The 121896-nt window shown below is 40.4% G+C and overlaps 5 protein-coding genes across 9 annotated transcripts; 2 read left to right on the forward strand and 3 right to left on the reverse strand.

Moving 5' to 3' along the window:
- Positions 1-5068: 5068 nt before the first annotated feature.
- On the reverse strand, positions 5069-22313 carry thbs2a (thrombospondin 2a). 2 transcript variants are annotated; one of them, XM_069144894.1, is made up of 23 exons: positions 22101-22313; positions 21636-21707; positions 20873-21426; positions 20327-20411; positions 17788-17987; positions 16224-16364; positions 16044-16137; positions 15501-15671; positions 14061-14237; positions 13546-13719; positions 13110-13237; positions 12831-12983; positions 11372-11590; positions 11167-11274; positions 10725-10884; positions 10487-10605; positions 10168-10402; positions 8835-9062; positions 8429-8700; positions 8244-8341; positions 7712-7851; positions 7196-7226; positions 5069-6877 (listed from the first exon to the last, which is right to left on the reverse strand). In XM_069144894.1, exons 2-23 carry the CDS (start codon positions 21700-21702, stop codon positions 6874-6876), a joined length of 3558 nt encoding a protein of 1185 aa, XP_069000995.1. In that variant the 5' UTR covers positions 21703-21707; positions 22101-22313; the 3' UTR covers positions 5069-6873. The 2 variants fall into 2 exon arrangements, with proteins under 2 accessions (XP_069000995.1, XP_069000996.1); XM_069144895.1 differs by lacking the exon at positions 7196-7226.
- Positions 22314-34321: 12008 nt separating this feature from the next.
- Positions 34322-76027, reverse strand: wdr27 (WD repeat domain 27). The gene is made up of 24 exons (XM_069144076.1): positions 75746-76027; positions 74826-74967; positions 74473-74597; positions 74099-74212; positions 73923-73974; positions 73474-73544; positions 73270-73384; positions 73027-73129; positions 70898-70989; positions 69901-69965; positions 69335-69447; positions 68289-68362; positions 63220-63289; positions 62889-62957; positions 62693-62796; positions 61390-61479; positions 60548-60669; positions 57770-57903; positions 56502-56599; positions 55631-55752; positions 52535-52632; positions 48898-49000; positions 45693-45791; positions 34322-35068 (listed from the first exon to the last, which is right to left on the reverse strand). Exons 1-24 carry the CDS (start codon positions 75878-75880, stop codon positions 34964-34966), a joined length of 2415 nt encoding a protein of 804 aa, XP_069000177.1. The 5' UTR covers positions 75881-76027; the 3' UTR covers positions 34322-34963.
- Positions 76028-77384: 1357 nt separating this feature from the next.
- psme4a (proteasome activator subunit 4a) lies at positions 77385-104441 on the forward strand. 2 transcript variants are annotated; one of them, XM_069144896.1, is made up of 48 exons: positions 77385-78015; positions 79229-79369; positions 79561-79677; positions 82533-82589; positions 83980-84024; positions 85142-85291; positions 87349-87412; positions 87505-87579; positions 87900-88022; positions 88128-88220; positions 90012-90277; positions 90415-90601; positions 90717-90806; positions 90910-90974; positions 91971-92121; positions 92708-92806; positions 92906-92975; positions 93100-93167; positions 93265-93480; positions 94404-94561; positions 94742-94837; positions 95045-95100; positions 95218-95274; positions 95413-95468; positions 95689-95787; positions 95959-96021; positions 96103-96198; positions 96415-96546; positions 96652-96861; positions 97258-97394; positions 97561-97614; positions 97710-97839; positions 97964-98045; positions 98168-98321; positions 98439-98508; positions 98600-98725; positions 98820-98972; positions 99224-99328; positions 99411-99502; positions 99611-99742; positions 99868-100076; positions 100244-100329; positions 100461-100589; positions 101084-101239; positions 102497-102659; positions 102797-102930; positions 103055-103195; positions 103326-104441. In XM_069144896.1, exons 1-47 carry the CDS (start codon positions 77819-77821, stop codon positions 103187-103189), a joined length of 5544 nt encoding a protein of 1847 aa, XP_069000997.1. In that variant the 5' UTR covers positions 77385-77818; the 3' UTR covers positions 103190-103195; positions 103326-104441. The 2 variants fall into 2 exon arrangements, with proteins under 2 accessions (XP_069000997.1, XP_069000998.1); XM_069144897.1 differs by lacking the exon at positions 82533-82589.
- Positions 104442-104479: 38 nt separating this feature from the next.
- On the forward strand, positions 104480-110203 carry gpr75 (G protein-coupled receptor 75). Of its 3 annotated transcripts, none has more exons than XM_069144901.1 (2): positions 104480-105820; positions 106114-110203. In XM_069144901.1, the coding sequence occupies exon 2, from the start codon at positions 106222-106224 to the stop codon at positions 107863-107865; it is 1644 nt and encodes a 547-aa protein (XP_069001002.1). In that variant the 5' UTR covers positions 104480-105820; positions 106114-106221; the 3' UTR covers positions 107866-110203. The 3 variants fall into 3 exon arrangements, with proteins under 3 accessions (XP_069001002.1, XP_069001000.1, XP_069001001.1); XM_069144899.1 differs by having other exon boundaries at positions 106247-110203; XM_069144900.1 differs by having other exon boundaries at positions 104480-105817; positions 106247-110203.
- Positions 109749-114283, reverse strand: erlec1 (endoplasmic reticulum lectin 1). The gene is made up of 14 exons (XM_069144902.1): positions 113957-114283; positions 113775-113879; positions 112657-112737; positions 112428-112505; positions 112280-112343; positions 112131-112177; positions 111802-112025; positions 111493-111634; positions 111239-111403; positions 111100-111159; positions 110661-110785; positions 110497-110574; positions 110323-110398; positions 109749-109838 (listed from the first exon to the last, which is right to left on the reverse strand). The coding sequence occupies exons 1-14, from the start codon at positions 114092-114094 to the stop codon at positions 109767-109769; spliced, it is 1455 nt and encodes a 484-aa protein (XP_069001003.1). The 5' UTR covers positions 114095-114283; the 3' UTR covers positions 109749-109766.
- Positions 114284-121896: the final 7613 nt, after the last annotated feature.

Below are 121896 nucleotides of genomic sequence, written 5' to 3' on the forward strand. Positions count from 1 at the left end.
CCCGCAGCTTTGTTCAACAAAGTTCTATTTTATTTTCACATTTTTTGGGGATCAACGGTGACGAGGAGGCTGTGAGGGTTTCTTTAAAGAATGATGACCAATGATCCCAAAAAATATAAAAAAAATATAGAAATAAAATAGAACTTGGTTGAACACAGCTGCGGGTCATTTTCACCCAAGGACAACACGAGGGTTAAAAGAGTCATCAACCTCCCTGGATAATTGTAATGCTTCGCCCTTTTTTGCATTTTTGTCCATTTTTTTTCTCAAATGCTTGATGTTGTCTGTGTTATATGAGTCACTGGGGTTATTGCTGGATTTTGGTTTTTATATAGCATTTTAGGAAATAAAAAGTAATGAAAAATTCCTTATATGAGGCATCCATAACTGGTGTATGACTAGATAATGAACGAATGACAAGAAAGCATGAATATGAAATATGAAGTCTTTATATACCGACACATGACCTCATCACCTTACACCATCTCACTCCACCCGACCAACATCAACACACCTGGAAAGGTGCACCCCATCATGTAGTTCATAATTAGAATAAACAGAACAATCACAAAATAAATCTCATCCTATCTTCAGGAGTTTTGAACACAACCCACCTGTGAATGATTTGTACATGTTGATAAATGCTCGTGTGAAATCTGGTTTCATTAAATGTGATTACAGCTGTGTTATACTGTGCTATCAAGCATTATACACTCGTTAAAAGGCTTAATTAGAGAAATTTTAGATTCTGAATGTAAATGGGAAAATTAAGTCTTAGTGGTTAAATTCATTGGTCACCTTCAATGAATTCTCCCTTTTTTTAAATTTTTTTATTTCAAGCAGCACAGTGTCCATGTGACACATCTGCAACATGCAGATTTGGCTTGGCTGTTATTTCAGGTGCAGGTGGAGTGTAAACGTGATGTCTGCACTGTGTAAACGTGTTTGTGTGGGCGAAAAGCTTTGACACTCCTGCACATGCCTCCCGTGGATGGCGCACACCATCATGAAGCATGGCAGAGACTGGTTTCCAGCTGGAACGCGTGAGTCTGTCACAAACTCTCAGTTCAGACGTGCTGTTTCACCATACATTCAGCAAACTGTGTGATCTTTATGTTTCCTGGTGATGTTATGTTATTTTCTATTTCAGAGTGGTTCAGTTTCATTATAGCTTTTACAGTATGAGCCTGTTGACTATTAAAGCAGGTGGACGCAAGTGCACTTTACAGTTTAGGTTTTCGGCCAGGGAATTTAGCAGTCATATGGTTATTTTAAAAAGTTATAGCTGTAAACCTCATTGGCACCTGATGCCCCTGATGCACAGCCAACACAGCTTTCAAGATATTAAACATGGACACTTACACTCTCGGAAAGTACCATTAAACACAATGGAAAGGTGATTTATCTGAAAACAAAAGGGAAGTAAGGGATATCTTGATCTTCTCTGTTCCCGAAAAGATATAAGGGCTGTATCTGATCTGAGTTTATTTCTGTAGGTCCAATAAATCTTACTTTAGAGAGCCTGCCGCTATCTGCACTGTCTGGCTTTGTTTTGTACGAGGTTACTGTCAGGCCAAGACTTCACAACCTGATTTAATGAGACCCAATGCATCTGTTCCCAGTTTCTCACCGGTGCCATCAAGGTCTAAGTGGAAAGAAGCCTTGCTTGGACACCTTGGGCGTTTTTTGAGGATCATACTTGCATGCAGGTTTCCTTTGGTTGCCTCGAATATACAGTACATCCCCAAAGATGGGTGCCTTTTTCAGCCTGGATTTGAGCAAACGTCCAAACATAATTACAGTTGCGAGGCAAAAACCTCTTTTCCTTTTTCAACTACTTCCTCTTTGTTCTTGACTGTCGTGCCACTCTCTGATGAGAGTCATTTAAAAGATCCGAAGTGTAGGATCTGATTGATGCCTAAACTCAAAAACCTGGGTTCATACAGACAGCTCGGAGCCCTGATGCTGCAGGACATCAGCTTGCAGCCCAACTCCTCTGGCACCTCTGCTTTCTGGGAGCAATGAGTGTGCGCCCCCACGGCTGGCAGAGAGAAGGGCCGTGGATATTTTCCCAGTGACTACAAGAACTGGTGCCCTGAAATAAATGACTTACTTTATTTCAAGTGACAGACCCACTTCTTTCCTAGCACCCTTGCCCGTGGCCACCTCTTACTCAGTTTGTTCAGAAACAACATAGGTTCTCTCTTTAAAAGAGCTAGTGGGAAAACTAAATGCTGATTTCACTTGGATTCTGGGAAGCAGGAAAAAAAAATACATGCTTTCCAGGAGTCAAAGCTACAATTTCTCTCTGATAAAAAAAGAAAAGAAGTTTCCGTTGGTGCTGTAGATTGGGTGGCTGGAATTTAAACACAACCTGAAGTTTGATTTTCTGATATGAAAGTTGCCCTCCACTCATTCACATGAAGTTCAGTCCATTGGTTGCTGAGAGTATTTTTGAGCCTGAGAAAACAGAAGTATAATCTACTGAGGCTTGAGAGAGACCAAAAAAATCATATTCAACAGAAAAAGCTGCTTTACAAGCTGACGGTTTAGACTTTACAGGATGTTAGCATTTATAAGTCTGGGAGGTTCCAGCAGAAAGACCACAGGGAAAGACACAAATGACCACAACCTCTCAACACTGCAGTGGTTGCACGTAATATGAGATCAGGCTCAGCAGTACCTGTTGATGACAATGAATTACGCTGAATTTTGTCCATACAAACACTGTTTGTCCGACTTTCCGAGTTGGAAATCAAACTTTGGAGGGCATTCCAGTTGAAATTCCAACTGGGAACTCAGAAATTCAGACTTCACAGTTCAAATAGAGGTTGACCTTGGATGAAAACTTGATAACAGTCTCATGTCTGTGAGAAAAACCTTTAGCAGCCAGTTAGCTTTGCTTAGCACAAAGACTGGAAACAGGAGGAAACAACTTTGCTGCATCTGTCCAAAGATTAAAAAAAAAAAATCCACCTACCAGATTCTCGACTTAAAGCATTTTACTCTATTTATAGAATCTACAAAAACAACAGTGCAAAATTAACAATTAACAGTGAGCATTCATGTGCTGGTAGGTGGCTTTTGTTACCTGTGGACAGAGCATGATGCAGTTTCCACCGCTAAGTTAAACTGACTGGCTGTAGACAGAGGGATCAATTTTCTCATTAGACGCTGGGGAAAAAAGCTAATACCTGCATTTCCCAAAATGCCAAACTATTCATATAACAACCAATATATCCATAGAAAAAAAAAGAAATCAATATTGTCAAAGGAAAAAATAATGTTAAAAAAAATCAATGCCCAGGAAATAGTTGAAATTATCTCAGCTGGTGACTGATTTCTTCATTTAGGATCAGATCGAATGAACTTTTAGATATTTTTGGCCGTATATCAACAGTAGTTTGTGTTCAGGTCAGGTCTCCCATTCATGTATGTCTGGCCAGTATCACTATACACATGAAAAGGAAGACAGACTGAGAAGTGGAGTCTGTATTACTGTACAGGGGAGAAAGTCAGTGAGACTATTAGGCTAACTGTATTTACAGTAGCCCAGCATCAGACAGGCTGGTATTTTACACCAGTGTGACTGAAGGGGAACCTCAAACGCAGTTCTCCTTTTTAACCTGTATTTGAATGAGAGGCTTCCCTATCCACCTTCAGCTGTCTGTGTCTCCCTGTGCTGTTAAATCTGACAATCTGGTGTAGAGCAAAGCCTCCATAACTCCAAGATTAATCCACATCAACACCAAACTATTTGGTCTTTAACTCTTTCAGCTGCGATGAGCTCTTGGTGTCGATCCAAACTGCTCCCCTTGTGACACTCCACTCCTGAAAGTCGTTGGTAAAAGTGAATTTTCCTTGATATACTTTCAGTTAATAGCAGCCACTTTACTGGAGGTTATTCATCCTTTTAAAATGCGTGCTGGTTGCTAAATACTTGCCTCAGCAGAAAATGCTGGTTTACTGTGTCACACATTGACATCCTCTGGCAGAGCTCTATGAACCACCCTGGAACGTGCTCTGGGCTTCAAACCAGGCAGCAGTGCCAGACCCATATAGCAAGTCTTTGGTGTGTGCCACGTGGACTATTCCAAGAACCTCAACCCAAATATCTCTGACACGGAGCTACGAGAGCACGGGTTGTTGGACTTCCCCATTTTCCCTAATAGCGCATTTTTTTCCTGGCCTCAACATTCATTTACTTAACCCCTTCAGTGCTTGGTTTCTGCACTGAGACAGGCACTTTGGGGCAAAATCGCACACAAAACCATTTCATATTTCTGAACCACAAAATTCTGCCAACTCAATTGTACATTATCTCAAGGTCTCTGTCAAGATAATGCAAACTTTTTCATTCAAGGGGTGTTTGAGGTCGTGGACTTGTAGTAGTGACCTTTCTTTTAGGTTGGGACTTTTACATAAAATTGCATGTAATTGTTGTAGATAGAGTCCATCCCCGACATCAATCAGACACGAATGAGGAACCTTTAAAGCCACACTTTGATTGCCTAATTGCGCAGCAGAAGCCAAAAGTTGATTCTATTTTCTCACCAATATTTTAGTGGTGAGATCTTTTTCGGTAACAGTGTGATGAACACAGGCAGTAGAAATATAACTGAAAAAGATGGTTCAGATCACGATTGTCTGGAATCAGACTTAAAAACATAAATCTAATGCTATACTTTATTTTAAGACTTGTCGACAAGTGCTTTTAAAGGTTGGAAAACACCCCTGAATTAATCCTACAAACAAGAATCATATGTGGATCCTAACCTTGATGTATTTTCTTCTCCACACTCATCCAAAAACGATTAAAAACACACAAATCAGCCACACTGTTGCACAAGTGTTGCACATGGGTGACATGTTCTTTGATTAACACAAACACAGGCAACGTTAACAGTATGTAATAATCCACTGCTGAAAATGGTGCCCAACAATTGCACAATTTGCCCTTGTTTGAGTAAAATTTGCCAAAAAAAACCCCAATCCCCAGCTGTTTATGTAAATGATTGAGCTGTTTCTCCCCCCTATTTTTAAAATAAAAAGAAACTGCATTTTTGTGAGGTATTTAAAGATTTATGTCTTCAGTTAGAATGGGAGCCACAGAAAAGGGAAGTCAGAAAGTACTGAAAGTCTTGTTAATAACAAACATAAATGATCACAAGTCTTTTCAAATGCATTCCTATAATATTTTATAATGTTTATGTAATGTTGGTTAAACTATGTCAACATTATGACGGTAATTGTAATGTGATGCCTGTCAATCCTCATAATCAACAAATTTGTGTACAAGTGATTTATTTATGAAACAACAATCTTACACTAATGTTTGTAGAAAATGTATATCTGACAACACAAGTATACAAAAACATTTACATTTTGTGCATTGCAAACTCTCGACAGAATGAACAAGATGGAAACCAAACATGGAAGAACGCTATACAGAGTGATGACAACAAAGTTGTACACTAACATGTCCTCGATCCACACTGTACAGTAACACAGTCACACCTCCATCTGGATCCTTTTCAACGACACTAGAACGTTTCACAACATCCATAAGTGATACTTATGACTAACATATGAATGAAAAAAAATGAATGTGTATAAAATGAATTTGATCTTTAAGGCGCCATCACATATAACAACTGATTGTTTGATCCTCAGCCTCTCTTGAGTTCATGCGACAAGTCATTGAGTGCTTTGTACACATTAGATTTACTAAGAATCAGCTACTTAAACTGCTAATCTGTTGAAGTCAATATCTTTTAAACTGACGTTTCTGCCTTGATCTAATTTCTTTTTCTTTGTTAATGTGTTCGAAATAAAAAATTTTTTAATGTCAAGTAAGAAAAAGGTGTTTGTTACAGCGCCAGAAGCACAATTTGCAGCAAATTTTTGTTACAGCTACAGAGAGTAGCAGAAATGACAAATATTCCACATGTACAGAAGTTACAAATCACTTCAAGGACAATGAGGCCATGTCTGGACAGCTAAGTAAATAAAATAAACTACCAGAATGAACTTTGTCTGGCGGCTACCACCGCCTACATAAACATCTGCTGTTTATTCTCGTCATTATTTAAAAGTAGCTGGTGTTTCTCATTTTATGCAACAGTTTATGATCTGAAAAACGTACAAGTAAAGGAAGTGCGCGACAACACTTAAAAATCTTGAAATACTATATTGTGTGTTATCTTGATTTTTGTGATATTCAATTATATGTTTTGTCAGTGTAAACAAATAAATAATTATTTACAAACTAGCCAAAAAAAATGCAAACAAACCAAACAAGCAGAGCATAAATAATTTACAAAAAAGGAATTATAGTACAAACTTAGTATAAACATCTTTGGCACTATTGAAATCGTTCACTCGAGTTCTCCATTTAAAAAAACAAAAACACATTCAGGGTGAGAAGAGCGAGGAGGAATATAAATGGACTTGAGACAGCTAAATGATTATGCTTTGGTTACAGTTTATGTTTGTCAGACACTGTATGAGCAGTTGTGAAAGACAGAGAACAACCAAGTCACTTACAAGTAGGAAACTGGAGGAAATCACACACAGCATGTCAGAGGTTGTACAATGAATTTAAAAGATGTAGAATAGGTACATTAGTTATAATTAGATATTCTGCAGAGGCTTTTATAAAACTCCTTCTTTCTTTCTCAGCTTGGGAAATATAAGAGTCACCAGGAACACTGAAAACTGCCACGGCTCCTCCTCCAGTGGATGGATGGAGGCAAAACATGGAAGTAAGCAAAGTCTCATTTACATCAAAATGGATTCATTGATGACGTGATGTTTACTCTGAGGGATTCTTGTCTTTCGCCTTCTGATGTGTTTCTACCCGACTTGATTCAGTTATCTGCGGAAAGATGGAGGAAATAGCTTCCATTACCACCACATCTATAATCAAAACTGGTGCCAGAGTGCAGCAGCAACACGTGCACTGTGTGCGTCAAAAAGCGCATCTTCGGTAATGAGTGGTTGTGATTGTGAAAAGAGCTGCAGGCTTATTTTCCACTGTTTAGCACTCAGCAGAGGATCTGAAGTCCTTGGACTGACACACAAGGACTTTCCCAATGCAACTGGGGCATTGTACACGGGCAAGCTGACAAGGACAAATGAAGCGTCTTTGTCTTGGTCCAGCCAACACACAACACATAACCCCTCTCATCATTACCTTATGAACACTGTTGCCACCTCCGGCTCATCTGAGGTTTGAAAAAGAGTTGAAGGTTCACAAATTTTACCCACGTTACTCAAACACGGAGAAGCTTCTCTCCTGATCTCCTCGTCTTTGTACTGTGTGTCAACATGTGTGGACCACATATGTGTCCACATTGCACACACATATGCTGTACACACACACACACACACACACACACACACACACACACACACACACACACACACACACACACAGCAACCTATCTCTCTAACATCTATACATGTTTTTACACTTGTGTTGTATTTATGTAAGTGACCATACTTCATTTATTTTGATTGAGTATTTGGAACAATCATCTGATTGTAATTATTTAAGCTGATTTTTAATAATTGATGTTGTATAAAAGCAGAACAGATTAAAAAGAAATGTCAGATTTCCACGTTTGTTTTTTTTGTTTTTTTTTACAGTTTTTCTTAATAAAACAGAATTATTTGCGGTTATATCGTTAGAGTAAGTAATGGTACTAACCTCGGCACTCATACTTGAGGTCGGAGAAGAACACCAACTCTTGAGAGAAGACAAACAAGCCTAACCTTCCTCCGGCAAACGTCTTGTCATAAATCGGTCCTGAATCAGCCATGATCTGTTTACCTTCATAGACCACAACCCTGAAAAACACAAGACAAGCATGCGCTTTTTAATGAGTTGAGATTAAGTTGTTTACTGACGTACACTATATTTTGTCACTAGATTTAGTGACATAAATAAAATATAATAAATCACTATATTCAGTGACTGGAATCTGGCTATCTACTCCTCGATCTTCAACACCCTACAATACAGTTATCACCTTTAAGAAACAGATGTCTTTGCCTAAACCAAAATTTCATTGCTGTCCGTCTAATTTGATTGATTATATCATGTATTTCCAGTCGTTTCCATGACGCTCTAAAAGGCCACATGATAAAAAAGCTGCAGAAGATCCAGAGATTGATTTTAGTGTTTGTCAGTGAGACAGAAAACGATTGGTTCTGCTGTTCTGGTCAACTTTCTTTCTTACCTTATAAAACCAGTCTTTGGTCTGTGGATGAGATGCCACCTGTAAGCTGTGTAATCCTTCCAGCCAATGTTTTTGGGGTCGTGCCACAGAGTACGCACCTACAGTATGTAAAATAGTTCACAACACCTCATTGATACAGCTACAGCCTTTAAAACAAACCATGTAGCATGCAGACGGCGACCCACCTGTCCCGGAGTGTTGCCCGTGTGCCACAAAGCATTCCTGAGGTTTTCTCCGGTGCCAGTGGTTGAGTTGACGACTTTAAGCGAAACGCCAGAGATGCCAAAGGCCTTGGAGGGTTTGTCCTCCCAGTAAGTCTGCGTGATCTGCTTCCACATCACGACGTAGAAGCGCCCGCTCGACTGGTAGCCGAACACAAAGCCCGCATAGTCGTCATCTCTGTCTGTATTTACGTACATCGTTCCACTGAAGTCCACGGCATTGAACTCGTCAAAACCTGGGATGGTGCGGGGGGAAAAAATATGATGCTAAATCAGGGCTCTGTACAGTCGAATGCAGTTTCAGATCTTTTTAAAAAGCAGTAAATTAACATAAGAGGGCTGTTTGAGAGTAAACATATGCACTGCTCACCTACTGCAATGCCCGGGTCAGAGTTGGCGGTCTGAACCAGCTCTTTGCCCTGGTGTCTCACAACCCAGTTGGGATCAATTTGAGTGGTTCCCTTTGGATCCAAGTGGACCATCTGGAACTTCCTGAAGTCTGTCTCGCTGATTGCGCTGTTCTCCGGACACACATCAAGAATATCTGGGATACTGTCATTGTCAAAGTCATCTTTGCAGGCGTCTCCTCTTCCATCGCCTGTTTAAAAAAAAGGAAACAAAACACATCAAATAGGGTTAGGTTTGACCTAGATTGAAATAAAAATGGATACCATAAACTTTTCCTATTTTTCCATAGGTTTGAAACATATCTGTGGCAGCTGTTGCGAGTGTCATATCACTCCCACTGCAGTGATTTTTGAGGAGCTTCTCCAAGTTAATAGGAATGGAAAAAAATTGCAATTCCTACCAGAAACTGGTTTTAATAACTCTTCTAATGCAAATCAGTCATCTTTTCATGCTGTGAAAACTTCCTCTGATACATGTAACTATCTCGGGCCTGAAGTCCATTAGAGCCAGACTGCAGGCCAAAAACTCACTGCGGAAACTGTGCCAGTGGCTAATGAGGGCCACTGCATGGAAGCAACGAGCTGCCTTCTGTCATCATCTTTGTTATTGCACAAGGGGCTCAAACGATTCTATCAAATAAACATGATCTGACAAGCTGTGAAGGCATCGGTGTCCAGGACTTCCTCCTTTACGGTCTGTTTCCAGTTACAGACAGCTGTACAAACTCCAGGTAACCCTGCTTCAATTGGGCACTGTGGATTAATCACGAGCACAGCCTAAAGGAAATAAAAACTTCACAGCCTGGCGTGTGCCCTCTTGGGCGGCTCACTGAAGTCATGCAGAATGACCTCAACCGCACCAACCCGGTCATCGACTCTTTCCACAGCCACTACATTTCACACCTGCTGTAGTGAAACTAATTGCTACCTCTGAGAGCAGACTATTTAAGCAAGTACACAGAAAATACTGGGAAATTATTCAAGCGAGACATCTAGTTCCGAAACTGAAAAGAACAGCTGCAGTCTTAATAAGTCTCTCAGACCAGGTCAGATTTAATCTAATGTGCACATTAACCTAGTGAGCAGAGATGTTTCATAAACTGGCTACATGCAAAATGATACAACTGCAACTAGGAAATTTGCAGCACTCTTTGCACTGATATTACTCAATAAAAAAGTGTTTTCCACTGAACCTGTTTGCAAAATATCAACAGCTGGATACACACATGCTTCAAAAGCACATGGGATGCACCCAAAACCTGCAGCCTTTAAACCCTTAACAAGTGACATCCTCACCGTCAGAGTCCAGCTGGTCTGCGTTGGGTGTTAGTCTGCAGTTGTCCTTTTCGTCAGGGATACCATCATCATCATCGTCGTAGTCGCATGCGTCTCCTTTGCCATCCTTGTCGTGGTCAGCCTGGTTGGCGTTGGCCACATAGGGACAGTTGTCCAGATTGTTCTGATGACCGTCCTCATCAATGTCCTGGTTGTTGTCGCACTGATCTCCGACCAGGTCGTTGTCTACGTCAGTCTGATGGATAAATAGAAATATCACAGTATTAACACTCCATGTACCGTACTGGGTTGTGTCGTTATTTGCGGTGTGGTGTCGTACCTGGTCGGGGTTGTGCAGCAGTGGACAGTTGTCACACTGGTCACCGACTCCATCCATGTCAGTGTCCTTCTGTTCAGTGTTGTACACGTAGGGGCAGTTGTCGTTCTCATTCAGAATTTCTGAGCGAAAAAAAAGGTCAGTTAAAGCTTTCTTTAGAATTTCAACTTTAGATATCATAATCAGCTGCTCTAAATCAACTAATTACAGTCGTTTATTCATTTAAGCTTCACTATTTTACCATCTCCATCGATGTCCACTGCACAGGCATCCCCTTCTCCATTGTGGTCGGTGTCTATCTGAGCAGGGTTGTGTTCATAGGGACAGTTATCACAGCGGTCGCCCACTTCATCCTTGTCAAAGTCAAACTGACGAGGATTGTAAAGGAGGGGACAGTTGTCCTGTGGCAGAAAGTATGTTTGTTAAGGAAGTATTTTCATTTAGAGTTAAATATGTTAATGTTTTAAAACAAGAGTTAATTTAGAAAAAAACAGATTTAGTCTTCAGAAATCATGTTTTTACTGTTGAGTCCAGGGAATGTGAGTTAAAGTGGTGTTTTATATCTCTTGAACTCAAATAGTGCCATATAATGGCTATGGGTTTCTTTAACCTGCAGTAGTAGAAGGTACAGAATTTTTTAAGAATGGTATTTATCAGTTTGTGAAACTGAAAACCTCTCGTACCCTTTCATCCAGAATTCCATCATTATCATCATCCTTGTCACAAGCATCTCCTTGGCCATCTTTGTCAAAGTCTTCTTGTCCAGAGTTGGGAAGGCTCGGGCAGTTATCCTAAAACAGTAGCAGGAAGTTTATGAGTTTCACAGTTTAGTACGGAGTCACGTTCAGAATCGGCTACAATCAAATGTGATAACGTTTGATGAAATACCTTCTTGCAGTGATAAGTGGCATTGGCACCGCACACAAGGTTCTGATTGGGCCAACCATCCAGATCTGAGTCCTCACCACAGATGAAGCCATCTCCAGCGTAACCGGTCCTACAGTCACACTTGTACATTGGGTCGCTGAAGTGGCTGATGTAGATGCACTCGGCATATTTGTGACAGTTGTGGGTCTTGTCTTTGCACGGGTTCTCCGGTTCACACACCTACAGTAAAAAAAAAAGAGGGCAAGTTGAGCTGTGTTGTGAGATCATAACATCATCAACAGCACTGCAGCATTTAACCTTCAAGGAAAAGATAAAAGATGAATGCATTTTGTTGTCAGTTTCTGATACCATGTTCAAGTCAGGAGAACTTATTTCACCGCTACTTTTCGTAACTCTTTTTTTTGTAAAGCGCCTCCAAACTGAGGATTTCTTCCAATCAAAGTGGAGGGTTAAAGGAGATTCTGGACAAAGCCAAAGCGTGGGGCACTTCTGGACAAAGTTGATTTTATGAGATCCCACTTAATGCACCACACATCCCACTATGACCTACTAGTGCCCCTTTATTGCAGCACAAGGTATTCACAGCTGCCACTCATTACCGGAGGATGAACTCCGGTTTGGATGCCACTCCATGAGCTCATAGAGCCGAGAGTGACAGCGAGAGCAAGCCTTTGATCAAAACTGTGAAATGGAGCCTCTTAATGCCAGCAATGAGACAATTCCCTTTTTCCCAAATCAATTAGTGAAATTGGGGCATCAAATCAAAGACAGGCAGCTGCAGAGGCCAAAGAGTGATAAAAAAATTAAAAAAAAAAGGTCCATGAGGGCTGTTATGCAAGTGGCATGGAGAGATTTTCAGTTTTCCAGGGAAGAAAACAGTTGCATTCCAATCAAGTAGCTAATATACGTATATGACATGATGTTAAGAGACGTCTAAAATTTAGAGCTACGACAGGGGTGGAAAGTGGAAATACAGACTTGTTAAGATCTGGTGGGTAGAATGAAAAAAGCTTCACATCATTTTGTTTGAATAAAACCCATACATTCAACATCTACAATAAAAGTACACATAAAGAACAGTCTCAATCTGGCTCTGATCTCACAGTGAAAGTGCCAGAGATGCGTAACACATGTTTGTTGTTAAGAGTTACCCTACTCTCCTCCCTCTGCCTCCGCTCACTGATACAGGGTCAAGGTGAGCCAAATTCATTCATGGTGGCCAGGGCCCCGCCTCCCATATTGTGTAAACACTCTCACTGTAAGAGTGAGGCGTATAAATCACCTAAACTGCTGCCTCAATCATTCATAACAAACTCTACACAGCTGCTTTTAAAGATCTTCCTAAACCTAAATATCCACATGGTATCCTTTGTTCTCACTCCTTCAAGGCTACTCCCGTTTAAGTGACATCCTGCCAACGGCCTGTTAAAGGCACTGAATGAGAGTAACATCCACTTACTTGTTTGTTCTTCTTGGCAGCCTCCACACCCATCCCGAAAGGCTGAGTGCCCTTGTACCGCTTTGGACAGGGCAGGCAGTGGAAACCTGGATCAGTGTTTACGCAGCGCTGCGTTCCACCCACTTTGTAGCAAACATCAGACACCATGTCACACTAGAGGAGGATTAAAAAAAAAAAAAAAGAAACGAAAAAGAGAGCAATCAGCAAACAAAGAATTTCATGAATGAAGTGTAACATACAAGTATGGTTTATGCACATAGGAAAAACAGCAACTTTTACCTCATTAATGTCTTCACAATTGGTCCCGTTTCCACGAAAACCAGCAGGGCACGGGCCACACTCCCAGGATCCATCTGGAGAGCTGCTGCAATCCACTCCGCCAAAGCAAGGGTTAGACAGACAGCCATCTGTGGGGGATTAAAAAGACGAGAATGATTACAAATAAGGGAAACAAATGTGAACTTTAAATGAACCTGTCTCTAATTCGTAATGATTTTTGACCCAATTTGATGCTTCACGATATTTAGACAAGAAGCTTGACTAAAAGCCACAATATCATCCTCATGGTGGCACTACTGGGAAACTCATAAGTTCACGATGGATGTTTGTCAAAATATTACTGAAATACCTCCAGCAGTTGTTCAGATGTCATTGCCGCCCCTGAAGCCTGTTGCTTTCATAGTTTAAAGCATAAAGTAGAGTGGCTGATGCTCACCAATAGGACACTCTTCCTTGTTACAGCTGTCGCTGTCGGTGGCTTCGCCCACACAGTTCCTGCCGCCGTGCTGAGGCTGCGGGCTGTTGCACTCACGCGAGCGACTTTTGACTCCCCCGTTGCACGTTGCTGAACAGGTTGCCCACGGAGACCAGGGTCCCCAACCGCCATCAACTAAAACGAAACGGAGATAGATGCTCAGTTAATCTTTGAATATTTCACTCCTGAGATTTTTGGACTCTTTGTTTCTACATAAACATTAAAGGTCAATAAATGTGAAGAATTCCCTCAGAGTCAGAAGCCTTGGAACTTAATACTACGAGAGAAAACATACTGAGGTGATTTGGGTCAACATTTCCTGAAAGACTGACAGGAGGCCAGTCCAAAGCACATGGGGAACGTTGCCTCAGGGGAGCCGTGAGGCACGAGGAAATCTGTCTGTTGGACGAAGACGCTAGCTGCTGTTAACTGAGATGCTGCTTTTGAGCGCTCCTCCGACGAGCTGACACACTCACTGGGACATGGCTCGGCGGTGCAGCACTTTGTCTCTCTCCCACTTCCCTCGCAGTCCTTGCCCCCCAGCTGTGGCACCGGAGAGTTGCAGTGTCGTATCCTGGTGATCTGTCCTTCTCCGCAGGTCACCGAGCAGGACGACCACGGTGACCACAAACTCCACCCTCCGTCCTGGCGAACTGGGTATCAAACATCAAACATATCAGACAAGGATCACCAAAAAACACATGTCTCGTATTATCCTCTAGATTTCCATTTACTCAAATAGTTAAAGACATGTATAATTTGCAAAAGTTAAAAAAAAAAACGTCACCACATTTGCTACAAGTAAACGTGATGTCAGGGACGATGGCTCACTTTCAAAGATGCTGGAGCCAGTATTTATATCACGGTGGGTAAATTATCTTCCAGTGGTTAGACTGATTCAGTCACTCACACACATGCAGTGTAATGTTAGCTGCAAAAAATACCACATGCTAATCCCTTCACCTATCAAATACCCAATTCATCAGTTCCAGCATCCAGCACAAATCTACCAAAATTACCACATTAAATTCATTTATATTTTGTATTGTTGCATGGGAGGCAGCGGTGAGTCATTGCAGTGTGGAGCATCCTCTCAGCCACTGATTTATTTGTAATTGACTTGGACTTGGGCACACCCTGCAACCCGACCGTGCGATCCAGCTCCTCACTTGGATGGCTCCAGATTTATGCAGGCGTGAACTCAAGTTTTTTGCACTTTGGCGGATCTCAACTCATATTTAACTTGCTGCTGGGTTTTTCCACAGTTCCATCATGTTCCCCCTTCCCACATGTCATACTGATGTTTGTTTTAGATTACCATCAGAGGCGTTGGAAGGCGCATAACTTTGATCAAGAAAATATCACACCACTGAGGCAGTTACTACTGGATGCCACATATTGAAATGATAACTCCATTTCAAAACATTGGTACTTGCGTACCGTGCTGCGAACAGATCGGGTCCAGTGTACATCCAGGACATGGTCCAACCTTACATCCCAGCCCGCTCCCTCCGCTCTGCTTCTACCAATCGGCTTGTTGCTCCCTCGCTGCGAGCTAGACACTCTACAAAATCAGGACTGTTTGCTGTCCTGGCTCCTAAACGGTGGGATGAGCTCCCCAACGACGTCAGGACAGCGGAAACTCTGTACATCTTCCGCCGCAAACTAAAAACACACCTCTTCTGACTTTACCTTGAACAGTAGAACTTTAGTAGCACTTAACATGGCATTTACTGATAGCACTTTGTAGTTTGGCTTTCTTGAGGAAATTGTATTTTCTTGATTCTTGTTGTTCTGGGTTTTGTACCCTCATGGTTGAAATGCACTTATTGTAAGTCGCTTTGGATAAAAGCGTCAGCTAAATGTAATGTAATAACTGAGTGACACGAGATAAACTATTCAAAAAGCATCCTCACCACGGCTGTCACATTTGCCCAGGCTGCACTTGCGGGTCTGGATAGAAGCTCCGGTGCAGGGGTTGCTGGTTGCATCACATGAACGGCCCCTCTGTTGAGTTCCTATCCCACAGGTGACTGTGCACTCAGTCCACTCTGACCAGGGCGACCAGCCATCGTCACTGTCTTTAGCTGGAAGAAGTAGATGCAACATTTTGTCCCTTTTTTTTTTACCACGAGAAACACTCCCACATCTACTCGTTCGACAGAATCATAAAAGCACTGGAAAAAGATCTTGACTGCAGTTTTTAATCTTTGTCAGCCTGTTTATCACATGACGTCAGCTGAAGAACCCACAGTAGACATTCTGAGTGTCTCCAGTACATATGTGGTTTGCTTTCAAAGACAAACTGGCTGTTACAGTCCAGTGGTATAAAAGTTTAATATGCGGGGAATATTGTTTTTATGACATATTGTACCGTTAATTTAAAATAGCATGCATGCATAAAATTGTGACCTTGTTTGTAATTGTGTTTATATGCTGAGGAGGATCAGACTACTTACGTAGACACACAGGGCAACACTCGCCGTCAATAAAAGAGGGGCTGGCACAGGCCACCGGAGGGCATGTAATTTGGTGACACACGATCTTGGACTCCTGCCATCAAAGAACATCAGAGGTATATCAGGGTCACTGCTGTCCACTATAAATCTGCGCATTGCTTCCATGTGACTCGGCGCTACCTGGCAGGTACATTTGGTGCAGCTGTCTACAACCCAGTCTTCCTTATCGTCGAAGAGGCGGCCATCCTGCCAGCACATGTTTTTCTCCTTTGAGTCCTTCATCCTCCCAAGGGCCTCCTTCATGACCGTGTTCTCCTCTGTCTAAGCATACGACAACAGACAGATTTGCAGTCAGAGAGGAGATCAGTCAGAAATGATTAGGACGGACTCATGATAAAGATATGCTGCCACTAGCGAGGAGAAAGGTAGACATGCTGACACGCTGATTCTTTTAAGAGAGCATGTGTAAGGTTATGTTTCACCAGGTGGAAAGAGGAAAGGTATATCCTGTGAGGCAGCAGTCCTGTGTGCTGTTGTAAACTTGGATATTATTCATATAAAAGTTGCTTTACTTTTGGTGAAAATGAGTCAACCTAATGCACACAAATTTTTGTCTGAGAAACACAACCAGTACCAAACATAATAAAAATCTACACCAAATCTACGCCAAATCCAAACATACTGCAGATCCATCTCCATCTCAGTGTTGCCCTGCAACGGACACCGCCTTATTATTTTAAGATGTCTTTCGCTCTGATCGCCTCACGAGGGAACAAAGCCTCAGAGAAAACTTAAATATATGAGATTGAGTATAGAAAAGAAAAAAAGTTACACCTACACAAAAAAAAAAAATGCTCCTCAACTATATAAACAAGACCACTTTGATTCACATTATTGCAAATTGCACAACACTAGACTTCTTTGCATCTATATTGCTTCTAAGGAAAACAGCCCATTGAAAAGTGCTGCTTTGTTACACACATTACAACGTCCAACCCAGTTGGAGACCAGGGGATCTCTGGCTGGACTCCTCAACACTTGGGAGCTGTCGGTCGATAAACTACTGCCAAAGATTTGTGTGTGTATATGTGTGTGCATGTGTGTCCTCCTGTTGGAAACGGGAGACAGCAATGTGCAGCACTAGAATCTTAAGACACCACTCGATCTGGAAGAGCCTCAGGGACCCTTTTCATACCAGCCATTTTTTTTTTTCCCAAGGTTCATGCCCAGACTCTCTCTTATTGCTGGGAGGCACCCAGAGGAAACACATGGGCTGTTTAAACAAAGCCAGACATTAGACTGGACCCCAGCACCACCAGGGGAACACTTCCTATATCCACATGTAACATGTCATAAAATCTGTCTGACTCACGCTGCCACAGATAGCAGGAGTCAAACGGGTTCAGCCATCGCAGGCGACTCTATAAACAGTCCTGCGGCTACTCACTATTTGCTTTCAAACCAATGTAGGTTACCTAGTAACCCAATTTAAACCTCTTACCTCCTGGCATCCACACTGAGGATTGTATCATTTATTTTCCTAAAATGTCAATTTTACTCTAAAACACTCGAGTTCTTCCAACACTCAGAGACAGATTTTGTCCATTTTACATTCATCACTGAAATTGGCCAGTAAGGTGCAGAAAAGAGGCAGTAGCTTCTCGTAAAACAAACACCAGTCAGGATTATGTTAATTTACACTACGTAAGAGAGAATCAATCAGGTTACCGCTTTGACTACTTACCACTTTCTGCAAGCCATCGATGAGGTTACTGACGACCACACGGAGGCCCTTCAGCTCCTGGAACATGGTGCTGAGTTCCTCACACGAGCGTTCACACATATCTGCGCCCAGGTCGTCCGTCTTCTGGCCTATAATGTTTGTAGTGATGGAAGGACTTACATCCACAATTTCTGTGCTCTCGCTCACAATGTTGGCGTCATCTGGAAGAAAAAACATCAGGGGAGATCAGAAAACCAAGCAAATGGATAAACAACACAAACTGGTGATGGGAAACACATTTGAGAGATATGATGGTTGAAACACAAGGAATCTGATCAGGGAACACAGTGATTTCCTGTTTTCCTGTAGCGAGCCAGAAGAACACAACAATGCGGTAATTGCAATGTTTGTTATGCTCCTAAAACCAGATGTCCAGCCAGCGGTGTTTAATTTAAAAAAAAAAATATCTGTTTGAAATGGTAAATCTTCCTGCCAGAGATGACAGCAGCGTTGGCTGTGGGAGGACGGGAGGGGATGGCACTACACAGCAAAAATGTGGTTGTTCCTTGTGTGATGAAAAAAACACACCGTGAACCATAAATCCTTTTAAATAAGTGGACACTTCCAATATCAATTTAGCAGATTGGAGTCACCACACAGAATGATTTACAAGGAGCCTGACAAACTCGCGGTCTTGTCCTGACAGCGCATCACTAATACAGGCACTAGAGGACATCAACACAAAAGAGTCCAAAGTGTGTCGTGGCATTCAGCTTTCATTACAAACACTGAGTGCTTCATACTAAAAACTTCTCCCTCAGTGCATATTGTGAAAGGCAACACAACCTTCAACTATAGGGTTGTTTGGAGGGCGCAATGAAGCACAATGTTAAGTTTTCTCTGCATAATCAACAAATCTGGAGCAGGAAGTCCAGCCCAGTGTAACGTGTCTGCCAGCTGTGATCTTTGTACAAAATAGACATGCCCTACATACATCCAAGTCACATGACAGGACATGGCAGCTCGTGTGGTTCTGAGTTGGCATAAAACGCTATGAATTAATGGCGATTTATATTCCCTCCATTCACCCCTGAATGTATTCCTCTAATTTGTATCTCACTCTAATGAACTTCAGTTATATTATGGCGCACTTTGTGAACATGTGATGCCCAAAACAAACACACGAGACACGTATCAAAGCTCTGTGGAATGCCGTGTCATTGGGCCAAAGCACAGCGCATATCTGCAACTAGTTTGGATCTTGCTATGTAAATTGGTGAAGATTAATAGCAGAGCAGGGACTCTAAATCAAGAAGTGGTCCAAATTGCCCAGTGATGTCCCGCTGTAGCCAACGCAATGTTTTCTTTCCTCTTCAATCTGCTGGATCCATTCAAACCTCAGGAGGACTTCACACTGTGTGCTTGCTCGTCTGTGAAAGCATTTATTCTTCTCGCGCTGATAGACGTTCTCTAGTTTGTTAAAGTAGATCAAAGAAAGGGTTTAAAAAGGAGCAAAAAGCTTTGGCAATTTTTATACTGCTCATGTATGTCCAACGTGGCAGTTTTTACGAGTGTGGGTTGTGGGTTTATGAGTGACTTTTGGCATTAAAATTTCTACCAGTGTAGAATCTTGACTGGCACAGGCCAAAGAGCAGAAAACTGCTGGTGAGATTTGTTAAACAAATAAACTCATTGAGATGGAATTCAACACGGCGAGTTGCCACAGAAATGCAATAAACGCACCATCACACTTTGTTGCAGTAAAGCGAAGACTCAGTTTCCAGGTCCGAAGTTCAGGTATGTTGCAAAGGATGATTATGTGCATATTTTCTTGGGTATCTGTATCTTTTTAGCTTCAGACGCTTTTCGTTTGAGTCCCGCTGAGGATCACGAGGTCCTATTCCTCAGAAAAGCAACCCAATCAGCCAATTCATGACTTCACTGTGTGTGTATGTGTGTGTGTGTGTGTGTGTGTGTGTGTGTGTGTGTGTGTGTGTGTGTGTGTGTGTGTGTGTGTGTGCAGCTGGAAGTGGAAGCTCCCCGCTCCGCAGTATAACATTCACTTTCTCTTTTCTATTTTCTTTCCCAGGGTATTATCCCATGTCCACTGCCAATGGAAATAAATGTAAGCATCTGTATCCCCTTTTGTTCACCATGCACACTGCTTGACCTCAAGCCGCTGTTTCTGTAAACATGAAGTAATGGTGGGAGATATTGCCATATATCAAATTTGCAAGCTTTTTGACCCACTTAAAAAAAAAGAGAGCTAAATTCATACAGAGGGAGTCAACAGATGATGCTAAACTGTTTGCTGTGGTCGATGCTTAACAAAACACAGATACCATGCATTGGAGGATTGCATGTGAAAGAGTTTCCAAAACACATCTGCAAGGTATCAGGCTTTGCAAATGTAATTATTTTGACTCATCTTTTGGGTTATGAAAATCACAAGTATTAAAAATGGCTTCCTCTCCTCCAGCATTGCAGGAACTTTTGGGTGAATGATGGTTGTAACACCAGAATGATCACCACATAAATAAATAGATAAATCCACTCTTACCTTGCTTGGTGACCTCGCAGTCTCTGCTCAGGAGGATATCTTCCACAGAGGTGTCAAAGATGAAACGCACATTCTGAAGAAGGCCCTGTTTGGTAAGAAAAGAAGTGTCTCAATCTCTGCAGTTACTGTCTTAATCATATACTTTGACATATTTCAGAAGTGACACATGTCCAGTTTCTAAACCCATGACAAGCGTGAGCTGGAAATTCTGGAAAACACATCATACTCCTGCATGGAAGTTTCCTCTTGACCTAATCACACACATTCACCCTGGCTTTTACACACAAGGGGAAATTTGGAGTCTAAAATTGGACTCCTTTCCACACAGAAAGACCAAGGCAACACTGAACCACTCTGCCACACTTTAAAGAGGGAGTATGTGAGTCTCTATTTTTGGAAAATGTTGTTTGAACTGAGCTTTTATTATAAGCTAAGTCAAGGCCACAATTTTGTTTCTCGAGCCCTGTGAGAGGTAAGAATACAGAAGTACCCATGATCCTGGGAAATCCTTGTCTAGCCACTAAAAAGCCAAAGTCTCTGTCTCACCCTGAAGTGGTTCTCTCGAGTGGATCCCTTTGCAACATACATGCGGCTCCCCTCAGCCTGCAGGTGCTCGTAGAAAGGCTCGTCCAGGATGAAGCTGTCTATCAGGCTGCAGCCCACAAACAGGTTGGCATTCTCCCCATGAACGTGAAGTGTGATATTCTTCCACTGTGAGTCAGACAGGTCAACATCCTCAAATGAAAGCACGTTCTGGGAGCCATCCACCCAGTACACCAGGTCCAGAGTGTTGGCACGTCCGTTGGACACAATCTCAAACTGCCGCTGGCCATCAGCACCCTCCAGACCAATGAGGGTGCCCCGTGATGCCCGGTCCTGGCGTATGCTGGCCACAAACACAAAGCCCTCGTTGTTTTGGATCTGTCGTAGTATTTGTTTTAGTATGGGGGGGCCTACAGGGGGCAGGTGGTCGAAGCGGATGAAGCGGTACGCAGGGGCATCTGAGTCTTGGCCCCGAAACTGTTTGGCCCCCAGAGTTTTGCGTGTGATATGACTGATTTCAAACAAGTCGAATGATATCTCATCCTCCTGTTCACCATCTACAAATCACACAAGATGCACATGAACAGTTACTTCAGAGGAAAAGAAGAGTTCATGAGCCTTTTTTAAAGGCACATTGCAAAAAATGGCAACATATAAGAACATTGAATGTTCAATGTCACCTATAAAAATACTTCACTGGAGTGGATGATGACACGTTAATTTTTCTGCATTCTGCATTACAATTATCTACACATTTTCCACTTACCTTGAGGTAATGCTTGAAGGAAATGAAATGATAAGAGCAACAAGAAGAGACTTCTCCTGAGTATCATATCTCCTTCAAAAGACAAAGAAATTGTTTTTGTTAGTTTTTGTCTTTTTCCTGAGTTCATCTCAAATCTGGGGTTTATAATTGACCCGGTGAATTGATTAAAAAAACAGAAGGAATATGCGAATAGCATTAATTAAAAAGTTATCATATAGCCTGCAATAGAAGATAAAATAATTCCACCAGATAGCATAAACAGTTTGCAGCAAAACCAACTCTGGAACACAGCGGACTTTTGTTTTGTAGACTATTAACTGATATAAAATCGCCAAAAGACTTTGAGATTTATCTTTCTTGTGTTTTCGGGCAACAGAGACACAGGTGATACAATTGCTTTGAACCGTATCTATCGACACAGAAATTATAAAAAGGCTACTCTGTGGTCTGTGTCGCCAAACTCACCTTTAAAAAAAAATATCAGTTATCCAGCGACAAGAACAATAGTAATAATAATAATAAAAAAGCTAAAATCGTAAAATAGCAACGTCTTTGATGACCTGAGCCGAAGATTAAATGAATGAGAAGTGGTATCTCCTGTAAAGCCCGTGCGTAAAAAGCGTAAAGTCCAAATTGGTTCACTACATCCACAGTCTGGAGGACCTGAGGCACAACAGTGACTGAGACATCCTCCTCCCTCCTCTTATATAGAGGCGCGCAGAGAGCCTGTCAATCAAAATCTGTCGGCTATGAACAGTTTGCGGTCCGTTGTTAAGAGACAGAGTTACATAATTATCTTCCGATGGCGTAATTTTGTATCCGTGCTCACACAAGGAGGCTGGTATGGGGGATTCGTGACCCCTCCCCTCTCGTCTCTCACCGTGATGCCCACCTCCCCACTGTCTGGGGATAATTCACTTTCACTAGGGAAGAGATGGAGGGAGGTGTGTTGCTTTACTCTGGAGGGACGAAGTTATTCTGATTAAAAAGAAAAAAAAAGAAAAAAAAGAAACAACAAAAGAAATAGCTGCAGTAACAGTAGATGCACTTTATCAGTATATTTCTATAGAATTTATAACAGGAGAATTATGAATCAGTTCTGCGCACTTTCCTGAATATTACAGGTCTGAGATGTATTTTTTAAATACATATCCCAACATAAGTATAAAGTAAAGGTACTGAGCAACTTGCACTGAGGTACCTGCAAAATATAAATAACTCAAAGTAGGAATCCCAACTATGTCTGCAATGTGAGACAAAAAAAGAACATGCAAATTACCTCTTAATACAACAGATACTTTGAATGCTTCCACTTTGCTGGCAAGCAGTGTCTTGCGTCTGGAGACCATCAGGTTATTGCCAAGGCTTCCCTCTGAGGCGTCTGATGCAGCGTCTCATTCTTGGAGCCCCGCAGAGGGTTCCTTGGGCAGAGTAGGCCTTTGTGTATCAATAGGATATCAGGGATGGTTTGCATCAATTAGAAATGTGCATTCCATTTAGGGGGGGAAAGAAAAGGGGTTTTAGAACAAAGAGTTTCTTACTAAATGGGGTGACTGCAACAACAATGATTCGCTAACCTGGCAGAAATTAGAAGCAGTAGTGAGCGGTGAGTCAGACAGAAAGGAATACAACGATGCACACTGTTAAAACATTCTGCAGTGACCAGAGTACATCGGATTAAAACTGTCAGGGGTGGAAAAAGCTGAAATACTGCACAGACTTGTGCTGATTAAAAGTGGTAGCAACTGTCAGTTGTAGTTTCTCAAAAATAATCATTTTGAATATGTTCCTTTTGAATAATTAACCGTCAAAATAATAATGTCAGTTATGTAAAAAAAAAAGCTTTTTTAAAGCTGGATCTGACTGTAACTTCGACTTCGACATAGAATTATTCAATACAATGCAAAACTTATTTTATGCGATTCTATAAAACATTACTAACTAATTACTAAACCTGCATTTAGACACTATCATTATTAGTAGAGTAATAAGGCTTTACCAGAGAAGTGGAAAACAGTACAGACAAAAAGCCAACTTTGGCACCCTTAGCATCACTTTTAATAAATACAGAACTATTTGTAGGGAGTGGGAGTTAGAGTTTAGTTTTATTCCAGCAAAGTTGTTATCATTATTTTCAAAATGAGAAAAATAAAATATAAAATCAGATCCTTGTCAGACTTGTTTAAACCAAACTGTGCCATAAAGAGAAAGTCAAACACACACTGCTCTAAAATCTTTCTCAAAACGGTGTCAAAAGGTGTACAGTCAAAGTTTTCATCCCCCTTATTAAATGTTTCTGAAAAGTTTCTGGGTCATTTGGACCTCATCATGATCCAGTTCTTACTGAGTCCGCAGAAGACATCCAGACATAATGTTGACTCCTCTATTAATGCTACAAACACCAGAGATCTGGAAGACCAGTGAAATGAAGGTGATGGATGTCAGTTAGGTTGATAAACAACTATAGTTTCCAATTCTCCTCTCCAAGCTGTGACTTCACCGTGAAGGTTTATGTGTTTTTAACAAAAAAAATGGTTCAGTGTGACTCAGGACCACAATCCAAAAAGGAAATCTGGCACCTACAATGTTTAAAATACTGAGAACTGGAGAGAGTGACACATGTAACATACAAATCTCACAACCTCTGTAAAATGCAATAGTTCTGGGAATGATGAAAATAAACAGGCTTGGTAGAATAGTCTTTTTAGTTAAGATTTACTTGAAATATCCTCTTTAAGTTGATCATGCCAAAAGCTGAGTAATGCTAGTGAAACAAATTTGGCCGGAATGGCTGGCATTGTAAAATATGCTTGCATAATCTCCCACATGGTCTGACAGCTCTGTTTGCATGACAATTGCACTATAATGACAGTATGCATTTAAATATGTTTGATCTTTAAATGTATTTTTAAATGCTTCTCTCATCATTATGCATGTCCTGTGCTCTTCACTCACTACATCAGTTACTGGTGTTTGTTGGCATCAAAATAATTAAAGTCACTGTGGCTGTTCCCTTCTACATTTTATTTACCCATATCAGCACCATCATTAATAGCCTTTAAAACTTTTTATTTTATGAAGCGTCTTTTATATAGAAGTTTAGTAATCGGCACAATGATGGCACATGCATGCAACCTTCTTAGCGCTGTGGCAAGCAGGACAACACGATTTTAATTTGTCTAAAGTGAAGCCAGTTCAGGCAGAGATGTGAGCTCCCGCTTGTAGACTAACAGGCATCAGCCAAGTGGCAACCAACATTGGTGTGTGAACTGCCGTTGTGAAGCCTCAAATTTAGATTTTGGCCGTTGCCATCTTGTTATTTTGGACCCAGATTACGGACATATTTGAACGAGCAGAGGATGAGTTAGAGGTTGATCCGACTCATTCCCCGAGGACACCACACACACCCATCCAACGTGGAAACCTGACTGCACCACAGGCCCTTCAATCAGACAGACACGCCCAAGCAATACCGCTTTTTGAGGCCAAATATCTGATTGATAATGGAATTATTTTCGGATGCAACGCTACAAAACAAATAAGAAGGAGTGACTTTAGCGAATGATTATGGGAATGATTATAATTATGACTTGAGGAAAAAAAAAATTATTGACTGTATTTCATGAGAAGTTGAATGGGAGTCTATGGAGTCTTTTTGGAGCCAGCCCATAGTGGCCCCCGGTGGTGTTGCACTTTAAGGCACTTGCACATTGACCTCATTTTCTAGACCCGGAAGCTACGTTGACTTTTATATAAAGTCTATGGTCACAACTGAGTGACAAGTATTGTACAATCATAACCCGACATTCATAACTGCTGATCTGCTGTTATGCTAACGCTGTTTGCTGCTTGCTGCTTGCTTAAACATCAGCACATTTAGCCCAGTGTCACAGCAAAGCGTGAAACACATCAGTCCTCCAGAGGGCAGCGTCAGCTTAGCATGAGAACAGGATGGATGTCACCTGAGATAGGTCATGTGGTGTTGGTGATGAGACAAAGTACAAAGGTAGGGCAGTCCTTGTAAGAATTTGGAGGGGTGGTGGAGGAATAAGTCTTGGACTTTCCTGCAGAAAACCAGGGTTTGGGTCACAGAGAATGCGACGTAGATTTCTATAAAGCAATGCAATTTTTGTGCTTAACCCTGATCACATTGTTTTTGTTTTCTTAACCATGTGATTTTGACCTAAAACATGTTTTTTGATGCCTCATGAGACAAAGCCGTGACTCTTGACATACTGTCCTCTAGTGGACTGGAAGGTGCATTACACACTTGGCGTGGTACATGGTTGGCGTATTATGTTACCCTGCTGTAGATAGCACCACGGTGCTTTAAGTGCAGCCACGCAGAGCTTCTAGCATTGCTGTAGACAACTGTTCGATGAGTCGGCCTAAAAAAAAAAGCATAAAAGGTGGAGAAGCAGACGTTTTTCTTCAAGAGTTTACCCAAAAGCGGTATTTACTGTCAAAATATCAAGTTGCTTCCTTTGCCAAACACAGGTCAGTTAAACCTCGCTGTCACTGACTTCATTTGTTTTTGTGTCTTACCTCAGTTTAAACACTTGTGTGCTCAAGCTTATTTTTCATGTGCAAACTTTAGACAAAATATATCTTCCGATTTGACCGTGATGACAATGTTTAGGGTTTATAACTGATGTATGGAGCCACATCACAGCAACCAACAATCAAATCATTTGGGCAACAAAGAGCTGGAAAAAAACTGAGTTAGGTCTTCTGCAGAAAACGATCTTCATCAGCATCATGGAATTTAGAGTTTTTAAAAATGAGGTTTTGCTTGAGACAGTGGCGTTTTTTTTTTTTTACTCAATTCAATACAAAAAGCAAGAATTTACTGGCAAATGTGACGTCATTTAAAACATCCATATGCTCTTTTATTATGCATAAAATTACACTATGATAATATTCATATTCCCCGACTTCCTGGAAAATCAAGAATATATCCTGCCTCAGAGTCCCTAAGTCCCGATCTTATTTCTAACAGGACATACAGAGCACTTCCTCTCATACTGAGATGGATTGTTACAGGTAGTAATTTACAACATTTGAGTCACTCGACAGGGTGTTCTTTTTACAAAACAGAGTTCTGTGAATTGTTCTCAAAGGTTTTGTCAGGCAATTGAGAAGTCAACAGGGGAGCAAGAAAACTGTGGAAAACATTCAAGCTGATCTATACACACCATTAATCATTGCATTGCAACACTGCAAGACTTCCAGTTTGCCTCTTTGGCTTTAAAGGGAATTCTAACTGTGTACTGAGGCTAATGCAGTCTGCTCGTTATCATGCACTTTCACAATCAGGTTTGTTGCAAAGTACGTTTTCAACTAGGACAAATCTTAGTTGGTGTATTGATGACAATCAGAACAAAAGGTAAGAGAAAAAACCTTGAACTTTCAACAAACTCAGACTGATGAGAACTTTTACTATCATAAGGATTTTACAGTGATCTGATGGAGGACCAGCATTAGCAAAGTATGAATTATAACAATACAAGAAAAGTCCACAAAGAACTTGCAAACAAGAGCTCTCGTTTCCAGGACACCACAATGTTTGCTCTCAAAGTATGTAATTCCAGTTTTCATATAAAAATGTCTTGCATACTTTGGCTAAGACCAGGCGATACATCAAAGTGAGATAGCCAATGTTTGACTTGTTCTCCACTCAAAGGTTTATATGTGACCTATGTGGGTTGGATTTGTTGATACGCGATTTGTAAATTCAACACAACCAAATATTTTCTAGGTGATATTATGCTTGGGGTCATAACAGCATCGGGGCACTCTTTCAATACTATTTTCACAATGAGTACAAAATCTAATCTATTTTTTTCTATTCTAAAACAAACTTTTGTTTGTTTGCTCAGCGGAAGGATGAACTGAGGGAATCTTGTTTACTTCCTTTGTTGCCTTGCAGGACTGTTGGAGGATGGCAGGCTGAGAGAGCTACATTCATTTCCCATTGGTTGCTCATGTTTGACGAGGGTCAAACACTGCCAGCCTTGCACAGCCGGGCTTGTTGTAGTGATGTAATCAGGGCTCATTCGATTCAGTGGGCTAAGACTTATTCCTAGATGTCTATTTGAACTGTCGGACCTGAACACAAGCAAAATGTTCCCAAATTGCAGGTCTGAAATACAAGGTCAGGGTTGAGTTCTGAACTTCAAATAAATCTGAGATACAGTAAAAAAAAAGTGACTGAAAGTAGTAGTAATAGTAGTGTTTCCTTAAATGTACTCAATACTTACCTACATTAAGGTTAATGGGTGGGTGATTACGACCCCATTGTGCTTCCACCCTCTTTTCTCACAATAACATTTTCATTTCTGAGATGCAATCATTTGGTAATGACTTCCAGATTCTCATTTCCCTCCTTGTGCTGATGGGATGTGAAGAGTTATAGCAGACATATGTGCAAGATATATTGAGCAAATTTATAAGCGCTTAAGAACTGGAAGAATTAAGGGTTCAATTTATAGAAAACGTGTGCATGTAAGAAATCTGGAGGGAACAACAACGCAGAACCTTCATAAAGATTGATGTGCATGGACAGTAAATGCAAGCACGACGAACAGTGTTGTGTGAGGGAGAGACCGAAATGAGAGTGAGATCTCTTCGGTGTAGAGAGGAGGAGGAGGAGGAGGAGGAGCTCTGGCCTTGGGTCCCTGGGCACAGAAGGTGCTGCAGCATAGCTGAAGCTCCACTGCCTATACAGACTCATCCTGCATTGTTGTGTAGGTGAACTAAACAGGTTAATGTTTAAGTTAATAACTGTTCAAGTATAACATCTATTTCACACCAAATCTCCCTAAACCAGTCGTGGAGAGTAGATAGGAACATTTACTGCAGGATTTACAAGATACTTGTGCTTCACTTCAGATTTTCCATTTTTGGTATTTTAAACTTGTACTTCCCTACATTTCAGAGGTATTATTACATACTTTTTACTCATTATAATCACTTTACAGCTAGAGTGAGAGAGTTTAGTTTCTCTATTAATTTCAGTTTAAACTTTTTGGGTAATACATTATACAATACATCTACATTGCTCATTACTTTTGCATTTGTCATTATGTCCAACATTTGCATACATGGTCCACTGGTCGACTATCTGAAGTGCAAGATATGTAGAACAGTATGTGAGCCTGATCATAGTCAAAGACATGAAAACCTGAATCTTTTAATCTTTCATTTTTAATGTTTGATATTCTTCAAACTGGAAAAATCTATAAAAAAGGATTTTAGGTAGTGCATTTGTTGGGGACTGTTTTCAGCTCTGGGTTAATACATATTGGGTATTCAGATGAGCAAATTGTTGAGAATAATATGAATATATTGAGTATTACCAGACTTTTACCCTTTAAAGTCCGACATAACCATGAATTTAAGCAGTAACTTAATGTTTTCACAGCAGAAGGTGATGATACTCTGCTGTTGGCACAGTTATAAAACGAAGCACCTCAGTTGAACATATTGTCAAGTAGAGAAGAGAACATACTGCATGTTGGATTTTGATAAAATAGCACAATCATTAATATCCCACCGAGGATAGGTGCAGTTAGCAGCACTACTATGTTCCAGAGGACTATTTCCTGCTCATTATTGACTCCAGGTTTTGTAGCTGGCATCCTGCTTCTGTGTGTACACTGAAAGTTTTAAGCATTCGAGATAAATTAGCGTGATGCAGCCATGGTTTCCTACAAAACCTTGTGCGTTCAGTGTTAAAGCAAATTCGATTTTGAGACATTTTCCTTTCTGCTGATCTGGAGTTCATTTAAAGGTATGAAAACTGGCGCAAAATGAAATGGATTTCTGCCACATACGATGTTATTCCTTAAATTTAGCCAGACAGGTGAAAGCCTTGGGTAGTTAGCAACCTGAAAACTTAAGTTCAAGGTCAGAACACGATATATTTGATTATTTATATCGACACTTTGATGTGATTTCAAACACCACCAGCACACTTAATTTGAGCACTAACTTCGATCACATCATTCTCTTCAAAGCTTTTTTTATCAGTTTTTTTATGACAATTTTACATAACAGTGATATCAAAAATCAACAACAGAAACATTAACAAGCTACATGAGGAGACAGTCATACCAATCACATCCTGTACAGGGGAGCGGAGCACAACCACATGTGCTGTTAATTCCCCAACTTAGTTATACATGATTAAAGAGGAAAACATAAAATCGCCTCTTTGAGGAAATAAATTCAGTCGTAAAAACAAAGGAATTTGCTAATGGTAGGGGTTGCTGTTAAAAAGCCGTCTTTGTTCAGAGAAAGGTTGGCGTTTGGGTCGATGGGGTGAGTTAATGAACCTGAGAAATGTGCAGAGACTTGATGGTTTATACTTACATGCCAAACTATCATCTCATCTCCCTCTTGCACCTTGGCTTAATGGAGCTGACGGAGTATCTTAACCTTATGAAGACCTCGGAGAAAGACTAAGCACTAAGTAAACTGTTTTTTCTTTTCAGGCTAAAATGAAAACTTGGAAAAATCAGCAGCCAATATTTTATCATGCAGCATCTGTCTGGACTCAGATATGGCTGTAATGGGCATTTGTTGAAGAGAACTAAAAGACAGTAGACCTAATTTATTATTTTATATTATCTTTCAATTTTGAAAGGTCAAAATACTGTTTAAAGTGATTTAAGAAGCCCGGTAGTGTTCCTAAATGTCCACAGTTTCGTTCAGCGATCTGGCACCTCGTGGTTACGCGCTCCTGTTTTCCCCATTTTTCCTTGCTGACTCCACAAGGGTCTTGTGTTGATTTATCGGAGTGTTAAGCGCTCAAATGTTTATGCCTTGTACCCTGGATGACACCATCTGCTACTAATCTGTATTTCCGTCGTCGTCTGCACTCAGCAGCCCAGAACTGCTCGGGACAGAGTCAAGTACAAAGACACTGATTTCCCCCGTCTGTCTTCCTGTGTGGCTCCATCTGGACATTTCACCAATATTTAACTCTATAGCTTATCATTCGCGCTCAGTCTTTACAGTTACCTGGTACACTGCAGTCGCAAAGAGTTACTGAGCACTGAGGCATGTGATGCATCATTCAGGCCAAACAAGTATGACTGTATAATTGGAAGGTCACATAAGGAGAAACACAGGCCAGCTGACACCTGTGCCTCTTATTTAAGATTGTAAAACTTTTTGTTGTTCTTGTTTGATAAGAGGGGAGAAACTATTCATATAAAATCAGTGGTAAAAAAAAAAAAAAAAAGCCCTTACATACAGTATTTTATCAGCAGAATGCATTAAAGAATTAATGCAGATGAGGTGTGTCAGATACTTGATCAAAGAGTCCTTGACTTTGCAGAGTGACAGGAAGACTTCATATTGGACCCTGACCAATCAGTTTCTTTAGGACTCGTGTGATGTACACGGATGAGTAGGAAGAAGGCACCAGTGACCGAGTTCACTCTTCCACCTGACAGCACTAATATTAGCTCTTTTGCTTTACCATGTTTATATTTGTGCACGCGTAAGTGCTGTGTTCTGCGGACAGCAGCATCGCACAACACATGTAACATTGTTAAATGTGGTGAAAGAAAACACAAATGTTTCCCACACTAGTCTTTAGGACTGTTGGGATATTGAGAGCTGTCCCAGAGGCTGTCTTTGTTGGCGTCCACTGTAACACACTAAATAAGTTATTTGCACACCCATTGTACATTTCTGTGTGATTGATCTCCATGCTTTTTATGACAGGCCCTGGCAGGGCTCGCATCATGTGGTCTGATCACAGCATTTGTGTACACCAGACCGCCTCCAAGCTGAATCACCATTATGTTCCAGCAACAAGCAAAACAAAACAAGGACATTGCACATGAAAAGATGACCTTTAACATTGATCCCTTTATCTACTTTTTTTTTTTTTTTTTTTAAATCTTTTACATAACACCTCTAACATTATGTTTTTCAGTAAAGCTTTGCTTAAGACTTGCTTGAGTCACCGTGATGACAGCAGCTTTTGAAATGAGCACAAATATTCCCCTCCCTTAACTTTCAGTTCATGAAAACAAAAGAGCAGAGATCTTCGAAACTCTTTGGGGGATCATTAAACTACACGTGTCTCGTGATATACATCTTATGAGTCAATGTGAAGGCCTGCATTCAGAGCGACAGCCAAGCTAGAGACCAGAGAGCCAGTGGACCACCAAACCACTTTACAGGCAATTAAACAGGCATGCTCAAACTATTGTATGTTTGAATTGTACATGCCATGATGCAAAATCATTTTTTGATTGAGTGTTCTGAACTGTTCCTTCTCCCCGAGTGACACTGTGACTAGAACTGTCCCAGTATTTATTAAAGTTGGAGGCAGACCACATTCTTCTCTCTGTCAATTTGGATGTCAAAGTATTGTGAGAGATCAAACCCTGGAGCAGAATACATGATGTGTGGGTGTGGCTTTCCTTGAAATCCGTTTATTTTCAAGCATAAACAGGCCATTTTTTACTGGTGAGATCAATGCAGGGAGTGCACCTCAAACTGACCTCACACAGACAAGGAATGTGTGCACGTGGCAATATATTACTTTGGTTTGAGAAAGTGAGTTCGATGAATTTTCCTGTCGCAGGTTAATTCATTCAAGTGAAAATACCGACTTCTAAAAACACACACACATTCCAGCACACAAATGGAGAGAACATGGCTGCATAAATTTACTCCGAAGACAATTTATTATGTTGCGCTCCAGTAGAAAGTCTCTGATGCTTGCAGGAACACTAAAGCTCACCATGACAGGGTCGACTCAGCCTTGCCAGTACATAGCTATCTTTGTGGCATAAAAATACACACATACACACTCATACATAGATAATGTGGAGCATGACAAAGCACTTGATACCACGTCATAAATCCTATGCAGTCCTGCTTTCTTGAAAATGTAACATCAGTTTTTGTGATGGGAAATCTGGCAGCTCATATTGCACAACTTCAAAGATATATTTCATGACCTCGCTGAGGCTGGTCGAGCAATCTTCACAGGCAGTCAGACTTGGTATCAATTAGAGCACACGGTCCAAAAGGAACGAGTAAATCAAACGCAGAATATTGGACATGGCACAAACCACAGATGAGTGGTCTTCTGCAAATTTACCTCCGTCTGGGGGAGTGAAGCGCAGGCAGCTTATCAGTGGATTTATCACTCTATCACGAGTATCAGCGTCACATAATGCGTCAAATACACTATCTTTTCCTAATGGACGGGAGATGAGTGACACTTGAAGTTTCTTTCCACTCCTGAGTTCTCCCTCAGCTCTCAGTTGATGGTTATAACATGTCGGCAGTGATAATAGCAACATATTAGGAGTTAGGAGTTTAAAGAAGTCATAAGACCTGACTTCTACAGAAAATAACACATCAGTGAAATGTCCCCAGGAAATATTATTTCGCTCTAACTTAGAACTTTTTTGAAATAATAAAACTATTTGTTGATATGATCGCAAACAAAATAAAATGTTAGGTGTCAGTTTTTCTTTTTAATACTCGAATGTATTTTATAATGCATCATGTGAGAGTATTACCAAACAAAAAAACATTTTAGATAAAAGAACGAGACCGTTTCAAATCAGCCAAATGAAGTAAAAGGATGTCTCAATCAAGTTTTTTTTTTTGCTCCCAACCCCGATTTGAGTCATTTAATCTTGAGTTTCTGGCAATAGTAATACCTAATATGGTACTTGTATTTTCCTAGATAACACTTTTTTTAAAAAAATTTTATTTATACAAATTTATCCCATGAGCTTGAGAAAGAAAAGCGCCTGTTTTTCAATTTTTTTGCCAAGCAATTTTATCATTTAGAGGAGTTGGTGTCCTCTCTAAAAAGTAGGTGACAGCATCAGCTCATTTGAGTTGAGCTAAGATGGGCCAGTTCTCAATGCTGTAACTTTTTTCGCTGCAACATTCAAATTGGTCACATTGCACATATCACAAATAGTGTTGCGGTTGTTTTCATTTTTAAAATATTTCCATGCTGCAAGTGTGTCGCATGTCAGGAAAGACTGCTGCATCCCGCCACAAATTGTACTCTGTGTTTATGACACCCGTGCAACAGTTGATGTAAAACAAAAGGATTGGGGCTGAATATAGTTCAGTATAGCTGACACCTATCAGTCAAAAATGGCTTGACTGGCCTGGACACCAATATTTGAGATCGGCTCGGGACATCCTAAAAAATATGCACAGGTAATTTACTCCAATCAGAAGCTTTTCTTCTTACCAATTTCACTGGAGACAAAGGAGACCACAATAAGAACCTTCTCACTTAATACTTTTAAGTATATGGGACAAATAATTGTTTCAAACAATATCGCTAGTTACAATAAATTCCGTATAAAACAGGTTCATACCACCTAAATAACTTTCTTTGGAAATAAACTGTCATTGCAAACTAAAATCAGAGAGGTGGAAATGGAGTTGAGGTTCTGTCTCAGGTCAAAGACTACTGTGTAAGACGTTCGTTTTAATTTGTTTGTTACCCAATATCCAAGTTTGTCAGCTCGATAGCTACAGATATATATATATATATATATATATATATATATATATATATATATATATATATATATATATATATATATATATATATATATTGTGGTATCATCTGCAAATAATTAAACTACAGAAATAAATAATAATGGTAGATCATTTATAGAAACAAAATTCCACAATGTGAGATTTCATTCTTTTCTACTCCACATCAGAGTCGCTGACATTTTGCTGTGACTGAGGCAGAAAGGAGTAAATGTACAGCTCAAACAATGTGGACGGGTGTGTCGGTACGAACAGTAGGAGCATCTGTGTTTCTGGCAGCCAAAAAGGTTGCACCCAGTTGATGTCATAGCTCTACACGTTGATCTGCTAAGTAGTGGTCATAAGCAGTGATATAGAAGTCCATCTGTTCCACAAAGTGAACAAAGTACATGTGATGTTTGAGCGTCCAGAATGTACAACAGATGGGATTAACTGCTAATACAATTGTTTTGGGGAAATATACCTACAATTATCTGCAATTGTAAAAAGTAACTATTCCATCAATTTAATTTTGTTAAATGAATCTGGTGAAAGACTAACAAAACACTGATATCCCTTTGAATCTCAGAGGAAATAAGTACTGTATATACAGGGAGTTTAATGAAGAGGAGTGAATTGAAATGGATGTCTCCTTTTGACAAGTCGAAGCAGAGAAGTATTGCCAATTAATTTTTTTTTCACCTGTTTTTAATGTGATTAAACCAACATCTTACATTCTTCTGTCCCAGTGAAGTCTCAGCCAGCCTTAATGAAACCAGCTGTAATCACGCAGTCAAATTGGGGACAGCAGCACTGGTGTCATGAGACAAACGAGTCCCACTGCTGGCCTGAAACTGCCTGAGCTTCCCGTCCAGGGTCCCAGTTAGCAGCTGAGAAAGACAGAGAAAAAAGAATGACATCACGTTCAGCTTTTACTCTTGTGAATGTTCTCTCTCAGGAACTGTGTCACCGATCACTCACCTTTTTGGAACTCTCTATTAAGAGGGCCAAGTTATGTAACAGCACACCTGCTTACTTAAAGAAGACGAGCACCGCTGAGGTCAAGATACATACTGTGTTTCCCATCGAAATTCTTCATTTTCCATACCTGCTATTTATCACAGAAAATACAAAGCTGCCAGGCCGGCGCTCTGTTATGTAACTTTGTTTAATCAAGCGTGGGGACCGAGGTTCCTGCCAGTGCGAGTCATGGTGAGTCACCTGTTTACAGATTGATACCGTAAGGCACCCACACATCAATAAACGAACATCAATCCACCTCCTGCACACAAAAACTCATCAGCGTGAGGATGCTGCACACAGACAATCAGTCCTTGACTATATTTCTTAGTGGGAAGTGTGCATTATCTCATCTTTCTATCAGCCAGTAGAGCAGATGAGGGTGACGAAACATTACCTAAACACTCTGGCAGCCAATCAAAGGCAACATCTATAGGAAACCATGCATTTGGAGTTCAGAATGATGCTTATGATACATATTAATATCTGCAGCTTTAAAAATAGAGTATATTATTTAAGGTAACAATCATAACTCAAGGCAGTTCACAAACTGCTATGTTTTCATTTTATTTTTTAAGCACAACATGAAACTACTTCAAATCTATTTCATACTATTTCAAGCCAAATATAGTTGTACCAGCCTTTAACACACTTCCAAGTCTTTAAGGACTTCACAAATCCTAAATAAAAACAACCAAACAAGTTGCAGACTACATGGCAATGCTTTTGTAAATGTCAATGCTTGGATCAATATAATTTATGGGCATTTCAGAGATGTTTGACGGTTGTAAAGACATTATCGTTTGAAGTCTATTAACAAGAGGAATCTAAAAAAGCAAAAATGAGCCGCGCAGTGATAAAAAACACATTTGGTACAACAATTGTCCAAATTTTTTTCCGCCGTGTACTAAAGGCGTTTTATGCAGGGAAAATAATCTTTTACCAGCAAGCAAATGCCTGTGCTCAGAAAGGGAGTTACAATAGCTGGGAACTGAGGATGACTCAATCCTACTAAACTGGGGTGGATTTAATCTCCCCTTGAGGGATGAAAGTTGCAGCCTTTCTCTTACAGACACAGAGGATTTTCAAGTGTGTGTGAAGACAAAAGACCGGAAGTTTTTTTAAAAATTCAACCCAGTAAACACATTACATCTACATAACCAAATGTTTTTAATATATACAATTTCTTGCAACACTCCCACAAAATAAATAGTTTTTCTATATTCAAGGAGTCTTTCTTCACCATGATCTTTGGCTCAATGACCTTAATCAACAATAGCCAAAGTGTTTGGGTCCTTTCCCCGGGCTGTTAAGATAGCTGCGGAAAATTTAAGAGGGTCAGAGAGCAGCTCCATTAGCAACAACAGCTCTTTTTTTTATTACATCCAAAACCATTATTGACAAACACTCATATAGACACACAGTGTAGAGGTGAAAGTAAATCACAGGTTTTCCAAAAAAGCAATAACAACATTAATGGAATTTTTATGTTTTACACTTGAATCAAACATCTATAATCCAACACATTCCACCTCTCCAACCTTCAACCTGTTCAATTAGGCTGCAACAGGCTAAACTGATGAGGACTGAAGGTTTTGGGTCACCTTCACGGACAGAAGTCAGAACCTTTTGTGAACTGATGGACATATTGAATGGGGTCACAATGGGCCGTCGCAAGTGAGTTATTTGGTTTTCCTCAAAATCCCACTTCTAAGAAATAGTTTCTACAAGTTTGATCTCTGTTAAAAGATTTATTTACAATGCCAGATGTCCACATGTAGCCACTGTGATATATAGCAAGCTTCACAAGCATTTGTTTTAAACGTTTCACCTTTAATAATCTCAGACGAGGTCACACATAAGTCACAATGTAAAAAAAAATATTTTCTATGGTGTTTATTTGTTTTTATATTTGGCATATAAAAACCTGATTCAAAGCTTTTTAGGAAATCTGAGTGAAATCGGATTGATAATTTGCATGGTCTGTCACGCGTGTTACACAATCTAAGTTATTGGCAGGAACGCTGGCTCAATACCACGAAGATAGGCCACAAATCAATAGTTCAAAGCAGGAATGAAAATGATGACAAGAATGCAATGTGGATTCGATTTTCAGTGGTGAACACTTGTGTCAAATATTGGCAGGCTGGATGACAGAAAGTGTCCGTCTGTAAGAACTGGCATGAACCAAAGCTGAGACGTTGATACTACGGGGAGCAATGTGTTCTCCCTCCCAAAGGATATCATTCATCAGTTGTAGAGCATAAACCTAAATAATGCCAACAGACCAAGATGTTCTGTATTGAACATGCTGAGAAAGGAAGGAAGATGCATGAGAGATGGGAAAAGGAGCAGACGGTCACCAAGGTTATCTCTGTGAGGAGCTTACACGATCTTGAGATCAATATAAGGAATGTCTAGTCTGTTGCTTGTGGTGATAAATTGGTGGTGACTCATATGCCACCATATGATCACAAAGACCTTTTTGACCTCCTATTAATCTTTACACATTCATTTATGAAGACAGGTGCTGGACCATCTGGGTGAATGTAAGAAACTCACAGCTTCCATGTTTGCTCCAGAAGCTGCTTATTGGAGGTCCTTCAATAAAAGTGCAAGGAGAGTTGAAAAATAAAAGAAATAGTGAATATCTATTAAGGCCGAGACAATCACAGAACAAATGGATAAGTCAATTTGACAGTGTTGGAGCGCTAACCCTGTCAGGATCTCAACCACTGTAAAAGCACAATTAATGCCATGATCCTATTCAGTGCATCATAAATGTGAAGAAAACTAACATGGGTTTTTGGAACGTAGATTTCCACCTTAAATGAATCTTTTGCTTGCAAGTTAACAAACAACTTGACATGAATCTATATAATACTCCTTTGAAAAGAGTAATTTCACATTTTTGGAAATTTGCTTATTTACTGTCTTGGTGAGACTTAAATGAGATGAGTATACCACTCTCATCTCTGTGGCTGAACCTAGCAGCTGGTTAGCTTAATTTAGTATTAAGACTGGAAATAGGAGCAAACAGCTGGTCTGTAATCTGCCTCCCGGCGCCACGAAAACTATCAACAAGATGCAAAAAGACAAACAAATACAGTATGTTTGTGTCTTACACAAAATCTATATCTGCATATCCAAGTTACTTTAATGCATTAAAGTTGCAAACAAGACTGAAGGCTGTCTGTTATTCAAATTAAGCATCCTTAATGCAATATTTTGGGTATTCAGGCAAAGAAAAAAGACAGCACTATCAACCACCACCACGGCCAACAGATAAAATTCTGTCTACTACATGTGAAAGGTTTTGATACTTAAAAATGCCTCCTGTGACTTTGCAACTTCCTGTTCATTGCAGTTCCAGCTGTGCTGAACACAGGCCAGTTGATTTCGGAGAGGCAGTCTCAGCTCAGTCTGCTTCTCACTCTAATGTGATATTCTGGAGCAGACAGCAGGGTCCACCTCTGTATTTGCTGTCTGGCCACTACAGTAAGAAGAGTGTGTTTTATTCTCTGGGGTCAGGCAAAGAGGAAACGAATTGATAAAATATTTAAAAGTAAAAAAAGAGGAGCTGAAGTGCTAATCTGGACATGATGATCCAGAACCCCCAGTGGACTGAACTCTGTCAAAGGTTTTCGAACCTGTTGAACTGAGGCGGCCACACCATCTGCCACTGGCCTTAAGACGGAGAGCAGAATAATAATACATATTTCTACTGATACTTGACCTGCAAAATGACTTCATTATGACATTCTATTCCTACATTATGTCATATGAATTAATTGTCTTTTAAACCATTTTTTGCTGTTGAACGTTTCACAAAAATAGAAATCAGATGCATTGTATATTGTTAAACTCATTTCATGCATTTATAGACAATGGCATTTAAACTATCAAGTTAAATAATTTAGTGATTATTATTATTGTTAATTAGGGGAAACTAGTTACTAGCTCTAGCTGCGTGTTAAGTAAGGCTGGCTCATTTATCACTCACCATAGCTGTCAAATGTTAAATTAATAAACACAAACTGTGTCGTAATGCATCACAAGAACCAAACATGTATTTCTGAAAGTTTTGTTTATTGCTGCATAAAATACAGGCTATAGTCCTTGTGCGGTTTGACGAAAAAGTAATGATTTTGAATGGACTTAATCTATTCCAAGATGCGTTTATTCAGGATACCTTACACAGCAGCCTATCTCTGAGTAAGTAACATTATTCACCTTAAAAGTGACACAGCATCAAATTGACATCACTGGCAAACCGTTTTCTTAATTAATCAGTCAATAATTTTTTTTATAATAAATGGTTAGAAATTGTCCATCCCAGTTTCACAGAGTCGATGGTGATATCATTAAATATTTAGTTTCGTCCAACAAACAGTCCCAACCTCGAAGATATAAAATGTAATTTTATATGAAACAGATAAATGCAGAAATTCTTCATATTTGAAAAGCTGAAAGCTTCTTGTCAATTTTGTGTGGCAAAAAAGTATTGCAATGATTAATTGATTTGTTTCGAGCTATTTTTTTTTATTGCTCAACTAATAATTTATAAATTTGTACTGGTTGTGCTGTGCTGCAGCCCTGGGACAAACTCCAGGGATGCTTTTATGCCCCAGTCCATCCATCTAAGGAGTGTGAAGAACTGTTTAAATGCAAAATGTCCACAAATGAAATGCTACAGTAAGAAGGTCTGATGGGAAACCAGCTGCACTTTTTGCCTGCCTGCAGAGAGCAAAGATGATAAGAGACTGACATATGGAGACAAGAATAGCACTGAGCATGAAAGTCACTGAGATGATTCACTTATTGCTCATCTTAGTTTGGACAATGTACATGTTACGTTTTACAGACAGCTGCTTGTGTCAGTAAGTGGTCACAGTCCTGCACTTACTCCAACACAAGAAGTGCAGATGAGATCCAAAGTACTCGAGAGAAAGAGTTCAGAAGCTTATCACTGCCCAAAGACTGAAACAGAAGACAGGGCTTCATTGATCTTAATTCATTCTGATTCTTACGTTGAAATAAAAATAGCACTAATGTGGCTTTCATTTCATATCCTGTTCCAACAAACACACACGTGTATTCATTTAAAAACTGATAAGATAAGAAAGAGTTCACCACTGTTTCTAAAACAGAGGGGGAGCAAAGCAGCACCAAGCGCAATGCAAGAGTCCTTGCTGGTTTCAGACTTGAGCAGTTGTCATTTCCCCGTCCAGTTCCCCTATTATTTAAACAGCAAATGTACTTAACACCCATGTGAGCACCCATCGGCGTGTTGGTCAGGAGCATTGTTAGCGCATTGCTATCTTGAGGCATAAAGCGATTGTGTATTAACCCAACAAAAACCTAATCTTTAGTCAATGATGCAATATTGTACTGTTACTTTAAGGGTGCATTATTAAGAGAGTAACGTGTGCCTCCATAGTTGTGTGCACAAAATGCGTACACTCTGCTCGTTACACAAACATGGACATGCAGCAGCACACAAACATGAGAAAGCTTAAAAATAAAAGGATTATAATGTGAAAGATTATTATCATCTACATCAATCTGTTCAATCTGCACATTAACAGCGCTCTTTCTCACTACTCAGCAAATTCGCTATTATATTAGCAAACTGCCAAGACGCAGGCTCACCTAGCTTTTAAAGGGCATGGGAGATGACGCTGTGATTAATCTATTTCATGTTATACTAAAAACACCTATGAATAATCAAGAGACTAAATGCAAACCCCTTTGAACCAAGCATCTTACTTTGTGCTCAGATTACCTGCAAATAAACGAGCCAGAGTGGGTTTGGAAACAACCTAAATGCACTTGCGTTTCAGACCATGCATCCAGATTGTTAAAATAGAACCAAGGGTGTTTAAGTGTCTTCCTCAAGGACACTTTCACAGAGACAAACTCACTTTAAAATAACTCATCTTCACTTCACATGACCTGATCTTTGGCAAACAGAGACGTTTCCATTGCTGATGTGGAACAACGTAATTGGAGCTATCGTGGCTTGGGATGAGACAGTACAGAGATCTGACTAACCCAAATAGAGCACAGCGTCATGAAGTCTGTTTCTCTAGTCTGACCTAGTAACCCGTTTCTCTAAGTCACTGTTGCTTTGCCTCTGGCTACAGCATTTTTCTTTGTTTTTACTTATAATCCCAAAGCACTCAAGAATCCTTGGAGAAAGTACCTGCGGATAGAGTGTCACGGCCGCTTGTTTTCAGACACTGAGCACAGTTTAGTTTGCCTCCTTCACATGTTATCTCAAAAGAAAGTGTGAAAATACTTCTGCTCAAATTTGCAAATCAACTTTTATAGGAGCACATTTAGGTCCAACACAAGGAAGCTTGCAAAACTTTAGAGGCATACCATATGAAATTCTACCAGATTTTACAAGACAAACAAAGTGAAGTGACAATAAAAGCTGGGACCTCTCATTAGACAGGAATAAACCTGAGGGAATGAACCCCAGAGGTAGATCTGCCTGCTTGATGGTCTTTTAAGTATTAGGGTGGAAAACATGAGTGAAAACTGAGTGGAAAATATGCATTGAATTATCTGTCTGGGTCTTGCATCAGAAGATTCTCACAGCAGTAAATATGGAGAACATCTGGCCCTCAAACGTGGCTAGAAAGCAAGGTGAGCACAGGTTGGGGACACTTTTTGCCAAAGTTTTTTTTTCATAAGAGAAATCGCAGGCTCTGGAAATACAGCTGTTACCATTAGATCACATGGCCTTGGTCTCAGTTAACTTGAAGACTGACCAGCCATTTTCTGGGAATTCTTGAACTTTCAGTCATTTTTAAACATTTCTCTTTTTGCCAAGAAAAGAAAAATGAAGATAAATTGGCATGCATCGATTTGATAAATGAAATCAAGTTTAACTGATGTAGATGCTGCTTCATGAAGTTGAGCCAGGCATGCAATATGTCAGTAGCAGATCTACTGTCTGAGGAACAGAAAATAAATACTAATACTTTTCAGTTAATGTGAAGTAGAGCTTTTTGTGACTCTCCATGCTTGTATATAGGAGCAATTCTACACAGTCAGCAATATTTAGAGGATGATCATATGAGCACTCTTCTGTAGGTGTCTCCTGCTGAAGAGCATGTGATGCAGGTAAATGGACCATGAGTTAGTAACTGAAGAACAAATTATAACCTTCCATTTTTACCACCAAGAGAAGTCATAAAAGTGCTATGGTTGTAATCATAACATTTACTGAGCCTGCATGTCAAGAGACCCATCTCCAAGCTGCCTCCCCCTGACTGGTTTCTTCAAACCATCCTGAAATTCATTAGCAAAAGAAAGTGCCTCAAAGATCCTCTGTGGTGAATGCACGTGAACATCCCCAGCTGTACGCTCCCTGCATTCACATAACTGCATGACAAATGCTGCGTTCAAATGGAACTCGTGAGCTCGTGGTTACAACATGGGAACTTGTCTGCGCCGTATGCTTGGCGTTCAAGGGGTTAAGTCCTAAAACCACGGTTCCTCGGCAATGGCAACATGGACAGCGTCTAGAGGCCACAGAGGTTAACAATTTAGCAAGCGAACAGGGAGATAATGTAATGCAGGAAATGCAGAGGCACAGAGGGAAAAGATGAGGCTGTTGGGAAGATCAACATTTTCCTCAGACATTGGCTATTATCTAAGTTATGAATACAAACGCTACATGACTAAAATTCCAATATATTAGCTTAACATCTAACAAAAATGTATGTTCCATGGCCTCTGCAATTTCCGTAAAACGTCAATAAAGATGTCACAACTCGTGAACTCGAGTTCCGACGTTGTGAATACCACGAGGAACCATTCATATGGACTCCTCTCGTTGTGATGTGTGACTTGTGTCAACTTTAGCAAAGTGAACTTCTGTTGTCTGCTAATATTCAACAAAACAGGCAAAAATGACTGGTGTCCCCCCACAAGACCCAAACACTGTATCTAACTAAATATTAATATGCCAGAGCTCTTAGTACATGTCAGCATCAACATAAGTCTTGCACCATCTTTTAACCTGGATTGAATGAGGATATTCCCAAGAGCTGATTTTCAAGACACGAAGACTTGGCATGGCTCTCTATTCAGTGAGCCCTCCAATTTGATTTCATGCATTTGTGAATTTTACGATTTCTCTTTGCAGGTTTCTGTAGTATGAGTTGGCCAGTAACACAAATCTGAGAATTGAAACCAGCAAAGACCAGGAAAAGATTAATCATAAACAGAAAAATGACATTGTATATAAATTCTGTTTTATAAAATGAACAACTTAAAGTAAAATAATCTATACTCTGCTCTTATTTACTGTAAAACGTTTTTGATGATTTTGACAAATGTGAAAATTTCTATAGAAAGAGGCCCCGTTTGTATTTCTGTAATACTCCCATATATAACACTATGATATAATACAACTATAGTACGTGTTCACGTTTGTATCTTAATTTGTGATAGACATTTTCAGTTTCATAAGATTAAACCAATATTTTAATCTATTAACCTGACACCCGTGGTGGAAAAAAACAATTAAGCCTCAGTTTTTTCCGTTTTTGCTTTGACCGCATGTCCTACCAAATGAAACAGAAAGTACAAAAGTACTGATGTGAAGCGAGCATGCTATGACTGATGAAGTGTGTCTTCAAGCTCCGCAGATCACTGTAACTCAGCCAGTTAATGGCCATGGACCAAACTTTCCACTTGCAAACTCAGAAATCTGAATGTATCATTCTGCTGCAAAGTTGAACAGACTTAAGTTACACAGATGGACATGCAGATTTAAGACATGTGCGTTGAGACGAGAAGACAGTCAACAGGTCTCATGAGACGTCCAGTCGAGGTTGGGATTTTAGATTTTAAAATGCAAATCTACTAGTTTTGAACAGTTCCAAAGGGAAACCATTAAAACAATAAAACATTTCGAAGGGGAACAGTTTCTATGTAAGAAACACTCTAAAGGCTAATAGAGACATTTAAAGGATGCTGGTGGAAGATAGCACTGGAAACATTGATTTTCCTGTCATGGCAATTTAAGATTGACAAAGGTCGTTTCCAGGCCGTCTTTGGTGAGATTCCCTTCACTCCCAAAATGTCTGTGACTAAACTAGTTTAGTTTGACAGCAGAACAAGCAAAGAAAACAGCTTTAAAACCACTATGAGGGGCCAATCTGAAACGTGGAGTAACAAACTGAAGCCTTCAAAGCATGTTTGACATATGACACTCACACAATACCACGCATATTGAATTCTGTCTCGGCTGCAAACCCTTAGACAGAATAGAACAAAATGACACAACACTAAGCTGTATGGGATCTGGTAAAAAATGATAAGGAGTCAAAATAAAAAGGTGGAATAACTGGACTGAACAAGTAGAACCTTGCATACATTTTCTGTCAACTGTGGATCTGTGTAGCTTGTTACAACCCGCAGTCAGACAGTCACACAAGTGGATGAGCACAGTGCACAAAGCAGGCTACTATCCCACAGGGCGGTCGGTAGTCATTATCTGATTGGACTATAAACTGTCTACCTCTTGTTTTACCCGCAGAGAGATTTGGGAGATATTCACTTTAAATGAAAACAGTCATGTTGCAGGAGGCTAACATTTAGTCACTAGTTTGATATTTCTGCAGTGTTTGTAGACACAAGCAGCATTTTGATTTGGTTTGTCCAAACTGAAATTCTAGGGTGTGTACATTTTTGTAGATACTTAGCACTTTGTATATCATGCAGTACATAAAGACAGCTCCATGGAAGCAAACAGATGTTATACACCAGAGCGAAATGTTGAGCCTGTTTATCTTTTTTTTAAAATTATTATTCCATGGCTATTAGTAGAACTTCTGTGAGGTTATTGACAGTCACCCACCATGAACTTTGGGATTTCTGCTGTGACCTCAGCCTGAGAATATCCTACTTTCACTAAAAAACACTTAGAAGTAGAGATGGTGCAGATCTGTTTAACCAACTGACTCCATGCAATATTTGTGAAAGCTATGTAAATATTATTTTTAAACAAGATAATATGAAGTTTTTAATCACACCAGTGTTTACATTAGCTATTTATCACAAGGTGCTCCTGGTGTTTGTACTGTATCCTGAGTACTCACTTTATGTATTACACAATGTTTCCTAGATAAAATTTCAGTAAAATATAAACATCTATTGAAACTTTGAAAGTATGACGACAGAGGTGAAGCTATTTCTTCTTTGACCTGTGATTGACACTGCTCTTCATTGAAACCATTTCATCTTTGCTTTGAAATGTTTTTCCTTTATACCTGTTTGAGATGCTTTAGATAATTAACAATATTTGCAATTAAAATGTCAGTTTGTTGTTCAGGATGCAGGAGAAAAACATTCAAATTGGCAAATGAGAAATTGAGATTTAGAGAAAATTGATTCTTATTTAAGATGATGAGATCATTCAGTTCTGTGAGACGGGACTCTGACTGCATGGCAGAGTTAAAGAGGGATTCTTACCTCTGGAGTGGCAGGGTTGAAAGTCACACTGAGCACCGTGTCCGAGTGTTTCTGAAGTTTGTGGAGGTAGGTGCTGCTTCGAATGTCGTACAAGTAGGCCTGAAAAGCAATGAGACGCGTTAACGAAAGCAGGAACTGCAATCATGCAGACATGTTCACCTATAAGGCTCGATGAATATGTACAAAGATGTGCGTATAATACATACAATACACAAGAAAGTTCAGACTGAACAAGAGGCACATTTTAGTTGCAGTACAACTGTATTAAAAGTCTCTGGAAAGACAGGCAGACACAAACAGATGCAGATTTGCTTGCAGGGATTGCTTCAACTTTAAGGGAAAACTTTGTGCTTATCCTGTTTTGCATTCCAAGTTTGAGCTTCAGCACACACAAAAAAAGGCCGGATCTCAGGAACTAACTGTCCATGATAAATATTGACTGTGGTCACACTGGACACAGCATGTCTGACTGTCTGTCTGGCAGTATTCAGCCAAGGACACATTCTTATCGTTATCGGAACCAATGTGTTCCTTGTAGTTGAGCCCTTGTGAGAGTAGAAACAGAGAGGTTTAGCAACCGGGCACGGCCACACGTTGTGGCCTCTCTCCTCGATGGAGCTGCTGCCAATAAACATCACTGCATTGTCACCCAGAGTGGTCTCCTCTGCCTTCTTCTCCTCATCTCCATGATTTCCATCACAACACACGTGCAGTTAGCACAGCTAGTATTGATTGTTTGGAGTGAATAATCAAATATTCCATCTGAACACTTTGAATACTCTACATCATAGTTTCCTGTAAATATTATGACACTGATTAGAGCAACGGGAGTTTGTAACTGTGTTCAGAGATCGGCTTGACAGTGCGATTTGGCTCATGTTAATATCAGCAATCAGACACATAATGTACAATATCTTTGCCAGAATCAGTTATCCCAACTGCCAAATTCAAATGACTCTGGAGATACGTTCCACTGTGTATGAAAAAAACATTATTTTTAAAATTACAAACTAAATATGGAGCATACAAAAAACTCACCTATTAGTTATCTCATGTTTCTTTTGTATTTTCTGACATTAAATAGTCTAAAATTAAAATCAAAGTTTCCTGATTTCCTGATCAAAGTGCTGGAATAAATGCTTGTGTTAAAGTATTGAACATTTGTGATGCACAAAGCAGTTTCTGAAGGCTGGGTGCTGAATGCAGCTTCAATTATAAACTCTAGAAAATATACAATTTACAAAAAACAGCACTCATGGTGAAGCTTGTCACACACATAGCACACAAAATACTTAGCCCTTTAAAATGAAGCGGTCATTGACACTGACTAACAATCTTAAATGAGCCATTGCTGATGAATTAGTTATTTTCTGCTTTAGTTGTAAAAGCCTTGTTAATCCTCATCTTTGTGGGTGTTAAATGGGTGAGGATTTTACACTCGACTTTGGGTGAATTAAAAGACATTTGCGTGCTGCTTGAGTAATCCTCTTAGAATCAACACTTAACTACTGAAACCTTACAGTAGATTTCTGACTGTTATCAGCTTGTTAGCACCAGTTTTTTCCTGAATACAATCACTACATTTTAAGACAAAAAATTCATTTGCTTCAGTGCCAGGACCACAGATAAAACCAGATGTGGGGATGTTTGTTACCAGACGACGACTCATCAGATTCCTGCAGCTGTTTTGCATTATGCTTCCTTGAAAAAACGAAACAAAGAAGCTTCAAGCGAGTTCTGTCAAAAGGTCCATGGTTAGAGTGACTCCTGTCTAAGGCATATGAAGTGTATGGTGCCTAGATGGGAATTATATATTGGGAGGAAAAAAAAAACTTCCTTGAGGAATGCTTAAATATCCCATGGATCCCCTGATGTATCAATTTGTGTCAACAGTAACTGGAGCGGAGAGCAGGAGCAACAGTGGCTGTGGTATGAAAACTGAATCACCGGGCATACATCTTGATTAATACATTTAAAAAACAAAACCGTTATCTTCTGAATAATCAATTCAACATCAAATTATAAGAAGAGGAAAATAAGGTGAATGGCACATATCTTTAAACTGTATATATAACCACGACCACACTGAAATCATATTCCACTTGGATTGCTTTTGGCCTATTTTTTGGGGGAAAATGTGTAATATGATCTAGGGAGTCTTTTTAAAGTATTCGGATTCCTTTTTTTCTTTCTTTTTTTTCCATGATTTCTTTTTGATATATTAGGACAAGTACAAATGTGTCTGGCTTATGGAAGTCTCAGGGCAGCTACAAATAAATACGATGCAGCTCACTACCGTATACTCTCCCAATTTCCAAGAAACCTTGGAAATGTCCGATCTCGACAGAGATGCTCTCAAATGCTCGTGCTGTGCTGAGTCCCTATACTTAATAATAACCAGCAGCATGCATATATTATTCCACTGCTTTCAACAAGCACGTACACCAGAAGAAAAGAGAGATGGATAAGGAAAAGGGAGGCTGTCTCCTGAAGACGTCTTAAAGCAAGTAGAAGGCACAGTCTGGGAAAGCAATTAAACAGTTCTGCTTCGACATGAATGTTGAATTCGACGTCTTTGGAAAAAGGCTTGAACCCCAGCAAAAATCTTTTGAGTCAACCACAAACAGTCCTAGCCGTAAATAAAGTTCAAACTGACAAAGATATGCTGCTGTTTTCCTGCTGTCTTTCACCTTTACCAGGTAAGTTGTATTAGCAGTTTTAACTTGTGTGATTGAGTTGAGTAGACGGATAAAAGAGAGGAAAGAATTCCAAGCCTGGGGTGCCACACAAGAAAAAAAACATGGCAGGGGAAGGGGGGTGAGTCGATATGGGAGAGATCTCGGAGATATGAGGGGGCTAGATCATGAAGGCCTTTGAATGTGAGGAGGAGACTTTTAAAGTTTATCCTTTAGGTCACAGTGAGCCAGTGAAGCTGGAGGAGGAATTCTGCAGTCAATGACTTTAAAAACAATCTTGTTGAGGCTTTTAGACAACAACATTTCTATTTCAAAACCTTACACAGCTCCTTAAATAATGTTTTTAATCATTTGTTCATCTGTTGATTATAATATACATGTGGCTTTGATGGGCAGCCTCCCTAATTGCTTTGTCACCTTGTTCAATTTCATGGCAATAAAGAAAATTAGGAATTGTCATGGTAATTACAGTGCACTGTAAAGAAACAAACAAACAGATTACTACTTACACAGTTATCCTCAGAGCCTGAGGCAATGAACCGGCCGCATGGTGAGATGGCTGTCGAGCACGGATGGCAGCGATTGACATGGCTCTCATAGCGCCGCACACAACTGGGGAGGAGGTGCACACAGTGGTGAGAAATGAATGAGGTTAATAAACTCAAACCAACTTGATGTGAAAGAGTGACTGAATGTTTGACTGGTTAAAACATCACCACTCACAGATTGTATTTCTTAAAACCAAGTTTTACTGGGTCGCTGTGGGATTAAAATCAATTTACATATAATTCCTGTCTTGTCTTATTCCAATGGTCAATTATGAATACATAATAATTTGTATAAACTGATATCATTTAATCTACTAAAATTATGTTACCCAGAATTCTGAGTACCAAGAAAGTCTGTTTGAAGTCTATGTTGAAGTGATCTGTTGACAATCCAACGCATTCATCTACGAACTGTAAGGAGAATGCCACTCTGCAGACTTCACATTTCGAACCAGCTGAGGGCAAAGATTTGAGCATGACTCAAGCAAAACAGAGGAAAGAGAGCGTAGTAAATGATGAATGGCCCCCCTCACACAACTTCTGTGCTGTTTCATTTGGTTTGCAACAGCATGTAATGTCTTTACAATACCACTCACAGTCAGCTAAGCCAGTGTCTCTATACGGGCTGGCATGTTGGCAATGAGGACATGGCTTTGACATTCACATGCTAATGTCATTAAGCTGGACTAAAAGTAGGTCATATTCACTGGTGACCATAAAGAAATGTGATATAGCCAGTACCAGTGAGCTCTTGAGACATACATGAGGTGGACATAGGATACACATTACTGTAAAATGCAAGTTAATGCAAGGCAATAAATTCAAACTTTATGGAGCCAATGTTTAAATGTCATTAAGACTGCACCAGAGAAGTGTTGAATTAGCTCTATGGAATTTTCTCTTTTCGTTAGTTGTTGTTTTCCTGTGGTATTCATTTGCATTATTATATTTTGTATGGTGTATATTTAATTTGTCCAGTATAATGTCAGCGTGCTGTCAGCTCACTATGACATCGGCCCATACAGCCCTCAAAACAGTAAGTTACAAAGTCTTGCAGCAACTGAGAACATGCTGCAAAAAAGGGACAAAATATATATTCTTCTGTCAAGTCGTTAAAGTGTAAAGAACCCCTTACAGACTTGTTAATGATAAGCTAGCAAATGAAAATTGGGCATGACTGACTGTGTAGCCAATCAAGTGGGAAAAAATAGAGGCAACAAAATGAAGGCAAGACAGCCCTTAGCTTTGAGTGTAATGATGATGGACAACTGCAAAGCGGTCTCCAGAGAGAGAAAATGCAATGAAAAACAGCAGAAGTTTTGGTAAATCCTCCTACATTTGTACAATTTCACTTGAATTCAGAAATATTGAAACACACACACACACACACACACACACACACACACACACACACACACACACAGACAGACAGACAGACAGACAGACAGACACACAGACACACACACACACACACACACACACACACACTCTCCATGTTGTGTGAGCGATCACTATTGGGCATTTTTCTGATGACTAACACAGGCTGCACTGGAGGGTCTGTTCCTGTTGAGTGGGAGCCTGTGTGGTTACTGAATCCATCTGGGTAGTCATCAAGGTAATCAGTCGGCTAATCATAGCTCATTACTTGCTGCCAATGTTCAACTGTTTCAGTGCGTATCAGGTGAATGCTTTGCTCTTTCTTGTAGTATTTTTTTATATTCAACGCAGACATATTGATATATTTATTCACCGAATTTATTGTGAAGCATTTATTTATGAAATAAGGGAAGGTCAATCTGATTTAAGGGGATAACATATCTGAACTAAAGAGGAACCATCTGCTCCCTATCTTTAGAATCAGCATCTGAAAGGGTCTGATTGTAAAGCATGCTAAATCCTGATGTGTACCCATTAACTAGAACAGTGCACACTAAAACACATTCATCACTTTGAAAATACAAGTGGAGAGTGAAGGGTGGGGGATTTAAAAAAAAAAAAAAAAAAAAAAAAAAAAACTTTAACCAATATAGTGGTTCAGTCAAATGGAGTTGTGTGTCTGATTATGAAACTAGACTGTGCTGCACAATGGTCGTGGTCATCACTCATCTTTATGAAAAACAAGTCCTAAAAAAAACAACAACATTAATTCATGACATTTTCTTGATAAAATGGCACTGATCGGGCAAAACTGAAGCTGTCAAACTAAACGTGACTTCTTATTTCATTACGGAGATTTGTGAGAGAATATCCTATTATCTGCCTATCGGCTAAAGTTCTATTTCATGGTGGTTTTCTCGTGCTTAAATTAAACATCACTATAACAGTTAGGAATAGGCACTAACAACAACAGCTATATATATATCTCAATATTTCATTGAAGTTCATTGAATAGTTTAAAGGGTCAGTTCAGCAAAATCACATGAAAAATAAACAAAAAATGTTTCTCTGCAGCCAGTCTAACACAAAGATGAAAATAGAATTTTGATTGCAATGATCAAATAATCTGAACATTATATGTAAAAACACATAAAAACAATGTGTTTCCAGGCATGTACTTCAGTACTTACTTGTTACAACATAAGTGATTCTGATGAACATAAAACCTGGAACTTACTTAATGACTTTCATTGGCTGCAAATCTCACATAAAGAGAAATACACAGAAACCTTCATTTATATGCTATAACTCATTTTGTGGTTTGCACTAGCTACTTTGAAATAATAACTGGAAAAGCTGACAAAATGAAAAAAAAAATACTCGACATATTGCTTTAATGCATCCATGTGTTTCACCTCAGAGGAACTGCATCTGCTAAAGGATGCTTAATAAAAGCTCTCAAAACCAGGAGTTGACCTGGAAACGAGGCACAAATATTTATCAGATAGCAGTAGGGTTTTGATGGAGTCTGGGACGCAGAGTTAAACATGGAAGCAGTCTCAGACATGAAAGAATGAAATACTCAATAATACCTTCTGCCGGGCCAAAAAGAACATTGTGAGATCCAGAAGGGCCTTCTTGAATTATCTGCCTAATATGGATATTTGCTGTGCAGAGCCAAATAACAGCTTTATGCTTTGGAATTTGAACAACTGCCGATTCACTCATCAACTGAGGAATGTTTGCGTAAGAAAAATGTTGATGTAATTTGAATATAAGGACATTTTGCACTCTGTACTTGGACATTTAATGCTCGGAGGTATTTGACACATTTGATGAAGCAGCTGAACAGCCAGTGTGAGGGCTCAAATAAGTTTAAGTGGACTCATATTTAGGTTGAATTCAGATGTAACATGTAACATTTATGCCAAAATAATATTCTTTCATAATGACAAAGAAAGTTGTTCCATACAGCAATATTAGCCAATGTTCAAAATGTCATGGAAAAAGCAAAGGAATACTTTATTTGTTGTCTCCATTCAGTAATTAAATACCAACAATATTGTGTTCAGGGGTTTTGAACATTATTTCCTTTCTAGAAAGTCTGAGGAAACTATATAGATAAATAGCATCTTCCTTATACTATTTTCTTTTTGACAGATTTTCACATTAAAAGTGCATGAATTACAATTCCCACAGAAAGTATTATATCAATACGAACCTAAGTGTACGCAGGTCCCAAATCTTCAGACCATCGGTAACTGCACTGGTAAGGAAGAGGTTGCATGAGTCTGGAGCCTGGCTGCTGAACACGGATCCCTTTAAAATATACACGATAAATAAAACTGCTTAGTCAGCACATTCTTGACTGAAATTGGTTGTAAATCAGCTGCTGTTATTGTCCAGTCCTGGAAAATTATTTTTCTGCGTGTCCTGTATTGGCAAAAACTTTTCACATTATTATTCCAGGTAGCATATATACTAATAAAAAGAAGGTGATATTAAAAACAATTGAAGCACAATAGGTCTGGATAAAAATGCAATTGAAGAAAGATTGTCATTAATCTGTCTTTTGTATTATTTTCCATCCTTTATCTACCACAATGAGATTGGCTGCAGCTAAAAATGTTTCCACTGCATATCTTTAGATAAATTCCATATACGCCTTCCAAACCAAGTTATCAGATGATATAGTGAAACGTGTGAGTGAGGGAGAGGAAAAGAGAGGAGCGGTGGGGGTGTTTTTTGTTTAGATTTCCATTAAGAGTGTGAGAACGGGAGTCTGAGAGGGCATTTCCAGTTCCATTTTCCGAGAAGTCCTCTGCTCTGATGAGTTCCAGGTGAATTTTGCAGAAGAGGCGATGGAAATTTGAAGTGGGGAAAGCTGCCTCTCATGCTACAGTTCCTGATGTTTGGTTTGCCTCGGGACGAGAAAGCAAGAGGGGAGGGCAGAATGATGTTATGTGAGCAGTCTCCGGGCAGGGGCGATCCCTCTGATCCGCAGGTACTAACCCAACAGCACCCAAAGGCCCATGGGCACCCAGGCGGAGAACACCATGTTGACGCAATAGCCAAGCTGAAACAACACACCGCTGGCTTTCCACAATGTATAGCACACACAATAGCTGGTGTGACAAAGAACAGGCACCTCTGGGCTGAAGGAATATGGTCAGCTGTGTGCTGAAGAGTGAATCGCAGCTGAATGGGTTAATGTACTTAATCCAGGCCACTAGCTGCAGTGTATCCAGCTAATCCAGGCTGGCCTCAGTGTTAGAGGTCCAAATACAGAAGTGAAGGCTCAATGGGTACAGTGATCCCTCTCCCTCTCCCCCTCCCCCTCCCTCTCCCTCTCACCCCCACCACCAGCACACACGCACACCGAACAAACTGCCACGGCAGCTCCTCCTCCATTGGACGGATCGAGGCAAAACATGGAAGTACGCAAATACATCAAAATGGATTCATTGATGACGTGATGTTTACTCTGAGGGATTCTTGTCTTTCGCCTTCTGATGTGTTTCTACCCGACTTGATTCAGTTATCTGCGGAAAGATGGAGGAAATAGCTTCCATTACCACCACATCTATAATCAAAACTGGTGCCAGAGTGCAGCAGCAACACGTGCACTGTGTGCGTCAAAAAACGCGTCTTCGGTAATGAGTGGTTGTGATTGTGAAAAGAGCTGCAGGCTTATTTTCCACTGTTTAGCACTCAGCAGAGGATCTGAAGTCCTTGGACTGACACACAATGCAACTGGGGCACTGTACACAGGCAAGCTGACAAGCACAAATGAAGCGTCTTTGTCTTGGTCCAGCCAACACACAACACATAACCCCTCTCATCATTACCTTATGAACACTGTTGCCACCTCCGGCTCATCTGAGGTTTGAAAAAGAGTTGAAGGTTCACAAATTTTACCCACGTTACTCAAACACGGAGAAGCTTCTCTCCTGATCTCCTCGTCTTTGTGCTAGACACAGACACGCACACACTCCATATTTTTATGATGTATAGTAATGTATAGTTTTGTTGCCGTTACAAAGCTGGCACGCAATCATATGACCATACATGTAGAGAACCCATGATGCTCATTTTACTGTAAAATGTGATGAGATAGAAATGGAAAAAATATGCAGAAACAGACTTTAATGTATGGTTTTTATAGTTTCAATTTGAGTGATGCAATAGTCTTTGTAGCACTATAATGGCTGTGGATACAGGCCCAAACTGTCTACTTGTAGGACACCAGCAAATTGGGTCCACATTGGTTCAAGACAGTGATGTGGAAGTAAAGCCACATAAACCCAAACTGCATCATGGAACAGCATTACTGCAAGGCCATCATCCAGCATGGAATATCCTCCTGCCATCCCCTATGGCAGTCTTAATCCTAATGCACCAGGGACTTATATTCAAGATGAATGATACTGATGATGGCACGTCCTGTCTGTCTGTCATGGAAGCTTTTGGATAACCATGACATTTTTTTTAACCATGACCTTTTTTTTTATTCACACCACAAACTAACACTTTTATTCCCTCAAAGACGAACTGTGGCTTATGTAACTCGCGAAACCCTCATAGATTTCTTATGCAACCGTAAAACAACTGCCAACTAGCAGACCCTTCAAGAATAAGATGGAAGATGGGGCTCGCAGTACCAATTGATGCCAAGCCAAGCAAATTCTTTTGCTGTGTGGGTTAGGTCTAAACGTCATTCAGTCTGCGTGCGGAGTGATGAGATGTCTCTGCCTCTATATATTCACAAAGACCAGAGGTTAATGGAAGATTTAGTCAAACTACCAACTAGAAAAACTCTGTGAAGCAGATTTATTAAAAACTGAGAGGAAAAAAATGATGAGTCTTAGAAAGTGTTTGTTTTTTAGTAATTGAAATCATTTTAAAGAAAAGTATCATTTTCGGGATACGAGTGCACATGGTTTGAAGTAAACCTTTTAAGAATAAAAGAAGGAAACAGTGGAACAAATTATAGTATGAAATAATTTTGCAGTTTAACAATCACACTCACATGACTTCTTCAGCTGTTTCCAGTTTTCCTAAAAAAAACTATTGAATTCTGTTCCTCTGGGGCAGGGGATACTGCCATCTACAGCTATTTCTCCAATGTCCATTGAATAAACTGCTGCTCTGTACATATTGAAATTCATTATTCTGTACATCACCTCACATTTTCTGTCATTGACGCCACAACTTAACAGGATAATATGTAATCTTACATATACATACAGAGGATGGAACATTTTAGTTCCTATTTGGTTTAGTTTGTTTTGCCACAGGAACATTTAAATGGCCTCACCTGGTTCTGTGTGATGCAGTGGACAGCTCTGCTGTGGGCATCAGGCAGCTCTGAGGCAACTGTACCTTTGTTCATGTCAAATACTTGTATGGACCGATCTGAACCACACACCAGGACAATATCTGAAGCAGCTTTTAAGCGAAGTAATGACATTTATTTTTCTCATCTAGGACATTTATTTTCTGTAGACCAGCTTTCCAAAAAGATAACGTATTGTATATTTGATCAATGACTTTCCCATATTCTTCATGGCCAGTATTAGGGGCATGTACCTTGTTGTTGACAGCCTCTATCATTCCATGCTATGATACAAAGGCATATCAATTGTAAAGGTTAGTGGTTACCTGCAACTTTGCAAACCATTATTTTAACTTTCTAAACAGTCTTTCATGGTCATGTTTTTTACATTATCTGACTAGATCTAACTCCTTTTAATGATACACAAAATATCATTAAAATACATATGCACACAGAGTATAATATATAAAATGTATTTTTTTTATGTGATCATTGTATTTTTATTTTCTATTTGCACAAAGGTGTAAAACTATTCCTGACAGGATCTCCCGCACTCCAATGCACCTCTGTTCAGTGCATTTATTGGAAAGTAAATGCACTATAAACACTAACAAGGGGTTGGAATGCAGACATTCCTAAAAAATTAAAGACACCAAATGATTTACAGGTATAATCAGCTGTGGAAGCCCTCAAGCAAAATGTGTGAAGACTTTATGAAGTGCAGACTGATTGCTGTTGTTGACATGAAACTTGTCCAACCAGATGCTCAGAGTTAAAAAGGGATAGGTTGACTTTGTCAGCATAAGTTCAACACTTCCTGCTGCAAGAACAATAACAACAACAAAAAGGATACAAGAGAGGAAATCATTGATTGCAGACAAGGCAGTGATATCTGTTGCTGATGTTGTTGAAAAGCATCTTGCCAGTTTGATGACACTCCGTTGTTGATATCTAAGAAGAAAAGTCGTTATTAGCATCATTTTCTAAACCAATACAGATATGTATATGAGCAAAATGTTCACATAATGACTCAGCCATCACCTGTCTGAGCTATACAGCTGTAGGACCTCAGTAAGAGGCACTACCTTAGGCAAAGGATTTCTGATTTCAATGTTTACTGATGGACAGCTGATGTGTTTCCATTCCCAAAATGCATCACCCAAATAACTAGAGGAAAAACATGAATAGGCAACATTCACTGCAAGAGGAGGGTATAGAGGCCCCTTTATTGTAATTTTCCTTTCCTCCAGAAGAACCTCTGACAGCTTACAGTACACAGCAGTCTTGGGTGGTAATGAGTGTCAGCAGTGTCTGCGGTAGCAGCTAAATAAAGCCAGGCCCCCATCAAATCAGTAACAAAGCTAGTGAGCAACTCTGTCCGCTTTCTAAATAGATTACATACATTTTAAAACAAATTAATATTTTTTCCTCTGTCTATCTGTACTGCAATTTTGGCAGAGTATTTGTATTTGCATCAGAAGTCATTATTTTAATAACTGACTGAGTGAAGGTGAAAAGTGGCAGATTATTGGTTTGAATCTCTAAAAAATGGCCCAACTAGCCTGAAAGTGTGCTTCATGTTCTTGGAAGAAAAAAAAAAAAATCACTTAACCTTTTACTGTTACTGTTACTGTTTAGAGGCAAACAAGACTGGTCCTATTGTGCAGCTTTAAGCAGCAGATATAGTATATCCATACAGAGATGGAATATAATATTTCTATCACATTTTCTTCATAAAATTTCCACAATGTTTGTACAGGCCAAGAGTACACTTGAAAATCATACAACACATGCATAACTAAGATGTTAATACGATGAGTTGATGCATTCTTTGAAGCCTTATCAGTAAAGGTTTTTCCTGATTCCCCATAGTTACGCTAAATAACAAGCACTTTTACTCAGCTGTATAAACTGAGATTCAACTTTACACCAAAAGAAAAATATTTACCACAACTCTACTGGTCTAACTGTTCTTTACAGTACAGAGCATAAAACTTCAATGTTAGAATAATATATTACATATGAATGAGTAAAAACAATAAAAAAACAAAAACAACAATAGCTAGTTTATGTATCACTATTTATGTCAGCGTGTATTCATGTAAAATGACTTGTGATTACCTTTTTATGTCGTCACGCGTGATGTCCACATTATACAGGTACATGTATAGAGAGGACCCAGATGCCAGGAGGAGAAATTTGTCGAGGTAATAAAACTGAGCACCTCTAATTGGTTTGGAGAACGTATTGTTGTTCTAAAAGAAGGAAAATAGAGACAAAAAAAAAAAAATCAAGCTAATATCTTTATATTATGGACACATTTGTGATGTAAGAATGTATATTACAAAAAAAAAGACATAAACTACTTTAATGCAATGAGATGAATAGCTATGAAGAATATTTTTCACCAATGTTTTTTTCTTTTCTGATTTTCTTTTCTAATTAGTAACATCCCTTGATGCAAAGGGACAGATTGAGAAAATGTTTGATTCTTAACAACTTTGCCCAGCAAAAATCTCCATATTGACTGGATAACCTAAATTCACAGCTGAATTTTGAAATAAGGAAAAAGCTGTAATACTTAAATATTGTACTGTATATGTATAGCTATTTTCTCAATCTAATGCACACAAAACCTTCAAATGTGAAAGAATAATCTGCACACAGCAGTAGGCTCACCCCATTAAATAAACAATAAACTTGTGGTTATTCATGGGAAACTATGTGAATCTTGAATGTTTGCTCAATTCTGATATCCCTGATACATTTTTGCAACCAAAATCTTCAGGCTTTATGTCCTCATAGTTAAAAGACACAGAAAAGGAGACTCAAAGAATCTGTTTAAAAGGACAAAGGCATTAACTGAGGAAAAGGCATCCTCATTAGAAACACTTTGGGTGGGAAATTAACTTTGTTCTCCTTAAGCCTCAGAAGAATCTATCAAGTTTATAGAAGCAAGCAGACGGGCTATTGAGCTTTCTCTGCCCAGCTTTACACATTTTCTAACCTACCAAATATCAGACATGTGGAGACTTCCAAAGACAGAAGTTCAAAAAATATCATGCGGTCATTTGAGGTTATTTCTAGAGTCTTCAAGTATAACTGTGCAAAGCTATTTGTACTTCTGGCTCACCCCATCATAAGCTTTTGTCCCTGAAAAGACTTGCATTTGTTGCCAAGTTGTTTCACAAGAACTCCAAGCAGTCAAAGACTGTAGACCCAGCCAAGCTCAAAACAATCTCACTGAGTGAGGCGAAGCAGGGATGGTTAGCATCAGCTATGAGGAGACCTTTGATTTTTTAAGACAGACCATTGTTTTTACTTGTCATGGGAAGGTAGACACACTTCTGACTGTCTCCTTAAATGTGATACCCAATGAAGTAAGGAGGGTCTGCATATGACCACATGGATGTCCTGAATCTAGCAGATGCTTTGAATGACAGAGTTGCTGTCACTGAGCCAAGAAATACACAATTTCACCATTCTATCACTTTAGCTTTCTTGTTTGTTAATTCCATCAGGCTTATTAGAAAAGGTGAATTTAGCCAGTTTTATATCAATATGTCAAAGATACGTTCTGATAAAGTCATAGAAATGACCAAATGGAAACGCTATTGGAGAGGTGTGCAATGACTGAGTTGTTAATGCATTACAGACTAAACAAATATGATCATTTTTGCCTCAGCTGAAAAGGTTATATTTTCAGTGCGCCTGGTTTGTTTATTTGTCTGTAGGATTACAGAAAAACTACCTTCTCAGATTTTCATAAAAATTGGTGGAAGGGTGGAGCATGTGTCAAAGAAGAAACCATTAAATGCTAGTGTATTTTGAATCAGGGATACATATGTACTTTCTCGAGCGTAATGCAGCAAGCTGTTGTTATGGAGCACTCAGGGACAGTGGTTTCATAGGAAAAAAACTGGACTTGTATTTACTGTGACATCACGACAAATGTAAATATACCCAGACATACAGTATGTACTATATAGTGCATACTTGGGGATAATAACAAAATCAAAAATCACAATACTTTTGACCAAATACCTCAATATTGATATTGCAACGATACTGTAGAAATGATGATTGGTGATTTCACAAAATATTTACATAATGACATTTCCGATAAATAATCATCAGTAACGTGGATTTAATGACTAAGTGGGTGAAGGCAAACAATAGAACAGTGTGGTAAATTCAGAAAATGACATCTCTTTACTGTAATGCCCCTAAAACCAAGAAAAGACAACTATTGTGCCAACTCACGATATTACAATATGTAAAATTTAAGATGATACCTAGTCTCATCACAATACAATATAAAATGTCGATTTTCATCCAGTTCTACTTTATTGTGTTTACTGTTGCAGATTTGTATATCATAGAGATGTTGTCTGCACTCTCTGTGTGCCCTTCTAGTCTACAGCATCTCATATCTGCATTAACAACATAATGCACTCTTTCCATTACCATCAATGCACCACGCATGTCTTAATATAGTGTGCAACTTTTAATCCAAATTGGAGACAATAGACTCTCAAGAACATCAAATATGAACATTTGGCAAAACGCTGTGGGTACGAATTCAGCCACACTTGAATGACAGAGAAACACGAGGAATACATCATTCCAGCAATCACAGCCATCATTAAAAACACAGTGAAAAATGTGTATCTGTTTTACTTTTCAACAAATTTTAGTTTTTAGAGCGTTACAGCGAGGACATTTTTGTAACATGACGTCACTCTGGCTGGTCCTCATTTCACAGTTTTTTATGGTTAGGACTTGGACTGAGAGTAATGAGTGAGTGAAGGCTTCATTATGGCTGAAGCTAGGGCATGTAGTGGTGACAGGGACTGAAAGTAAAACATGAGCACCAGTGTGTGTGCATGAGGCATTTACCATGATAATGGCAGGTTCCGAGCTGCAGTGGGTCCAGATTCGTAGTGACAGGTCTTCTGACGCACTCAACCACCATTGTCGGCTGAGGCTCCAGCTCACACTGCTCACTGGCTTGTCATGCCCTGCGTACACAGAGAGAAATGGAAATTAAACTGCTAATACAGCATGTGGCCAGAACATTTACTTTTATGGTACTGTTCAGAGAGCCCGGCTGACTGGAGAGAAGAGGTGCACGGTGACCTCCACGTCACCTCAACTTCTGTCCTGTTATCTCTGCTGCCCCCTTGTGGAGGCTGAGTTTCAGCTGGAGTTGAGCTAGCAACTGCGAAATACTTGCTTGACATGGGTATCCTTCCTTTGCCCCTCATTGTTAACTGCGCTGCCAAGGATCGCTCAGACAAAGGACATTATAGTTTTAAACCTAGAAAGTCTCAGAAGAAAATGTGCCCCTTTCAACTTTTCTTTTTTTATACCTTTACTAGAGTGAGTGAATTCAGATTGTCCTTAAATCTTTCATCTCGAGCCATGGATCCATTTCAAAGTAAATTAAAGATTGTCACAATAGCACAAATAAGGCAGAGCTAAATCCAAGCTGAGGATGATTTTCATAATATTATCATCCTACATGGGTCTCAACCTTGAGTAACTCTAAAATGTGAAGCTCATTTGCAAAGAGTCAATTAATAAAGCCATATTTCAAATATTATGAATAAAATAAATCGTTCTTTCAATAAAAGAAACATTCAGATGTCATTTCAACAAAAAAAGTGGAGTGAACAAGAGCTATTATAAAGCACAGCAGGGGTTTAAAAGGTAGTGATACTTATGTCTGTTTCACCCACCTACGTAGACAGTTGGACTGGCAGTAAGGCTGGACTTGTACAATAACACTGAGCTGTCACCAAGACCACACAGGATTTGTTTTCCGTCACCTTGGAGGAACAAGGAAACATAGAATTGTTTCATTCAGGAATTTTCAGGCAACAGCTGATTTATTACTATGAAGAATAGGAGAGCGGTTTTTAAACATAACAGTGAAGTGTTTTGTCTGACAGAGGAACCTACATCTGAAAATAGAATTCAGCAACAATGTACAGCCAATCACGTTTCATAAATCACTGTTTTACCTTAATCCTCCCATTAGAGGATGGGCAATACTGCAATATACACTCTGTACTTTATCAGATCCACAATGTAATGGAATTCAATACAATTGTTGTGTTGTAAGGTTTACTTTTATGAGGCTTTTTTTTTATTTTTTTTTTATTTTTTTTTACCTATAATGCTCAGTTATTATAGAACCTGCCGTGGAGCTGTACATTAGAACTGATTGTGTTTATACTGTAGATAGACAGCTTTAGTTTGACAAATGTTTCTAATACACAGCCTCCTTCATATATGTAAATAAAGAGCAAATAATGAGCAACACCTCTGTAATCTAGTTCAGCACAACATCACCTTTAACAATGACATCAGTAATGAAGATAATTGAATTTACACGTTTTCAATAATGTCATCAAATATTAAGAGTTTCGTACAAATAGATGCAATGAGAGGGTTCTGTCATATTGAACAGCATTAGATTGTACAGAGGTAACTCAAAGTTTCCACCGAGTGTATAACTTTTTTCCGTTTTCTACTTCAAACTCTGTTAATGCTGATAACATATGAATTGAGGCTCTATTGGGACTCTGCAATTCAAATAGATTTATGCTATCATTCAGAGCCTCCATGTTGTAGAATCATGATCATTGCACTGTTCTGACATACGATAATGCGATGGTTGTCGATTTGCGACTAAGGGCTTACATGGACTTCAAGTACTTCATGCTTTACACAGACCTAACCACAATCATCCCAAGTCTGAGGATAGATAGACTATGGTTGGTACCTAAATGGAACAGTTACAATTATATTTACTATAAATCTGGTCAAGAGTTAAGAAGAAACATGGAGGTTTTTCTTCATGTAAAACTTCACATTACGTACTTAAATTTTATGAATGGCTATTTTGCCTGAAGAGTTATCATTATCTTTGTTCACATATATTTTGTAATGTTAAACACACTAAAATTAAATGTTAAAACAGGGAAACAGGTTGGATAATTGCTTTAAAAAAAAAAAAAGTTATTACAATGGACTCACCTGAATACTGAAGGCATGAGACTTGTTTGTTAACAATGCTTAGATCAATACATGGAATAGTTGGTGCTGCACTGTCTGCTGGGTAATCTCTGAGGAGTAAACCTCTAAATAACAAAAACATATTTACATTCAGTTCATACATTCAATAAAGGTTCACAACACTGTAGTTTAAGTGAAAGTAAGCTGGGCTGCTTACGTATTTTTGTTGGCCTTCTTAGAGGAAGAATTCTTCATAACATTTGTTTTGGGTGAAAACATGACCCTTCTGAAAAATAAAAACAATAAAACAAGACAGAAATGTTTTTATTATCTCATTCGGTGACAGGAAGGTACTTAAACATGAAAATCTCTCTGATTATGACTTAAAAAAAACAAGAATATCAAAGATAAAGGAAAAATTAAGTTCCTTTACTTTTGTCTCTTGAATAGGTGCTTTGAATATGCTATTTGTTAAATTTTTGGACAATCCAATAAACCGGAATTTAATTTTTTATCCCGCAAAAAGTTGCTCTGTTAAAGGACTGTACCTTGGGGCACTGCTGTAACCCGATGACTTGACTTTGGAGTGGAAAACCAGAGGATGTTCCTTTATTTCTCCTTAAAAAAAAAAAAAAAAAAAAAAAAGATAAGATAGTAAGACACAGGCTGACAAATAGTTGCACGAGTACATGTGATTTACAGTATGTATGTTCAATATAAAGAAGAAATATACTCATAAGAAAGAGCCTATTTACACATGATACTGAAACAAAGGTCTAAAGAAAGGTCTGTTCAGTAGTCCTATGTTTGCAATACAACTACTGATTATCATACTCCTGAAGTGGGTTTCATGGATTATGCTCAACTATTGAGTGACCACTCTGTGCTGTAAGTATTAAGTGCATCAGCCACAAACTGTGGGATGGTTCATTCTGCTCCCTGTTCGCTGTCAGTGCCTTTACTATATTACAATGAGCTCACTTTTTCCACAGCCATTAAAATGTGTGAGGCTTTCCAAAAACTTTTCTCCTGTCAAACACAGGCAGAGTAAGAAAAAGTCACAAAATCTCTGAGCGGCAACTTCAGATTTAAGTTGTAGCAGAAGACAAGTAGTAATTCTGTTTACAGGCTTAACTGTGATTTAACACTTGTTTATCACCACAAATTAGTCAATTCATTTGGTGGACTCACAAAAACTACAAAGCAGAAAATCACAAGTCAACTGTGTGTTTGTGCTCTTTCCATGCAATTATGTATTTCACACAGGTGACACCGACAGCACCTGATTTTGCCAGGTATTGCAGGTTAGTAACAGATTTACATAAAAAAAAACACACAAAAAAAACAGGTTGATTGGTGCTGTTGTCTGATCCTGTCACACTGATGTTTTTACAGCAGATTGCACCCAAAGCTAATCTTCAAAGATTTAAAAAAAAAAACAACAACCCACAAACAAAAAAACCTACTATGTTGAAAATAGGGATAAAGAAGCTACAAATTCTAAAACGTGGGTGCTTCACATACATCTCCAGCTCGACAGCACAGAAGATCTGTTCAATCAGCACACTTTCAAGGCAGACACCCAAGATTAGTGTCACCAAAAGAGAACTATGGTCACAATCTCCCCTTCTGTTCCTGAGCTATGGCCAGAAAAGTATTTTTACAGAATAATATGATGTAAAGTAAAGCTGACCTTTGACCTTGTGGATATAAATTACAATTGCAATCACAACATAATTTTAGCATATTTGACATCTGTGTGAAATTTCCTCATAATTAGTGTATTATTGCCAAAGGTATGCCCTGAACATAGTTTGGAAAGTCACAGTGACCTCTGACCACCAAAATGCAATCAGTTCATCAGAAATTCCCTCAAGATGTTAGAGACTTGGCATTCACGAAAATGGGACCGACGGACATAGATATGTACAGGCGGATGTCAACTCAAAAACATAACGCCTCAGGCCACAGCAGTGCAGAGGCATAAGAAAAAACACATACTAGATCCCTGACAACGATCAATGACTGCCAGCAAACCTGCAGTTAATAACTTTACAAAAGACAAATACACACTGCCTTTTCAATGTAAGGTTGGCAATGGACATATCACAAGTCAGTAGTTTTAATTTGCTAATATGTCTTAAAAATGAACAAACTTGAAATATTGGCCAGGATCACCTGACTGTATCAATTACCTCATTTTTTAAGTGGCAGGTATGGTATCAGTCCTTTTAGGCTCTCGTTGGTGCAGCACAAACACACTAAATAAAGACATTCAATGCAAGTAGAATAGTCCGGTCCAAAAACAACAAATACATCTGGATCTGGGAGTTCTTTCCATCTTAGGTCAGCAGTGCTGAGGTTCACTACAGTTTTGGCTTGAAGAGTATTGTCCTGGAAAGTATATTGAAAAATTACTCAGTTCCCTTTCCTTGGATTTTGAATTTAAATGTAAGTTTATTGAGGTACATGTTTCTTCTATCTGCTCAGCCCCAAAGAAAAGTCCTGTTGGTGCTATTCATGCTGTGTTGCTTCCGCAAAAGCAATATTCTTATTTCCATCCTAATTTCCTTCCTTAGTTCCTACTTTTTTCCATGAAAAAGTATTTTTCTACCAGTTGTTTACAAAGCAAATGAAAAATATGTAGTGAACCTGGTATTTAATTTAGGTCAATTTGGTGCTGAATGGTTTTAACCAACAAAGACCTTGACAAAGGTCTGGTAACACTGGTCGCTAACATGTAGCACCTTCCTCCATTCCTCTGCAGTTGTATGAAGTGGAGCACTAAAAGTAGCTTCTGATCCAGAACAGATTACATGTAGAAAACTAAAAGATCTAATTATATGGCCTTGCAATCATTTGGCATTGCTCAACAGCCCTATTGACCCCCTGCTGATATATAATGGTCATTCAGATTTATGGGGCAGTAAAAATCTCATAATTTATGCTGACTTCACACTCGACATAATTTGAAGCAAAGTGAGAGTTTCTGACTAATTTTCCAAGGCAAGTCGTATGTGCGTAAAGTCATGGCAGTTTGATGTTTGCTCCTTTTATAGCTCTCATTATGTGAGGTTCTGCTTAATGACAAGAATATTTAACAACATAGAAATCTTTAAGTCTACCTCAAAAGATCAGAATGTTTAGCTTAACTTATTAATGATTAACTATAGTTACAATAAGATTTTGTCTGCAGTCAGTGTACACAGGGTGGGTTGTTATGACGTTAACATAAAAAAAAAAAGTAAAATATTTTTGTGCATTACTTTTTCTGATTTCAGATGAGATTTTCAACTTGTGTTCACACTCAAAAAGCAGTAGAAGGCAAAACTTTGAGCTCCTTCTGAGTCAGCTGCTGAATGTGGCCCAAGAAAAAGACTAACTTAAGCTTCTAAAAATGTACAAACAACTGAAGGTATTCTGTATATATATCAAAGATATTGTTTTGACCAGAGTCTGCAGTGAATTATTGCTTTACTTTCCTGTGAAAAGTGGAGCACACAGTCATAGAAAAGATTGAGAGTAGAAGTAAAAACATATCAGAAGCACATTAACAGGAGACTGACAGGTATTAGAAATACTGTATTGAGCAAAAGTAAGGCCCCATTTACAACTGGTATCAATATGTGACCTGTGTCTGGATATATTATCTGGATAAAGATCCACGATTCTTTTCATTTACAAATTAAAATGTTCTCAATTGTGCCCACATTGGTATATAGGTGGGGATGGCAGACCTGTCAATAGACATGGTGCATCCCAAGTTAAAGGAATCAATGCTGTTGTATGGAAAATATTGCTATGACTACTTCTAGCTTTTGTTAAGCATCCTTGTGTTATCAGTCAGAGGCAGAGTTTAATGACCTTTCAGTTTGTGGGAATGATGGTTTTTCCTCAGAATGGGGTAACACTGTAAGGATTGCTTTTACACAAAACCTGATCCCACTGCAAGCCGAACCCCCTCTAAATGTGATCCGATCAGATAATCTGATTGCATTCTGATGCCAATGCACTCTGTGTGCATTTACACCCACCATTAAAATACATTTCTTTGGATTCAGGTTGCATGTGAATACTACGTGTAAATGGGGGAAAAGAATGCAGCATTACATTTCACTGCAAAAATAAAATACCAACCAAAATATCCAACAAACAGACATTGGTGGGCATCAGGTGCAAAAAACAAAAAAGTACTCTGTATTGCAGCTGCTATAAACAGTGTCTACTTGAACAATATCATGAAAAATGTTCCTTTTTCATTTAGACTACTTCCACTTTCTCTGATTATTTTCCCATCTCACTCTACCTAAAACCAGCAAAGGAGCTCTGAAAACCAAAACTGAAATGAATGATTTTTGATGGATGTCATGTCAAAGTAAGATGATGTCTTGCAGCAGTCACCTAATACCGCATATGATAACCCAGTATTTTTTACATAAATATAAATCTTACTGCTTTTTACTGAGAATACTATTTTAAAGAAATTGGAACAAGTTAAGGCAACTTTTTCCAAAGGTACATGTTACTAAGAAAGAAATGCTCATGAGTCAGTTCCATCAGTATTTTCATGGAATCAATGTTGCTCAATGCCAACTGTTGTTTTAGTAGCTGCCTTAAATCCTGACTGTGTAACAACTTAATCCAGGCAACAAGACTGAGGAATTACAGTATATACCAGACATAAAGTAATGGCAGCTGATTATCATCATCTCAAAAAGCCAACAGTCCTGGTTCCCTTCATGATTATGTTACATGGCAATGTGGCATGAGAACAGATATCTAATCTGCACTCAAAGCTCCTTCAGACTTGTGCCAGCCTTTCAATGGAAGAACAATTTCCTTTCCAGGAGTCTCAGAGGTTTATGGTGTAATTTGTATACAATTCTGCAGCTATCTTAAAGAGTACAGCGATGTATGGGGACGGCGTGGTGGGTTAGTACGTAAATTCTTGTGGTTTTTGGTCTGACGTTGCAGCCACACGGCAACTCTAGACTCCCCAGATGATCCCCTTCATAGTCTGGCTGTGGCAAATCCCTTCAGTCCAGCTGTGGGGAGTCCAGATAATGCTGGCTTTCTCAGCACTAACTCTCTGTATGAGCTACATGTAAACCTCAGTATACTGCAGATCTTCAGCAGAATAGTTTCAAGCTGCCAGGTCCTAATGATTCACCAAAGAAATAGGCACACTATAGCTATAAATCCACTACTGCAAGAGGCAACCATACAACAAACTGTTGCCATCTGAGAGAACTCGTATGTCAAAATGTGCGGCACACCTATCTGTTTATGTGGCAAATGAAAGCTGAAGGGAATGTAATAATAAATTCCATATACTGTACATACCTGCCACAGTGCAAAGGATGGGATCAAAGGATGGGATTTTTTTTTTTCTACCCACTATATTTACTGATAATGATGATGTTCTCAGACTTTTATATACCTACAGGTATAATTTAACAGAACAGCAGAACAGTCTGTGGCCAAGCAAGACAGAAATGGAGTGAACTGTAAAATGGGTCATACTTTTAAAACCAAAAGTCATCAAACAGCAGTTGCTCCTTTTACATTTTATGTGCATGAGCGTAAATTAGGGCTGTAGACAACAGACAATGCTGACCTTTCTTTTTAGGATGGTTGGATTCCTTCTTCTTTAACTCAGCATTCAGAGGAGATTCACGCAGTGGAGGAGAACTGAGAACAAGGGAGGGGTGAAATGGGGGGAGAGAGTTACTGGAAATGAAGGAGCGCAGCATTTTCCACTGCTATGGATTATTAGTCCTTCTAATTCTCAGTACCATGATATTGTTGACTCATGAAAAACCAGATGGCACGAGTGGTTATAATAGAGCAAGTTAATATGGAAATGTCAGAGTCAGAAGGCCCTAGAGGCAGGAGGCCAACTGAAAAACAGGCCACACTTATATGTCCTACTGCTGGTGAGGTCAGATGACCAGTATGTGAGGGTAAGTAACAAAAGTCTATGACTGCATTGTTTTTGCAGGTCCTAACAAGCTGACATGATTATGCTTTGGCTCATAAATTGCAAATTTGTTAAAGTAGAAAAACACATTAAATTGATGAAATTAGCTCTTATTGGTGCTGTAGGACGTTGGTCAATAATTGTTTACGGATGTACAGGTAATGCCTGAACAAATTTGGTTTCTTCCCCTGAGGACAATTTAAAATTTCTGGCATTTATAAAGCAACACTATTGTGTAGGTAATAGGATTAATCCTCAGGATTAAGGAGTAAATCCAATACAGGCAGCCTAATAAAAACATCTGTTTAGACATATAAACAATGTTCACAGAGTTCATTCAGTCACTGAGCAGAGTAATTTCAGGCTTCAACCAAGCAGCTGTTTTCTCTTACTTGGGTTATCTGTAGACAGTTCTCTGACATGGACTGTAATACTGATACTGACTAAACACAGAATGAGAGTTGTTTTTTTAAAAATACATATTTGATACGTACTATTGGTTTAACAGGTAGTCCTTAAACTAGAAAACTTGGTTTCCAACCCCTCTTTATGCAGGTCTCTGCCGGTCCGAAGTATCCCTTAACAATATACTGCCTAATGGAGCTCATTTGTTACTTTGATTCACTCTCAGAGGTCAAAATACTGTAGCATCATCAAACATTTCCCATAAACTACAGGTTTACCTTGGGAATACTGAAAAGCCTTCATCACAAGTCCAGATCCTCCTGAGGTCACATGAATGCAACTCCAACAGGACCAGACATGGAGTAAACAAAGCGCTCACTAAAACCACCATCTGTGTGATAAAGATTCATTTAAATAAATTAAAAAAAAATGCAGAAACAATTGTGAAAGACCAAAATGATTTCTTTAAAAAAAAACAAAGATACAAATATAATTTTCCTTCAGGAAACAAACATACACTTTAGATCTTGAAAACAAAATTATTTCACGTAATCCTAAAGTGGATTGTAAAAACATTAAGAGATAATTGCAGTATTTATAAAATGCCAAAGTTTAAGCACAGAAACACCTTATGTGGAAAGCTCCACATTGATCCAGTCACTTAGTAGGGACTGATTTCAGTGGCTGCAGTTGCAACAAGAGAAAAATCTAAATAGAGATTGATTACAAACATCCTGAGCCAAAACGAGATCACACACCAATTGAATTATAGAAATGGAGTTGAAAGGGCAATCCAGCACTACGGCTTAATGTTGCTCATCAAGATTCTATGAGAAATACTCACAGAGTTATCGCACCCTGGAGAGACTGACCATGACCCAGCCATGCTGATGCTCAGGTCGGGGTAATCTAGAAAGACAAACATCAGTCAAAGGTTTGGCTGCATGTAGTTTCCAGTTTCTATGTAACATTTGGTAAATGACTGTGAGCATGTATGATTATCATATACATAAGAATATATAAATATATAAACCCCGTTTTTGTAGAGTTTTGCTGCTTTGATTTGCTTATCAGGACAGTTTTATACAATACCATTATACAATACTCAATAGGACTGTGAGCCGTAACAACACTGGATCAGTTGTTAAACTGATGGTCATTTTCAATTTGCTGTTGCTATTAGTACATTGAAATAAAAAGTGTTGTGACAAGCAATTATTCTGTAAGCGATCATTCTGCAAGCCAACCTAAATGGTTATTTCAATATCTCACCAAGAGTTATCCTGTGTTTTACGGGGGAGGGAGTCTTTGCTGTATTGACCCAAGAGACCAAAAATATGTTCTTACTTGAATACAGACTAGAGTTTGAGATATTTTCTAGTAACAAAATGGGAAATCCAGATTTTTTTTTTTCTTTCCTTGATTTATGTATTCTTAACACGCATCTCAGTAGTTTAGTTTGTGAAGTGATGTGTGGTTGGCTAACTTTAAAATAAAAAACAATCTTCAGACTTGTATCTTAAGATGGACTATAGTATACAACTTCCTGGTATTGCCAATCAGACGGTCACTTTGGCCAGATGTGTTTATGAAATGGAACAAAGCAACAATAGCTCCACAAATGAGCAACTAGTTATTGTTGACACATCGAGAAGAAAGCTGTCAGACACATGGGCACAACTGGCCAATATAGGCTTTAACTCTAAGTGAGACACTTTACAACCTTATGAAGGATGTTATGTGTTTCTCCTAGAGTTTGATATCAATCCCTGTGTTTCTTTATAAAAAAAAATTAAGAAAAAAAAAAAGCAGTTGGAGACATCAGACTGCCAGCAGCCTACCTTTGAAATATAGTGCTGTTAGGAGTTCTGAGGTAGCCAAATCCACCACATACAGGCCATCGGAGCTTCCAATACAATACCAGCTGTTGTCCCTGCATGGGGTCCACACAGAAGCATATGGAAAAACAGTGTTACAGGATTTCCCTTAAAAGCATTTTTTCAGATCATTGGGGGAAAGACAACGAAACCACATACTAAAGAAAAACATACTGATATGATGGAGTGACCAGACATGCATGCATACCGTAAGACTAAAGTCTTTTATTTAAGTTTCCTCTGACTTCAGGTAGTCTAAACTATATGCAACTGGCAAGATGGAAACTACCGCCACATAAAGTATAAAGGAGCTTTGCTTCTTTATCCACTTCCTGCTCTGAGCTACATGCTGAGATTACGATATTGTAGACAATTTATTTTAGACAAGTTTTACTTTTTAGTGCATCATTATTTTCATGCTGAGTATGTACTTCTGTCCAGGATGGAGACAATTAGGGCAATTATGTGTGGAATTTTAATTACATTTTTGCAGGGTCCAACTTGTTCTGAAGCTATACGTTTTTGTTTGTGGTAAAATGAGACGTGTTCGCTGCTGTACACCTCCGCGAGAGCCATAGTCAGAGGCATTATTTTCTTCGGTTGTCTGTCAGTCCGCTTCTCGTGAATGCGATATCTCAAGAGCACCTTGATGAAATGCTTTCAATATTGGCACAGACCTTCTCTTAGTTTGATTTTAGGGCCTCAAAGGTAAAGATCACAGGGAGCTTATATCCTCCTATTACCGGGGTAAGCGATATCTCAGGAACGTTTTCAGGGAATTTCTTTAGATATGACACAAATGTTCACTTGGACTGAAGGATGAACTATATGATCCAGATAAGGTCTAGAGAAAGTCTAAATTAGGTCTGGATATGGTTTAGAAATGTTGTAAATAAGGTGTGAATAAGGTCCAGATAAAGTGTAAATTAGCTCCGGATAAGGTCTGGACAACTAGATGGCATGTCAAATGTTCAGGTGAAGTGTCATGTCATTTTAAAGATGAAGTGTACTCCATCAAAGAAAATCATAGTTTTAACAGCAATGACAAATTAAAAGCATCATAACCATTTTCACACCTTGGGAAGACTCCTGTTACCATCCACTGATATCACTATTCATTCTTACAATTTGACAGTAAAAAAAAAGAAGAAAACTGCTTCTGAGGGTGTGAAGCAGTAACTTATCCAGCTGCATATTTATCCCATAAAACATCCAAGCAAAAGCTGTATTCTCTTTAAGACCATCAAATAAAAGCCAGTAAAACTGTGGTTGCAGACAGACACCATGCAGTATGAACTAGATTTTACTCTAAAGCTTCTGTTTGGGTTTGGAGTAAAGACACTAGTGTGAGATCACATGCTTTCCTCAGAGCAATAAGGAGTCAACCTCCATTTCATTCCAGTGGTCCACGAAATACAAAGAGAGTGATGTCGGTGCTGTTTAAGTGCCTGCGTCCTGTCATAACATCAAATGTTTTAACAGTCTGAAACAGTTTATGCTACAAGGCTGCAGCAGCTTCCTGTGATGTGTGAAGTTTTCTGTGAACTTTGTGAACAAGTAGCCCATACAGATGTGACATTTCGTTCAGGCTTTTGTGACAGTATGGCATCTATATAGTGTTAATGGCAGAGGTGTAACAATTGTGTTTGAATTGCTTATGTAATGTTTTCCTGGAACACTTATAATTTGTACTTTCTGGAAACAGGAAGAAGTTCGAGCCCCTTAGAGAAGGTACAACACTGACAATATAGTGACTCATTCAACATTAACATTACTTGTCACAAATGAAGAGAAACAGTTCACGATCATGGTAAAGTCAAATAATAAAGTATATTAATTCATTTGGAGGGAGTGAGACTGGTCTGCACGCTGTCATCATGAAGTGCACCCTGGACTTAGTGATTTCCTGACACTGACAAATGAAGTAAAGCCCAGTTCTTCAATAAAATACGGTCCATCCTTCTATCTACTCATTTGTCCATCGTGCAACAGTTCATGTAAATGCTCCTGGAAGTCAGACAACATTAAAAACATGTAACCTTTAGCATCAGTTTATCACTTTGGATTTCTCCAGCTAAATTGTTTGCACTTACTTGTTTTGGTCAGTGCTGGTGTCTGTAAATGGGCCACATGCAGCTATTTTAAGGACAGGCTTTGAAGTCTCCACTTCATCTACAGATGATTGTTCAGAAACCCCTGAAAGGAAATATCCAAACAGTATTGTCAAAGTAAATGAGTGGACTTGCCCAGGAGAGAGAAATATGATTTCCGAAAGGACTTTTTATCAAAATCTCTCACATAGCTTCACCCTACAGCCTCACTGTTTGTAACATCACCTGCTTGAGGGTTGACAGTTTCTTGGTGCGTTTGATATCTTTTTTCCATCTTCTGAAGGTCCATTTTGGTCACCAGCCGACACTTGTGGTCATCATTCACAGAAAAGCACCACACCTAAAACAAAGCAGTGTCTTACAGCTCTGAAATTTCAGTGTCTGAGAGCGAATTGGATCTTTAAAGTGCTGTGTGTCTCAGATACTAACTTGTCCATCAGTTGAGCCAGTGATGAGGTGCCTGTCCTCCTCCAAGAAGAACACAGTGAGCAACGGAGAGGCTAAAGAGAGGAAAAATGTGACACTTTCAATCATTTTGCAAGGCTCAGACTCCTCCACAGTAGTCACTATACAAAAGATGTCATTTGAAAATTGGAATTAGTTTAAAAACACTTATTTAAGCATCAGTGCTTCAAGCTTGAAAGACTTGAGCATGTATTTTAATACTCTTAGCTAATTTACATACTAACAGATATTAATTTCAAATAGAAAATCCTAATACTTGTTCATTTTTCATGTCTGTTACGAGTGTGGTCGTAGTGCTGTACAAATTAAAAGGGAAAGTCGAGGCTTGTAAGTGCTAGGCTCTAAAGAATGACTGTTATTTTGGACAGGGAAACTAATTTGCTCCATAAAGATTTTAAATAGTAATATCCTACCTGAAAGCACAAACGACTGGTACACAACAGCTTCAGTTTTTAAATCCCAAACCTGAAATAAAACAAGGCAAAGCACTGTGAAACTTAAGAACATCGTGTGCAATATTCGGCATTTGTTGTGCAAACAAATGCACATCGTCGTCACCAAATCAAAAGTGTGAATCTTGAGTGAGTACCTTAAAAGTGCGGTCCTCTGATGTGGAGACAAGAATATCTTTACTCCAAGGGCAGAACTCTGCTGATGTTAAAGGTCCCAAGTGGCCAGTCAAGGTAGAGATCACTTCCTGTTTCTGATGTGGAAAACAACAGCAACACTTTTAAAAGAAAAGGTGATGACCTTCAACGGCAAATATACTGTCAAGAAGAAATAATATCACACATCTTTTAGGAGAGATGCGTTGTGGTGATCATCAAATAAATTGGAGCAAAGTACAACTATAAAAGTTCAGTATCTGTAATCCATGTGAGCAATAAAGCAAGCAACATACTCAGACAACCAATGTACCTCAATGTGTGAATGCACCAAGGAAAGCTGTGTATCATCTGGTACCTTTGAGCTGAGAACATATAGAGTTGCTCCGGAGCACGCGGCCACTCGTTCATCAGAGAAACAGAATGAAAGATGGACGACTTCACCCAGTAAAGTCCCGATAACTATTCCAGCTGCAACTTTACCTGCAAACAAATCCATTAGTCTGTTTATATTCAAAACAAAAGAAGTCCATGAACACAGAAGTGGACACGAGGTGACATTTCACTAGATGGCAGGTTTGTTAAGGTTTTCACTCAGGAAAATGATCTCATTCCCAGATGTTGCTCCATAACAGTAGGAATGATGAGTTTTATCAACGTCACGTTAATGTGACTTTATTTACAGCTGAGTACACAAGTATTTTCCTTTACCTTCCAGTGTTCTCCTCGCGCACAGTTCAATATCCCAGACAATGATGTAATCAGCAGAGGCAGAGCAGAGGATGACAGATCTGCTTCCTTTTCCAAAAGTCATGGCACTGATGTCACCATGGTGGCCAGTTAGCAGCAGGGGCTGTGAACAAACACATTAAAACGGGCAAGACATTTTAACAATTTCATGCTGTCTGTGGCTTTTGCATGAGTCACTAAAAGTATTTAGTAGCTCCAGCTGATTAAAGACAGCATTGTAACTGGTCATGATTTATTTTCCACCTTATAAGATCAATATAAACTAAAAGAACGTTCGCAAGGAAAATCTCCAAAAACTTCACATGGATTAATACTAATATTACAAAACTTTGTTACATTATTGTCCATGTAGGAGTTCAGTTCATAACTTCAAGCTACTGAAATGTTGGAGTGATTGACATCACATGAATTGTATGTACTTTTATTTTTGATGCAACTTGCTGACAATACTTACATACATTTACTTAAGTAAGTTTTTTTTTTTTTTTAACGCAGAGCTTTTACTTGCACTGGGGTATTAGTACTTGGACTCAGATGAAAGACCTGAATACTTCTTCCACCACTGCAGTGCTGAGTGAAATCAACCTTGCAGGCTCGCTGATTGACAATCTGTTTTTAAATGTTTCCACGTGCAATTTACAGCAAGATAAACAAATGTTTGGCGCAACAGCGGTCAGAAACCGTTTGCCCTTCCGGGTTCAAATACACGGACAACAGTTTACGTCCTACCTGTACACAATCACCTGTAGATGTTACAACAGCGACACACAGCGGACTCACGAGGAATAACAACTAAAATTCTGGTTGTTTCAACAGCCATAATTAAATATCGTGACGTTTTTATTTTTTTTAATTTTGTATACAATATTTCGTAAACAAACCTTCTGCTGGATGTCCATATTATTGTAAACCAGCACGTCCTTGCCGCGCAAAGGTATGCAGCAGTACGAGTGACAGCATGCGAGCTGCTGGTGGGACAGAAGTCGATCACAAGTCAAACGGAGCTTTTCAATCATCTCTGCCGGGTCAGACCAAACTGCGACCAACCTGCGTCTATAACGCCGATTAGTTCAAGTTAACCGAGTCATCCTTAACGTCCGTCTCTTCTTCATTTACTTTAAATTGGTCGGGTTGTGTCGGGCTAACATTGACAGAAGAGCGGGCTTCCCTCGACGCTTTAACTTCCAGAAGGATAACGGTTGCTCGGACACCACACCACACACGCGACCACAGATCGTCTATAAATACCAACGTTTCACACGGAAGGGGAAAAAAAACAACTTCTATCAGGTAAACTAGTGCTGCCTCTTGGGCTGTTTTTTAAAAAAAAATAAAAATTATGCTTGGTATTATAAAAACATCTGCTAATATGTCTTCACGATATACTTTTATGAGCGTCAGCGGTACATTTTGTTGTTTTCGCGCAGACCAATATATATATTTTACCGCAGAGGCAGAGTGAGACATCCGCAATAACATATCGATACTTGTAACTCTCCCTTTAACCGCAAGATGGCGGTCACCGTTCACGTGTGTGCAGCACTGTTCCTGCACGTATGCTCCGTTGTTAGTCCTACTGCACTCCTGTACATTAAAGTCACTATCCATTACTACGATGCATGACTAGCCTAGAGGAATGACCAATTAAAGAGAATAATTCATCATTGTTCATGAATATCTCCGTACTATAAACCCCCTCCTCCAAAATGTGTAGTTTAATGTGCGGTCTCTAACTTTGAGTTGAGACTCAGAGAAGTGTATTAGTCGCTATTACTATTATTAATCATCATGGATATGGTGTACTTAAAGTACACCAGGTATTTGTTTATTTCGTGTGTATAAAGACTATTTGCGTGTGTTTCCCGATTTACTTGGCAGTTTAATAACAGCAGAAATTGTAGTACAACTGGCAGTCGTGAGAAATTCATCTTCCTGCCTTTTTTAGGTTAGGTTAGGTTAGGTAGTTACTTTATTAATCCCCGAGGGGACATTTTTTTCGCTACAGCAGCATACAGAAGTAATAAGATAATAATAGAACAATAGAAAAGCAATAAAATAGCAGTAAATAGCAGTAAAAAAATATAAAACGCACAGTATATACAGTACAGTATATATCTATATATTATTATTATTATTATTATATATATATATGTGTATTATTTTAAAAATCGGGTAAAAACATACCCACAGAAACTGGCCTTTCTGGCCCTTATTATTATTATTATTATTATTATTATTATAAAAAATAGATAAACTTGAGTAAAAAGCTGTTCTTGCTCAGTCACACGTGATTTTTGTGTTGTCATGTTGTGCAGAAGAAACGACACCAGAGGAGGACACGAGGAGGTCTTAAGTGGATTTGGAGTCATCTCGTTTGACTGGCTGAAAGGTTTATAAAAAGCATGAATGGAAGAAGGGGGTTCTGGGTAGCGTAGTTCCGCTGGAGGCCGGCGGATATGACGTAGGTTCTACGTAGCCGGGTGTCGTCCGCAGCCTGCTCGTCATTCGTTGGACGAACCAGTCGACGTCGACGGTCTCTGATGTGACAGTGCTGTTGTAGTAGAGCTAACTTTAGCTTGTCAGGGTGTTTTAGGATCAGGACAGGGGAATTCGAGTGTTGTTGTTGTTGTTTACAAAGTCGTGTTGATATCTTTATAAGATGACGCCGATAACGTTCACGTTTGTTTTGTTTTCTTCTCTCTGGTAAAGAGGACGCTGGTTTAACTTAAAGCTAAATGGCTAGCTAGCGTTGCCACCAACGTGCGGATCTCCTAACTTCGTCCTCCGTGTGGGCCACAACAACAACAACAACAACAACCAGCCGTCACATTCAGCCGGGCAGCGTCACACCGAGACCCCGAGACCCGTGAGCGAAGTTACGGTTTTTTTTTTTTTTTTTTGGGGTAGTAGGGGGGGGGCTAGCACAGCGAAGCTAGCCGGCGGCTACCAGCAACATGAAAACGTCACAGTCGGACACGTTGGGTTTTGTTCCTCAAAAAGACATCGTGTACAACAAACTTCTGCCGTACGCGGACAGGCTGGACGACGAGTCCAATGATATTTTGAGTAACATTAAAGGGAACTTGGGCCGGGCCGTCCAGCTCCGGGAGATATGGCCCGGCGTCCTGTTCTGGACGAGGAAACTTTCCACGTAAGTAACACTTCGTCGCTCGGCTGAAGGTGACGTCAGTCATTGGTGCTCATTTCGTCTCGTTTACAGGAAAACGTCAACTAATGTTTGTGTAACGTGGGGACGTAATGTCCAACGTGTTGCTGTGTTCGTCGTATAAACCGGCTGGAGATAACTTGGTTGGTTTTTTTGTGTTGTTGTTGTTGCAGCTGCACTACAAAAAAAAAAACCTAGCCTTGTTTTTTTTAGGCCACATTAGGGAAGCACATGCTTTATACCCGGGTCTGTTTTTTTATTTGTTTTTTTATAGGGAGTTATAAAACGTCACAAACCGGTCTGTGTGTCTGATTCGGGACGGGATGGGTTTCATAATCGGGGTAGTGGAGTGTGAAATTCACAACCTGACCCAGCAGCAGGTCGTTGTCATTACTGCTCTGCTTGTGTTCCGCATTTGACATTTTCTTTTCTTTCTTTTTTTTTTTTTTGAAGCAGCGAGTCAGGTGACAGCTCACCACTTATGGAAAAATAAGTTCAATTGGAAAAATTTAAATTGCTGCAAGAGGTCCTGGTTGACACCGAGCCCTTTTATATGTGATGTCACGCTTGTGGAGAAGATCATCTCTGCAGTGTTTAATATGGTTTTATCGTCTGCTATCGGGCCAGGCTTTACTGCTCATGATTACTTTACTAAATAAGGCAAATAATTAACATTATATATTTCCCTACCTGTCACTTTTTTTTTTTCTTCTTCTTCTTTTCCTTTCACTGATCGAGTCACATTTCACTTGCAAAAATACCACCAATATGACGGATGTAATACCGTTTCATATTGTCGTACTTGGTTGCTGGGCTGTCTTTAATCCTTTCAGTCCCCACTGCTGGCGCATTCCTCTGTCCAAGAGTGACTCACTGCCGGCTCAGAGATGGAAAGTTTACTGTCAGTTGACCCAGATTCTGTGTGCTGGTGTTTTGGCGTTTTAACAGCAACAGATAGACACATTTTTAATGGTCAATTTAAAACATCTGAAGTCGACAAAGGGTTTTCAGTTTCAGTTTTGTTATTTTAAAAATAAACCTGTGTTCATATGTGAATGCCTGAGTTTGTTATGACAAATTATGACGTATATTAAACGCCTTTTGTTTGTGATGTTTATGCTGGTCAGTGGGCTCTGGCGATCTTGTTATGGTTGTTGGAACTGGAGTAATTATCCCTAAATCTGTACTTCTTATTAAGGTATATGAGACTGTATGGGCGGAAATTCAGCAAAGAAGACCATGTGCTGTTCATCAAGCTGCTCTACGAGCTAGTGACGATCCCAAAACTGGAGATCAGCATGATGCAGGGCCTTGCTCGGCTTCTTATCAACCTCCTCAAGTAAGTATGGGCCCATCATGAGCATGTTCTCATCGTGTTCTCCAAGTGTTCAGTCAGATGATATAAAATGCTGTGATGTCACCAATAATGATAAATTGAGGAGTTGTTTTTTTATAGGACGATGTTGTACAATTTTCTAGTCTCCTGTGTGTTTTATTCTCATCAATGTGTATGTCTTAATCCTGTAACAGGAAACGAGAACTACTGTCAAGGGAGGACCTTGAGTTGCCGTGGAGACCACTATATGAGCTGCATGACAGGATTCTTTTCTCCAAGACAGAGCATCTGGGCCTCAACTGGTTTCCCAAGTATGCCTCTGTTCTTCACTGATGCTGTTAACATTATTGTTGTTGTTGTTTTAAGCATGCTTAATCTTGGACACTGTTATTGATCCAGTCGTGGATGAATTTATTGGTACTCTACTAAAAAAAAAAAAAGAAGAAATCCACAATTTTCTCTGAAAACTTGAAAGTGACAAAAGGAATCAACCTCAATCATTTTCTACTCCGTATTGCATAAAATCAGAGTTAGATTTTTGAGTCAATCGAATATTTTGAAAAATAAAACAAATGAAAATGGCAATGACAAAATTGATGGGACCCTTGACCCAATATTTTGTTGCACAACCTTCAGAGGTAATCATTGCAAACAAATGACTTCTGTAGCTCTGAGTTAGAGTTCTGCACCTGTCCGCAGGTAGTTCGGTCCACTCCTCCACAGCAACCTGCTCCACGAGACTTTGAAGGGTACTTTCTCCAGACTGCTAGTTGCACTAAGACTGAGACTGTGACTAAGAGAGAGCTTTTGGGCATTGGGCAGCATGTTTCGCTGCAGAATGTCTTGATAGTCTTGAGATGTCTTTGTGCCCTGCACAGATTCAAGGCACCCCGTGCCAGATGCAGCAAAGCAGCCCTAAAAAAGACCCGAGCCTACTCCATGTTTTACAGAAGGTATGGTGTTCTTTTCTTGGAGCTTAATCTTTTCGTCTGTGATCACAGAGCTGGTGTGATTTACCAAAAAGCTCTAGTTTCATCTCATCTGCCCAGAGGATATTCTCCCACAAGCACTATGGATTTTCAATACGTATTTATTTATTTATTTTATTTTTTTTAGGAAAAGCACGCTTTTTTTTATGATTTTCTTTCAACAGCAGAGTCTTCCATTGAGTCCACTGTCCCTCCAAAAAGCGACACATGGTGTGATCACACACTAATGTACTCTGACCTTGGAATTCAGCTTGTCTCTCTTTGGAGGTTTCCTTTGACTCTGTCTACCTTCTCACCTCCTTCTGTTCTAACTGGGGTCGATTTTCTTCTTGCAGCTGCATCCAGGCAGTTTGAATGCCATCACACGGACCTTAAACTCGTTAAATATATTTGTAACTACAGTCACAGAAACATCAAGCTGCTTGGAGATGGTCCTAAAGGCTTTAACATGCTTGTCTATAATTTTCTTTCTCATCTTCTCAGACAACTCTCTGCTTTGCTTTCTGTGGTCCATTTTCAGTGTGGTGCACACGATGATACCAAACAGCAGAGTGATGACTTTTTTTCATTTAAATATGATGAGTGACTGATTACAAGATTGAAGACATATTTGACACTGATTTAAAAAAAAAAAAATTAAAAAAAACAACAACAATCAAAAAATAGTTAGTTTGAAACATCACTATAATCCAGTTATTTATAATCTTTTTTCCAGCAAATCTGTCCATTTTACAATAATCTTTGTACAAGCAATTAAAAAAAAATAAATCTTTGTTCACTTTCTTTGCATAATTCGATGACATGCAGGTATATATGAGACAATACTTTTAATTGAATCACTTGTCACGAGGATGGAAGAGTTTTTTCAATGACCTGTTAAGAGTACCAACAAATTCATCCACGACTGTATGTCCACTTCACTGTATGCTACATTTACATTGTAAAAATGAAGTGGTCTTGTTTTGGTGCATCAAATAATATTAGCTAACGTACATCAGGCAACAGTAAAGGCTTAATGGTCTGTCCGTGCTGTATGTCACATAGTTAAACAGCCTCAAAAACTCCTCCCACCACACTTCTCTGATGTCGGATTGTCGTGTCCGTGTCGACTCTTATCTGTAAATTTGTATTTGTCACTCAAACTTCAGTGGCATTTTTTTATGTGTAGAACTCGATTCAAAAACACCTGGAAAGATTGTCTTGAAATGTGCGTTTTAAAATGATATCGTGTCTCTCCCTTCTCTGTGATGGCCAGCGTTTCACTCCACCTTCAGTGTGGCCGTCTGATGTGGTCAGACAGCACGTCTGAAGAGTTTGTCCTGACAGACCATAAGCCAGCCCTGAGAAATATTTTTATTTTTATTTCTTATCATTATAACCTCAGTGTTTGTTTTCACATCAAATATTTTTTTTTTGTCTGCAGTTTCCATTTCTTGAGTTTGATTGCAGTAAAAGTAATTTAATTAATATAACAAAATACCTCTGGTTAGCTGCCTTTTCATTCAAATTACAAAACCCTTGCCTGCTCTGAAATTCATTCTTCACTCATTCATTTTCTGTGCTAACCACCCATCTTTTAAGACTTGTAAGGATAGAATTTTTAAGTCATTATTAGAGATATGTTAATATATTGACAAGCAGATTTTGTTGTCCCCTCGGTTACTCTTAGGTTATGGGTTTTGCTAGTTTGAATAAAGTCTAATTGTGTTTCCTTAATTGAAACAGTTACGAGAGAACAAGTGGAACATTTCTGCGCCAAATACCCTTCATAGTTTTTACAAAGAACAATGTCCACTATGATCTTTACACAAAGCACGGTTTTGGAGAGAAATTGAAATGTTGGTTTATCCTGTGCAACACCCTTTGAAATTCCCTTTGGGGTTCTTAGCAAGCAGTGCGAGGTGCTCTTCTATGGTGCTATGGGAACATTGTATGTTTATCACAAACTGCTTTGCTAGCATATCATCTTTCCATTACAGCTGATGAAAGCAAGCTGCTCTGGTTGATTGCCATCTCACCTCTTTCAAAGCTACAAAATTATACTAATGCACACAAAACAGGATATTCTGATTTCATAATTGCAGAAGTTGATGCATAGTCTGTTCATATTTGGAGTGATTGGGGGTTTGTCGTGTGCTGAATGTGTTCTTTATGCCTTTGTCTCCTTTTACATTCAGTTCTCCATGGCCTCGTTCATCCTCTAAACTCATAATGCTAAAATTGATTCAGAGGTGGTAAGGACAATACTTCTCTTTGTGTTTTGAGGCACTTAATTGCATGTGAAAAGGAAAAACCTCGACACCCCATATGCAGCTTTTGACAGAAGAGAAATTTGAAGAAAAATCAAGACTTGATCAATGTTAACATTTCACTCATATTGGAGACTGTCGCACTGCAGCTAACAGATTTTTCATCCTTCTTCTACCCCTCATATCAGCTATAAGACAATGATGACAGGCTGTGTCGTCTCTTTAATAGATTTTTTTTTTTTTTTTTTTTTTTAAGAATCTCCTCTAATCTGTCACGTCATGTTTCCCAGTTTTTATATGGGGAAGCAACAAAATATTCACGACCACCTTGCCAGTTGTATTTACATTTATGATCACTAAACAGTTACCTATGCTTTTGCTGTGACATAACCCCCCTCTAAGCTTGCGTTGAAATTCTCCATCCCTGCATTACTCAACAGCATTTTTAAGAGTCATTTCGGAGCCCGAGTTCTTGTCACGTTTCCTGCCCCCCTGGAATGTGTTGGGCTGAACGTGAGGCTTCGCTTGAACTCCGATACAAAGTTCATGCAGTGTAGTCTGGGGTTTCTTCCCCCGGAGTGTAATGGGACTCTCGGTTTGACCCGTTCTTGTTGGTGGATTTGCATGTGTTTGACTCCGGTCTGTGGCCTGTGTGTTGTGGGCTTACAATGTTAAACACTGGGCTAAATCCATGCATATAGACCGTCGCAGTTTGGCTTGCAGGGTGTCATCATAATTCAGCTATTGTCATTATTAAATGTGGCGTGTCAGCTACATGAAGACTTGAATGATGTTGAGCTGAGTAAGTTGTTGTTGAGTGGGATTGGCAGGGCTTTTCCAACCAGGCATGGCTTGAAGCTTGCATGCGAGGTGAGACTGTGGACAAGAGGCTCAAAAGCTGTAGGTATATTGGTCTCCTGCTTTCAACACTGTTATGTGACCAGATCCCTTCTTTTATAGCTTATACGTAAAGATAATCATGTCAGGAGTTTGGTAATGCAATTCTTTTTATTATTAGTGTTAAATCCATAAATCCATCATAGTGGTGATATTGTTTGGTAAGGATTATGTTATGAATGAACACTTGGGCAAAAAGGAACATATAAATCTTTATATTAGCCGAGCCAGGAAGGTTGACCAGTATTGATTACTTTTTGCAAGTGATTTTAGGCTGTTTATGCATTTTTATTGTGAGTTTCATTGCCATATACCAGCCCATAAAGTTTCCTTTTTCACAGCACTGTAGTCAGATGTGAAGAAGTTTCTGTGTGCATGCAATTAAAGTCCGATTGCATTGGTGTGGAAGCTGTTTAACTAACGTGTTCTGTTTTTCACTGACCGGTTAATAACAGTTTTTCATTTCCTTTTATTCTAGCTCTGTGGAAAACGTGTTGAAAACACTTGTGAAAAGCTGCAGACCGTAAGTACATCTTAATATACCTGTCAATAATTCCCTCATCTTTATCTTGTCTTTAAATGTAGGCTCCTGCAGGCTTTAATACATTTCCAGTAATATAGTTTTGTCACAAATAGCTGTGTATTAAATATTGCTTTTGCTAACTTGGCAGAAGATATAATAAGACCATGGATACATGAAAAGAAAAAGCTGAGCTCATCAGTAAATACACCCTCAGTTTAAATATTGGACGGCATAGTGGGTGAAGAAGCTCAGTGTTTGGTCACGCTTAAGTGTTTTATCATCATAAAGCTTTGCTGTCCTCAGCAACCCTGAGAGTTGTACACATGTAGATATCTTAGACGAGCACTCGGACTCGTCCCCCGGTTTGCACTTAGGCAGATAATCCTATTATCTCATCTAATTCTGTCTTGTGTGAGGGTTTCCTGTTACTGTGCGGAGGGAGAGTGATCTGTGGTCAGCTGCTGACACTCTGTAGATGTGGATTTTTTTTTTTCCTAAGGCCTCCAATGGATTTTGAATCTCTGAGGATGCTGAGCGACCTGAAATAACCTGCTGGGTTTACACAAGCACATAATGGACCATGAAAATCCCCCCGTGAGCCTGAGAGCCCAGTGAAACCACAGGCTTTGCCCTAACGGCTAAAAATGTGCCAGGTGTAATCTCCCATCTGTGGAACATGACGCTCCAGCACTGAAATTTTAGTAGCTGCTGTTTTGTGTGTATTTCAGTCTCCTTGAACTTATTGTGGACAAAAACATACCAGAGATGGTCCTGATGAATGGAAGCTCTAATGAAGATTAGAGGACCCACAGTTGAAAGCTTTTGCTTTGAAACTATACCATAAAGGGTCATTATTTAGTCACATGAACGTAGCTGAGGTGTATCATAAAGTCTGTCCGGTCTGATGAGCTTGTTCAGTTGTGTGAGGACTTGAATTGTAAGTGATCCAAGAGGCTTGTCCATCTTTGTAGTTCTCTCTAAGCTGCTCTGCAAGTTGAAATGCTTCCAGTGCCCATAAATAATCACTCATAGCGCTTGTAAATTCTCATCAGCACCTGTCACTGGCTTCATTTTTACCAAAATATCAAAATGTGATTCTGTCTTTGTGTTCGTGCAGATACTTTTCCGAGTCTGCTACTCAGGAGATGCTGGATGAGTGGAGACCGCTCCTTTGTCCTTTTGATATCACCATGCAAAGAGCAATCAGCTACTTTGAGCTCTTTCTACCCACAACTCTCCCTCCAGAGTTGCATCACAAGGGGTTCAAGTAAGAAACTTCTCATCCTCTCCTATGCATCCAAAACTCCACTTTTGTCTTTGGACAAAATCCCATTAAGAATAGCTCGGCTTCTGAAGCGAGAAGAGGTGAATGAATGAAGAGTGACGTTGTGTGTCTACAAAGGTAGAGAGTCTCGATACAGGCGTCATGGGCTGGCAGGCACGATGGAATAAGTGCCTTTGTGAGTACGTGAGCGGGCGTATCCCATAGTGACACATTGAAACGACTTCTATTTAAGAGAACTGAGGCCCAGTTCCAGTGTTTTATGTTTTTCTAACCAGCCAGATTAAAAACCATACGCAAATTCCTGTTGAACGATTCCCACTATTTTTGTACTGCTTGTTAAATGTTAATGAAAGACTTTTGTATTTATTACCATATTGCCGGTACTTGCATTCCTCCCATATCATCTCTCGGAGCATCCCTTAAATGTCACAGACTAATGTAACACTGTTTAAAAGTTAGGACCAAAATGCTTTGTGGACCTCTGGCTGTCCTTCTAAAACATCCACCAGGGAAACAAAGTGTTTGAAAGGAATATCCTTTCAAATAACTGCTTCATTGAAATTTTAAGTAAATATTCATTCAGCATTCATTTGCTTTTAAAAAAAAAAATTGTCTTAACATATAAAGCACGAGTTTGGGCACCCCTGCACAAATTAAATATGTCATTGATTTATTAGTAAAGGGAAGTAAATACAAGCACTGTGACAAACATAATACAAAATTAGCCTTTCTTTAAATGTTAAGATTCTTTTACTTTTTATTTCACGAACCTAAAGAATAGAAAACTTGTAAAGTCTTGTTTGACTTTAGTTGACACATTAGGATGTCTGAGGCAGGTCAACAACTGTCATTAGGAATGACGACAACTCTTAATGAACTCTCAACAATCATGGTTTCCCCAAAATGTCAGTAAAACATGAAACGGTGGAAGTCAAGACAAGATCCGGGAAACTGAGAAACTTTTCAGGTGAAACATTTCTGTCGGGCAGAAAAATAAAGCAACGCTGCCATATGATCTGCAGGAAAGTTTAGCTGACAAAGTAGCAGCGTGCTGCTGTCCAGTGTTGATGCCCAAACACCACATCATAACAAAAACCTTACCTCCGACCTCACAAAATCCTGAAGTATGCAAAGCAACCTCTGGATAACAAGAAACAAGGGCTGTCAACAGATGAAGTTAGAATCAAACACTCATTAAAGGTACATCTAGAGAAAGAAATCTGCAGCATTTGATGAAAAGAAGACTTTGTAACTTTGTTGTGGAAATATTGTGCGTAGGGGGTTGTGTGGCGGCCAGTAGCACCGCAAACAGTGTATGGAGATGAGGAAGAATGGATTCCACTAGATATCAGGCAATTGTGGATGTGAATGTCATGCATTCAGTTAAGAAAGTGAAACGGTAAAGATTCTTGCTAATGCAACAATGATCTGAAGCACATTTAAAGGAACTGAAGCGGGAGCTTTTGGAATGACCCTCACAGCCTGAATTGAAATGTGTGTGAATCTTAAACATGCTGGGAGTGAAAGACAGCCTGAAAATACCTCAGAACTTGAAGTGATCTGCAAAGGCGAGCGAAAACGGATCAATCAAGATTCAAGACTCTGAGTTGGTTACATGAAGCATTTGCAAGCTGTGAAGTCTGTCAAAGGGACAAGTTGTGTGCAAGAAAGGAAGTTACATTGCAGAAACATTTCAGGATGCACAATTTGCACAAGGGCTGCCCAAACCTTTGTATACAACTGTGCTTATAGACGCATTTCACATGCTCATTTGATGTGCTGTGCTCTGGCGAAAGAAATTGGAAATAATATATTGTATGTTTGCGAACTAAATTCTATTGTTTTTAGTCTAATTTACACCAAATTACAGGAAACTAAGCAGGTGTGAAATACAAAAACCTGCACTGTTTAGAACATTACATTCAGTATCACCAGTCTCAGTCTTCCCACAACCCGCTTAACTTTAACAGAAATGTTTATTTGGTGCCTGTCGGTTAAAAGTGAACTTCTGCTTCGTAACCTTTTGTTTGTCCTGACAGGTTGTGGTTCGAGGAGTTGGTCAACTTGTGGGTGTCTGTGCAAAATCTTCCAAGCTGGGAAGTTGTGAGTAGACGAATGTGTTAAAACTATTTCAAGTGCACAACAGTCAGTGTTGCTGCCTTCGTTATGTAACATGTTCTCCTTCATCCTCACAGCATCTGGTCAATCTCTTTGCTCGCCTGGCCAATGACAACATCGGCTACATCGATTGGGACCCTTATATTCCTAAGGTTTGTTGCCCTCCTTTTCTGAATAACTCCCTGTGCTTGTTTGTTTTGAGGATCGTGGCACATGCTCTCGTGTTCTCAGGGTTTATGTTTCATGGCCATTGCTGCTTGTCAGAGAAACAAACTATCAAGTGACTTTGTTGAAATTGCTCTCTGCCACAGAAGGAAAGTGACTTGCATCATGTTTGTGTTTCCACTGAGTGACACCAATATATGTCACTCATAAACATACACTCATACAGCAAACACGTTTTCACGTAATATAATATATATAACATAATGTGAGACCTTAAATGTTTTTTTTGTTGTTGTTTATTTTTCAGATTTTCACAAGGATTTTGAGGAGTTTGAATCTCCCTGTGGGCACCAGTCAGATGATTGTACCACGATACATCACCAATGCCTACGACATCAGCCACGTGGTGCTTTGGGTGTCATCCCTCCTGGTTAGCTCATTTATCATAAATTATGTTTTTATATATAGTGTAAATACACTTGATTGTTTGTTGTTTGTACACAATTGTTTTGGTGACCCTCACTGTGTGTTGTAGGGAGGACCCAGCAAGCAAGCTCAAGCACAGCTCAGTGGTCTTTTCAACAGTATTACATCCTTCTTCCACCCGTCCAACCATGGCCGCTGGTTGGTGAGTTGCTTCTTACTTCTTGTAAATGACTGTCAGACCAAAGGGAACATCAAGAACGGTGACTTTTAATAAGACAGTCCATTCACAATTCAGTGTTATGGGACAGTAGTTCAATATGACTGATGGTTTCACACTTTTTTCTGCTTCCTTACTATTTCAATAGTACAAAATAATTGATAGAGAGAAAAAGTAAAAAAAAAAAAATTAACTAAAAAAAACCTGGTTTTAAATTGAAATAATTTCTCCACATTTTTCCTGACTAAAACAACTTAAAATCAAAGTTAAAAATGATCCTTAATGAATATTTATTAAGAGTTAATCACTGGAAAAACTCAGGAACTCTGATTCATCAGAACTGTGTGACTCTGATTTGATTCAATTTGTTTGACATTGTTGGGAACATCCATTTCAAACTGTTTCAACTTTGGTAAATGTTACACGAGAACATCTTATTTCACTCTTTTCTGTTTTCACGTGCTCTACAGTACATAATGCGGGACTTTAGGCTCCTCTGGGCGTAGCCTCATATCTAGTGTGCATGTGAGGCATTTCGGGAACATGGTGTAGTGACTGTGGGACCATCGGTAAATCGTAGCATCTACTGATAGTCTACGTCAGGTCTGAAGGCACACACGCTGTGCCACCAGTCCCCATAAGAAAATTCTCCACCTGTAGAAAAGACTGCTACTCAGCAGGACACTTACAAATAAACAACCAAAACTGTCAGAACTTTTTGTGTTCATGTCAGAACCCATAAAAAGCTAAATTAAAAAAATAGGCTTTCGAGGGCTGTAAATTATATACTTTGATTATTGTGTATTTTTCTCTTTATTACAGGATAAAAAATATCAATACATCGAGCATGAGAATATGTTTAAGAATTTGCAGTTATCATTCAAAAAATCTGTAAATTTTAAACTTGACTGCATGTCTTGCCGAGTGTCAAAGATGTTGTAAACACGAGAACGTGATGAACATTAAGATCTATGAGTCATGATGTTTTGACTGCTGCCGCTGAGTTTAAGTACATCACTCGTCCAGCTTGTTCCACCTATCCTTCCAGCATCATGTTAGCACGGCATGCCGTGGCACAGAGCGTCAACAATCACAATGACAAGAGGGCATCGTCACTCGTCATCATTTTTCTCGGAAGCTTCCCGAATTTCATTGGCTGTCGATGTTGACATCGGTATCTAGTTCAGAAATAACGGCAGGCCATGTGTTTGAGATTGCTGCAATACTACTAAAGGTCACTGGCACCGGCACCACATGCCTTTCTGTTTTGAAGATCCCCCTTCCACAGGCAGCAACGTGTCAAGGGATGAGTTTGCATGTATCTGAGGCTGTTGCTCAGGTACACGTGAGATGGTCAACCAGGTCGCTGTAGTTTTGTTACATGTAAACAGTGTTTTGCAATCGACTCGGAAAGAGGTGTAACTTAAGTCAGCTAATGAGCTGTTATCTTGGGTAAACAAGAGCGAGGCTCTGGCCAACCATTCACTGCAGGAAGTGTAACAAAACCAAAGTTCTTCTTTGCCCTGATGAATTTCAAGCTGTGAAACTTAACTGATTTTTAGCAATGTGGTCCCATAATTCACAAAACGATACAAAACAAATAGACAAAACTGCGATCACTGTGTTTATATGTCCCCTATGTCATCTGTCTCTAGATGCTCCATACATCACCCTCTACCTCTCCATTGATCCCGAGCACATGGAGGCACACTGACCACGTCTGTGTTTCCTTTTTGTCATGTATCTGTCTTTCTGTCTCTTTGTCCTCATGTCTAGATGAAGCTCATGAAGCTGCTCCAACGCCTCCCAGCCAGCGTAGTTCGGCGGCTGCACCGGGAGCGCTACAGAAAGCCCACATGGCTGACACCAATACCAGACAGCCACAAGCTCACAGAGGAGGACATCACAGACTTTGTGGAGAGCATGATGCAGCCAGTTCTGCTGGCCATGTTCAGCAAGACGGGGAGTCTCGATGCAGCCCAGGCCCTGCAGAACTTGGCTCTAATGAGGCCCGAGTTGGTCATTCCCCCCGTGCTGGAGAGGTATTTTAAGGACAGGCCAATTTTGACCCAAGTTCTGCTTCTTGGTAATCTGTTGCATGTTTACTGCTTTACATAAGAAACAAGGCCACCATTTGAAATGAAGACAAAGGGCTAATTGTTGTCTCTCTGTACCACAGAACATACCCTGCTCTGGAAACTCTTACAGAACCCCACCAGCTGACAGCCACTCTGAGCTGCATGATCGGTGTGGCCCGGAGCCTCGTGTCAGGTGGACAGCGCTTTCCTGAGGGGCCCACTCACATGCTGCCCCTGCTCATGAGGGCTCTGCCAGGCGTCGACCCAAACGACTTCAGCAAATGCATGGTGCGCTCCTCTGTTGCTCATGTTTATCCTCTTACTGCACTCTGACTGTAGTTTTGTTTTTGTTTATTGGTTAAACCGCTTAAATCTGACATAAACATCTCTCCTGTTCCTCCAGATCACATTCCAATTTATAGCTACGTTTGTGACTCTCGTGCCTTTGGTGGACTGTTCGTCGGCCCTCCATGAAAGAACTGACTTGACCGAGGTGAACTGCGGTTATCTTTCTCCCCCTTTCTTCCTTAAATCCAAAGTTTTAAACGATCCCTCGTTGTAGCTGCTTTTTGAAAATATTTTTGGGTGACTTTCAGGTGGAAAGAGAGATGTGCTCCGCCTCAGCTGAGTTTGAAGACTTTGTGCTTCAGTTCATGGATAGGTATGTGGAGTTTTAATACCAAACATTGTCTGCAACAAAAGACAACAAATGAAGTTTTCATCATCAGCAGTTCCTTTCAGTAGCACAGTCGTGATAGAAATGAAATTGCTGCATCCCTTAGATCAACTAATTCATATCTACTTGCGATAAAATATGAATCAACAAGTACTTTTGCTGAAACAAAAATGTGATTATATTGTGTTACTGTGAACATCTCTGTTTTAGTCATCGGTCGATGTTCCCATCCGGTAGTTTTCTCAACTTTTAGTCTTGATTAATTGCAGGAGGATCGACATCAGTGACTAAACATGACAAACTAAAGACATCTATGTCAAATATCGTCCTCTTTTGCTAAAGTCCCCGTCAACTCAAAAATATTCTTCATTCATCTGTGGTTGAATGTTTGCAGACTGATGGGGTGGAGCGTTTAAAACCAGAAGTCCGTTTTCTCAATCATCTGTTGCAAGTGCAAAGTTTATCTGGGATCACTGAAAAGCCCATTTTAAGGGTGGAAGGAGGCTCGAAGCGGAATTTTCAACATCACAAATAGTTTGGAAGCCAATCCGGATCCAACATTCAATTTACACATGTATGATGTGGGAACTTGAAACCTCCAGTGCACATACACAGAAAATTGACTTTACAGTGAGATATTGCACATCTTGTGTCCAGCTGTTAAACTTTACAAATACAGAGCAAAAAACTTGTTAAAGTGGTATTTTTAAACTCACCTGGATGTGACTTGTTTCTCATTTTAAGGAGTTTTATATTCATCACAGGAGCTAATCAAATTGGTGACTTTCAGATTGTGATTTTAAACTAGTTATTGGTGTATTCATGTATGATTGGATGGTTATTGACAGTAAAATATACATTACAGCCTTTTACACATTGATTTCACCGAATTCTTCCGGCCTCATAACCAACAATATTTTCTCTAAGCAGTATTTGAGAGGAATTGCACCAGAACATTTTGATTTTTTTTTTCCTGCACAGATGCTTTGCCCTGATAGACAGCAGCACTTTGGAACAAACTCGAGAGGAAACGGAAACGGAGAAAATGACTCATTTGGAGACTCTGGTAGAGCTCGGATTGTCTTCCACCTTCAGCACCATCCTCACCCAGTGCTCTTTGGACATCTTCAAGGTTAACACTCAGTCTTATCTCATTCTGTCAGTCTTGCATATACAGAAATTACAGCGCTGTGAACAAGTTTTAGGCCCTAAAAGTGAAGTGAGGAGGCTTTAAAAATGAATGCCGTGAATTGTTAAAAAAAAAAAAAAAAAGTATTAATTATTTCCAAACAAAGTGGGGTAAACTCGCAGATTTAAGGTGCTCGTCAGGTTAGTTGTTGGACCCTGAATGTTTTCTTTCTCTTCATGTAAAACCAGACTAACTCCAGGATGTTGAGATCAGGGTTCTTTGTGGGTTTTAATCTGTTTCAGGACTCCTTGTTCCTCTTTTTTTTTTTTTTTTCATTGAAGATAATTCTTTTGGATTTCGTTTGTTTGTTTTTGGGTCATTCTCGTGTTTCAGACTGAATTCGGGACCAAAGAGTTGTCGACCTAATGTTATTGCCTGATTAATAAGAATCAAAACATCTGAAATAAAGTAAAACCTCTGCACCGTACTGGATACAATATTTTCATATGGTGTACAGAATATATGTGTGTGTGTGTGTGTGTGCACGCACATATGTGTATACTGTTGAAATGTATAAATGTTTTGATAGGTGGCTCTGGAAAAGGTGTTCAACTTTGCAACCACCAACATCTTTGAGACACGCGTAGCTGGCAGAATGGTGGCTGACATGTGCAGAGCTGCTTCCAAGGTCAGTCTTCTTCACTCAAACTCTTCACGTCGGCCAAAAGCATCGACTTCTTGAAGATCAATTTACGATCTTCATCCGGGCTCTGCTTCTGTTTTTCAGTGTCACCCTGCAGAGTCACTCAAGATGTTTGTGCCACACTGCTGCAATGCCATAAATCAAATCGCTGTCAGTAAGTAATCAGCACTCAGGATTAAGCATAAAAGAAGAGGTTTCCAAATGCTTCTCTCGTTTTTTTCCTCTGTGAGTCTTTGTCATTTGCGTCACACGCTTTTTTTCTTTTTCTTAAATCACAGATGAGGAAGTGTTGAATGACGAGGAGCTTGACAAGGAGTTGTTGTGGAATCTGCAGCTGCTTTCGGAGGTGAAATAACTTCACTTAACTCCAGTTAACCTCTGTATTTACCCACTCCTCCTCTCTAGTAACAACTGTCTTAACCTGCTTGCCATGTGCACCTCAGGTGACTCGTGTGGACGGTGACAAGAGCTTGCCCTATCGCTCTGACCTGGTCCAGATTTTGCAGTTGACCCTCCACCTCAAGTGTAAGCAGGGCTACACTCTCGCTTGCAACCTGCTGCATCACATCCTTCGCTCCACCGCCCTCATCTACCCAACAGAGTACTGCAGTGTGCCAGGAGGCTTCCACCAACCAGTCAGTGACTACCTACCCATCAAGGTACTCCTGTTGATTGTGTATTCTTTTAATTAAAATTGCGCAGTAGCCTTGCTTTAGTTATGATGGATGCCACACCACGTGTGACAGGTGAATTTGAGCTTAGGAACTTGGTAAACAAAAGCTTGAAAGAATACGACTGATCACTCACACACGGTCAGAAACAAAGAAACAGCTGCAGCCACACACGTTTCTCTGTGAACCCGATACCTTCGACGCAGACGATTAATCAAACCGGATTTCAGTGAGTGACACAGAAACTTGTCTCTCTTTAGAAGGTCAGTCTGTGAAGGAATCCTGACCTTTGATCCATTAAGTCTCCAATCTCGATGGAGGACACCAGATCTCTTGGCTGGATTACAGTCTCCTGCACCACAGGAGAAATTACATGTCTTACTAGCAGTTACCAAGATGCCAGCGGTTGTATAGACCAAGGGGAATGCATTACGCTAATCTGTCTTTAATCAGTCTTAAAGCTGTGTCACAGATATTCATATTTATGAATGCCCATGCATACTGTACGTTCAATCCCATATCTTTGACTACTAGACACTCAAATAGGGATGTCAGTTGTTGGACGAAGGGTGATTTAGTCTTCTAAAAAATGACTTGATTCTTTTAACTACTAATTGAAGTGGAAAAGCAATCCAGTGAACAAAAGAAATTGATTGTTGACATGTGAAAAATACATACTGTTCTAGTGCAATTTTACATCTTGAAAATCACTCTCTTCTTTTATTATACCACAGAAAGAAAAATGTACTTGCTCTGCAACTTCCAAAATTCTCAGAGATTATAATACGCGTGTTTAGATTAAAGCAAATTCCCATTATTGAGTGTATTTTCACAAGTAGCTGTGAGCCCAACCAGATTACCAAATATCAAATTCATATAAAATGGTTTGGTCGATGTCGCTGTCCGTGCAGGACTGGGGTCGGCCCGGGGACTTGTGGAATTTGGACATCCGATGGCATGTTCCGAGCGTGGAGGAGACCTCGTTGGCTTTCTATTTACTGGACCTGATCCTCCAGCCCGAACTGCAGCGCCTTCAGAGATTTGCACAAGGAGAGCAGGACATGAGCAGGTTTGGACCTCTGAATGCTCCTCTGTGCTCCGTACAAGAAATTACATTCTGAATTCTGCTAGTCTGTTTGCAGTTAATTTTTGTTTATGTAATTTAAGTCTATAATTCCTGTGTGTGTGTGTGTGTGTATATATATATATAGATGATAAATGTGTATATTGATGATTTTGTCTTTTTCAGAGATGATGTCCTTCAGAGCCTCACCATTGTTCAGCACTGCCTCCTGGGTGCTGGGGGTCTGATGCCTCCGCTGAAAGGAGAGCCCATCCATGAGCTGTGAGTAGTTTACTAAACTCTCCAGAGAAACCAGAGAAAGACACTCATTGCTACTCCATTAAGATACACGGATCAAATGCCTACTGGATCTGCACATTTTGTACCTTTCCTAAAAACAAAGAGTAAAATCCACTTCTGCGAAATGTGCTTTCAATCTTCATTTTAATGTTTACATTTTCTTTGAACCTGCTTTTTTTTTTCTCCCAGGGTTCATAGCACGGTGAATCTGGACGAGACCACCCTCTATATAGGAATGCAGTATGGTATGTAAACCAGTTTTTAAGAACTATTGAAATACGAAAGTTTTTATTCACTATAGATGTGAACTATTGGGTCTGTTGTAGTATCTTCTTACGCTGTATTATTACCTCCACCTGCAGATGTGTCCAGAGAGAACTACAGAGACGCTATCTGCGGTGTGATGAGACAGCTGCTGCGTAAGTGTTCCCTCAGTTATACTTGGGTTCATGATTTCTCTTTATTCTACAGCCACATCCGTAACAAAGTTGAAGTCTGCAAGCTCACAATATACTGCCTCTGTCCTGCCATCTGATTTTCTTTTCCTCGTCCTGCAGATTATATCCTGGAGCACTCTGAGGATGATACAAAGTCTCTTTTCTCCATCATCAAGGTGGGAAGGCACTAAAATAAGAACAACAACACACAATTTTTAAGACCCCCAAGGAGTGAAGTGTGGGAAAATGTGTGTGCGTGGGGGATCACTAACTTCAAGTGAATCACGTTTGCCGTTTAAAATCGCTCGCAGTCTCTACACGGACTGCAGCTAAACGCTGACGTACTGATCCCGTCGCCCAACACTAATCAATCATTTTGTCTGTGATACTTTTCAGATTATCAGCGACCTGATGCACTTCAAAGGTTCTCACAAGCATGAGTTTGACTCACGCTGGAAGAGCTTCAACCTTGTGAAGAAATCAATGGAAAACAGAGTGAGACATTTTGTTGTTCTTCTTTTAATTCAGTACTGACCCCCTGGAGAGGGAGTTAAAAAACAACAACAATGCACTCCCTCCATCAAAGGTTGCATTGAATTAGAGATACTGGTATTAAATACTGACCAGCAATTCAAAATGTATAACGCCTTGCTGTCTTCTTTTCAGCTTCACGGCAGAAAGCAGCACATCAGGGCTCTGCTAATCGACAGAGTCATGCTGCAGCATGAGGTCAGTCCTTAATAAAGAAATGACCTTTTTGGCTATGAATGCGTTTCACCATTTATGGTATTGAATCTTGTCTTTTATCAGCTGCGAAAGCTGACAGTGGAAGGATGTCAGTACAGGAGCATTCACCAGGAGCTGATGAGAGATCTGTTGAGGCTTTCCACAAGCACCTACAGTCAGGTGAGTTCCACAGGACACACTTCAAAGAAAGCACCATCTCCATCTTATTTAGGGTTGTCAGGGTATCTACCCTAATTATTTATTATGTTTCTTTAAACTATAATGCTACATATGATCCCTTCTATATCATGTATATCATGTATCAAAACGACATTTGATTAGTGATAACCCGTTGAGAAAATAACACCTTAATCGAGAATCTTTCTGACCTTCCAGGTACGCAGCAGAGCACAAAATGTCTTGTTCGCTGCACTGGGAACCTACAATTTCTGCTGCAGAGATCTGATCCCTCATGTCCTCGAGTTCCTCATCCCGGACAACAGCAGTGTCACTCAGCAGCAGTTCAAAGTATGTCAGTGTTCTCTGCACCATACAAACACTTATTTATAGTTAAATTGTTTTAGGCACTTATTTTATACATCATTTCTTCATGTTATATCTGCACGTCTCCAGGGTGCCTTGTACTGTCTGCTGGGGAATCACAGTGGAGTTTGCCTGGCCAATCTGCATGACTGGGATTGCATTGCTCTGACATGGCCTGCTATCGTACGCTCCGGCCTGAGCTCAGCCATGTCTTTGGAGAAGCCCTCCATTGTGCGTCTCTTTGACGACCTCGCAGACAAAATCCATCGGCAGTATGAGACCATCGGCATCGACTTCTCTGTGAGTTTAACACAAAGAACACTTTGACATTTGCGTCACAGAATCAAAAGCAATTGGGATATCTCCCTGTCTATAATGCGAGAAGCAAAATAACTCAAACATGGGTATCTTGAGTGTCAGATATGAGTGCTGTGTAATATTTATTAAATCATTGTATAATTTCCATAAACTGAATAAAAAAGCAGGGACTTTGATAAGTAGTCTTTGTCACTTACACATAAAATCTGGTCCTTAAAAATAGCTAAATAGAATGTTTTTCCTTACTTTCTGCTCTCAATCTGAGCTTAAGTCGAACATTTCACTTCTTCCTGGTGGAGTTTTAAGTTTCCTCCCTTTCTACATGTTTGGACAAATTATTTTTGTGACTAAATACTTTCCCTTCTTCCATCCCTTTAGATCCCTGCTGAGTGCTGTGCTGTAGCCAAACAACTTATGACAGTTGGAAAGCCTTTTCCTAAGGAACCTGTTCCTTCAGAGGAAGAAGCAGACGATGGTCTGAAGAGGCAGGAGCTCAAGAACTCCGAGTCTGTTGAGTACGTTTTACACCAGCAGCAAAGAATCATCGGCACACCAACAGCTGTGCAGCAGACATTGACACATAACCCTTCTGTTACGATGTTTGCTCTGCATATAATGTCCTGTGAGCAGAAAAAGGTTTAGTACCACAACAGGTACTGATGTTGTTCTTCTTTTTTGTAGGAAATACAAACAGCTCATTGATGATCTGCTGGAATTCCTCAACAACAGGAACATGTAGGCTGATTTAATGCATACATAATGCAATCTTTTTATATATATATATATTTATTAATGACAGTCTGTGATACCTGCTTTGTTGAACACTTCAGGCCTTGGAAGTTTGAACACATTTCCATTGGCTTCCTGTCTTTGCTGCTGAGAGATGACCACGAACTCCCGCCACCCGCCGTCATGTTCTTTGTGAAAAGCCTGAACCACGACTCCCTCTACGTCCGTAAGGTGCGGACCCATCCACAGTGGATGAGACTTGTAGGAGTAGTGCTGTGACTCTCAAACAGCATGCGAGTGTACTCCAGCGTTTCCTGTGAATATTTTATTTGAAGTGTCTCGTTTTCTCCATTAGGTGGCGATATCAGCTGTGGCAGGGATCATGAAACAAATCAAGAGACCACATAAGAAAGTCCCCGTCGCCCCCTCTGAGCTTTGTAAGCATCATAAGGTTTTGTTTTTGGTTCTTGTGTGTAAACATTTCACCTTTCGTATCACATTTTCGTTTTAATGACGGTTTCTGAAAGTCATCTCAAAAACCTGCATTCGTATTCGGCAGGTAAAGTGAAGGAGCTAAGTGGGATCGTAGCAGGGGACCGTCTAGACAACCAGTGGCTCCAGTATAACAGCAGCAACCTGCCACACACACAGCAGGACTGGGATCAGTGTGTGTTTGTGGAAAAGACTCACTGGGGATACTACTGCTGGCCAAGGTTCTTATTTTATGATGCCTGTATTCCTCAGTTCTGTCTGACTTCGTTGACTCGATCGTGTTTCTCTTGGTAGCTGTCAAACAACATCTTTATTTTCAACTCATAATTGTTCTCTAGAAAACTCCTGATGTATGCGCCACTGGAGGAGCAGCCCAAACAGAACCTGACCAGAGAGGAAATGACGGAGGTTTGTGAACAATCATACACAGATTCTGTGGAAAAATATGGCGCATGCAAACGTGTGAATCGTTGAAACTTTGTCATGTTCTTCCTAAAAGCGGGAGCAGATCATCTTCGACCACTTCTCAGACCCGGTGTTCATCAACCAGTTCATCGAGTTTCTTTCTCTGGAGGACCGTAAGGGCAAAGACAAGTTCAGCCCTCGCAGATTCTGTTTGTTCAAGGTGAGATCTCCTGACAGCAGATTCGAACAAGAAGGTAGAAAACAACTCAAATGCGCAAACACAAACTTAACTTTGCCTTCTCCTGCTCTTCCAGGGATTGTTCCGTAATTTCAGCGACGTCTTCCTGCCTCTGCTGAAGCCACATATGGAGCGCCTCGTGGCAGACTCCCACGAGAGCAAGCAGCGCTGTGTCGCCGAGATCATTTCTGGTATGATCAGAGGCTGCAAGCACTGGAGCTACATAAAGGTACAGATTTGAGACGAGTACAGTGACACAACATTCCACACTGTTTGGGAAATCCAAGTATAAACTTAATAATAAATGTTCATTATAATTACACGTGGTTCCTGGTGAGTTTCATTAGTATGACACGAGTACTGAACACCATTCCATGTCCACACAATCACTCTAAACACCTGCTAACTATAGTTGTAGGTTCCTTGTTATACATATAGCATGTCAATGTTGTCCTTTGCGTAACACTTTCTCTTTGACAGGTTGAGAGCCTTTGGGAGCTGCTGTGTCCGTTGCTCCGTACTGCCCTGTCAAACATCACCATAGAAACGTACGCAGACTGGGGCACCTGCATCGCCACAGCCTGTGTAAGCACTTTGTTCATTTATCGCCACCGCTATCTTTCATAAACCTGTGTCAACTCATCCATGTTGTTTCTGGCTTTGACAGGAGAGCCGAGACCCACGCAAGCTTCACTGGCTGTTTGAGATGCTAATGGAGTCTCCAGTCAACGGAGAGGGGGGCTCTTTTGTCGACGCCTGGTGAGTATAAAGGTTGCTGCCTTCAGCAGATGTTGTTGTTGTTGTTGTTGTTGCTGCTGCTGCTGCTCAGACTGACAAACTGTGATAATTGTGCTTTTTCCTTCCTAGTCGTCTCTACGTGCTGCAGGGGGGCCTCGCTCAGCAGGAGTGGCGAGTACCAGAGCTCCTCCACAGGTTGCTACAATACCTGGAGCCCAAGCTCACACAGGTCTACAAGAATGTACGGGAACGAATCGGCAGGTGGGGTCCAACTTTCAGCCCACACGAACGAATTGTTCATAGTCTTTAACTTTTTGAAACTCTTTTTGTATTTTGTATTTTTTTGTGTGTCTCATCCTGTCCTCTCTGATCTGTCATTCTTCCAGCGTGCTCACGTACATCTTCATGATCGATGTCAACTTGCCGTACACTCAGCCAACCACCTCCCCGCGCATCTCGGACTTCACTGAGCGAATTCTGTTGCAGCTGAAGCCCCTGACTGAGGGTGATGAGGAAATCCAGAACCACGTGATTGAGGAGAACGAGGTGGGAGAGCAGGATGAGAGGACGCAAGCAATCAAGTTACTCAAAACGGGTAAGTTGAGGATCCGTCACGGGAGTACTGATAATGATACGACTGATGGGCGCAATTAGAGCTTCAATTTGAACAGAAAATGACTTTTCTTTTACGTCCGACACGCACAGTTAAAGCAGTAAAGCATACGTACGAACATAAAAGTCTGTGTCTTCAAACATCTGCAGTGCTAAAGTGGCTGATTGCAAGTGCTGGTCGCTCCTTCTCCACTGCTGTCCCAGAACAACTACGGATGCTCCCCCTGCTCTTCAAGGTGAAATACGCATTCGTTCAGTCACAGCCTTGAGCTGCCAGTTTCGTCGCTCCCATCTTTTTTATTCTCAGTACCTGTAAGCCATGAAAGGAGCTGCCTGCCCGTTGACCGATCTCTGTCCTCTGTTCCAGATCGCTCCGGTTGAGAACGATGACAGTTACGATGAGCTGAAGAGGGACGCAAAGACCTGCCTGTCTCTGATGTCTCAGGGACTCCTCTACGCAGAGCAGATCCCCATGGTCCTCAAAGCCCTGCAGGAGGCGAGTCATCTGGGCATCTTATTCCACTTCTCACTCGCATCACACATAACTGGGATTTTCACAGGTCCTCAGCATTGTATCGCCTGTAAGATCAGTCATTAAATAGAAAAAAAGGTTTAAAAGGGACTGACAGCTGAACCAAGTCTGTCTTTCTGACTTTTCCTTCTGTAATTATTCACATCGAGTAAGCAGCTCCACTACATAAATGAAAAACTACAACAGTCTTTGGGCTTAGTATTAATTTTCTTGTACAAAAGTGGTAGCAATACGAACAATTTAAATTTTACATGCAATTAAAGAGAAACGGTCATAAATTCTGCTGTTGTAATTGTATATGTTTTAAAAAAGAAAAATAAGTGGAATTCAACCAAAGCGGAGTTCATCACCATAAACCTCAGCGTGCATTCACGCTGTGCACGGGGCTGTTCTTCCTGTGAAACAAATGCTCGGAGTATGAAATTGATGCGGGATGCGTCTGCTGTTGTGTGTTCCAGATTTCTGGCATCAGCTCCTGGCACGCTCGCTACACGGTGCTCACATACCTCCAGATTATGGTTTTTTACAACCTGTTCACATTCATGAGCGACCAGACGGCGGTGGACGATGTGCGGGCGCTGGTGATAAGACTGCTGGAGGATGAGCAGCTTGAGGTAAAGACGCAACCGTTCATCCATGACCGTTTCGTGTTAAAATCAGAAATGGAAAGGCTGAAGCGCGTCGTCGGTCTGGAATAAACGGCAACGGGAAGCTGAACAAACGTGAAAGTCTGATTATGTAATAATCGCCAAGTACATGCTTGTTTATGCGAGCAGGCGCGCGCTCACTGTCTTTTCAGGCACACTGTAGTGATTCAGCAGTCTCCTCTTGGTCTCTACTCTCTTCCCCTCCTCAAGTCATCCAGCTGTTGCTAAGGAAACCACAGGCTGCAGTAATCTGTTGCCATGGAGATAACGTTCAGATTGAAGGAGGACAAGAGGGAGAGGGCTGGAGTAGACACAAAGAGAAGTGGGGGATGGAAGTAGCCATTTTTGTTTGGCCTCTTTAAGAAACCTCAGCCTGATTTATAGGCCTGAGTTTTGTCACGCTTTTGTCTTAATTCATTTAAAAAGCTGTTCGTCCGAAGAACACCGATGAAACATCTGAATGGTTCCCATTTCTTGCTGAGAATGTCACTGAAAATAGAGACGTAAAATATGTTCAGCTCATTATAGAGGAGCATCACACACACACACACACACACACACAACAGCACATATTAGTGAACACGCTTCCTCATGACATCATTGCTCTGGTATGACTCGTACAGAGCAGAGGCAGGTTGTGTCAGAGGTGCTGGTACTGTCGCTTCCTGTCTGGTCTTTTTACAGTTAAATTATGCCGTCAAGGTCGGAATATATGATGAACTTTTAACACCCGTGTTTGGAAGATTTTTTTGTAGACCGAGCGAAGTATTACGACACAGTATACGTACGGTGCTTTACTGTATTTTCAATATATTGCCACATTTATATATCATAAATCAGCCAAAATGAAATAACTACATTTTGTTTAAATGAAATAGTTGAGCTTCGTGTTTTCAAACAGCAAAGAAGAGCACTTCTCTTCTGTGGTAGCATTTAGTGATGTTTTGAGGAGGAATATAAAGTTTGTGTTCTCTAATTGATGCACAGGGGAAAAAAAATGAGCAGTCAAATCATGTTTTTTTTTTTTTTTAGTATATATGAGCCCTAACCCTACTTTATAACAGGTCAATAGGCAGCTATTTAACCAACACGGTTCTAAAGTCATTACTCCGAGGCAATAATCATCTCTTCAACCTGTTTGTTGTAAATAATTCCACACATCAATGACACAACACACATTTAACTTCAACTGTCCGTCTCCTTTTTCTGTCTTTTGTTTTCCAGGTAAGAGAAATGGCCGCCACGACACTCAGTGGCTTCCTTCAGTGCAATTTCCTGTCCATGGACGCCTCCATGCAGGCACATTTTGAGGCTCTCTGCAAGACCTGCTTGCCTAAGAAGAAGAAGAGGGAGCTCGGCTCTACCGTGGACACCATACCGTCTGCCGGTAAGCAACTTCGCCAGATTAGTTATCACATTAGTAGATTGAACTACTCTGGAATATGCAACGATACACTCGCTATGCTGCTCAGTCTCATTTTAATGGGATCCCTGCTGGTGTTTTTTTTTTTTTTTTTTGTGTAGACCTGGTGCGCCGCCATGCTGGTGTGCTCGGGCTGAGCGCTTGTATTCTCTCCAGCCCGTATGATGTGCCCACCTGGATGCCCCAGCTACTGATGGACCTCAGTGCTCACCTCAATGATACACAACCCATTGAGGTATGTGTAACCACCCATTAACCACCTTCTTATATTGTTGCATGTCTCTCTCTCTCTCTCTCTCCCCCTCTCCCCCCCCTCCAAAAAAAGAGACCTAGCCATAAATTGTGTTGTTTCCTTCTAGATGACGGTAAAGAAAACTCTGTCAAACTTCCGGCGGACTCACCACGACAACTGGCAGCAGCATAAGCAGCAGTTCACGGACGACCAGCTGCTGGTCCTCACCGACCTGCTGGTCTCCCCCTGTTACTATGCCTGAAACCTGGTAAAGCATTCAGCTTGATCATATTTCATCACTTAATTCCATTAAATAAAACTGCTGGAGAGCTTGTAGAGGTTCGGGGAGACCTTGAGCCACCTATTCACCGTCATATTTGTGTTTTTCCTGGTGTCAGTTTGGGAACACCCCGGACTGTACAGACACCAGCCTGCATTGGGGAGGAGACGCTCGTTCTTGACTGATGAACAACACGGCATCCCTGGAAGAAGAGTGGCACACAAAGGAACTGCCTTGTGGCTCACAGAAGGATTCAAATGTTATGTATTTATGTATTTAGCTCATTTACATTTCTTCTATACTTAATATTTAAGGATCAATCATAGCAGGGATGAATGCCCTGCAGTTTGTAACATTACTGTACAGATTTTGTTTTCCTCTTCTTCTTTGCGGTGGTTTGTTTGTGTGCATGTACATGGGTATGTGTGTGTGAGCGCGTTTTATGGGATGCTTGAAGACATCTGCCGGTGTCCCACACATTTCTCAGGATTATATCCCAAGTATCAGCTCTGAGCCAACACGATGTCCAGCGTGGGGACTTACTCTTTACTATCTCCCAATAGTGAAGTGTTTGTTAGAAGCCACAGAAAATTGACTATTGAACAATGGTCTCTTTAGGTTAGACTTAAACCTGCAACACAATGTTTGTGTGCCTGTTTGATCTATATATGATTATATGCATCATGTGTGTGTATATATCATGGTATAGCAAATATGCACAAACATATTTATTTATTTTTTGAAGTGCTAAATTTAATTTTTTTTTTTTTTTATAGACGGTATATCTGAGATTAAGTAAGTGGCTGAGCTGTTAATTCTCATCTACCCTTGCAAAGAAAGGGAGAGTGAAGCTCCCTGCTGCTGTGCTGTGTGATGTGTTCGTCATGAGTTCCTGAGCACAGTTAGATCACCATGTCGTGTGTGTCGGTGCAAGGAAGAAAAAAAAAGAAAAAAAAAAAGACCCTGCCTACCCATAATGTGTGACCTTTTCACTCTTATCCTCGGAGTCATTTCCTTTTTCTGAAAACCCAGCCAGATGAATTGAAATTCCTTTGGTTTGCGTATGTTGTCCCCTGATGACTTGAAAACAGTCTAAGCATTCAAGCATTTAGTACCTCACTTAGTGTAGTGCCAAAACTGCAGTGATTTATTATTATTATTTTTTTGTTTTTTGTTTTTTAGAAATCCGGTTTGCTTATTCAAAGAGATGACAATAAATTGTTTGTAACAAAAACTGGATGTGAAGGTTTTCTTTTAATTGACGCTGTCTTACAGCATTATAAGGTAAAAACAACTTAAGTTTTTTTTTTTTTTTTTTTTTTTTTGTCTGAAGACGTGTTCGACAATAATGTACATCTTGAATAGACGGGTACAGATTTTCAAAGGAAAATGAGGTAACGGAGGTTATCTAAAGAAAGGTTTGTGGCTGCAGTGTTGGGGTATTTCTAGAAGTTGTTTGTGTCAGTCAGTCAGACCATTTGAATCCACACCTGCTGAAAACATCTGGGCCCTCCGTGGCGCGTGACTACCGTCCTGCTTAAAATATTAACGAGCTCGTGGAGAATCATCACTCGTCGTGTTGCCTGGCAACCACGTTGTTGAGCTCTGCAGGTCCTGAGGACGGTAGTGAAAAGGCGGGAGGGTGAGGAGGAATCAACATTTATTTGTTTTATTTGGCGAGTTTATCACCCTCCCCCCCCCCACCCGGCAGCACCTTTCACATATAAATCCCTGTTGTTTTCAAATTAATTTCGTGGCGGTTGCAGGTTAAATTAAAAAAAAAAAAAATGTTGACGTATATGCTTGCAAGGCCTGTTCAGCGTTTAAATCCGCTCTATTTTAGCCCGAGCTGATGATGGACAGGTTTAAAAGACAAACGGTTGACAAATATAGCAAATACAAAAAAAAAAAAAATGTTTGAACTAATTTTAATTCAGTAACGGCTGTCATAATTGCCACTATAACTTGCACCGTCCTTCTTAAATATTACAGAACCAGCCATTTTTCGCATCAACTACAGTGTGTTGCCATGGTAACAAAAAAAAAAAAAAAAAAAAGTGCGGTTGCTGCGGTAATATGTGACGTGTCAAGAGTAATGGTGCAACGGTCTTTTTCAAATTGGCTGTGAAATAAAACTTGCAAAACATGTCCTCTTTTCTCGCGCTGTTGAAGAGTTATTAGGAGGCCGGAGAGGTGAGCTGGTGTTTTTTTTTACAGATGGGCTGTTTGAATGCGGTGCTGTATTTATGCTCATGCCCAGAATACGTAGACGGTGACTTCATACTCATTTTTCAGTGCACGTCCAGCCGCCGTCGCTCGTCTATGAGGATGGATATATTGCCAAGAAAACGACCACGCTGCCATATTTTTGCGCTGCATACGCGTTGAGGTTTATACGGATATGTAACGAAACGTATTTTTTTTTTACACGAGTGCTGGTCATCGATCTGCTCCGTTTTGGATGAGCTGCTGCTCAAATGCGGGTTTTTTTTTTTTTTTTTTTTTTCTCCTCCAAAGCAGCGGTGAGTTTCCTTACTATCATCCTGCTCTAAAATTAAGATGGACTGTATCAAATGAAGATGATGATGATGGACGCACGACCGATCACAGGTGGTATGTTATATTTTCTCATCGTCGGTGATAATGAAATGTAGATGCATTAAGAAAAGCAGTGGTGTGCACACATTTATGCTTTTTCATGGACACTGTGTGTGTGTGTGTGTGTGTGTGTGTGTGTTGAGGGGAGTAAAATGTATAATTGGCCCAAATGCAGTGATGCACAGCCTAATGCTGGTGTTTAACACGCAGCTTCTTATGAGAACCTACATTTCTATATGCATTGCTCCTTCTTATTAACTGTAAATGTATTATGCGATTATAAAATGCTGGCTTTGTATCCTTTGTAGCACCCTACCAAGGTGGCAGCAATGGCGGAGGCAGCCAATACTGTGATCATGATTCCACGTAGAGGAATAATACAGACTGTGAGATCCTTATAAATTGTCAATAATACAATGAACACCACTGTTACACCATCAGACCTGGTGGATGTGCCAAGACAGCAGATCTTCAATGGCAGCCTGGGTACACAGACCCCTTCAGGCTGGGCCGTGATCCACACCGCCACCTTGACCTTTTGCTCCCTCCTCCTCATCTTCATCTTCTTCCTGGGCTCTTACGGCAACCTTGTGGTGTTCCTGTCCTTTTTCGACCCGGCGTTTCGCAAGTTCCGCACCAACTTTGACTTCATGATCCTCAATTTGTCCTTCTGCGACTTGTTCATCTGCTGCGTGACTGCTCCCATGTTCGCGCTGGTTCTCTTCCTGGATGCAGGCGGAAGGGACGGCGTGTCCAAGAGTTTCTGCTTCGCCTTCCACCTGACCAGCTCGGGCTTCATCATCATGTCCCTGGAGACGGTGGCCGTCATCGCTTTGCACCGGCTGCGCATGGTTTTGGGGCAGCAGCCCAACCGCACCGCCTCGTTCCCCTGCACGCTGGCCCTCACCGCCCTGCTGTGGACGTCCAGCTTCACCATGGCCGCTCTCCTCACCATGCGAGCGTACCCGCGCAGAGATGGACCCTGTTTGCCCCACTTTGGCCTGGGAAGTGGACAGGCCAGGGTTGTGTTGTACGCCTACCTGGCAGACTTTGCCTTTTGCGTCGCTGTGGTGTCGGTGTCCTACCTGATGATTGCTCAGACACTGAGGAAGAACGCGCAGGTGAGGAAATGTCCCGTCATCACCGTCGACGCCACGTGCCCTCCGCCTCCGCCACCCCTCATTGCGGCAGGCTTTGAGAGCATGCAGTGTGCCGTCCAGGGCCCCTCCCTGTACCGTAACCAGACTTACAACAAGCTGCAGAATGTGCAGACACACCCGTACGCCAACAGGACCGGCCAGCCTTTGGTTCCAGGGGCCGCCCAAGGAGCCACCTGCTGCCAGCTGGTCTCTAATGTCAACTTGGCCACGGCCAAAGACTCCAAGGCGGTTGTCACCTGTGTAGTCATAGTGTTCTCCGTGTTGCTTTGCTGCCTGCCAATGGGAGTTTCACTGGCGCAGGACGTCCTGTCACCGGAAAGTAGCTTTGCACACTACCAGTTTGAACTGTGCGGCTTTGTGCTCATTTTTCTGAAATCGGGCATCAATCCCTTCGTGTACTCGCGCAACAGCGCGGGCCTCCGCCGCCGTGTGCTCTGCTGCGTCCAGTGGGCCGCACTGGGCTTCTTGTGTTGCAAGCAAAAGACTCGGCTGCATGCGATGGGGAAGGGTAGCCTGGAAGTCAACCGCAATAAATCTTCCCATCACGAGACCAACTCGGCCTACGTGCTGTCGCCCAAGCCGCAGAGGAGGCTGGTGGACCAGGCCTGCGGGCCCAGCCACTCCAGGGATTGTGCCGGTAGTCCGAGGGCCACAGGCGTGCGCAAATCTCGCCTCCCGAGCACCTCCACGCCGATCAACACCCGCATCGAGCCCTACTACAGTATATACAACAGCAGTCCCTCTGCAGGGCCCAGCTCCCCCTCCAGCCTGCAGCCCGTCAGCTCTCAGACATTTGCCTTTGCCAAGTCCTACGTAGCCATGCACTACCACACTCACCAAGACGCACCGCAAGACTTCGAAAGCACCTCCGTGCACCAGATTCCCATTCCCTCAGTCTAATCAACGTTTTGGACAATCTTACCGTAATTTTAATCAAACGCGAGTCATAAGAGGAACATGAAAACAGCCAATTTTATGTATTGGGAATCGGTATTAACCTTTTTTTTGTTCTCTTCTATGGTGAAAGTTTTCTTGAGTGGAAAAATGAAAGCGCTGTTGCCATGGAAGCTAAAAAAAAAACACAAAAAAAAACAAGCTGGAGATTTGTTATGAAAAGTGTACGTCCCAAAACGTTAATGTAACTGACTTTTTTTTTTTTTGTTGTTTTTTTTTGCTCTCACATATACAGTTTTTCATGAATCTGCCCCTCCGTTGTGCACGCATGTGCCCATATAACCTCAGACCGGGTCGGTTTTCATTGAAGCCAGAGACGGTACGACGAGCCTCCGCTGCAGGCTGCCACGAAAACCCTGCACAAGCCCGCACACGGCTGTTGACGGCATGTTGTTGCACCTTGATGGACTTTTGCTTCTTTAAAGGAAAATGTGTTTGTGAGCCTCATACACTTTTTAACACAATAAATGTTTGGCAAGTGCAGGGCATCTGTCCTTTCACTTTTTTTTTTTTTTTTTTTTCTTTTTTTAACGGGAGCTAAACCAATTAAATCAGTGGATCTGCAACTGATCAATCGATTAATCATTCTGGTTATTTTTTTTCCAAGAAAAACCATCAGATTTTTTTTTATTGGTTCTAGCCTTTTAAATGTGAGAACATGATGCAGTCCTTTGAGTGCCGCTGATGACCGGACTAATCAAGACGTGAGGATGTCACCTGTTGCGAAATATAATCTGAATGTTTCAGCTCTTTTTTTTTGGACACTATTTTGTGTCTGATGGAGTTGAAAACCTGTCGACTTTGTTGATGTTAAGAATGTGGAAACAACACAAGTAGGTTTCATCCTGTAAGTGAAGATTTGACCACATGCATAGCATCAGCACCCTCTAGTGGCTTTAGTATTTACAGTGGCAGGTGCAGGGGGAGAACTTATTTTACACACGCTTCTAACTAATTTGATATTTCTAGAATTATTAACTTGAGACATTTGTTATATATATATTTGATCCTGTGTGGTAATGCAACTCTACAGTTGAGGTTTCATGTTTTTTTTTTTTTAATTCTTTGCTGTAAATGCATTGGTTTTTTTTTGTCCCAGTGATACAGCAGTGATCAGAATCTCAGTGTGCATCTTCGTAAAACCACAGAATACCGCTCAAATGACCCCACAGACATTCTGTCCATCCCACAAACTTATTTTAATCAAACACTCAGTTGCGTCGTTACTCCACAGCACCCTCTAAATGCATAAGTTACACACGCACTCATCCTGTAAAATAACACGGCACACATTCTCCCTGCTGCAAAACATTTTCAGACCTGTTTTTTTTTGTTTTGTTTTGTTTCTTCTCACATCTACAAATACAAAGTGCCACAGTCAAGCAGCTACTCATTTCATATCTCACGCACACGCACATGCACACGCACATTAAAGACAATAAAACCGCCTTGAATATTGTTGATTCCCCTGATGATTACCGATCCCCTGATTCATCACTTCCTTGCTTGCAATTAATCAACACAAAGGGAAGCATGGATATGAAGTTCAGGGCAATAAATCCGCTGCCTTGTGGAGTGGGCCGGCGTCAGCCCCATTTCACTGTTTGCACCGAGTCTCAGCTCGTCCGCTGGACTCGGCAGGATGTGGTCTACGGCTGTGCTCCTGGGCTACATAAAGTCCAGCTTCTGGATCAAGTTTTTAAACTCAGTTTTGGCTTTGAGCGCAGTGTTATGGGCATTTCTGTCCCTTCATCGAACAGGCTTCCGTTTTCTAAGTGTCCCCTCTCTTTAAGTGTCCTCTCTCCTCCTCCTTCATGCGCCTTCACTGTCGCGGTATCTTCATCAGTTTAGCTGGAGACTGACAAAAGTCCGTGTTCATCAGCGGTGTCAAGAATCCTGCATATGACCGGAGACTCGACCTGAAAAAAAACCCATCTCAGTCACACTTTCTTCGGTCACCCCTCACTCTTTGGGAGTCAAAACAAATTTCACGTCACTAAAATTGAAAACACAATGAGCCCGTTTTTCTTTTTTTCTCTGGAAACAATCGTCCATCTTTTCAAGCATCGGAGACACACCTTTTTCAAGTCATATATTCTGACTTTTCATAGACAAAAAAAACCAAACACAAATAATGTCTCATTTACAGCAAATATAGCAGTGCAATACATCATAATTCTATTGGTTACATCAAGTTGAATCATCTGCTGTCCTACCGTTTGTCATATCCATCTCCTAAACGTGCATTAATTAGGTAATAAATTGTTGTAATTCAAAAAAATAACTTTTCTTTTATTTAGCCCCTAAAACTGAAGAAGGGGAGTAGCAGTTGTGCCAAGGTTAACCGTTGAACTCGCGCACTGCTGTGTTTGACTGCGACTCAGTGGGTACAGATAAACTCACCCCAAGGATGTACTGACAAGTCTGAGGCTCCAGCATGTAGATGGTGACCGCGTGGGGAGACTCAGACTCCTTACATCTGACACAGAGAAATGACGTACGTCAATCAAATGGGGAAACACTGGTAGTATTTTACTCGTGTTGAATCGGTGACAATGACCGTGACTTTTCACTCACTTGAGCTTGACAGTGACCTGTCTGGGCTTCCCTGTCAGATCACACACATCTCCGTGGCCGTAAAAGTGGGAAACCAACCTTATCGTGGAGCAAACAGGCGTGAGCAGAGAGAAAATACAAATTCAATGAACTCAGTTGAGGGTTCCGCCGTCCGAGTGGCTTACTTGACTTTCTGCACTCCGTCGTCTTTGAGCTGGTAGGATCGGGCGACGTTCTTCTTGGCCCAGTCGATGTGCTCCTCTGCGTTCCAGTTCCCCACCACCACGATGTTCTTCCCTTGCTCTTTGTCCTGAGACACCGAGAAACATTTACATCACCGTACAAATAGAATCTAATGCAGCCAACGGTCTGACACACACAATTAAAATCACCGCTTGCGCAAAGACAAATGATCTATTCATCACTTGTTCGTTATTTCTTGACATTTTAGAGTCTAAATGACTCGTGGGGAAAATAATTAGCAGATTTACCGATCATGAAAATCGTGTTAATTGCAGCCTTGTAGCCAGATTTAAATCATTTAAACTGATAAATAGAAGTACATTTAATCATTTACATTTTTTTTCTCCCCAATCATACGCGCTCACTAGCAAGGAGCCTTACCTCATGGTACTGATGGACATGCCTTCCGTAACAGAATTCATATTTCCACCACCCGACGCCCTGAAACGCACACATTAAGACGATTAGTTGTCGCTGCAGAGTCGATGGAACTCCCGCGTTGCAGATGAACATGTCTCACCCCGTGCAGACAGTACGAGCCACCGAGGAACTCCTTTATCAGCTGGTCGTCTGTCAAGCGAGAGATGTGCGTGGTGCCGACGGTGACCTGAGCCTGTCCTCCGACAGCCATGGGTTTGTGAGTGGAGGTGAAGGCTTCCTCTCTGACGGGCGGCGGCGCCTCCTCCTGTGACGTCAAAGGTAGAAATAAGCCGCGAGTCGTTCGCACAAGCGGCAGCGGTAGTTTTTCCCTCCTCAGCCACCTCTCTGCCTCACCTCCCTGGTCTCCGTGGTGGCGCTGAAAGGGGGTTTGAGCTGCTCCTCTTGCTCCTTGTCCAACTGGGCGAGCCGTTCGGGCCGCAGAGGGGAGCCTGCCAGAGCCTGGCAGAAGATGGCGTTCACCGGGGAGGACTTGAACCTGCAGGAGATAGGCGTCAAGTTTGGAAACGGGGTCTCCTACCAGAAAAATGCTTTTCCCCAACACGCGGGAATGACCTTAAAACAGCATTTCAAAATTCCAAACAAACTATTGAGGCTTCACCTTTTGAGCATAATATTCAAATGTAGGTATTCTGCCGGATCTACCTGTATTTTGGGTGTGCGCACAGCAGAGGCGTCAACACCACCACCTCATATTCACAGGTGGTGACCTCGGCAACCGACAGGATCTCGTGCTTGGCCTCTGGGTGGCAGACGTACAGCACATATGTGGAGCGAGGCTCGTTCTGTTTCAGCACACAGGGAGTCCCGTTGCCCATCTCCAACGAGAAATAAGGAGTCAGCTGCCCTTCTATGTTCTTAGTGGGCACCTGTACACCAGTGAGAAAAGGGAAGGAAACCGAAAAAAGGTGACAGATGTGAGAAGTGCCAGCTCATCTAGCAGATGTGGTTGGAAGTTTCAGTGTTATACTTACATCTGTTTCTGCCACTGGTTTGACATTTTCTGCCTCTTCAGCTGGATCTAAAAAAAATAAAAAAAATAAATAAATAAGAATTTCATGCTTTAGCACACCAAAGAAAACACAAATACACTCAATACTATGAAAATACACAAACAATTCACCTGTCTGTATTGACTGGCTCTTCTGTGCCATATTCCCCAGGAAGTACTCTTGAACACTAATTTTCTGCAGAGACACATGTGATTACACTTCACTGAACTAAGTGCTGGTATTCTGTTCATCTGAATTATAATCACGCCAAACACTCACCTGGCCCGTCTCTTTCTCTTCATGATACTGTCTTATATGCTTCCCGTGACACACTTCGTATGTCCAGTACGACTCAATCTGCAATGTCAGCAAACCAAAAGGCAGCTTTAGAGTCACGAGTGAGTCTCCAGCTGACCAAACGACCTCAACGCTACAGCGGAAACAGTCGTGTTCTGTTACGCTCCGCTGACGTAGCGTGAACTGTAACCGAACGCAGTTTCAGTCTCACCCTGTAGGAGCAGCTGCTTCGTTTGAACAGTGGCTCCAGAAGTTCACCTGGACTGGGCCCGCTGTACACCTTATCGTCATCCTGACACATCAAGAGGCACCAAACAAATGCAAGAAGAGCGAGAGGAGAACAGAAGGAGGAGCCGAGTCAGTGAACACAAGAGCTTTAAGAAAAAAAAAAAAAAAAAAAGAGGGAGACATCATGTCGTAAAAGGACAATGAAAGCATCCCTCTTGTCATACTGTCCTGTTATTGACGACAAATTCTACAGATAGATGATCAATTGACCCCCCTCCCCCCCTCCTCCACACCTTCCACCTCAGACCCTCTGATTGGTCTGAATACAGGTTCATGACAGTGTGTGTGTGTGTGTTTCTCTGCATTCCTGCAGCAGGGTTGGTGATTGACTCGGTGTCATTAAGCTTTCTATTTGTTCGGACCGCTTCTCTCGTTTCTTCTGCTGTCCGTCTGTCCGTTTGTCCCCGTGTGAATGCCTGCGATGATGGCGTGATGTGGAATCTTGGTGCACAATATGCAGGACTTTTTTGGGGTTTCGTTTTTAAGTGTCTTGGGACTTTGCTTCTCGTAAAGGTTTCAAATAAAGAGCGAGCAGAGTTGTGTCTCGTCATCGCTTGTACATTGACAGACCCTTCACTGGGATGTTTGAACACCTGGAGTCAATCAAATATGCAAGTATGTAAACCAGGAGAAATTGTTGCTGTTCAAATTGTCTGAAGATGGTAAAAAAAAAATTATAATAATAATAATAAAACGTCAACCAGTGTTTCTTTAAGCCACATGTGCAGCCAAAAATGTTTTGCTTTGTCCTGAGCAACAGTCCACAACCAAAAGTTATTCTGTCTATCGTCACGGTGGACAAAAGGACCCAGAACATGTTTACATTAAGGAAGCTGGAATCAGAGACTTTCTGCCATTTTGATAAAAAAAAAAAAAAAAGACTACCAACGATTCAATCAATTATCAAAATAGCTGGCGATTAAATTTCTAGTTATTAATCGACTAATTGTTGCAACTGTAATCGACAAAAATCCTCTATTCACGTTTGGTTAAAACAGCTGACGGTGCTGCGCCTGGTTTCAGAGAGATAACACCGCTCACCTCGTCTCCAGCTGTCAGGGAAGGCAGGAGACATTTGTACTTCTCCTTCTCTGTCGTTGTCATGATGACAAAGTCGTCTTCGTGGTAAAGTGATCCTGAAGCTGGCTGCAAACCAGAGACAAACGTTCGTCAGCACATCTGTTCCTCAGATAAACGACGTCACACTAAAGGAGGAGACATACCAGGATGAATTCAGGTCCCGGCCAGGTGATTTTGAAAGGGATTTCGTCTGTGAAGGTGGGATACCCTCCTCTGTTTGCAGAGATGCTGTTGCAGACCTCCAGTAGCCCCCCAAGAGTCACCAACAGCAGCCCGGCCATCGTCGTCTCCTGTCCGGCTGCAGAGCTCCTAAAGCCGGCTTCTCATGTAAAGGTGACAGCCTCCGCACCTCCCGCTTATCACCCGCCGGGACAGATGAATTCAGAGCTGCGGCAAAGCCCGAGGCAGTCTGGCGTGACAGACGTCAAGATACGAGACGGATGTCAATACAGCACAAAACACAGGAAGTAAACCGTTTCCTTGCCACGTCGTGTTCCGGCCACAGTTCCGGTAGTCAGTTGGGCTCAAATAGTAGCAGCGACATCTGGCGACGGGACGAGGTCATGAAAAACTTGTTTGACATTTGGAGAAGAAATAAAGCAAGCTATTTTTTTTTTTTTTTAACTTCTGTGGTCAAATGAGGATAGAAGTAAATATTTGTTTCTCAAATTTAGACGATATCTATAGCATATTAGGTTTTTTTTTTGGTACCATTTTCTCTTACAGTTTAAGACCATTAGTAGGTGTGCGCAAATTGCTGCAGCACCCCCTGGCGGATGGTAGAGGACTCGCACGACCACAACTACAAATACACATTTTTAAACTTACTTTACATTTTTGTTCGTTATGTCCGTATTTTAATGCTTGTTAGATTTCAGTAAGTGTTTAATAGTGTATCTTCAAGTTCCAAACTTTCTGTCCGGGTGGAAATGACGGTCAGGTTAAAGGTCTGACCTCAAGCAGGCGTACCTGCCGAAGAAAATCTCGACTTTCCGGCTTTTTACGAAGCTTATAATCAATTAGACCAAAACATGGTCGATCCGAATCAACGACTAACAGCAGGATCACGGTGAACAAGTATAAAGATGGGCTGTTTTCCAGAAAGACAGCAGGGAGCTGACGTGTATTGTTTGTATCCTACATTTCCTACACAACTGTTTCAAGTTGCTTCAGATAATGCATACATTATATTTATACATTGAACAGAAACACATTTTGTACATTTAACCTAACGAGACTTCACCTTTAGTCAACGTTACTGTGTTTTAGAGGCTGCAGGCTCAGTTTTAAAGTTGGACTGAAGACACTATTAAACTAAAGTCCTCCGCTGGTACCAATCAAAGATCCTCTGTCCTCCTTAAAGTAACAGAAACTGGTCTACGGTCCGTCTCTGAGGGTTAAATGTATAAAAAAAAAATACAACAAATAACATAAACAGAATATGGCAGACCTAAATGCACTTTATGAACTGTTAGTTTGATGATCTGATGTCCTTGCTTTGCCTGTGAGGACTAACTGTGTCAGTGGTCGATGCTCTTATCGTAGAGATATTTTGTAAATTTGGCTTTCAGAGCAGCCAGTGCAGAGCTGCTGGTGTATGATGATTGTGTTTACTTTGTGTTTACTTTGTGTAGCTTCTTATCAGATCATCACCTGCTTTGCCAGTAAATAACAGCGTTGGAGGTTTCTGTTTTATCATCAATGCTCACGTTGTAAATCTGGCTTTCCTGTGAGTCAATACCCAGCCGCTGTTGTAACTGTGCGTCTCTCTCTCTGTGTGTGTAGCCTGTATTTCGAGTATATTTTATGACATTAATATGATTCCTTTTTATAGAAAAATATTGTATACATGTTTATCAAAATACGCAACTTCTTTTTAAGGGCCTTCATTTTCTGAGAAAACAGGAGCAACTAATGTACAATTTATATGTATCATTACAGACATGTATCATTTACACAGATCTTTTTCATATGTGTTGAAGGAGGTACCCCCCACACCCCCCCACCCACCCAACTCACACCTATTGCATCATCCCCACAGCACCCCCACTTGAAACATGTTCCCGCAGCTACGTTCCTCTTGTGTAACATACATACATACATACATACATACATACATACATACATGCATGTGCATCTATCAGGCTCATTGTAATGAAGTTCAGCTTGATGATTTAGATCATAACCGTTCAGGCTGTAATACTTACAATATCAAAACTTGTTTATGTTTTCATTTGTTAGATTTTGAACAGCCGTTCACCATGAATACTGAGAATGCCTACAAAGTAATTGTACAAGACAAAGATATGCTGTGTCGTCAATCACTGTTAAAATCCACAAACTTTATTTTAAATCATAGTTAAGAACCACCAAATATTAATAGAATTTATATCATAAATTTGTGAAATATGATTCGATTTGTTTTTTTTAACCCCAGAAGCTTAAATCACATGACTAGATAATGAATGGTAAAATATTTATTCTGAATTCATAAATACATTAGAATCATCTCTGTTTAACTCCTATCAGACACAAGTCGATGAAAAAACATGGTAGACGCACATGCCGCTGTGTGAAGTTTGACTGATGGGTCGTTTTACATTTCATGAACCATGAAGGTGGAAGAGATAACTCTTCGTTTACCGTTGATTAATCAGTGGGATTGATCTGGACTGATGCTGTTGGTAGTGAACAGGGCTATTATCTATCATAAAACGCATATTGATCGATGCAGGCAATACGTGGCATCTGACTGTTGTGCTTAAGGAATACATACAAAGCACCATCTTCTTCTCTAGTTGACTCAAAGAAGATGAATTGAACTGAAACGCTTGAGAGCGGGTTCTGCATCACGTCGGCACAACATGAAGTCCGACTGCCTCGTCTCTGCCACCCAGTGGATGGATATGGAAATGTCATTGTGTGCTGAATGCACAGAGCTGATGTTTGAGGACGTCTCGTTATTTATGATGAACGTCAGTATGGAGATGTCCAGTAGAGAGAGAAATGGATCCTGCTGATTTACTGAGCATTTCATTGATATTATTTGGCTGACTTTTTTTTTTAGAAGGAATAGCTGGAGCAGCTCTGTGCCACGGCGCGGTGTCCGTACTCTATTATCCAATGGCTCCGTTGATTCAGCATTGCTGTGTGTGCGAAGACAATAAATAGTTTCCTTCCACGTGGAAAGCAGCCTCAGTTACCGAGGAAATTTAAAACCTAGACCCTGAAAATATATGGTTGCCGTGTTTCACCGTCGGGGAGGAAGTGAGCGTAAACCTGAGATTCTTTCCTCCACCTGTTGGTGGAGCTGTTGACGTGTGAATGCGCAGGATGCAAGCCAGGAGGAATATTATAACAGATTTTGAGACAAAGAGGAAGAGGATTAGGAGGAGAAGGGGATATAGGGGAACAGGGAAGGATACAAGCAAGAGAACATGCCACCGGATCATCCACCTTCTGCAGCCACGCTCCTCCGCTTATGCAGCTTAAACTCACACCTGTCTCTTCTGTGCATACTACATATGGATGCAGAGATTGAAGCATACACCAACGTGTGTGTGTGTGTGTGTGTGTGTGTGTGTGTGTGTGTGTGTGTGTGTGTGTGTGTGTGTGTGTAGTATGCACTGCATGGGTTGATGGACGGATTTGTATTTTTCCCAGTTTTCAGTTGCCATGAAAATTAAGCAGGCTCCATTTTAGTGAAGAAAACCATTACAATACTGTTGAGAGCTCTAGGAAAAAAAAAAGCCAGTGAATAAACCATGAGCCAAGAGCTAAGGACACGATCAATACTATTCTTGTGTCTGCACAGTAAATATGAGGCCATAGCCTGCAGCTGGTTAGCTTAGCTTAACACCAAGACTAGAAACAGAACGGCTGAGCAGCAAGTTTAGCTACACCTCACAGAAGAATTACTCACTTTGTATATTTTTGGTAGTTGAGATAAAACCAGCCAAAGCGAGTCTAAACTTCTTTAGTGTCTCTTTCTCTGGGCTTGTTAACACATCGACCGGCGGGAACGTACCTGAACTTCCCACTTTGAAATGAGCACTTTCATTTATTTGACTGTCATCTGTTGGTTGAACTTTATTTGCATACATGCCTTCCACACCCTCCTCACTTTATGCATAATTGATACATCGGTCATCTCCCCAACCATAATAACATCATTCCAAAAGGAGCAGAGAGAAATGGATCCTGGCACTTGAAGGTCTCCAGCAAAGATTAAGAAATCTCCTGAGCTGCCACCTAAAAATATAAACAGAACATGTCAGACATCAAATCAATACGGGCACTTTTGCTGGATCTTCCTAATGACATTTAGTATTGATTTGTGTAAACCATTTCCTGCATGTATTTCTTTTATGATTTTTACACCATTTCCCTTCAGACTGGGACTCCATACAGCTCGTCTAAATCAATTAAACCATTTATGGTTCTCTGTGGTATTCATTAATACTGCACACTTTATCAACATTGCATCATGCACTTCTTCCCAGTTTGTTTACTGAGGTTTCCAGAGTGGTGAAAACACCAAAGGACTTGAAACAACTTCACCATTTTGAAGAATCTTCAACGCACCGATGTGTTTACCAGCTTGAGGAGCGTAATGTCAGAACACAGGCACTGCTTCCTCATATGATGTAATTCTGTCCGTTTTGCAGGGACACAGCCATCACTCATGCACCTGTTGTGTTTTTAGTCAGCTTAAAATGCTGTGTCATAGGCTAAACAAATCTTGTAAAGGCGCTGCTACTTGAATAAGTGCTGCAAAGTAGCAAAACAACAAGTCCGTGACACATGAAAGAAAGGGATTTGAAGCGTGGCAGCGGATCACAGTGCTGTTCGGCACATCCCTGCAGAGAAGGTAATGAGAGAGTATTTTGGTTTGGATGGGTCTGGATAGGATCCAGATATTCAGGGAGCTGGTCCTCGCTATATTTGGCCGTGACTGAAGCTTAGCTCTTACGTGTGAGTATCAGAAGGGGGGTCAGTAGAGACAGAACATCCCAGAGTCCCTGCCTGCATCATGATGACACAGAGCCTGTAATTAAAATCTATACAGTATAAACCTGTATTCAGAGTTTTATATTAGTCAGACTCTATATTTAGGTATTAGTGGGTTGACCCAATCCGTACAAGAATACAAACTTCATCATCACAAAAGCAGCCCATCCCACGATGACCATTCTCAAAGGTGACCATCACAGCTTGTTTATGTAAATACTGTCTGCATTGTCTGAGACTTTAAGCTGTCTGAAAGTCTGGAGACGGCATGCTTGAATACAAAAGTCAGTCAAACCCCCAGAAGTGTCTTTTCTTTTCTTTTTTTTCTTTTATATAAGCAAGAACAAAAAGTGAGTTAACTACTCGAAAATGCACCCTAGGCAGCGTGTATGAGCTATAGAAGAGTTTAGTGAAGCTAAGAAAACTTTGAGAGTGAAAGTCATTCAGTGTCCCCTCACAGTTCGACAGGGAACGGCACAAACACTGAAGGTGAGCAACAGAGACCGTGACTGACTGGACGCAGAATGGAAACGGAGATTCTCCGGGCGTTTGATTGATACCAGAACTTCAGCAGCTAGAAATATGGCAAAATGTGAGCAGGATTAGTAAGTAAACATCCTAATGTGAAAGAAGATCATGCCGTATCCTACTTCTAGACATATCTGAATCTCTTGGTTCAGCTTTTACATTATAATGTATTCGCAAAAACTTCTATCTAAATGCTGTGAAATATTAGATGGAAGATGCTGTATATTTTATTGATTCCTCTATATTATATGTAAGAAATATGACTAACTGTTTACAACAACCCACATAAGCTATTTACAGGGCAAATGAATACGTTCCTTTCTTTCCACAGTTCTTTATGTTGCCGAGGAGAAGTACAGTATGTGCTGCATTCACGGGGTCATTTATATTCGCCGCTGCTCTTGTGTAATTGATGCAAAGAAACCCTCCACAATCCATCATCATTTAAACGCAGCCACAAGACTTCATTGGCACCAATTTGAACCGCAGATGGGTTTAACTGGCTGAGATATGCGAGAGCGAGAGATGATGGCTTCTTCCATTTTATGTATGAGTTCAGTGTCTAGCACTTGGCTGATGTGTAAAGCAATCAGACAACTGAGAGAAAACAAGTAAAGGCAATAGTTTAGTGTACGTAATTTAACCTTCAGCCTGTGAGGTTTTTATACTTGCCTACTAGACAAGAAAGTAGGTAAAGATTATGACAAACCATAAATGGCTCATGGTTGTTGAATTTTTTGAAAAGCCCTTAAAACATAAAGAAATCCAACAGCTTAGGTGTCTATTGTCTCGAAAAATCTGTTTTCCCTTGTTTTTACTGGCACCTGCTAATAATGCTTTACAACTAACAGTAATACTCTTAAAAGCGGTATGCTAGCCACCATTATGCAACAAAAACAGAGAAAGAAGAGTCCTCATCAGGCTGAAGGTGAAATGTGTAGAAAAATCAACTATTTTGAAGTTCAATTCTGGGTGTATTTGACTGTTCAAATCACCATCTTGGTTGTGCCTGACTCAGCATTTCTCCCGGCTAATCCAAAAATGTAAAAAATGGGCAAAGAGGTGGCGCGTGGATGGAGCCGAGGTCGACCAAAAAAAGCCTGGTTGATGAAACCTGCATGCAATTTTTAAATGAATGAGTTAAATATAAATTTGGTCATTAACGGGAAAGTTAACCATTGAGATCAAAACAACTCTTTATACCAGGCTCTTAACATGGTTATTTCTGCTGTAAAGTTGGGCATTTTAGCATTAGGGTCTTTGAGGATTGACTTGCTTTTGGAGCCAACCTCAATTGGCCATTCGGGGAACTGCAGCTTTTGTGTTTGCTTCATTTTTCAGCCCCGCAGGTTGCCGCTTGGGGTCGCTGTGAGATTTAAATAATCACCAATTTATAGCTGACTGACAAATATCTAAAAGTATTTTTGCTTAAAATGCCCACGCTTATGACAACCAATCTGCAACACAATAGATATTCATATTAAAATAATAATTTACCAATAATATAGGTATGTATATGAGTAACCTACATGCCCTTCAATAATACAGCTGTAAAAAAGTGTGGGTGATGAGTGCTGGTTCACAGCATCTGCATGCAGTGCTGAGCCCATGAGGTCACTGCAGGTACTATACTGATATTACCTCCTAATTAGTCTTTAGTTAAAAGAGAACTAGGATAACCTGATGCCGACACTATTTCTGTCTCCGCTTTGATAAAAGAAGATATAATGAACTGAACATGGTATGCATTTCACAAAATAAAAAAGCAATAAGAGATCATTGCACTTAGTATGCAGAGCCTTCTCCTCTATAACACGTTGTGCAAATGCTCTTCTATTACTTCTGCAAACGTAGAGTGACTCGAACTGATTCTAACCTTACATCCATATCCTGACAAATAATAAGAGGAGGTCGACAGTTTTCATGACGCCTGTCATTCTGTGTGTTATCCTGTTAATTCAGGTGTGTTTGTCTTTGTAAAAGGCCAATCTTACACAATCTGGCACTGCAGACCCAAATCCCTTCAAATCTTTTGACTTTTCTTGTTGGTTCCACACTTGAACATGAAAACACAGAAACGGTGCCTTTCATTTTTGCTTAGTGTGCACAACTGTCGCAGCTGCGACGCTATTTTCATTCAACAGCGCACCTCTTCCTTTCCAGCCTCCAAACTTTCTCCCTAGCCTCAGTTTGCCAGCAGTCATGCAGCCACGGTAAACTGTTCAGTAAACAATGTATGGTGTGAAAGCGCAGATGAAAAAGACATGCTGAAATTCTATTGGCAGGTTGGTATCACACTGCCTCTTTTCCAAATGGCACAGGGAATCCGACCTTTTCATGATCTCGGTGTTGTCAAAATATGACCTTTGTGCATAGCAACACGTAGTCAATGTGTGTGAGTCTTCAGACAAGGCATGCCTTTTAAAAATCACTCATCAGTAGCATCACTGTGAGCAATATAGTGAAAATAACCGGCAGTTTTATTTTGCATTATGTTACACAGCAACTTGACCGTATTCCTGCGACCAGATGTTGTTCAGCTCCC

This window comes from Embiotoca jacksoni, unplaced genomic scaffold (assembly GCF_022577435.1).
Source record: "Embiotoca jacksoni isolate LCO1_2020_lvr unplaced genomic scaffold, fEmbJac1.0.p SCAF_12, whole genome shotgun sequence".
Taxonomy (NCBI): Eukaryota; Metazoa; Chordata; class Actinopteri; family Embiotocidae; genus Embiotoca; species Embiotoca jacksoni.

What these genes read in the sequence shown, in the direction of transcription:
- thbs2a (XM_069144894.1), bottom strand. Translation starts at nt 21,702, where the DNA reads ATGATACTCAGGAGAAGTCTCTTCTTGTTGCTCTTATCATTTCATTTC. An exon ending in CTCGAGAGAACCACTTCAGG is followed by an intron (nt 20,412 to 20,872) that starts GTGAGACAGAGA and finishes CTTACCAAACAG; the next exon opens with GGCCTTCTTCAGAATGTGCG. An exon ending in ATTGTGAAGACATTAATGAG is followed by an intron (nt 12,984 to 13,109) that starts GTAAAAGTTGCT and finishes ATCCTCCTCTAG; the next exon opens with TGTGACATGGTGTCTGATGT.
- wdr27 (XM_069144076.1), bottom strand. Translation starts at nt 75,880, where the DNA reads ATGATTGAAAAGCTCCGTTTGACTTGTGATCGACTTCTGTCCCACCAG. An exon ending in ATATGGACATCCAGCAGAAG is followed by an intron (nt 74,968 to 75,745) that starts GTTTGTTTACGA and finishes GTTTGTTCACAG; the next exon opens with CCCCTGCTGCTAACTGGCCA. An exon ending in CAGTCCAACTGTCTACGTAG is followed by an intron (nt 60,670 to 61,389) that starts GTGGGTGAAACA and finishes CTGTGTACGCAG; the next exon opens with GGCATGACAAGCCAGTGAGC.
- psme4a (XM_069144896.1), top strand. Translation starts at nt 77,819, where the DNA reads ATGAAAACGTCACAGTCGGACACGTTGGGTTTTGTTCCTCAAAAAGAC. An exon ending in ATCTGCAGCTGCTTTCGGAG is followed by an intron (nt 93,168 to 93,264) that starts GTGAAATAACTT and finishes TGTGCACCTCAG; the next exon opens with GTGACTCGTGTGGACGGTGA. An exon ending in TGTGATGAGACAGCTGCTGC is followed by an intron (nt 95,275 to 95,412) that starts GTAAGTGTTCCC and finishes CTCGTCCTGCAG; the next exon opens with ATTATATCCTGGAGCACTCT.
- gpr75 (XM_069144899.1), top strand. Translation starts at nt 105,781, where the DNA reads ATGAAGATGATGATGATGGACGCACGACCGATCACAGGTG. An exon ending in CGCACGACCGATCACAGGTG is followed by an intron (nt 105,821 to 106,246) that starts GTATGTTATATT and finishes TTACACCATCAG; the next exon opens with ACCTGGTGGATGTGCCAAGA.
- erlec1 (XM_069144902.1), bottom strand. Translation starts at nt 114,094, where the DNA reads ATGGCCGGGCTGCTGTTGGTGACTCTTGGGGGGCTACTGGAGGTCTGC. An exon ending in GCTCGTACTGTCTGCACGGG is followed by an intron (nt 111,160 to 111,238) that starts GTGAGACATGTT and finishes TGTGCGTTTCAG; the next exon opens with GGCGTCGGGTGGTGGAAATA. An exon ending in GACGGAGTGCAGAAAGTCAA is followed by an intron (nt 110,575 to 110,660) that starts GTAAGCCACTCG and finishes CTCCACGATAAG; the next exon opens with GTTGGTTTCCCACTTTTACG.